The 144,179-nt window shown below is 35.9% G+C and overlaps 6 protein-coding genes across 11 annotated transcripts; 2 read left to right on the forward strand and 4 right to left on the reverse strand.

Moving 5' to 3' along the window:
* Positions 1–24,298: 24,298 nt before the first annotated feature.
* LOC126769158 (transmembrane protein adipocyte-associated 1 homolog) lies at positions 24,299–25,973 on the reverse strand. The gene has a single exon (XM_050487778.1). It carries the CDS (start codon positions 25,740–25,742, stop codon positions 24,615–24,617), a length of 1,128 nt encoding a protein of 375 aa, XP_050343735.1. The 5' UTR covers positions 25,743–25,973; the 3' UTR covers positions 24,299–24,614.
* A 22,036-nt stretch (positions 25,974–48,009) lies between these two features.
* On the forward strand, positions 48,010–52,065 carry LOC126769155 (NKAP family protein CG6066). Of its 3 annotated transcripts, none has more exons than XR_007669339.1 (6): positions 48,010–48,497; positions 48,581–48,722; positions 49,118–49,338; positions 49,424–49,694; positions 49,812–50,084; positions 51,933–52,065. XR_007669339.1 is itself a non-coding variant. In XM_050487775.1 (5 exons), the coding sequence occupies exons 1-5, from the start codon at positions 48,158–48,160 to the stop codon at positions 49,984–49,986; spliced, it is 1,149 nt and encodes a 382-aa protein (XP_050343732.1). In that variant the 5' UTR covers positions 48,010–48,157; the 3' UTR covers positions 49,987–50,338. The 3 variants fall into 3 exon arrangements, 1 of the variants encoding a protein (XP_050343732.1); XR_007669340.1 differs by having other exon boundaries at positions 49,812–50,036; positions 51,933–52,046; XM_050487775.1 differs by lacking the exon at positions 51,933–52,065 and having other exon boundaries at positions 49,812–50,338.
* On the reverse strand, positions 50,808–58,225 carry LOC126769134 (neurogenic locus notch homolog protein 4). 2 transcript variants are annotated; one of them, XM_050487734.1, is made up of 11 exons: positions 57,997–58,225; positions 57,482–57,554; positions 55,934–56,119; positions 55,429–55,619; positions 54,955–55,160; positions 54,304–54,357; positions 54,141–54,217; positions 53,842–54,058; positions 53,385–53,680; positions 53,028–53,174; positions 50,808–52,102 (listed from the first exon to the last, which is right to left on the reverse strand). In XM_050487734.1, the coding sequence occupies exons 2-11, from the start codon at positions 57,542–57,544 to the stop codon at positions 51,908–51,910; spliced, it is 1,632 nt and encodes a 543-aa protein (XP_050343691.1). In that variant the 5' UTR covers positions 57,545–57,554; positions 57,997–58,225; the 3' UTR covers positions 50,808–51,907. The 2 variants fall into 2 exon arrangements, with proteins under 2 accessions (XP_050343691.1, XP_050343690.1); XM_050487733.1 differs by lacking the exon at positions 57,997–58,225 and adding an exon at positions 57,636–57,897.
* A 327-nt stretch (positions 58,226–58,552) lies between these two features.
* Positions 58,553–59,899, forward strand: LOC126769177 (transmembrane protein 138-like). Its single transcript, XM_050487820.1, has 4 exons — positions 58,553–58,748; positions 58,826–58,898; positions 59,011–59,182; positions 59,257–59,899. Exons 1-4 carry the CDS (start codon positions 58,621–58,623, stop codon positions 59,361–59,363), a joined length of 480 nt encoding a protein of 159 aa, XP_050343777.1. The 5' UTR covers positions 58,553–58,620; the 3' UTR covers positions 59,364–59,899.
* Positions 59,900–60,043: 144 nt separating this feature from the next.
* LOC126769196 (E3 ubiquitin-protein ligase listerin) lies at positions 60,044–74,578 on the reverse strand. The gene is made up of 25 exons (XM_050487835.1): positions 74,394–74,578; positions 74,002–74,202; positions 71,993–72,124; positions 70,179–70,313; positions 69,901–70,013; positions 69,432–69,617; positions 68,988–69,153; positions 68,845–68,911; positions 68,611–68,728; positions 67,517–68,354; positions 67,259–67,448; positions 66,841–67,010; positions 66,332–66,474; positions 65,201–65,693; positions 64,617–65,012; positions 64,339–64,514; positions 64,081–64,264; positions 63,819–64,005; positions 63,308–63,544; positions 63,096–63,222; positions 62,772–62,915; positions 62,548–62,699; positions 62,076–62,473; positions 61,835–62,002; positions 60,044–61,201 (listed from the first exon to the last, which is right to left on the reverse strand). Exons 1-25 carry the CDS (start codon positions 74,433–74,435, stop codon positions 61,142–61,144), a joined length of 5,223 nt encoding a protein of 1,740 aa, XP_050343792.1. The 5' UTR covers positions 74,436–74,578; the 3' UTR covers positions 60,044–61,141.
* A 4,151-nt stretch (positions 74,579–78,729) lies between these two features.
* LOC126769118 (zinc finger protein 1) lies at positions 78,730–91,796 on the reverse strand. 3 transcript variants are annotated; one of them, XM_050487689.1, is made up of 4 exons: positions 91,534–91,796; positions 84,822–85,012; positions 82,554–84,618; positions 78,730–82,304 (listed from the first exon to the last, which is right to left on the reverse strand). In XM_050487689.1, the coding sequence occupies exons 1-4, from the start codon at positions 91,625–91,627 to the stop codon at positions 82,111–82,113; spliced, it is 2,544 nt and encodes an 847-aa protein (XP_050343646.1). In that variant the 5' UTR covers positions 91,628–91,796; the 3' UTR covers positions 78,730–82,110. The 3 variants fall into 3 exon arrangements, with proteins under 3 accessions (XP_050343646.1, XP_050343644.1, XP_050343645.1); XM_050487687.1 differs by having other exon boundaries at positions 91,233–91,793; XM_050487688.1 differs by having other exon boundaries at positions 84,840–85,012; positions 91,233–91,791.
* Positions 91,797–144,179: the final 52,383 nt, after the last annotated feature.

The following is a 144,179-nucleotide window of genomic DNA, read 5'->3' on the forward strand; positions in this document are numbered from 1 at the left end:
TAAAATATAAGCCCGGTGAATAACTTACACGCCGGAAATTGTAAGGTTAATTTCGTTTTATTTTTTCATCGAACCTGTTATTCTAGCGCCTAACAGCGACGTTTTGTTTGTTTGTGAATCTGTGAGTTGTTGTAGTATAATTATTTATTTATTTGTAAAAGCGCACTTATAACATACATATAAAGCATTTACAAATTAACTTATTAAACAATAAAAATACATCTAATGTGGATGTCAATTACAAGTGTACATAGCACTTCCAGATTCATAAATTAAAAGTAACAAAAAATCATAAGTATTCTTTTTTAAATAAATTATAAATTAATGTTATTGTTATAATAAAAGTCAACAAAAAAACAATTAGAAACGTCATAATCATAATAGAGATTATTAAAAATATTAATTAAATTTAAAAAATAAATAAAAATAACTTAATCGTGCATTTTATAATATCAGTAATTAAGTAATAAGAAGAAACAGACAAAAAACGACTTGTTTCACGGCGTATGTATTGGCTGTGCGCATTCCAATTAGTAAATGCACTAAAACAAATCAAATTAGCATTCTGTATACAATAGGCTCTTACAAGTACTTTTGAATCGTTATTTTTCAGGACTAATTCCTCGTGAAGGTACCGACTTCGTCTACATACCGAACCGATAAGTAACTGAGTAGTTCTTTGTACTGTAGTAGTAGAATTTATATGTTTTTTTTATATTAAAGTTAGGTGGACGAGCATATAGGCCGACTGATGGTAAATGATCGCCACCGCCCATAGACATTGTCACTGTAAGAAATATTAACCTACATATTCTTACATCGCCAATGCGCCATTAACGCTTAGAACTAGAGATGAGAAGTACTAGGTAAATAACGTACCGAGTCTTACGAGAACATGTACATGTAAAAATCATTTCCAAATATTAGTTCCACGAGTTTTTAGAAGTATGCATATTTATTAAAGCGTATTGTCATCATCATCATCGTGTATTACAGAATCACTAAGTTTTATGATTACATGTATATATATTATGTACAAAAACTAACAAGAAAAGAAACACTTAACAGCTTAATTAACTTAGAATAATTTTAAAAACATTAAAACAATACAGACAGCAACTAACTATAACTGTGATTTACTGTGTTATATTGTTATTAAGAACACGTTAAAAGAATTAGAATTTTAGTATAAAAGCGAGAGGTATAGATAGATGTCTTTACGACAGTTTCTTCAGTTATTCAAAAAACAGTTTTAAAATCGAGACTGCACAAAGCCCTACTACCAAGTATGTTCACATTCTAAATCAGAATCGACAATACTTCTACTAACTTTTATTTATTAAGGCATACAACAAATTTTATTTCTTATTATTTTATTCTAAATATTGACGAAAAGGTACTTATTCCACGCATTTCCATCGTGTCGATGTGTACGATTCTATTATAAGCTAGAATTGCATATCGTATTAATGGATAGCCGTATAACTTATTACCGTCTTGGTATAATATTTCACTTTCCTTGTTTTAATTTGTTTTGTAAGTCCTTTGTGATCTTGTTTCTTTATTATCTTTAATATTAAACGTAATGCTAGTGCAGACCGAGGCGTGCAGGTGCGGTGAGTGGGCGTCAAACTGAAATTTTAATATTCACTTCGCTATGAAACTCAAGTCTGATATTATACCGGCGTTACACGAAATTTGTCAAAACTTATTATCCTGAAACTTGTGTATATTAAGTACATAATATTAGTTATTTAATGCTAGCATTTTTTTCAATTTAATGTTAACAAATCATGAATAAAAAGCTTTTAGTAATTTTCGTTGATATTCGCGAATAATAAACAGTAATTTATTGTATTTAATAAATATACCTATATGAATTGATGGAAAAAAGTAATAACTGAGTTAAGGTTTGTGTAATAAAATATAGCTTTTGACAAAACTAACGTGTTTCAACCTAAGCGGGTACCAAAGCCATAGACGATTTATTAACTTATAAAAACTGAACTAAAATTTTCATATTCTCCATTCGCATTCAAGATCACAATATTGTTAACAATAAGAGAACCATTTAGTTATTTATATTCTCAGTGATATCGTCTACGACTGAGTAGCTGAGGCGCTACGACGCTACGATGCTACGTCAAAGTTAACAAATGGCTACGCGGCGGTTTCGCTGCCAACTTTTCTTTTCCATTGTGTGTTCGTCGTTGAATATATTTTTGTCGCCCTGTATTTACACAACAGCTTGTCGTCGCGAAATTGTTACTCGCCTGAATATGTTCGCTTCAGGAAACTTTTTTAACTATCAAACCAATGCGGTCACCGCTATGCTGTATTTAAAAATACGATATTCTACAATTTTGTTTTTTTTTTTATTTCATTTTATATATAAAATAGAAGTAGACACAGTATAAGTTTCAGTCTTATTGAAAATATTGATAAATATTTGTAGACATAAATTCAACAGTTGTATGATCTATGAATGTCTAATATAAACTTTGGGACGGTGAGAAAGTTCTAAAACAATGGGATAAATAGATTTTGTGTAAATCTGAAAAATATTTAATAAATTATTCGTATAGTTTTATAATACATTATTAATGTATATGTCAAGCTATTTGTCCCGAAACAGATTTTCCTCTAACCTCTTGTTTCTTATCAAAGATAAATTAACTAATTTGGCTTTAAACTGAATTGTAATTGGTTGGTAACAGTCGATGATGCGATGGGCAACCAATGAGGGTTCAGATGCAAGCCAAGTTAATCTGACTTTGACCAACGTTTCAAAAATTGAAGGTAAGTCTGCTTAATCCTAAATTCAGAGCCGACGTCATCGACATGAAATTTGCTAAAACCGTCGACACTAACTTTTTAAGCGCCGAAGTAACTGCAGCTGAGCGGGTAGCTCTCCCGTAACGAGTCGTCGTATAAAAACAAAACGATAATAAAAATCAAGCCGTGCAAAAACTATGGAAAAGTAAAAATATATTTTGGTAAAATTCAGAGTGAATTTTTCTTTCATGATGTTGTGTGAGAATTTTTAGTCAAATTTTATTTAAAAAACATATTGATACCATTTGATACATGAACTCTTTCCGAGATAAATCTTATTTATCCATACTAGTATTTATATGAATCTCGGTCATTAAATTACACTACAGGCACAATAGTCACGACGTCTCAGATTCTCTGACTGACGGCGCGTTGACAGTGTCATCTGACAATTACTCGCTAACATTACAGCTTATTATAACATAACACTAAAGCTTACTACAACTAGTTACAGTGATTTATTAACGTATGGATCTCTAAATACAAATTAGTTTTTCTGCCAAATAAAACTAAGTTCGTAACAGCAATTTACAACGTGTTATTGTGTTGTGACGTTTTTGTTTGAGCTCTGTTCACAGTGAATGTACCGTGTATTTGTAACGCAGTAAAGGCTAATATTGACAGAGAGCTTTTAGCACTCGACACGACTCCACAAGAGCTGTAATAATATAAGGAACACGCTTGTACCATGAAGCGAATCAGGAGCGATCAAGACGCAGTAGCTTGTTTAAAGTTGCGACCGCACTGGTGTGATCGACGAAAGGAATTAAACAATTACTTGATAAGCAATACTCATGGTTTTGTTCTAGTTCAGTGTCAGTCTCACGTGGATTTGTTTCAATCATCTCAGTAAAGCTAATTGAAATTTTTTTCATAGACAAACTTCTTAATATGTACAAAATTCAAATTGTGCCAACTATGAAAACCTCAACACCAATTTCCGTCAGGCAAAATAATATGACATGAATTTTAAGACTTACTTACGCACATTTATTTGAAATTCAAACTAATAAATTTAACAAAATCAGATTCAACGGAATCAAATATTCTTCATTGAAGTGTGCTCTGACCTGTTACAGGATTGAATGAATATACATATTAATTACAGCGTGTTATTGAAACACAAGTAAATAATTATTTTAAAATTATAAATCAACGATTACAACAGCAATAATAAGTGTCTGCTGTGTTTATTAAGCAAAGTGATTGTTGTAACGTAGGATCGATATAAAAATCAACGTTATCATTATCATTGAATTTATAAAATTTTCTTTCTTCGTAACATCCGATAGAGGATGAAAATAAATTAGCTGTCTGATAGAAACAGTGCGGGATCGAGTTGGGGTGCGGTGAGAAGCGGGGTGCGGGTAGTGGGGGACGAAGCTGTGAGGCGGGAGGGGTAGAGTGCTCTCATGAATAATAAACAATAATATTTTAGAGACGACCTCGTAAACGGTTTAAAATGGACTAATCGGACGATAAAACGATGGCAATCCCGCTGTGAATACACGAATTAATTACAAATATTAAAATTTAATTCAATATAGATAAACTATACATTGTAACGAGTGCACCACAAATACGTGGTATTCGATAAAGTATTCATACATTCTTAATATAAAGTAAAATTTGAATACAATATTACGCACATGCTATACGAGTATAATGTAAACATTGCGTATTTCAAATATTAATATACATTTATTTAGAATCCATTATTTACGTAACATTTTACAAATATTTTAAATAATATATATTCTTATTAAAAAAAAAAAAGCCGAGATGGCCCAGTGGTAAGAACGCGTGAATCTTAACCGATGATCGTGGGTTCAAACCCGGGCAAGCACCACTGAATTTTCATGTTCTTAATTTGTGATTATAATTCATCTCGTGCTTTACGGTGAAGGAAAACATCGTGACGAAACCTGCATGTGTCTAATATCACTGAAATTCTGCCACATTCCACCAACCCGCATTGGAGCAGCGTGGTCGAATAAGCTCCAAACCTTCTCCTCATAAAGAGGAGAGGAGGCCTTTAGCCCAGCAGTGGGGCATTCACAGGCTGTTACGGTATATTCTTATTAATCTTTACAAGATTAAAATAATTAAAAAATATTTTATAACGACGATTGAAAAGTGATTCTCTAATATAAGTTGAAATAAAGATAGTTTTGTTTTTGTTGACATTATAATATTAGATACCTAAAACAGAATCTGTTATCTTGGATCGAATCGCAGTCGACACAATTGGTGGACATTAACAGACGATTATGGGTTTAAATTCGGGCAAGCACCAATGTTTTCATGTTCTTTATTTGTGCTTATTATTGATCACATGGTCGGTGGTGAAGGAAAGCATTCTGACAAAAAAAATCGAATGAAATAGTACAACAAGAGAGGAGGTCATTGCTCAGCAGTCTGTAACTAACCAAAAGAAAATCAGAGAGCGGAAACGCCTCTCAAAGAATTTTCGGGAGCTAAATGATTGTCTCAATCGAAGTGAAGAGATTCATAGACATAAATCATTGTTGTCGGAGCTCCTGAAGCGCGCTATTGTCGTCTTCTATAAAACGAATGAAGGGAAGTTTTATAATCGCGAGAAGCCATTCAAGAAAATCGGCACGTAAATTGAATATCAATCGCGAACATTTGTAATTTATTTAAAGAATCTTCTAAAATAAATATCGGGATGCTTCATCAAATTCGATATTTATATTTAATTCTATTTTGCTTTTATGAGTATTTTTACATCATCGCTTTAAGAATATATTTTAACAGTTGTACGAGACGGTGCTGAATACGAATTTTACTGTGAAAATCCGGAAAGTTACATAGTTTTGCTCTTTTAGTCTAATTCCAGTACATTACGTTTAAATTGCACTTCGATTTAAAAATCCTGTGAGAATATCGATTTAAGCAAGTCGTTTTTTATAGGCTTAAAAAGTGAATACCCGACTTCGAATATAAATTATTGTAATATAATATAAACTGTAATTTTTTGGAGTCGAGATAGTCTAGTGGATAAGACAAGTAAATCTTAATCAAATATTGCGGCTTCAATCAGGACAATTTGTTAGAACCCGCATAGTAATAGCATGATGGATATGGATAATAGCTTTAAGACGTAACGCTGCCATTACCCTGGAGTGAGACATTTACGACTCAATATAATTGTTTTATTTTTATTTTAGTAGCCATAATCAATGTGCCATGCTGGATGACGTCATAAGTTTAATGGACAAGATAACACAGGACTTTAAGGAGGTACGACACGCCATTTTTCAAATTATGAAAAGTCGTTTCAACATAAGAGCTTCACAGGAAGGGATACACTATACACGTAGACTGCTAAAATCATAACTCTTATATTTGCTTCGCTGTAATTGGGTAAAAACAAATTGTTTATCCTACTTATAATCACAATTGTACATAATAATAATAATAATATTGTTATGACAATAGTCCCTATTTGATATACAAGTAATTCATAGTTTTTAACATAATAGCACAATTCGGGATGTAAAATTGAATATAAAAAAATTAAACCTTTATTATAAATTAACCTTAAAAATAAAGTCTAATTTTCTTGGCGATTATAGAGGAATAATCTCTCTTGAGATTGGCCACCGTGTTCGAAATCGGTCTGGAGGACATATTATTATAATTTTGTAATTTTCCACAAAAGTCATCGTAACTAGTATTTGATGATAAAAAAACCATTACCAATTGCAGCATCAGTAAATTCATTTAAGTTAAATAGTGTGATAGTCGGAAGCCGATAGTGTTCATAAACAAGTCAATACAAGACAAATGACCCGCGGACTGCAACCATTCGACAATGATTGATACTGACTGTTGCGATTATTGTAATACAGGATCATATTATGTATAAATGTATAAACAGTACATGCAGTATGAAATCAAATCAAATCTTAGACCTTTACAGGTACTTTTAAATAGTCAGGCATTACATTATAGAGTTATAAAATGCTACCCGCCATGATTTCGTACGTGTAGACAAGTAGAAAAAAAAATTTGGAAAGAATTTACTAAAATTAACCTAAAATCTACGTCGCGAAATGAGCAACTATGCTTAATTTCAAGTCAATCGGACCTATAGTTTTGGAGATCTCGGGGTAAATCAATCAGTCAGTGGTGTATAGCTTATATTTATACATATATAAAATAGATTAATATTATGAATGCGAATGCACGGCCAGTCCAGTCCAGCCAAATAGCAACAATTTAAAGTTCAGTGTTTATACAAATATGTTCTTGAACATTTTTTATTATATACAGAGTGTAAATATAATTATATTATATACCCGGTTCAATTCTTATTAAATTTGATGTAGGAGTTCTTTTTATTAAAAAATGTTTCAAGTCTCTAAGGGATTTAACGGGAAGATTGACAGCGTGGGCAGATATTAACTCGGACCAATTTAATACAGTTAATTTAGTAACCGACTAAAGCTTCAATTTCATTTAGATTCGGCGTCGTATTCGGTTCCGAACAGAAAAAAGTTAAGACTTCGGCGCTGTCACTTTTGCTCGTACTTTCGGTCATATTATTCGGATAGCATGTGCACGAATTATCTATCCAATTTTTTACAACATCGTTAGAATTTCATTAACACGATTTATTTGAATATAGGTTCCTAGCTTTCAAGATATAATTAAATTTTCAACATGATGTAGACGTTTTACTTTTGGTTTCGGGAGAAGCTCGTAGAACAGATGTAGATACTCGTTTTTAGTTTCGACTAAAAAAACAATTTCGGTCGATTACCAGAATCAATCAAACAATCCTCACAGTGACCAATTACCATCAACAGAGTTATTTGTTCGTCTTACAATAGATTTTCAATAAAATTATTAGAAGCAAATTGTACTGCAAGTGACAAAAAACATTACGATATTGTATATTTCTTCAATCAATATTTAGTTGTAGATAAGTGAACTGACAAATAGTAATAGTAATGTAAGAAACATTAACCATCCTCACATCCAATGCGCCACCAACTTCAGGAACTAAGATGCGTCCTTGCCCTGCAGTTACACAGGCGAGTATTGCTACATAGCGGTAGAATATGTGCTGAGAGGGTTATACCTACCAAGTGAAACTTAGTCTTTCTGCTTAGAATCTCAGTATTGTGCTTATTTATACGTTTTTATTACTCTACGAGATATAAAAGGTAACGTGCAACGACGGCGACATGGCTCTCTCTCGCTGTATATTAAGGCTCACGGAGTAAAACCCATAAACAACCATCACATGCACGGTATAACTCAAAACCATCATCAGAATTTAGACTTTACGACTAACGATACCGATGTAACTTTATTCCTGCCATAAACCTTACTTTGTCATTGTCACACAATAGATAGCTTATGAAGCGGACAAAGACAAAACATGACTTACAGTTTATGCGTTGTCTACGTTTTATAACGTATTTGAAAGTCAAACATCAAATTCTATCAGGTTATTTATTTGCAATCAGATTATTTATTTACTTGTTAGAAAGCAAAACCTCATTTCAATGTATTGTTTATCTGTTGATAAAATCAAATACGTCTTATTATTCTGTTACGAGCACCCTCGGCTATTTAGTCACATAGACTGGGGGCTTTTGTTTGTTTTTTTTTTATTTCTGGAAACCATAAAGCCGTCGAAATTAAAATGAATTTATCCATTGCATTAAGATTATATATATATATATATATATATATATATATATATATATATATATATATACAGGCTACTAAAAATAAATTAGCAAACGATATTTTTATTTCAGTTAAGTCATTGTAAAAATATTATCTCGGTATGTTATAAGGCAAAACTTACCTCGTGCTATAAAAACACCTGTCTTTGTCTTTACCAGGAATGTTTTATTTGGTAATTTGATATAGTAAAATTAGCAGACGTAATAATAATAGCTGTTGGTGAGGGCGTTGGGTGTCGGTAATCCGGCTGAACGCTGCGCAATCAATACGCGGCGAAGGCTGCGCGCCGGACCGCACCGATTTAGCTGCATTCCTGTACTAATGACACATACTATTCATTCTAGTATTACATTAGTGAAGTTTTAAATAAAAAATAAATATAAATTTATTATATCGCATGTACTTAAATAATCATTATGGAAATCATTATTATTAATTTACAAAAATAATTTGTAGTAAACACGCCATACACCTATCATCGAATGGTTTAACAAATTTATTTGAATAAGAATAACGTATTCATTAATACATTCCTTGTTAATATTTATAATAAATATCGCAACATATTTTGATTCAAAATAAACACAGCAAGTAATTGCATACACACAAAACACGGACACACACATTTAAAAACAATCCCAAGCATCAGGAGTATTGCGTTTCGAAATAATTATTTTCACCTCCGCACTTACCCCGTGACGTAGCATTCCGCAGTCGAGGCACGCGAGGCGGCCCGAACGACCCGAACGCTCCGGCAGAAGAGGAATCCGTCCAAATGAACCCGGTCTAACGTTCCGGAATGGAATCTCGATGCCCGTAATGAAGTATTAGAGAGAGGTCGGGCCAGATATTTATATTGTGACCTTTTATAGACAACCGGTATTTGTTCAACATGGCGTTATTTCGGAAACGATTCGTTTAGAGCCACCAAAATAAATTAAAAAACGCCAGACAGTATTCTGTGCATGTAAAAAAATTGCGTTATCGTGAGTGTTATAAGTATTTCTTTATATTCATAAGTTTCGCTTGCTAGGTTAAAAGTTGAGGTTGTCTGAGGAAATTTCGGATGAAGTAATAAGGACAGTGACCTTAGCCGTTGTAAGAGGAAAACCTTTTTAGAAAATTGCTCTGTTTTAGGGCGGAAAATATTACGCACAATATTTTTTCCGCTAAAATTAGTGGTCGACACAAAAAAGAAAATTTATTTATTTACATAATATCATCATTGGTATTTAAGTTAATAAAGACGGATACAGAATATAGTAATAGTTTACTCGTGTATGTATATATTTGATGTATATATGACATCGATAGAGCGCAGGCGCCACGCCGGGGGTGAAACGGCAGACAGCAGGAAGTGTTTTCGAGAGTTCACGTTCACTGTCTCCCGCTCTCTCGTCCACAGGAGACCGATCTGACGAGAGAGCGAGAGACAGATCACACAAGAACAATTACCGTCATTCTAATATAAAAAAAATGTTTCTTTATTTTTATTCCTACAGCTGCGGTTTTAAAATTGTTAGAAGCTTTAAAATGTTATCTAGAACTACATTTATTTTTTTATAATGTAGAATGAAATAAATCCTGAGGGAATATCAAATATCCACACGTAATTATATTCTCTAATAATATCACATGCAAAATGAAACGTTTATCCGTTAGTTATCGCGCTTAGACAACATGGATACGACAACGAGTCGAGTCCTTTGCGATCGTCGTGTTTTGTCACAAGTACTTCTGCATTTCTTTTTTACGTACCTATGTGGTGTAACATAAATGAGATTGTTCTATTAAAAAAACCAACAAACATCAATAACCTTTATTCTTGTATTTCGGTTTGAACGATGAGTGCGCCGGTATAATAACAAATAAAGGAAATACAGCATTTTATTTATAGTGTTTGGGTGCGCATTAATATCGTCAGAACTTACTTGCTGTAAATTTAAATCTAAGGCTTATAAACTAGTCAACATAAAAATGAAACAAACAAGCAACGATTAACCGTGTCAAACTATTTTAATGTCGTGGTGTCGTATCGTTCACGTTTATTAAAAATACGTCTTATCTTCTGTCGATACTCGAAACGACTTTGTTCCCGACACTTTAATTAGTACACTTCCTCTCTCAGTCTCCGGGAATACTTTTCGTTGTTATAGATTCCCTTTTAATAGCGAGGCAAGAGGCAAAATTGTCGTCACAAATCGATATCACGAAATGAGCAAATCATTTTCGGAATGCTTTCGAAGTCGAAAGATTACTTAAATTTTAATTCAGGATGGTATCTCTCGAGCAGATTCGAGTTGAATTCCTTCATTAAAAGCATAGTCATTATTAAAATAGACGAATGCTAAAGTACATTCCTTACACTGTTTCATTTTTCATTGATGTTTATATGAATACCTGATAGAAATTGTTTAATCAAATATGTAAAATAATTCAACCACCTTACGTACGTCATTACAGTGTAAGCTGAAATAGCGCTGTACATAGTAATAATGTCCTCCAGACCGATATCGGCCACGGCGGCCAATCTCGAAAGAGATTAGCCAGCTGCGCAGGAGATATTATAGTGCACAAGTGTGTGTACAAACACAGGTGCACTCTCTATTCCCTTGCTCTCATAATCCGATGGGACGGCAATCCGATACGACCGGAATTTCAGGCGCCGATCCAACGGCTTTACGTGCTTTTCGAATCACGGGACTTCCAACTTCCAGACTCCGGGCTGCTACTGAGAATTTTCTGACAGAAAAACCCAATAACTTTTTATCGGCCCGACTTAGGAATTGAACCCAGGACCTCAGGGTCTGCGGCCTTACATCAAACTACTGGACCAACGAAGCAATCAAGACTGTACATAGATAAATTAATTGAAGATCGGGGTTTGAATCCAAGCAAACGTTTCTGCAAGCTTGGCTTAATCTGTTTTTATAATTCGTTTTGTACTCGTTAGTGAATCACACACAACACCACAAGGGAATCTGCATGCATGTTAGGTCTAAACTTAATTTTTAAAAGAAATGAGATGAGCGAGACGTTTGTCAAGATCCTAATAAGCTATCGATAATTCAGTTTTTTATTATTTTAATATATCACACACTATATTTATATAACATTGATTTCACACTGTCAAAACAAACTAAACCGTCTCATCGTTTCCACTTTATAATACCATAAAATTATTCGGCTTACTACATATCCACGAACATCATGCGCTTGTCAAGAAGTACGCTACTTAATCGCACGCCGTCTATTTCTTGCCGCTAATAAGCAACAAATACATATACGAGTACATACATTTCGGTTTTCCTGGATAATCAATCTAAATACCTAATAAACTCTCCGATTCAATCACGCGCGGTCATTCCAGATACAAATAGATTTTTTCCTTGGCCTCTAATTGCGTGCCGCATATTACACTGATTCTTGGGCAGATGAGTGAAAACCGCCAGTCATTAATCGCTTAGAAAACGAATGACGTATCGACGAATAGACGTCGTTAGCAGAGCATGACGGGACACGAGTATTAGGCCGGTGGGCTGTACGCCCAGCCCGCCTGAATGATAAATGACGGGTAAAAGCGTTACCCTCTTCGAATCTAAGACTATTTATCTACTATGCATATAAGATATATCGCTTTATATCTCAAGTAGGACCAATAAAACTTTACTGGGTTTTTTGTGAAGAAATTTTAGAAATAGGCACGTGTTTGGTTTTTCGCAGTCACACACTCATATGCCTAGAAAAGGTCATAAAGCAAAGCAAAAGATCTGTGCCTATCAGTCGTGCTGGTCAGACATAGAGAGAGAGTAAGGACGTAAGACACATATATTGTCTCTTTGTATACACTTATACATTATATTATCTTCTGCGCAATTGGTTAGTCCATAGTCAAAATTGGCCAGGAGTCTATATTTTCATCATATCGCCTTGAACGTGGTATTGTATTAATAAGTAACTATACAAATTTATTTTATTCACTGTGCCTAATATTTTACAATTGACCCAAAGTTTGCCTAAAAGGGAACGCTACTTTAGCGATAAAGCCGCCTGTTGCACTTAATGCTACTATCAATTATTATTATTCGTATTCTTAATTTTAAATGACCACGTACACAAAACCAATAATATCTGAAGGGATGTAGACAACTGGCACAAAACATTCGAGGTCAATAAAGTAGTACAGCCAACATAAAGATTAGATTCCGATAAAAAGTTTTATATTCATTAGTAATCCTAAAACGTTTATGCTGCCTGGAAATATGAACAGAAAGTTACATCAAAACATGACGTGATTATTAAAAAATAGATATTATCTATTAATATTTATGTCGTTTATGATTAACGATTAAATAGAAAAATAAAAATTGGTTTAATTGTGCCTCGTCAGTCGTCTCCCTCCTTCGTCTACTTCCTAATTGACGCCCTTAGAGAGAACTTTTTTTTGTATAAAAAGAAACTGCTCGTTCGAATTTCATGAAAACTGAATCAGGCGCTTGTAATGCAATTACGTGTTGGATGAAATTAGTTTGGATTCGATATCATTGTTTGTATTCAAGTGGGAAAACACATTAGTGACACGTACTTGCCTAAGTACATAATGAGACAAACGTGGACTTTCTCTTGAAACTTACATAACAGGACTTGTAAAAACTCATAACGTATTTATTAATCACCTTATTATATGTAACAGAAATAAAATTTATACAAAAAATGACAAAAAGGAACTAGGAATAAAGGTTACACGAGGAAAAAAATATTTTGACAGATAAGTAAGAGGTACAACGACGACAATGAATCTAAATTACAATGCATTGTGAGAACTAGGCAATTATTGTAATAATAATATATTATTAATATTTTATGTTCTCATGTCAGTGAATATAGAAGAAAGAGAAATAAAGTTTCTTAAACCCGAACTAAATATATTTTCTGTTCGAGCTTCATAATATATTACAAATAGGCAATACATACATAATTATATACTATACAAAGATACAAACATACTTCACCGTATGAGCTTGGAGAATTACAAAAAATGCTCTTTCACGACTTCACTTATAAATGTTATTAAGGAGGTAATAAGTTAAATAATGCTTTCTTTTTCTTTTGAATTTCAAATAAATGACGATAGAATGAGATAAATCAATTTTAACTGAGCACCCGCTAAATAACGTTTAAGGTAAGGCCATAAACCTTGACCTAACTAATAAGAAGTCAATCGACTTAAATATATTAACATTTAGTATGTAGCGCTATACTCCTCTTTAACCAATAGAGTACAACCCTGTTGATTCTAATTCGATAGGAGCGTCCCAGGGCGCTTCATACGTTTGCATTACACTCCATTTCAGTGTAATAGCGGATAAAGAGCATATTCAATTGGTCGCAACTCGATATTGGATCAGGTAAGACGCGATCATGACAGAGATAAAAGTAAGATTACTTGCTGTCATGAAAATGAACAAAATGAAATAATAATCAAATATATAATATATTTACCTTTTAATGTTCATCTTCTAATTGTCAAATTAAGATTTATTCAATATTATGATTTTTATATAGATAAAGAATCGTTTCATTGAAACTTCTATAAAGAAAACGAGCGGGTGATTTCATATTTACCGCACTGATTTTATTGCGTATATATATTATCATAAATATATAAGTGACAGTTTTCAAGCAGAGAAAGTTACAGGTCAAAACTACTGAATAAAATAACACTAAGAGCATACAAGCGATAAGACAGTCTGTTCGTAAGAGCCCAAGTCTGATATTTAGTTATAGAGATACGAGAACGCGACCCTAATAAATTGCGCCTCATTTATTAACGAACCCGCATATTTATGGTTTCCGATAAACCAGAAATATTTTTTTACTATTGGAATTCCGAAATATATTTACTTAAATGTACCGAAGAGTTCGCCTTGGAATATTTAGTCTTATGTAAAACATAATTTACAAATAAAATTATATTAGTTTTAAGATTTACACTGATAGGACTTTGTATAAATAAATTATTAAAGACGAATATATAAGCATAATAAAACTTATTAACATTCACTTTTATCATACATTTATAAATCCCTTCTGCGGAGACTGACGAGGTTTATAGTGGTGAGGGCGGTAAGTATTTATCGTATGGTATTGTGGACGGTGGCGAAACTTCTCGCGAGCCGTACACCCTAGGAACTCCAGGCGGAAGTGCTCGCGGAAGTCCACCAGTTCTGGGTAGAAGCCAGGGCGAGCGGCAACTGTCCTGGATCCGTATCTGCGCAAATGTGTTTTTCCAAAGAGAAAAAAAAAGAAATAAATTTGTGCAAGTCCGTGTAGGTTAGTTCCCACTTATTAGATATTCTACCGCTAAACAGCTATATTTAGTAACGCATTGTTCCGGTTTGAGGGCTGAGTAAGTCAGTGTAACTATAGGCTCAAGGGAGATAACATCTTAGTATCCATGGTTGGTCCCGTATTGGCGATGTATGTAACGATTAATATTTATTTTCGAGGCACAGAATTGTATACACTTTCAATTTCCAAGATTCAGGCTACAGAGAATTTTTCAAAAAAGTGCACAACTTTTTTTTGTTTTTTTTTTCATGCGATTTTTTTTATTTTTCATCGATTTTTTTTTTCGGAAAACAACCTCGGGTTCTGTGACTATATAAGTTACTCAACTAGCGAGGCCGTTGACTGCCTATCTACTGGCGGAATACTTTATAATTGCATTTAAACAGAAAACAATCCCGTAATTTATTGTTTTGTTTTTAATATTACTTTACTTTGTGACAAGTGCATATTAAAAGCTGTCTAATCAGCGTGAAGCGCTGATCAAAGTGAAATTGACTGATTTGCGTTGCATCGGAATGCTCATTCGTCAGTTATAATTGGCCGAATTAATTTATCTTTCTTTAACTAATGTTTCAAACAAAGAAGCTAAATCAAGTAAGTTGAGCAATCACAGTAAATGGTCAAAAATGAGCATTCATTTAATCAGCCTTTCAATATTCGCAACAGAAGCAAGTTGACATCGATACTCGCTTCGTTCGGAATAGCATCTGACAACGAAATATTGTCACAGAAATTCAATTCAGGGAGTGAAATTAAATTGTTCCCACGTTGGTGTTTCAGCTGCAGCTCAAACAACAATCTATCGGAATTTCTCGATCAGCGATCAAGTGTGCAAACGTACGTGATGTAATCTCTATTGGATTTTTTGGACAGTTTCTGGAACATTCTACGTGAAAATCGTCACAAAATAGTCGCCGTTTATTTGAAAATATAAGACTCGTTCCTTAATTATAGTATAATATTTTATTTTTTATATATTCATAAGTTTTAAAGTAAAACACCCAAAAAAAAATCTTATAATATAAGGCCTTAATTTTATTTAATACCAGCTAATGTCTGGTGTGCATTGCAATGATTTTTCTCTTCGAACAAATCAAACTAATCTTTTCATGATTCAAATTATTCGGTGCAAACCAAATCTCACCCATTGTATGTTAATGGTACTATAACAGAAACATTCACGCAAGTAACAACATTAACTGTATAAAGTTTCAACTCGATCGAATCAACGACATGCGTTCATAGAATACGAATCAAAACAACCACTTTATGTTGGAGTTTTAGTTTTAGTAGCGACCACACCTTTTTAGTAAAGGTAACCCTGAATAAAACAAAAATAAAATCTTACCACTTTTTAATATAAAACATGTACATGTCGCATCCGGATTATGAGAACTGGCCACAAACAACGCACAAACTTCATAGTGACGTGTACAGAGCCTTAATTTGAAAAAGAATGAAATAAAAGCGTTCATTCTGTATTTGTAGTACTTATAGTTCTGATTGCATTAAAAGGAATACAAACCTGGCAACTGTACTGTATATTGTATAAAAAGTGTGAATATTACATTTTTGTTTGTTGAAGTTAAGACTGTACCTATGTTGAAAAGTTTATTTCTCGCCCAAATCCCTGCTATTTCCTACAATGATTAATCGTGATAATAATGATTCTCCGATATATACATATGACAGAACGAAATTTAACAAGTAGCTGTAACGATATCATTTCGTATATATCAATAACGTATTATAATCTCGCTTAGAGCATGGATTGACAATATATTTAAGACAAAAAATAAACCAAACTGTATCAACTACTAACATGATATGCAAGATGCAAGTAATAAAGTGAAGCTCAACCAGAAGTTTGATGTAGAAATCCTCATGCTTCGAAATTAATCAAGTTGACTCGTTAGGAAAACGAAGTTGGTCTGAATATTCATAGTTAATAGGGGCGCGGGGCTCAGCGGAGTTACGTCATAACTCGCTCCTCTAAGCCCTTCCGACTACACTCAATTACCGAAGTAATGCCTCGACGCGTATGGTGGCACTGTCCGCGAGATTACTTGTACCGATGTCTAATGTTATAATTTCAAAGATTTTACACCAGCGGTCTTCTCTACGCTGAAAGCCAAATGATTCTCTTTCATCTTAGTGTCATCGTTGTAAGTGTGGGCGCAAATTCAAGTAAGATCAGAGGTAGGAACATGCTCTTCGAAGACCGAGAGTTTGACACTGCCGACTTCATATCTTCATGCTGCTAGTGCTCAAGTTTAACATACAACAAACAGTAATCGATGCATGTGTTCCAATAGAATGAATGTTATGGTCTACAAGCTATTAGTTTCGTGATAAAGGCTTTTGGAATTGCACTGAATTTTTTCCGTTCATGGCAGATTGCCATCCCATCGGATTATGTTTGCACACACAACTGTGCAATGTAATATCTCCTGCGCTGTAATCTGTCAGGAGGATTACATCATCAATTGATTACAAATACAAAATAAACTGTATTATGCTAAATAAGCTCATTTTAAATTTCATAAATGAAGTTCTTTATTTAATGAGAAATCAGTGACCGCTATAAATGAAACCACAAATGTGAGAAGTAGAACAATCGGAGTTGTCGACGACATCGTTCTGTGCCCCGTCCTTTGCCACGCCCCGCGGCCTCACGGCCTCAAGCGCCGCAGATAAAGCCCCTCTAATGTCCCGCTCTAAGACAATCTGTCACGATATTAGGGACGCGTCAGCGACGTCTCCGGCAACAGCCGGCCTTCGCCCTCTCATTTGTAATTTGAATACCGAAACGTGCTTCAATTATCTTTTGTTTGCAGCGGCTGTACCAGCGCAGGTTTAACTATACGGCATCAAACGTACACAATTGAACTGAATTATTTGGTAGCCCATTGTAACTCCCTGATTGAGTTTACGCTTTCTGTTTCATCAGCACGTTCTATTTAATTGATATTGAGGCATAATATCGGTGCCGTACAAACATTTCAAAATATTAATTCGGTATAATCTTGTTTACTCTTAATAATATCGATAACGGGTTTGGATTAAGAGATCCTGCTAGGTCCTTATTGCTAAATAACCGCAGTGCTTTTTTAAAAAAGCTATATATTGTGAATTAAAATATATAATAATATACCAACAAGTTTAAAAGAGTTACCATTAAGGCTTTTAAGATCTAAACTTAAAAATTGGTTAATAAATCAAAATAATTATTGTTTAAATGAATAATTAAAATATAAGAATGTATTGAATGAATAATTATTTGCTAGACTATTTTTAAACATTTGAGTTTGACATTTGGAATTTTCATCAGTAACATATTACGCATTTTATATTATTTAGTAATTATGCACTTAAACTATTAATAAATATACTTCCTTGCCTATCGTGGGTCAAATGTATTAGATACTTATTGAGAAATCATAATATCTGTAAAACTACATTTCATTAATAATATTTATTATATAACATAGTTTAGTACATGTTTTATTAAAATGCGTGCATAACGTCACGATAATACACATACATAGGTCCAAGTAAATTGATGTTTTGAGATTGCACTTAAAAAAAACCTGTGAGAAAGGAGGATCCTTTTTGGTGATGTCGATTTTTTTTTATAAACTTTAGTAAATATAACATAAGTTCTATTTGAGGACAAATTATATTTCTTTGGTTGAATAATTAAAAGCTAATGCCGCCACAGAATGAGTCCGTAGAAAGAATATTTTAAGCATGAAGATTAATTATTATAATTAATGTTGTATTCATCTTCACTTATGGGTCTTCCCACAATGCCATGTTAAACCGACGCGTCGGTCGCTTCCCTTCAAAAACATCTGGTGATACTCGACCCCTTTTGATAGAATAAATATACTAATCTCTTGTGGTAATTTAAAAATATTTCGACAACTTTCAACTGTGTATAATGAAAATAACCGATACATTATGTATACTAAATAGGAGAAAGCCTATCAACGCGACGTTCTAATATTGTTCCATATGTTTAGGTGCAGTTTATTTCAAACTTTATTTTTTGTACTGCGGAATTGGACACCTACATATAGTGGTAGATAAGTTAGACAGTTTCTATAGTGATGAGTTGACCCGTTCAAACGCCACCATGCTCGGCAACGAGCAGTGCTGAATGGTCTCCTTTTGCAAGTGTCATGTCGCAGAATGAGGCACGTAAATGCTGCTGGGGCTATCTGGAATGGCACACCAGGATGTCTACTAAAAAACCAGAAATTTTCCGGTGCCCTAGGCGTACTCGGTGCCGGCGAGTCCCACATACCCCACCCCCACACTTTACGTGGGGAAAGCGCGTAATTGCGTTTTTCCAGCGAGATAAAAAATGTTTTAAGCGTTCTGCTCGAATGAGCGTGTAAAACAAGAGTCGAGTCCCCTAGTTCATTTTAATTATCAAGGGATCACGATCGAATTATATTTTTTTTTTTTTTTTTATATAGATCACCAACAAAATACACACTAAAAACATTCCAGATACATGAATAAAAAATAAGACTAGTGGTATCTTACTTATAGGTGATAACAGCATGCACAAAATAAGAGTTGAGCGACAACAAACAGAAGGTAAAAAAAGCTAATTAAAAACCGTTATATAGCAACAATAAATTAGAATAAAGACAAGAACATAAGTAAACTATCTAAACTAAACAATTTTGAGTATTTTTAATTAATATTTTATTTTTAAATTTTTTCATATTACCGAAAATGTCTAAATCTTTGTCTCCGCTTATTGAATTATAGGCTCTCATAATTCTATTGAGAGGGGAGTAATGACCCAAATTAGATTTAGACAAATGCTCTGAAAAAATCGTGCGTTTGCTAGTGCGCAATGACTTGGAAGGTGCAGAAATATGTATCCGCGATAATAAGTCTGGACAATCCAAAGTGCCGTTAATTAGTTTATAGATGAACATGTTGTCCAGTAAGTGTCTTCGATCGGCAAGGGTGTTCATTTTGAAAAAGGCTATTCGATCTTTGTAATTTTCATTAGAAATAGATTCATAGAAGGCAATTTACAACCAGCGAAGATATAGAGCAATAAACATACAAGTGATAAATTTCCTAATTTTTTTTACTTTTATTCCACCTTCACGGATGAATTATTTACGATTCTTAAATCGTTTTCATCTACATACTTTGAGAATTAACAATATATTCGACCATAATTTTTACACAACTAGATATACATTTTTTTTTATATATCACAGTGCACGACGCACTGTGACTATTTTTACAGCTAGAGAGTAAAGTAACATAAGTTACTATACTATACAAAATAATGATCAGCACTGTTTAACGAAGTATTCTGCGAGATTATAACACATTCCGCTAATTAAATACAAATACTTGTATCAGACTCATTCGAATTTAATGAAAATACAATATGTGCTTATTAAATCAATTAGGCTATAACATTAGTAGGGAGTCGATATTATTGCTACTTAAGGTGTGAAGGCAAAAGGCATACATAACCAGATGTCTATATTCCTGCACATAGGAAGTTAACATATATTATATGATAATAAGATTTTAAAATAAGGACTGATCTCACACGATGTACGCCAGTCGCCAACCCTCGACGTACTAACTTTATATTTTATGTTTAATGCATAAATTAGAAGTATAATCTCTGTATATTATATTGATAAATTAAGGATGTTGTTTGTAGAATTTTATACATTTCGGAACTAAATGTTCCACAATATGCAGCATTTATGATAAGTTTAAGGCTTTGAGCGTACCTCGCTGGAACATACAAATGACTACATGAATGGATTTCAGACTGCCGTCCAATTACATTGGAGCGGTACACGTAAGAACAATGTGCCCGCAAACACTCTTGAGTCGTATGTTAAGCCCCATTACGCACAATGAACTAATAATCATTCGAAATAATGACGCGCTTATTATCACGACCTCTGTTTAACTCAAATTAAAATTAACAAATTATACCAGTTGTTTTCCTACCTGCGTATCGTTCGACCCCAACTTTTTTTTTTATATTCGCCGGGAGGGCAAATGACTCTACTCCACCTGATGGTAAGTGGTAGTAGAGTCCAAACGCGACGACGGCCAGTACAGACGGGGAAAACGTTCTGCACTAGCCGCCTTCGCCTTGCCGGCCCGCAAGATGCCTCTTCACGCCTCGTTTGAAGGAACTCGGGTTGTAAGAGGAGGGGAACACGTGAGCTGGTAAGGAATTCCATTTTTTGGAAGTGCGACAAAGAAAGGAGTTGCCAAATTTCTTTGTTCGCGATGGAATTGATGTCACAGTTAAGCGGTGACATCGAGAACCAGCTCGCGTGGACTTAAGAAGGAAGGGGGAAGCAGGAATTAGAGAGAATAATTCCTCAGAGCACTCGCCGTGATACAGTCGATAGAAAGCGCTCAGTGCTGCTATCTCACGACGCAATTGTAAAGGTTCAAGGGTGTTTGTGACCTTTACGTCGCCAATAATGCGTACGGCACGTCGCTGCAAACAACCGGTCCAAGGCCTCAAGTAGGTACTTAGCGGAGCCATCCCAAAGGTGCGAGCAATATTCCACGCAAGACCGTACCTGTGTTTTGTACAGCAGGCATGGTACAGGCGCGTCCGTGGTATCCACCATGCACTGTACTATCATCTGCATAGCAATGTATGTTCCCAAGGGAGAGCATATCATTGATATGCAAAAGAAAGAGTGTGGGAGATAGCACAGATCCCTGGGGGACCCCAGCATTCACTACATAGAATTGTGAAGCGCAACCATCTACTAAAACACGAAGGCTACGCTTGTGTAGGAAGCTGGCAATCCAGGTGCATAGCTGAGCAGGCAGACCATATGCCGGCAGCTTGGAGAGAAGACTTCTGTGCCAGACCCTGTCGAAAGCCTTGGAGATATCGAGGCTGACAGCCAACGATTCTCCATGCTTGTCGATAGCTTCACTATCACTAGAGGTGTGTTACGTACGCTAGAAGATCACCTGTGGACCGTTTTGGTCGAAACCCGTAGTGACGATCATTAATTAGACAGTGATCTTCTAGGTAATGGATCAGTTGGTTGTTTAAAATCCGTTCCATCACCTTACAAAGAACTAAGGTGATAGCTATTGGCCGATAATTTGCCGGATCAGACCGATCCCCTTTTTTGGGAACCGCTTGCACATTAGCTCTTCTCCAAGCCTCCGGCACACTTCCCGAAGAGAGAGAAAGTTGGAACAGGCGCGTTAACACAGGAGACAGCCCCGCTGCGCACTTCTTCAGCACTATGGCTGGTATTCCATCGGGACCGCTAGCTTTCCGTACATCAAGTGATTGCAGCTCCGCACGCACATCACGTTGCCTGATTTTAATGTCAGGCATCGTATGGCCACATGCAGGTATTGTAGGTGGCAGTGCACTACAATCATCGATGACGGAATTGTCGACAAAGAGTTTAACCAGGAGATCAGCTTGCTCTTGCGGACTGTGAGCTAGCGATCCGTCCGGATTTCTGAGCGGTGGCAGCGAAGGTTGGCAGAAATTGTTTTGCACAGACTTGGTCAGACGCCAGAAGCTACGGGAGCCCCTAGGATGCGAAACAAGGTCATGACCAATCTGTACAATGCGCTGTGCATCCGCTCTCGTGTATGCCTTTCTACAGGAATTTTTATTATAGTTTGCTTTCAGTGAGTCAATGTTAGATGCCCCGCTAATGCAGCCGTTGATCCACTTGCGATATGCCGCCTGCTTAGATGATACAGCATCGGCACATTCACGAGTGAACCAACGGTTACGCGTACTCCTACTGACGAGATCTGAGCTAGGAATGTAGTATTCCATTCCCAGCATGATCTCGCCAGCAACAGCAGCGGCTCCAGCTGTCGGGTCATTCCCACTGAAGCAACGTTCCTTCCAAAGGACCGACGCATAGTTATCGCGCATACCGTCCCAATCCGCCGACTTATAGTGCCAAACGCGACGTTTGCATACCGCTAGTGGCGGCAACTTGGCCTGTGGCACTCTGATAGAAATAAGGCTGTGATCCGAAGAGCCAAGAGGAGCCTGAACCACAACCTGATATTCCACCGGGTGAGAAGTCAGCAGAAGGTCCAGTAGAGAAGGTGCTTGCCCATCAATGTCTGGGATCCTGGTGGGCTGATAAACCAGTTGGGTCAAGTCATGTGTGAGAGCAAAAGCATGAGCAGTCCTTCCAGCATGGTCAGTTTTGAGGGATTTCAACCAGGATTCGTGGTGAGTATTAAAATCCCCCAAAAACACCAATTCCGCGTTAGGAAATTGCTCTTGCGCAGCATCTGCCACCCGACTAAGATGGTCAAATAATCGGCTTGTCTCCAAGTTACCATTGTGGGATCTGTAGAGGCACACGTAGACTCGGCTCTGACGAACCAGGTCCACACGTACCACCAACATGGAGAAGGAGGGGTCCTCCAAGCAGCGCAGTCGGTGACAGCAAACATCCGTCCTGACGAACAAGCAAACTCCGGCTTTCGCTTTGAAGGATTCTTCAAGCGTGTAGCTGGGATAATTAAGGTAGCTGGTATCGGCAGGACGGAGTATTTGTGTCTCCGTGAGAAACAACATTGCTGGCCGTGCTGTCTCGAGATGGTGGTGGACAGCGTTGAGGTTAGTGTGGAGTCCTCGGATGTTAGAGAACTCGACTTCAAACAGCGAGGGTATGGTGGGGGTGTGCACCGCTGTACGACCGTTATTTCTGTTTTGTTGCGCCATTTGGGAAAAATGAAATGGAAAAGAGACGTGAAGCGAGCGATGTATTGCCACGATAGGGATGGGCAAAGTGTGGAGGCGTGTTTCCCCAAGTGGTTGCCAAAAGGAAAAATACACTGACCCGCCGGACGGAAGGGCCCCCGAACCCTCCCGGAAGTGGCCGCCGGGACCCCACCTACCGGTCACCAACCGGCACGACGGTCCACCCCGAGATTATGCGTGGCCTGGTGGGGCAGCCTCACGAGCTGGTTAGGCACGCTCGGGCCCCTGTACTATGCCACGGGCGGCCAGCGGAACAGCCGTTTCTTCGGGTCTCCCTGACCGGCAGGTCAATACAGTTTCCCCCGGCATTGGTTCAACAGCCGTCTCCAATTGGACCAACACCCATCGCGGCAATACTCGCTCGGGCTCTGGCTGTACGCTGGCTGACCTCGAAACGCGGCTGCAAGCCACTTCACGAGTTTTTCACCATGCGTACGGTGGTAACAAGCCAGGCGGATGTTAGCATCCTACCACCAGATGAGCAGATGGTCGCTCAGATATCCCTTAGTCGCCTCTTACGACACCCATGGGAAAGAGAGGGGCAGTGAAATGTATTCTTTCTCCGTCACTGCACGGATAAGATAAGATATTGAACAATAAACAATATGTGTCGCTGTTTCAGTATTAGCCTAGTTTGAAATTTATGTGGATGGATACATTACAACTTTTTAAAGCAGAAAACGAGAAGATTTCGTCTCAATGAGTCCGAACACTGGCTCTAGCTATCACAAAGCGTCTGATAAAAACAATGAAATAAACAAATTAAGAGATTCTGAAAAAAGAAACTACTTGACACTTAAATACAAAATATTTAAAACTATTTCGTATTCGCTAACTCTTAAATTATAATGTATTTCTTTGGATGAGTGGCATTAATGTTAGGTATATTCAATCTGTTTTTCTTTTGTTATGTTGAGAGCATGTTTTGATTTGGGAACCCTGATGTTGGTACTCCAATGTCTATGGATTGGCCCGACGCTATAGAATCAGGACTTTGTAGAGATGCGCTGTAAACTGGGTTCACCGGGGTGGTCCCTCCTACTTCGAATAGTGTGCTGTCGTAAACACTATTGCTCTGATAAATATAATCAGAGTCCGTTTTGAGTGAACTGAAGCTCTGCTGATGCGGAAGGGATACCTGATCGTCGTCCATGGGCTCGTCCATCTGAGCCTTGTACGAGAACATGATGCTGGGCTGGGAAACACTGAAAAATTCACTCAAAAACGTGTGATACACGAGCGGTGTGTACAGGGAGAAGTAAATCCACGTGGTAACGTCCACGACGCACAGACCAGACGGCATGGAGCCCCACGTGGGTATACCCGCGCCGATCGCCTGCGTGGTGTCCAGCAATGCGAGGAGAAGCACGTACAGATAGAACGAGAGTTTCGTTGGTAAAGCCAAATATTCCCTTAAAGGTATCCAGGGTAATATAAGTATTACAAAATATATGATGGCAAACACGAGTGACGATGTAAACCAGAACAGCATTCCACCGTGTCTGAACAAGTCATAATCCCTTGTGTCGATATGAAACATATCATTTGGCATAATAATTTCTAATGTTCCTTGTGTTACTGTGAAAGCGAGTGATATAAGTGACGTAGCTAGTAACACATATCTGATACTGCTACGACTGTCCATATGCCCAAAAGCTAATCCGAATATAACCACACTCATTTCTGTTGCAAGTAAAAAAAATCTCACAGTGACCCACAATATCTTGTAGATCAGACCGCCCACAGGCATCGCTGCGTTTACAGTCATAGAAACAGCACATCTTATTAAGCTGATGACCACATTACCCCATACAAGTGTATAGAACGTCAAAAATATGGGACTACTGGTAGCACGCAACTTTAACTGAGCCTTGTTAAACCGTACCACTAGGAATAGCAGGAAGAGAGAGTTTGGTATCAATATTATCAAATCCCAGATACGAACTCTTGAGTTGTTCATTTCATAATATAATACGTATTTACAAAATGTTTCTTCTTTAACGGGCGGCAAATCTGATCCATTTGTTCCATCCATTTTTAAGTTTTAATGATGTGCCATTTAGTGTTACGAAATTATTTCAAGATCCCTGAAAGGGAATCATAACATTGCTACTGTAATCGAATTATCTCTCGTAACATAACGTCAGCTTTGTCGTCGCATTATAAAAACACAAATTTTCTTTGTATTTTTGATGGTCTCACTTTCTAATCCAATTTAAAAATTACAACACAACATTAAAATCAACAAACGTCCGACTTCAATGCTTTACAACTTGAGAATCCGCATGCGAACCAAAGTAACCGACATACCCCCAAGAATTGCTAAATTAAAAAGGGAGGTGGGCGAGGCGCATCGCTCGCAGAACTGACAGCTGCTGGGGCAGAAAGTTTCTCGAGTGGCGACCACGAAATGGAAGACGCAGCGTGGACAGGCCCCCCTACAAGATGGACCGACGACATAATAAGAGTCGCAAGAAGCCGTTGGATGCGGGAAGCGCAAGACCGGCGAACATGAAAATCCTTGGGGAAGGCCTTTGTCCAGCAGTGGACGTCTTCCGGCTAAGAGTATTGGAGACTTAATAATAATATGAGATATTATTTCAACAACGCCTATTATTTTAGCTGAAATCGATACACAAGTATTTATATCACAGAAACCTGCAACGATGCATACGCCCTTTTCGTTCGAAAGACCGAATCTGTTCTAAGCAACTCGATAAGACCACAACACCAAAATAGCCCTAGAGTGCAAAATACTACTAAAATACTGCGTCATAAAAAATGCGATGCTTGTAGCAAGTCTGTAGAGCTTATTAAAATATCTGAAATGAATATTTATGTACATATAATATTTACTGCGATATCTTATTAACATGTTAAAAAATCAAGTAAAAGCTTATTATTTAGTTCATAGCACCAGACCGACATATATTCATTTTTTGTCTGGTAATTTTTTAATTCTTTATTTTTAACATTATTTATATTTTTCTGTCATTTTTATATTTCCAATAATTTCCCCCCAAATCTTAAACGTGAGCAAATCTGCGGGTTAAAACTAGTATATATATATATATATATATAAATATGCTTATCTTTTGTATTAATTATATACATAATACGTATATAGTCAATCAAGTAGTGTATGTTTAGTTAGAATTAAAATGTTATATTTATTTTAATTAATTCATGTGACCTATTTTACACCTCACGTTAGTCCTCTAACAAGAGGTCGACTGGAAGAGATCACAGTTTAAGCGATAAAAGTGCCTGCTAGACATAATTTTGTAACATTTATCTCTACATGTTCTTTTATTCTTTGGTATGCAATAAGGCATAAGTCGAGATGGCCCAGTGGTAAGAACGCGTGAATTTTAACCGATGAACGTGGTTTCAAACCCGGGCAAGCACCTCTGAATTTTCATGTGCTTAATTTCTGTTTATAATTCATCTCGTGCTTTTCGGTGAAGGAAAACATCGTGGAAACCTGCATGTGTCTAATTTCATCGAAATTCTGCCACATGTGTATTCCACCAACCCGCATTGGAGCAGCGTGGTGGAATAAGCTCCAAACCTTCTCCTCAAATAGGGAGAGGAGGCCTTAGCCCAGCAGTGGGACATTTACAGGCTGTTACTTTACTTTACTTTAAGGCATACTTGTATATATGGCAATGTATACTTATTTCGTTTCGACTTTGTTGTGTTATTCTAGACACAATTCACTGTCTTAAATGTACAATGTAAAAAAACAAAAGCTTTGTAGCTCAGACACTTTTTTTGAAATTATTTTTATAACAATAAAGTCTTCCGTCAATGTTTCCTTAAAACTGTTGTAGAGATACGAAAAATATTTAAGATGACGTATCTTCTGCAGATATAATGCCAAGACACAGTACATTCGTACAGATCACCGATTCTTTCGTCTAGTCTGACCTGAAATCTCGACCAAACTGAAACTAAAAAAAAGGTCTTCGTTAGGAAAGCTCGTGCGCTAGCTCGGGTTTTAATATTTCTGCACCCAAAACTTTTTTTGCTATCAGCTATCGTTCTAGCACAAGAACAATACCATCGCTTCGGAACGGATCTAAAAATACGGGCCGTATTTACAAAATATATTCAACGTTCTAACTCTTGTTTATCGATCGATCTTCGTACACACAATGCCTGACTGTGGTGAACGCATATGGTTTATCTATTATAACTCATATTAGAAAAATCAAAATTAATTTTATAATATAGTTTTTAATGTAATTTATTTTGTCAAATAAAATACTACCGATTTTTTGGCGTTTGTTCTCATTATAATATCAATATATATTTGTTAGAGGTAAACAAATCAACATTACAAAGAGGTAAGTTTTTATAATTTGTTTTTTTTTCAGATACACGATACAAAAACTACTAAGCCGATTTTATAGAACTTTTGTATAATTTTAGGTTATAGTTTCAGAGGCACATGATACATTACTAACATTTTTTTTTTTGGACTGGCTATGTCCTTTTTTATACCAAGGACAAAGTATATGTAAAGTTTCATGACGATCCGTTAACTATGTAAGACCTGAAAAGGTTACAAACAATCTCATATTCGCCTTTATATTATTAGATAGGATAGACTTTGAATGAAAATCTACTTTCATTAAAAGTTTCGAAAATGTCATCAGAAAAATCAATGACAGCACATTATATCATCTATCTTTTATATCCACTGTGAGTCATAGGATAAGATTAAGATATCAATTCATTCAAGTAAATCAAAAACCAAGCACGCAACCATATACGACCTGGTGTCATCCTCCTTGTGAGAAGTCATCAAGCTTGTCTAATCTGACATATAATTCAGGTAAAAATATTCCAAGTATAGAATATAAATTGTTTCAAGCAATGTCATATTACAAAGGTTGAAATCACAACATGTAGAAAGTAGAAGTGGTTGAGATGGAAAAACTTTAGAAAAGGTATTTAATCATCATTAAGCCATTATGATGGTTAAATGATGAAACACATAACGAAATTTTTCGATACCCATATTTAACACCTACTACAAAAATTTATACAGACACTAAAATTATGAATATTAAACAATTAAATATTTACAATATTTGCATATTAATACACAAACTACTAAAAAAAATTTTCTCCATACTGACTTATCATTCACATATAAACACGAAGCGAAGTTGTCGCCGAGCTAGTTGGTTGGTACTCCCGAAGACTCGAACAAACTACTAAAATATGATTACCTTCGAAGGTGCGCAGATTTATAACAAATTACCCTCAATAATTAAAAATTGTAAGTCAATGCAAACGTTTAAATCTCAATTAGCACAACATATTATAAAGACCTATTTTTAACTGTGTACACACCTACTACCAACGTATTGTTTACCACTTTAATTACTATTTTCTTTTGTTTATACTCGTAACGATACTGCTTATTTTTTTTCTTTTATAATTTGATTAATATTATGTAACATACATACTATTGTATTACTCTCACAAAATTATTGATATCATAAGAACGACGAACTACCTACATAACATTTTTCTTTAAATTGTAACATTTCTCATGTGAGTGACTGTATTGTCTTTTTGAGAAATAAATGTCTATAAACTGAAATCAAAATACCTGTAAATCTCCCATTGCTCAACTAAGGGCTTCTCTCCTTTTGAGGAGGTTTGCAGGTTATTTCACCACGGTGCTCTAAGGCAGATTGGTGGATACACATAATTTCCTCATAATTTTTCCTTCCCCACCGGACGCGAGATTATTTATAAACATAAATACTGACCGTAAACATGTAAACATGAAACTACCTGGGTTTGAACCTGTAACATTCGGTTAAAATTCACGGTTTTTAAATATTGGGTCTTCGCAGCTCTTCATTGTTTAAGTTCGATGGTCATATTCATCGTGCATATATATAAACTGGCTTGACCTCACTTCAAACCAAGTATTTCTGTTGGACCATAAAATAAATAGTCAATTGATGGAACCCAGAGTGGGTTCCATCAGTTGACAATGCTTAAATACCAATAAAACAGGAAGGGCTATCTGATTAATAGCATTAAATCAACCAAAAGTTATATCAATTTTAGGTAATTGAAACTGTTTTGTCAAAAAACGTTTTTTTATATATTACATATTACTGAAGTAAATATTTCACGAGCTATAAACTCCAAGTGGGCGTTATGAAACGATAAGGCTAGACTGTTATTTTTTGTTCGTAAAACGATAAATCCGACGACATGACTGTAGATTATCCACCTTGGCTCTACATTTCCGCAATATCGTTGACTAAACCATGTTGATCACGTGCCAAAGATTTGTTGCGAAAATAATATTGTAGTGTACCACCGCCTTCATGTGACAAGCACGACGAATGTAACAATTTACGTCGAAAACCATTCACTATTACAAGCTTGACAGCCGCTTGACAACGCAAGACAATCATAATAACGACATTGTTCGGTTGTAGAGCTGCCAACCTATGACAAAGTGGGTTGTAAATCTATCTATTTTCAACATTTCAATCAAAAAATGAAGTGAGTTATTGTCAACCAAAAGGTCCAATAGTTTATAGGCAAACAGTGATTATTTGAAATACGAACACATATGAAGTTCAATGTATTTTAACAAGTTAAAGCGGTTTTGAAACGAACAACGGCCAACTATAACGAGTAGATATAACAAGATTTAATTGAATTAGTTCAGTATGAGTTTTGTTTGCGTTCACGGCTCGTTATTCGATCTCAGTGAAATTTAAATGAAAAGCCCCAGTTAATTCTGCCGTGAAAGTGTTATTAACTTATTAATTTCACTGTCGACTAACGTGTTAGCAATTTGCTTACGTGTGTTTTCGGAGTTCTCATCAATTTGTTTATCAATGTGTTTACTTACGAGTATAATACGTTTTACGTAAAAGTTAAATACGTATTATAAATTGATTTAAACCTTTTAGAGTGCATTTAAATGTGTGCGAAGTTCTTTGTGGCTATTTGTCTTGTTCTGAAAACGATTTGAGTTTTTTTAGAACTAATACGTTTTTTAGGAACCTATAGTTACATTTCGGTTATTATTTATATAGATTTATCTTTTTTATTTTATAATCAAAAGCTATGAAAATGAACACATTGATGACAGCTTAATAAAGTTTTGACATAAATGAACATCCATGCGGACGAAGACGGGGTATAAGCTATTGTGAAATAAAATATTGTAACAACAGAAGTACCTTAGGGAATCATAGATGAGCTCGCCGAGAACATACGATTTTATTCACTGAATACTTTTATTAGGATTTATTTTCTTAACTCTGTACATCTTCTCAAGTAGGCTTTTGGATATAAAACTTCACATATTTCGCGGGCTGAATAGACATAAATAGCGTCTTTGGGTCAACTCTCCGTACAGTCGACGCTGAATACAGATTACCCGTTTAGACTTGACCACTTAATATTTTAATTACACAACCCGATGTAATTTGGGTGGACCACTTGCTTGGTTGATGTTAATCGTTTTGAAATATACTAATCTTATCTATTCTTATATATTTATATATGGGTCAGTATTTTAGTTATATAACTTCTTGCATGCAATCTAATTCCACTCGACGTGATAATTACTTATAAAAAATATTATTTTTATTGACAAATGCTTATAAAAATAATATTTTTTAACATTTTATTTTATTATTTCGTAAAATGTTTTTTTGTATATATTTTATGATCTTTCGAAAATAAAATATTATAACTAATTTTATTCGTATAATCGAACACGTTTTTTTTCTGCTGAAATAAACTTTTTGCTTCAAATTTAAATTCTCACCCCACATCATATGCGACTGCAGTGCCGGCTGTACGTTAATATTCCGGCGATGCGAGTGCGGTCTGCATACTGCGACCTCTACTGGACGTGCGGCGACTCGGGGATGTACATAATATTAGCCAAGATGCCGCCTCCAGACGGATATTTAGAACGAGTAACATTTCAAATGACACATCGCAAAATAACTTTTTATGGCTGAAATGTCGTAACTTATAATATAAATTGATTATTTTCTTGTACACCATTAAATAATAACATACTTATTACAGATCTTTCTGATAAGAATGCTATATAGAGTTCTTCCAACCAAGCTGAGCTGGATGCTCGGTTTAATCTCCATTTAATCTTATTTATTCCGATGAAATAATTTAAAAAATAACTCAACAACCTAATATTATATGTCATCCCCATCGTAAACTAAAGCAAAATCAGAGTCGAAGAAAATTCGATTTATTTTGCAAGCTATCAAACTCCTCTGGGGCACCTCCTCGTTCCCTCTTAAGTTAGATACGATATCAATCGATTGCGCGGTGGGAAACGGCAGAAACAAAAATGTGTCACTTTGGAAGGAGATGAGTAATGGAGAAATTTGAAGCCAAGGAACAGTGATCGTTCTTGATCTCAATTCATATTAACTTATTACTTTTCGTCTAGAACTAACAATACCAGTAATTCTTTAAGTTAATTATATATATTCAAATATTTTTAAAGATTCGATTATAAAAGAATAGGAAAAATGACTAACAGATAACAAGTTTCCCAAACAAAAGATCATACAGGCAAATGCACAGGGTCCGCATATATGTTAATTGAGCGATTTTAAAAACACTTTAATAAATAAGACTTTTCACACGATGAATATTATATAGATGAGATAAAATTTTAATACAATAACATAACGATTCAAAAGTATTTTTCAAGAATATTTTGATTTTGTGGCAGAGTTCACGTATACTAGATATATGGTAGAGCTTTGTGCAAGCTCGTCTAATGGTACCACCCACTCATCGGATATTCTACCGCAAAACAGCAGTACTTGGTATTGTTGTGTTCCGGTTTGAAGGGTGAGTGAGCCAGTGTAATTAAAGGCAAAAGGGAACTAACATCTTAGTTCCCAAGGTTGGTGGCGCATTGGTGATGTGAGCGATGGTTAACATTTCTTACAATGCCAATGTCTAAGGGCGTTTGGTGACCACTTACCATCAGGTGGCCCATATGCTCGTACGCCTTCCTAATCTATAAAAAAAAAACTCAAAAAACAAAGAACACGACACAGATAATAATCGAAGCAACTGCATAAAACATAACTACGTAACTGACAGCGGGAACTTGTTACCTCGATGTTAAGAAATATAATAAAGATCCAGCTGTTGTAGGTTCTAGCTAACTAAGACGGACAGTACTCGAGGGAAAACGACTAGTATGTAATTGTAATATGAGATATTGTAAGATACAAATAAAAATCTCTCTTCTATGATACATTGAAATTATTTTTAAACTAGCGCTTGGCCCGAGGCTTCGCCCTTTTTTTTCCGCTGGAAAAACGCATTTACGCGTTTCGCTCACTTGAAGTGGGGGGGGTATGTGGGGCTCGCCACCGCTGAAGGCACCGGAACACCCACCAAAAAACCAGCGTTACCCACACCGTCTTTTCGGGGGACGCCAGGGAATCGCTTGCGCATACTACCGTGACGTCCCAACGGTAGGCCTGCCTCTGCAGGCCTCCAAACTCTAAGGGGTTCTCGGGTTACAGACATCCCCTAGCCCCGGTGACATGTACGGCGGGTGGACAAGGTTTGCATAGCGCCGACGTCTTCTCCCCGGTATTCTTCGGCGAAGCGGGTCAGCGGAAGCACTGTTCTCACGCTCCCGCTCCACGGCCTCCTTCTGCGACATAACGTTTTCGCAAAAAGAGACCATCTCCTTCCAGCCCCTCTCGCTACCGATCATGGCGTTTATCACGCTCAGCAGCGAGAGGTCTCCGCCTACAATGGCTGCCAGGTAATGGCGCTGAGGCCCCCATGCAGCACACTCAATCAGGGTGTGACGCGCCGTGTCTGAAGGCGCGCCGCACTCGTAGCAGGAGGGAGTGACCTCCCACCTCGCTATCCGGTGCAGATACCTACCGAAGCAACCGTGCCCGGTAAGTACCTGCGTCAGCCTGAATGTGAGTGTGCCGTGACTCCGTTCCACCCAGCGACTCAAGTGGGGACGGACCGCCTCCACTGTCGCCAGACCTGCCGAGGGGGACCCCAGGTCCTCCTCCCACCTGCAAATCAAGGCTCGCTGGGCTAGAGCCCTGACTCGCTCCACCTCCGCCAATCCTGGACGGTCGCCACTCGACCTCGCTTCCACCCGGAACCGGTACACTTCCGCAAGCACCTCTGCCTGGAGTTCCCAAGGTGAATCGCTCGCGAGAAGTGTCGCTGCCGTCCATGACACTGTACGATAACCACGTATCGCTCTCACCGCTATGACTCTCTGTGGTCTCCGAAGAAAAGCCTTGTTTCGAGCAGTGAGAGCGTCCACCCAGATGGGTGCACCGTACAGCGCCATGGAGTGCACCACACCAGCGTATAATCGCCGGCAAGGTGTTTCCGGCCCTCCTACTTTGGGTAGAAGGTGGCCCAAGGCTGCAGCGGCGTTGATGAGCTTCGGGCTGAGTTGGACAAAATGCTGCCCGAAGCTCCATCTTCCATCCAGAATCAGGCCCAGATACCTCATCTGGGCCTGCACCTTAATCACCGTTCCCTGGACGGTGATAGACGCTCCTCGAAGGGGACCTCGACGTGGACCGTGGAATAGGAGGGCCTTCGTTTTTGTTACAAAGACCCTCAAGCCCAGCATCCTGATCCGATCCATCGTGACCGAAGCTTCGCCCTGGCCATAATCGAAATTCCAATTAAACGGGACAAAAACGCCAAAATATGTTAATTTTAGCTGTGATAAAAAAGTAAAGAAATAACTAATATTCACAACTCCTTCATTCTTTCGTATTTTCGTATTTTATCAGTGAGATTATTATTATTTTAGGACTTAAAGATAAATACTGAATTATTGTAATGCCGCCTTATATACTATATTAGGTGTAGTATTTGCATTTGCTAGAACAACAATATCTTTGTCATGATTTGATTTGACGTGAACAACACAAAATGCTTATAGTTGCTAATGGGTAAAGCAGCAGCAAGCAATAGAAAACAATTAGAACCCTTCTAATCTAATTAAACTATAAAGAAGTTAAAACTAAACAATTTCATGCAAACTTTGTTAATTAAAAGACAAGCAAAATGAAAAAAAAAATGTTTTGCCATATTAACTTTAAAACAGGCAGTTAACTTGAAATCACAGACAGACACTTCAATTTTATTTATATGTAAAGATTATTGTTGCGCGGAATTTTTCTCACTTTTTTTACGTTAAAAATAACCGGCTTTATAATATTGCGTTTCAAATTTCGTATCTGTTATTCGGCTTAGTAATAAAGATCTTCGTAAATAGTTCTGCTTAAGTTTTTTGTTATATCTCTATACTTTCACTACAATAGCAGTGTAATATTTTCAATACAAAATCTAACTACTCGTGTTTTAAACATTACATTATGTTATGTTTTAAACATAATATAGACAAGTGTTCGATTTACTTTCTATATGATCACAGAGAAAGTCCTTAGAAGACATTTACAGTCATCATTGGCATACTAGAGAGAATAGTAAAATGATACGTTATATTATAAAAATATGTCTTGAGATTATTTGATCGCACCGCACTAAGTCATTTCCTTAAATAACCCATTAAATAAAAAATATTGTTACCGCACGAACCTTTTAAGTTGAAACGTAATTTAATATTAAAGTAAGATGCAGTTTCTGTTAAAATGTTTTTAAAGACATTTTACGTAATATATATTTTATGAATATTTAGTCTGTTGTATATAGTTCAATTCTATACGAGTACTATAAATTAATTTTGAGCAAGATTAGCTTCATTTCACACTTTAATGTTATCATAATAATGATTTGTTGCGAAGATAACAAAAAATCACAAAGTTATTTTAAAGGGCGTTGACATACATTTTGTATTTTTCATGAAGAACATTTTTATGCAATCAATTTTGTTGTAACTCAACACTAGATGGTACTACAGCACACCAACCTCTATACCCGTCAACTGATCATGACTACTCGTCACACGGCTGCAAAATATCTGCCAGGTTTTGCTGGTATACTTATAAAATATTATTATAAATAATAGCTCATGCTAAGTCTCATATACATCCCAGTTGTAATATAAAAGTTTCAGAGCGTAACTAAAGTTTGAAAACAAAACATTGGACCCGGAGAAAAAAGTCCAAGAGTTCTTAAACTTGGCTTTTCCAAGTTCTTGAGAAATTGGATTTGTGCTGCGGGTTTCATTTCTGGGAAGTTTTTTAAGTGTCAAGCTATATTGTCCAAAACACATCAAATATACTCTTTCCAACATCCTTGCCATTGTATAAAAAGTAACAAAACGTCAATGGCTCACGACTGGACAAAGTAGAAGGTTTGTAGTTTATTAGACCATGCGGTTCCAGAGCGGACGCCTACCGAAGATATGTATATTAAAGTTAACAATGACGAGGAGTCATCAAATGAAATTAATCAAAACAATTTATCACCGGTTCGGAAAACATCTAGAAAAACCAACAACATATTCCATATTTACTCATAAAAAAATTGAATAAATTACATATATTTATTTAATTTATATATGAAATTCGCTAGTCATTAACTCCATACATTTTTTCAGATATAATATTCAGACTTTACTAGCGGTTTTGATTAATACGAAATTGCTTAGTGGTAGTGCAGGTATAGTCTATAAACTTAAAAATTTAATAGTATACTTTCATATTCTATCTATGTAAACAATTAGTACATGCTCTACATAAGAGTTTTTCTAGTGTAGTAGCTACGCTCTAAAATAATCAATTTTACTTGCAGAATATTTAAGTCAAAACTTCAGTGTTATTAATTGCAAAATAAACTGTCTTCATGTAGGCTTATAGCACGAGATTATATTAAATGAAAAGCTTTCAATGATTTGGAACTTAGTTCATACAACGAACCGGCTTTGATTGTTCAGTAGTTCCCTTTACAATCTATGAAAGTGTATAAGGATGTTAGTAAAATAAAAAAGTATATAATTATCGGATATATACATTGCAATTTAGTATTAGTACACAATTTATAAATAATTTATAAATTTTAAAATTATTAAACGGCAAAGTTCTGATTATCTGCGGGCAGTTGTCACAGAAATGAATACCTTGCCCCAGACGCGTTTTTTGTCTTTGCGAAATCGGAAAGTTGATGTTATAAATAGCTTGAGTGATTATTACTTAACTGTTATATTTTGTAGTAACAAAAGATTTTAAAACAAATCATTAATCCAGTAAAGCGTCTAAATGTAGGTTAAGCTGTCCGTTGCGCTAGCTATAGAATAAATGGGGCGTAGTAACCGAGAAAGTATGGGGGCTTCGTGCCAGCGGCGTGTTCGTGCCGTCACGTAGCCGCATTGACGGCTCTGCGTGATAGCCGCCACCAATGGCCCGATATCGACAAATAGTTACTGACGCATCGCAATCGTGACAAATTCATTGCTTCAATATCGAGTTATGTGTTTGTGAGGTCTTTGAAAATGCAGCAGTGTACAGAGACCGATCAAACAAAAGCGACGTGTATAGTGGATTGTGATAAACAAAGGTGAAGCGAGTTATTTGTCTAGCTCGTCCGGAATGCAGTAAGTGCGAGCGGTGAGCCCGCCATCACCACCTCCGCTATTACTTACTTACATGTCCTGGTATGTCGATTAATAAAATATTGTATTGTAAACTGCATACACTATTATATTATGCTTATTATTTCCTATAATGAGTCTCTGCATTATATATTTCTATAGTTATACTACTTATTATTTAAGAAATTATAGAAGTTAAGCTTAGAAACATAAGTGTAGATGACAAGGTAACAAACTGTTAACGCTTTGCCACAATTGGCAGTATGATAGTATTTTATTGTAAAGTAAACGTTAAAAAAAACAATGTACAAGTGGTTTTTTATGTTAGAGGGAAAGAAAGTGGGTAACCACTTTCTCACCGTCCATGTACGACTGCAACATCGGAGGGCTTGTCTTTTTGGTCTTTTTTTTCATGTGTTACAGGCAGGCGGACGAGCAACTGGATAAGCTGCTCTAATGCTGGATATTATTACAATATACTTCAACTTTCCTTAACGTTAGACAAAAATAATGTCATTTCACTAGTTTTTGTATACAATTTCGTTGTATCACTATGGCATGAACTTTAAGGCCTACTGTTGTCATAAAAAATGTTATAATTCATATATGATACTATGAATGATGAATCTGAGTTGGCCCTGGGAGTGGACAGATTGTCAATACAAATTCAGGCTAGAAGCTCTGAGTTATCATTTGTTAATTTATGTTTATAATTTATCTTGTGCTCAGCAGCGAAGAAAAACATCTTTAGGAACTTGCATGTGTGTGTGAAAATCTTAAATAGGGACACACCACCACACCTTTAGTGCTATTTTGAAGAGCTCACTTCATTACTCACACGTAAAATGTTGACAACCTACTTTAGGTACTATACTATTTGAATTATTGTGATCGCATATCACTTTTTGAACTATAACGACCGATTTCTGTGGTGAGTTTCGAGTTTGCTCTTACAGAAAGTTCTAGTTCTTTTTAAAAAAAAGAGGGGGACTTTACCTACCAATAGGAATTTTGCTTGCTGTTAGTTTTTCCTTACATTCACTTCATTGTAGTTTTTTATTTGGAATAAAAACGATACTTATATACGATGCGAACCGATATGTCATACAAATATTTAAGAAAAGAGCCTATTGATTTATTAAAAGCTGGCAACGCACCTGCAAGCCCTCGGGTGTTGCAGGTGGCCATGGGCGGTGTAGTCAATTTCCATCAGGTGAGCAACCTGCTCGTTTGCCTCCTCTAACATAAAAAAAGAAACTTGAAAAATTGTTATAGCTTTTTATAATTGATTATGGCAATTATTAAATCATTCATTGTTCTAATTGGTATTAGAAAATTCTAGTGATTAAGGAGATAAATTGTTAAATTGATAAACCGCTCATTGGTAAATAATTAATTAATAAATATCTAAGATTACAAAAATATATAAGTTACAATTATGTTTTAATCCGGTGAAATAAATTAATCCCATTTTGAAGTAAAAATTCAATTTAATTTAAGATCATCTCATGGTACCTTTTTAATTCTTAGTTCAAAGGATGTCAAAGTAAATACAGTACTTTAGTCCACCACGGACACAACAACACTAAATATTCCTGTTTGGCAGTAGAATATGTGATGAGCGGGTGGTACATACAAAGCTTATTATAATTATTTCTATCGTATTCCTTATATATAAAATATTACATCATTTTCTCTTCGTTTTTCTATCTTGTTGTTACGAAAGCCTCTCAAAAACATCAGTGTGACACCAATTTGGACTGTTTTATTACATTACGTTTGATTGCTCCACCATTACTATCCCTAAACTTAAAATATATCATAAGGAATCCCAATATCCGTTTAGTGGCTTTTAAACGAATCGTGCACTGAAAGATAAAAGTATTCGAAGATTTTTCCATTTTGTACCGGGCTTACGTTGGCTCAGGGAGCCGAAAGAACGTTATTTATAATATCCTTGTTATTTCGTACTCCTTAGTGAAATGCTAACAGAAAATAATAAACATTTGATTGTTATTTATAGTATGTTTTTTTTTCAGCCTTTTGCCGTCCACTGCTGGACGAAAGCCTCCCCCATAGAACGCCAACCATCTCGATCTTGGGCAGTCCGCATCCATCTCGAACCTGCCACCTTTTTTAAATCGTCGGCTTATCTTGTCACAGGGCGTCCTACACTACGTTTGCCTAAGCGTGGTCTCCACTCCAACACGTGTCGGCTCCATCGGCCATCAATGCGCCTGGAGACATGACCAGCCCACTTCCACTTCAGCAAGCTAATTCTAAGCGCGATGTCGGTGACTTTAGTTCTCTGGCGAATGTCCTCATTTCGGATTCTATCTGCCAGAGAAACCCCAAGCATCGCACGTTCCATTGCTCGCTGAGCAACCCTAAATTTGTGGACCAGTCCTACGGTAAGTGTCCACGTTTCGGCACCGTAAGTCTCTACAGGTAGGACGCACTGATTGAAGACCCTGGTCTGAAGCGACTGTGGGATCGACGATTCAAAAATATAACGTAACCTCCCGAATGCCGCCCAGCCCAAACGTATTCTTCTTTTAGCCTCCTTCTCAAAGTTGTGCCGGCCAAGTTGTATAGTTTGGCCCAGGTAGATATATTCCTGCACAACTTCAAGTGGAGAGCCATTTACGACCACTGGTCTCGGGGATACATGACGGTTTGCCATAATTTTGGTCTTTTCAATGTTCATCCCGAGACCTACTTGTTTTGAAGAATCGCTCAGGCTGTTTAGCATCTCTTCCAAATCCTGCAGAGTCTCCGCCATGATGACAATGTCGTCAGCAAATCGCAGATGTGTAATGTGTTGGCCATTTATATTAATGCCGCGTCCGTTCCAATCGAGCGTCTTGAAGACGTCCTCCAATGCATTGGTAAAGAGTTTCGGTGATATTACATCTCCCTGTCTTACCCCGCGATGCAATTGGATTGGTCTTGTGCCCTGATCTTGTACTTGGACGGTCATGGTTGCGGCTTCGTACAAACACTTCACCACCTGGACATACCGACAGTCAATTAGGCATCTCTGCATGGATTCCAGAACAGCCCAGGTCTCGATGGTATCGAAGGCTTTTTCGTAGTCCACAAACGCTAGGCATAGAGGCTGATTATATTCCTCGGTATAAGGGGAGCCGATAACAACCTAGGCTCTCTACCGTCAACCTCACCTGCTCGTGGTATATCCTGCTAATCAACGAACGAGGCTCTGGCGACCGAAATCGTGGCGGTATAACCACATAAATGCTGGAATCCGAAAATGCAAATCCTGATAGCGGGCAGCAGCGCTATTAGTGAAAGATTTCCAGCCACTGCGGTCACCAACCCGCCTGCCAAGCGTGGTGACTAAGGCAAATACCCCCCGAAAAATGAGCGACGGCAAAAATTCACGGCCCCCAATTCCCGGTAATCGCACTATTCCTGGCCACGGTACCGGCCATGGTAACGGTGCGATAGGGGGTGCTAAGAATCCCCGGGCTACGGCAGGGTACCACAAAGGCGACTGTTTCTGGCCACGTATAATGGACGCTCTCTGCGGCTGGACAAACGTCTGACAGAATTGGAAGTAGAGTTAAGTCGTATTAACTGGGATATAGTAGGTCTATCAGAAATCCGAAGACAGGGCGAGGACACGATGACACTAGATGCCGGTCACTTACTCTACTTCCGAGAAGGACACCAACCATCCCAAGGTGGCGTCGGCTTTTTGATCCACAAGTCACTCAGATGCAATGTCGTGGAGGTTGGCAGTGTGTCGGCGAGGGTGGCATACCTTGTCTTAAAGATAACCGAGAGGTATGCCTTGAAGGTTATACAAGTGTATGCCCCAACGTCAGTGTATGTAGACATACACTGACGAAGAGACCGAAGCCATGTACGAAGACATAGTGAAAGCTATGTCTCGTACCAATACCTTCTACACAATTGTTATGGGTGACTTCAATGCCAAAGTGGGAGTACAAGAAGATGGTGAATCGAGGGTAGGAAAATTCGGCTATGGGCGCAGAAATCATCGGGGACAAATGCTGGTAAACTTCCTCGAGGCTCAGCGATTATTTCTGATGAATTCATTTTTCCAGAAAAAGCCCCAAAGGAAGTGGACCTGGCGAAGCCCCGATAACATAGCGATGAATGAGATCGACTTCATTTTATCCAATAAGCGCCAAATATTTAGGGATGTCTCCGTGATCAACAGGGTAAATACTGGAAGTGATCACCGCCTGGTAAGAGGCACCCCGAATATTAACACTAAAATAGAACGATCGCGGTTAATGCAGTCGACTCTTAGACCAACTCTGCCTCAGGTCGAAGCTGGTTGCGAAAGCTTCCAGCTGGAACTACAGAACCGATTTGCCATGTTGGAAACCAGGCAGGGTATTGACGACGCCACCAATGGTCTGGTGCGTGTCATCCGCGAGGTAGGCCAAAATTACTTTCGACAAAAGAGCAATGGACGTAAGTCGAAGCTCGCAGGCGAAACTCTGAACGAGATGACGAGGAGACGAAAACAGCAGAACATGACGCCATCTGAGTGTCAGGCACTTAACAGGAAGGTTAAAAAACTAATAAGGCGTGACACAAGACGAGCGAATACCCGGAATATTGAAGATGCTATAGCACTCAATAGGGGCTCAAAGGTTCTTGCAAAGTCACATACCTCCTGTTGTCACCTGACAAAACTCAGAACCATACAAGGCACAACCGTACAGTACCTCCACCTGAGTCCCACAGTGCAGATGACCCACGAGCCAGACTAACACGACATCTATCAGACGATCTTCCCGACATCGATTTGGGCGAGATTAGGATTGCTCTCGGGCAACTTGGAAACAACAAGGCTCCAGGAGATGACGGAATTATCTCAGAGCTTCTCAAAGCAGGTGGCACACCAGTTCTGAGAGAGCTGGCTAACATCTTTAATTCCTTCCTCCACAATGGTATAACACCGAAGACATGGAGCAGAAGTGTGGTGGTGCTGTTTTTCAAGAAGGGCGATAAAGCTCTTCTGAAAAACTACCGCCCCATTTCACTTTTAAGCCATGTTTACAAATTGTTTTCGAGGGTAATCACGAATCGTCTTGCCCGAAAATTCGATGACTTCCAACCCGTGGAACAGGCTGGGTTTCGAAAAGGCTTCAGTACCGTAGACCACATACACACACTAAGGCAAATAATACAGAAGACCGAGGAATATAATCAGCCTATAGTATGTACTGATCGTATAAATACATATTATGTATATAGTAATTATGATATAAATTAAAAGGTTTTTTATCAAGTTACGTAACAAATAAAAAATACACATCATAGACAATAGTGATTTGTTAACGTGATGAAACTATTTCAATTTCCATTCAATTAAGAAAGTTAATTATATACTTGATTGAATAAAATATATTTTCAACATTATGTACTACAGAATATTTATTAACTTAAAACACTAATAATAATATTACTGACAAATTTCTCTATCCATTTAAAATGTATACCTACATAAAAATAAAATTGTTAAAATTAATACATATAAATAAAATTGTAGTGTCTGTCTGACTTCAAAATAACTGCCTATTTTTAAGTTAATATGGCTATTTGGGAGTTACGGAAACTAAAACAACCATTTTTTATATTACACTACCACTGCTACTACCTATAATTTAAATATATTTATGTATAACTCAAACCGGTATTACGTTAAAATACGTTAAAATGGCAGATTTTGAAGTATTTTCGTCACAAACTGAATTCTACGCTGACGAAGCCGCGACTTTTGCTAATAAGTAATCAATAGGTTTCGTCTTCAATATATTTAAGATATTTCATAATAACAATATTATCAGATGTTAATATAGTTAATGAGTATAAGCCGACGAAGTGGCTGTATCATCTTATTGGAGATTATTTGACGGCAGGAAAGCAAAACGTCAAAGTTAATATCCGTTCTTGCGGTAGTCGGATATTGCGATTAGTACGATCGCCGTTGCGGCAGCTTGATTTCTTCACTCAGTATTAAACTAAACTCACCGAGCGCCTACTAGAAATACTAGGGTTGCTATAATTGCTTGAAATTCAACTAAAACAAATGAAACGAAAGAGTATGATTTCTCTTTCAATCAAACCATATAATAATTATTGGACATAATATGTAAAACAGTTTTATTATACATATATTTGCTTTTTCTGATGATAAGTAGAAATGGCTACCACTACCTGGATATTGGCGCTCTGAGAAATATGACATTTCTTATTTGTCGTCAATGCATCACCATCCTTGGTAACTAAGATGTTATCTCCCTTGTGTTAAACAGGGACGCAACAATATACTAACTGTTTGACGGTTGAATATTTGATGAGTGGGTAGTACCACCAATGTAAGAGAATATGAACAAGTTGTTCTTATCACTATCTCTTCCAGACAGTTTTTGAGAATATGCCTCGGTGACTTAGCACCGGTTTGCGAATGTACATAAAACATCAGTTTTGAATAATATTTGTTTAAATAAGAATGATATATATGTATATGAACATTGAATGTTAATACATATCATCATCATCATCCTTTTCTCGTCCACTGCTGGACATAGGTCTCTCCAATGACACGCCACTGAGCTCGATTTTCAGCTCTCAATCTCAAACTGCTGCCAGCCACCTTGCGTATATCGTCACTCCACCTAGCTGGAGGACGTCTACTTCAACGGTCGTCGGTTCTGCGACATATGTTTCCAGCCTACTGCCACTTTAGCTTACTAATCCTTTGGGCTATGTCGATAACCTTGGTTCTCTATTAGATCACCACATTTGGGATTCGATCCTTCAGAGAAACTCCGAGCATAGCTCTCTTCATAGCTCGCTGAGCGACCTTAAAATGGTGAATCAAACGCACTGTCAGTGTCCACGTCTCGGCTCGGTAAGTCATAACCGGTAAGACGCACTCGTTGAAGACTTTTGTCTTCAAGCATTGTGGTATCCGTGACGAAAAGACTTGACCGAGTTTTCTATACGATGCCCAGCCCAGCTGTACTCTTCTTCGTGCCTCCCTCTCGAAGTTGTTTTGACCCAACTGCAAAGTTTGCCCAAGGTACACATAATCCTGAACAACTTCGAGAGGAACTCCGTTAAGAGCTATTGGTTCCGGACGGACGTCAGTCAGTCAGTCAGTCAGTCAGTTAATACATATACACAAATAAATATATACATACTCCAATTCAAATTCAAGTTTCTTTATTCAATGCAGAAACTTAACACTCACCTACATTATTGTCAAATTAAAAACTACAACTACACAAAAGTTTAAATATATATATTTATATATACATGGATACGTTAAGTTGAGATACTTGAGATTATCTGTTGAGGAGCTCATTTGTGAAATTTAATTTTGTTATGCAATAAAAATAAACATATAGTTTCATAATTTACATTAACGATAAAAATAACTAACTTTCTATTTACTTTTTTATGGCCTATTTTCAAAGGTAAAATTTCGTTCGATGCGTTTATACTCATCTCTAATCCTAAAAATGCCGCTCCTACACATACAAAACGTCTGGGATTCCCTCTTCACATATCATATAAATCCTTATCTTGACGTTTCATAAAAATGCTTTGATGAATTTTGTAGAGTTATTTTATTTCAAAAATCTTGCAAAACCCACAAGAATTTCATCACTGTCAGCCCTAGAAGGTAATACGCCGCAGCGCGCCTTTGAAGAATTTGCGGCCAAGGCATTCTCGACTTTGCATATTCCCAACTCCACCTCCATAGTCTGTTTTCAAAATAAACTTAATGTTTTCTGTAACAGGATTAAGAATCGTTATCGTAAGGTACATTTTCGTTTATAAATAATATCAGTTGAATGCGTGTCTACTATAAACTTTTGTTTTTGATATCTAAATATGTGTACCAACCCAAACTTATATTTAGGTTTTTTTTGTTTTTTTACGTTGTGAATGATTTACGTAACAAAAAAAACTTTTGAGGTTTGTGACATTTTCATAATATTTCATTTTTTTTACCAACATCGCTTCTTCTTATCTATGGTTATTTTAATTCCGACTATTGCTTAAATTATAATGTCTCCACTATCTTCCAATCGTTTGAAAAAAGCTGAAACAATCCCGTTCCCGAATAAAGCTAATCCGTTCACTGTGTCTGAATACCGTCCCATTTCAATCGACACATTTTTGTATAAAGCTCTGCAGGACCCTGTACGAGTAAATAGCCAGGGTTGGGACGTATTTGAATTACTTATAGGTAGGTGAAACATAAATACGTATTTGGTATTTGTATTTCAAATACTTTCTAATTGTATAATTTGTAATTGGTTTTTTAAATACCTAACTGAGTTATTTAATAAATATTTATTCAAAATAAATTTTCACATGAATATATTTAGCGATCTTATTAATGATCATGAAAATAAGCTGACTCCAAAGGCCATAAATTTTACAAATTCTACGATTTGTCGAAATTGTACAGTTTTCCATAAAAAGAGTACGATTGTAAAGTTTTTTGATTTAGCGATTTAGTGCTGCTACTGTACATAGTATTTGTACCGCATTACAAATTTACATAAGCAATACTTTCATACGTGCAAGTTAAAGTCTTTCTTAGATTTGCAATTGCAATAAATTATTGCAATCAAAGGTTCTGAAGGAACACTGTAATTTGTATTTTAAATAAAATTGGTGAACCATAAAGTACACGTTTTTTGTTTTACATTTTGAATAGGTACACGACTGGAAAATATTTTGTAAGTATATCATATTTTAAATACGTGCGAAAAAGCATTTTGTAATTTGTATTTTAATTAAAGCCAAGCATTATTTTGCCGAGCCTCGTAAAGATAACCAATTTTCTTTAAAAATGCATATTATATTCTTTGATAGGTATTATCGGGTATTTTTGCTAAATCCGAACGTAAGTGTTACATGTCCTGAAAAGTCGGGCCTTAAATAAATAAAACTAGCTGCTTTGTTACTTATACGTACATTAGGTTTTGCCCTCTTTTTTATCCTCACCGCCCACTTTTACGCCACTGTTACGGATTTATCTCAAGTTTCTTTTTGCAGTCACAGTAATCATTGACCATGACAAATTGAATTGATTCTTACGGCTTAATTAAAAAAAACTATGTATATTTACTGAGGTTACGCTACGCCCCACGATGTTATTTTGGAGCCCTCGATTGCCCTACATTGATGAGAAGAATGGTGTGATGACTGGTACCTAGAACCTACCTAATTATTTTTAAGCTTTTAGTGCATTATCTACATTATTATTATCTTTCTTTTCAAATATTTTAATATTTTTACCTATTATCTATCCTTTAAATGATTTTCGATAATGTCGCGGACGAAACCGCGAGCGATACCCTAGTTTTATATAAATCATTGCATAAAAAAAACTTTAAAATAATGTTGCATGCCGTTTAATAAATACTTTTATTCTGATTGATTGACTTATATAATTGTTCTGATACAATGCAATTCCGCTAATATTTAGCAAGCTAAAATTATTATTTGTACTAGTATTGACGATATAGACGTATATCGTCATGATCGTAGAATAACGTCGGTTTTGAAAGAAATGTCAAAATCACTTTTTGCTACATTGGGATTCTACGTATTTGAAAAATAATAAATTTAAAATATTAATACCACATTTAAAAAAAATAGTTTTGTAAGTTGTTTTTAAATAACACATACGGTATACTGGTGGATTTGAAAACCACAAATAGAAAATTGCATATTTATTTGTGCATCTTTGTACAATGCGTAGGAGTTCCTTTTCAAGTTCGTTCCTTCCCCGGCGGATCTATTGAAGCGTCGTTTTTCGTTGTAATTACAACTATAGCAGCAAATTTAAAAAAAAATGTGTTAAACTTTGCTTATGTGCTGTATATTTTTTTATAACTTACTGAAATATAGAAGATTAAAAGTTATGATGACACTTGTGAAAAACAACCAGAGATTTCCAGTTAAGGATTTCTCAAACGAAGATTACATTGATGAGGACGACTTCACACCAAGGTCTCCAGATCTGTAATAGTTATGCTTAAGTAATTTCTTTTATACCATGTGTCTATTTTAATTTAATAAAATAAAACAAGAAATTTTTCATATATTATAATGCGTCAGACTTCTATGGAATATTTAAATTAACTTGTTCCGCATGCTACGCATGCTCTTCTTATGTGCTAATCTCACTTTATTCTTGGTAATCAATTTAACTTGCGACTTTTTCGTTTGACTAAACGAATCTTTTTCATATTTTTTTTAATTTATCCCTTTTTTTCTATTCTATTTTATAAAGATTTATTTGTTTTAGATTTATGTCAATTTTCAATACAATAGTTTTTGTATTAAAAAAAGTAAGTCAATAAACCTATACAAAATATTATTTGAAATGGCTGCCCTGTAAAGTTTATCAAATATCATATTCGTCACTATTCTACGATTGTGACGATATGATTAATAATTTTATCTTTGACCTGAAAATAAACTTCAAACCCACGATATATTTTTAACCAGGTATTTTAAAACTTTCGTCAAAACCGAATTCCATGCGAGCTAAGCCGAGTGACTTTTAATGATTATCAATGTAACAAAAACTTACTGTAATCTGTGCTAAGACATAAATGCCTGAGTGACAATTGACATTGACATAATATATTGTGGTAGTGAATAGTGAATCTCTGGTGGTTTCAATGTTGGATTCATAGAACCCTATTATTTATTTTCAATTTTTAACATAAATAAGAATCGAATAGTTTACATTACAATAAGTAATTATTTAAATGCTTAAGCGAAAGCATATCAGCCTTTAAATAGAAGAAATGGCAGATTATAGACGTCGTAGTACTGAAAGACATCGAAGTCGTAGTCGAGATAGATACAGAAGCCGTGATCGAGAGAAACGAGAACGTAATAGAGATCACAGCAATGATCGTTATAGGAACAGCAGCAGAGAACGCAAACACAGTATTGAACGACATACTAGAGATAAGCGTAGGAGTAGCAGCAGTGAGAATAATAGACATGTAGGCAATGAAAGAGAGAAAAAAAGTCGCCATAGGGAAGATGACACGGATTACACAAGAAATCGCGAGAGAGCGCAAAATCGAGATCACGGTCGGAGCTCCTACAAAGAATTTTCAGGTGGTGGACTTGGAGGAGGTATATAAGCATTTTCACTTAAGATAAATGAGTAGTCTTAAGTTATATCTGTATTTTTAATTCTTTGTTTATTTCATTCCAAGGTTTAGGTAGCGGTGACCAGGCTCCTCGCGGTCGTTACAAACCCCAGGAGGAAGAATTCCTCGATGCGAGGAGAGAAGAAAGAGAGAGAATTGGTGAAGTTGGGGTGTCTTCAGTTTGGGGAAAATCACCAACTAGGCCTGAGTAAGTAAAATAACCTTTGACCTTATCATATAAAATGTCATGATAAACTAAGTTTATAATCATTTGCTTACCTATGTTCACTGTTAATAATTGTTTATTTGCATTATTTACGCTACTACCAAAAGACACAACAAACTTGTTCATTTTCAAAATAATAACAAAGCAAAGATTTAAAAAATTAATGTACATGATACAAGTCATATTAAAATAAAAAAATGTCTATTATTAATGCATTTAGTGACTTTTTTGTTATTAATTAATTGTTACAACAAACCTGTATTGTTAAAATCATAAAATGTTAAGGAAATGTATAAAGCATTATTTATGTTCATAAAGATATTGCTCAAATTCACATCATATTACTCATGTTACTAAATGTTCAATATATCTCTTAGCTCTGAAGAAGAACTTCAAGAAATTAATTCAGAAACTGGCAAAGAAAAGAAGAAAAGTAAGAAATCCAAAGACAAAGATGGTACAAAAAAAAAGCTTAAGAAATTAAAGAAAAAACTAAAGAAAGTAAAGAAAGCAAGAAAAAAAGCTAAGAAAAAATCAAAAAGTTCTAGCAGTGACAGCAGCTCCAGCAGTGAAGAGGAGTTGTGGGTGGAAAAGGGAAGTAAGTGTAGAATGTAATTCATATTTCATGTAGTCTTACTTCACTTTATCAACTATACTAATTTGCATTATTTAAATTTCTATAGAAGAGCATGAAGTTGAAGCTACAACCACAAAATCATCTAAATCTAAGAAACATGATGAAGAACTAGCATCAGAAGCATACGGGCCAGTGCCTCGAGTAGGGCCAGCCTTGGGACACAAAGACTTTGGCCGAGCCTTGTTGCCGGGTGAGGGGGCTGCAATGGCAGCCTATGTCGCTGAAGGAAAACGTATTCCAAGAAGGGGTGAAATTGGACTAACATCAGATGAAATAGCAGCTTATGAATCTGTGGGATATGTGATGAGTGGAAGCAGGTAACATTATAATGTCTTATTTAAAAAACAATTTTTAATATTGTTGTAAAGAATGTTTTTATTATTTAAAAAAAGTCATTTTCATTTTCTGCTTTATATGTGAAATTACACTTCCAGACACCGACGTATGGAAGCAGTACGTATCAGAAAAGAGAACCAGATCTACTCGGCCGACGAGAAGCGAGCGCTTGCCGCCTTTAGCAAGGAGGAGCGCGCCAAGCGGGAGAATGCAATCCTCGCGCAGTTCCGCGACGTGCTGCAGGCGCGCTCGCAGCGTCGAGACGCCACGTAGGCCTCCAAGTGTTAGAGAAATAAACCAAATTCCACATTTTGCTAAACACCGTACATACGCCGACCCGGCGACTTTACCCAGCGGATTTATGTCGGCGGGTAAGTTGCAAATTAAAATTATCACAAACAAAAACAAAAAACACTTTTTATTTTAGACTGCCGCTGGTAAATAATGATTTGAAAGTTTTATTTTAAGATCTTAATTCAAATAGGCATGTATGTTAAAATTGCAGACTTTATAAGATTCTTATCACTAAACTGATTCACCGCTGGCGAAGCCGCGGCTTTTGATAATGTAATATAAACCACAACACGATTTTGTGCATTTTATGAAATAAAATTTATCAATTTGATATTTTGATTTTATAACATATACAATCCAAGTTAATTTTTGAGCTGTAATCATTATGTATATTTAAAAACATATATGATTTAAAATTCACCATGAAGATTTTTCATTTTTCTATAAATATGTACTTTTTTCTATATTCGATTTTTTAATTGGATCGAATTGGATTTATTAAAGGCTATCCCGTGATATTTGGAAAAGATTATATTATCTCTATAGATATTCCGCTGGCAAGAAGTAATCACAACTTTGTATATTCATTTTTTTTTTTTATATAGAATAGGAAGGTGGACGAGCATATGGGCCACCTGATGGTAAGTGGTCACCAAACGCCCTTTGACATTGGCATTGTAAGAAATGTCAACCATCATGTTTTAGATGAAGGCAAAAAACTGGAATTACAAATAAAAATTAATTTGAAATAATAAAAATATTTTTATTGTATATAACGTTTTATATTTTTAAACCTTAAACTTAACTTTTAATAAATAACAGAATCAATTCAATTAAAAACAGATTTGATTGAAACAATTGGCACTAATTAATCGAAATAATGTGCTCTGTGGTAATATTTAAATGATAACTCAGCTTAGTTGATAAACGGTTAAACAAATAAGTTTCATTTGGCGATAGCGCTTTATTACAAATAGGCTTACTAATTGAAGACACGGGTGGAAGAAAGTATCATGATGAAAACGACATATACAAAAATTTTAACATGTGACATAACCTTCGAACACTTAGGTCTTTAATTATGTACTTATTTTATATGTTAAAATTTGCTTTATAAAACCAATATATGATAGTATAAAAGTAAAAAAATATGAACACAAACTTCGGATTTCACTAAATCACAGGATTGTTTTCATGCGGCCTAGGTTGCGAGTATATAGGTTTTTAATTACTTTTATTTGTTGTTAAATGATAATACCTAACATATAATTTATTACAAACTACTTTAATGATTTTGTTGATGAATTTGTGATACATTAATTTATCTAAATATAAACTTAGTTTATGATAAATGCCAAATGTATTTGAATAATGTGTTTTTCAGTAATATACATATATATTCCATATCATATAGGAATAAATTGGAATTGACCATAGACATCGCAAAATATTTGTTTATATAGCAATGCGATTGTTTTGTTAGCAATAGTAGATATCAGTAGTTTTTCATTGACTTGTAAATATTTAAAACATATTTATCATTTTTCAGTTTTTTGTTAGTGAATAAAAAGTTTGTTTTGTGCGATTTCTTATAAAATTTAATTCAAGAGAGCTCAGTCTTCACAAAGATACAAGACACTTCAGTGGTGATATGGATATTTTTATTTACAAAACCAAATAATTTTATATTACCTTGTATTATCGACTCGTATAAAAATACATCATAATTAAAAAATCAAACAGATCGAGAACTAAAACTAATACTATACTCCACAGTCGCTTGAGCGGACACATGTGGCCTAGTTTGAGTGATTTCGACGGCTTTTGCTTCGGTGCGTTCTCTCGCTATCGAAAACCTTTTCTGTGTAAATTTCCTGACCAAATGGCGGCATATGCATGTTCACTGTGGTCGATCTTTTTCGTAGTGTGCGAGTTTAGCGCGACACACACGCAGCTCGGCCGCCATGTTGGCGATGGCGGCGTGCGCGGCGAGCAGCTGCGCGCGCAGAGCGCCGACCGACTCCGAGCCCGCGGCCGCCGCGTCGGCCTCCTCCGTCTCCATGTTCACTGTTTCGGCCGGAAGCTCTGCGACCGGCTGGAAAAAGAACATTAACTAAATATGTTCTGTTTACTTGATTATTACACATACTTAAAATCTTTCTGCTAACACTTGTTTAATTATAATTTATTATGTTTATTATATTATAACTTGTTAAATAATAAATTAATACATTTTTATTTAAGTTTATTAAAATCAAATATTAATTTTGTAGATTATTTTGTTAGGTATAGGTAGATAATTCAGCCATTACTTATAATTATGTTATCAAACACCCGAAAGACAGAAAATATACCTATAATAATAATAATATCCTGGGACATTTTTCACACACGGCCATCTGATCCCAAATTAAGCTTGTACAAAGCTTGTGCTGTGGGAACCAGACAACTGATTTACTACATATACTATTGTTATTAATTTTTTAGCAAATTTTTGCTAAAAAATTGTTGTCCGACTGTCTGTCTGTTCAGGCTAATCTCCATAATGGCTGTAACGATTTTAATAGGTCTTTCACTGGCTGATGTAATAAGGAGTATCTTAGGCTACTTTTATTTTAGAAAAAGGATTAGGGTTCCGTGCAATCTTGCAGCCGAATATCGGCAAAAATCTGGTTGCATCGGAAACATTGCAGTGACTATTAAAATATCATATTTGACAACATGTCGATATAAGTTCCCTTTTTTTTTTTACTTTTCCTGTGATTGGAATAGGCTTTATATATATGACGTAGACGTTGACATCGCTCCATCCAGACAAGTATCAACGATAGTTGATTTAAATAAATGAAACAAATATGCTCATGGAATACTCGACTAAGTCCTTGCAATTTTCAAACCCACACAAATATTCCTTTTAATATCGTATTGTATTATTATATATGTTATTATTAATCTTATTATTTAATATAATAAAGTCACAACTTGATCTATGTCAAAAATTCCCACAACGCGACACGTACCTGCGAGGTAGCAGGTACGGCTCGTCGCGGCTCTGCGGAGGCGAGCAGGCGCTGCAGGTTGGCCTTGTTCAGCAATAGCTTGAGCGCCGGCCGCGCCCGCGTGCCCTCCGCGCCCTCCGCGCCTGACACCTGCACGAGCTTCACTTGCTGGAAATTGGTAATTGCGATCTCTGGTTACATAACCACTGATATGACACGCCTCAGATCCTGGGATCCATACAATTGTATGACTTTTTTTAAATAAACAAAGTAGCCGTGACATTTCTTTCTTTAACATTTATTATTTTAGTCGTAACAGCTAGTGGCCATGTGTACAACCTACATAGATAACAGCTATATTTAGGATAAACAAAGTACCTGTAGGTCACTCGGATGAATGATCTTCTTGAGTGGTTGCTGAGGCTTGTTAATCGTTACCACTTTAACGTTCCTCGCGGGTCGCATCGTCCGCACCGCGCGCACTAGCGCGCCGCCAGCACCTCCCGCCCCGCCCGCACCGACTGCACCACTTGTGCTTATAATATCCATCGCTGCACTTGTTCCGTCGACAGTCGTGTTGCTGGCCGAGGTCGCTATCGTGTCGTTGACGACGATCCGAGGTTCAGTCGAGGGAACGCCATCGCCGCTCTCTTTCAACATTAGCTTACCAGCATCTGGAAAATTCCTTGCAATTAACTTTCGGAACGTACGAACGTTACGAACCTACACACCAAAACTAACTCTAACTGTTGTATACCGAAGCGGACCCGATAAATCATCCATTCTCTTCCGTCCGTCCCGGGATATGTACATGTGACGGACGTATATAAGTTACCGGAGAGCATGACGGTGCGGCCGCTGCGCAGCGCCGTGAGCACGGTGCAGCCGCGGTCGGCCGGCAGCAGCGTGATGCCGTGCGCGCGCAGCAGCGCCGCCGCGCCGCCCTCCGCGCCCCCCGCGCCCCCCGCCGCGCTCCCCGCGGCCCCCGCCGCGCTGCTCGTTCCCCCCGCCGCGCCCGACGCCACGCCGCTGCACATCGAGCTCGGGACTGGCTGACATGTACATACGCGTGTTATACATTAATCTATTGGATAATATATAGAATTAATACAATAATTAATTTTAGAAAATTACCTCCGTTTTTGATTCAATAATTATCGTTCTCTCTGGCTGTACTCTGACTTTAGTTAGAGGTTTGATATCTTGCGTTCCTAAAACGAGAGAGATGTTATCTAGGAATTCAGAATCTAAAGTGTAAATCAATAAGCTAGTTATAAGTGCGCACACAAAAACTCACTTTGAATTGTTTCAAAACCTTGTTCCATTTTCGAAGTGTCGTCTGTCATTTGATCTGAAACAAAAATTCTTATTATGATAAAGTTGGTCAACAGGACGTCTGTTGACCAACTCCAACCAGGACATTTATATTATTTCTATCTCTCTCTATTCCGTCACTTTCATGACAATTCACAATTATGATCCATCACCATTATAGATCGACTGAAATCCGATACTCCGGTAATGTATCCACATTCGAATTCCTGTTACTTCTTTTTATTGGCCCAACTCGCCTTCAAAAACTGTAGCTTTATACGTTGGCCACTGGAGTTTTTTTATATAGAATAGGAAGGTGGACAAGCATACGGGGCACCTGATGGTAAGTGGTCACCAACGCCCATAGATATTGGCATTGTAAGAAACGTTAACCATCGCTTACATAGACAATGCGCCACCAACCTTGGGACCTAAGATTTTATGTCTCTTGTGCCTGTAATTAAACTCGCTCGCTCACTCACCCTTCAAACCGGAACACAACAATATCAAGTACTGCTATTTTGCGGTAGAATATCTGATGAGTGGGTGGTACCTACCCAGGCGAGCTCACAAAAAGCCCTACCACCCGTACTGAGGAAGTGAAATAATATCGAGTATGTGTCGTCGCACGCACCGGGCGCGTCGGGCAGCGCGCCCGCCGCGGCGGCGTCGAGCAGCGCCAGCAGGTCGGCGCGGCGGCGGCGCGCGGCCAGGCAGCGCGGCGTCTTGCGGAACTTGCAGCGCGCGCGCGCGTCGGCGCCGCGCCGCAGCAGCTCGCGCGCCGCGCCCGCGTGCCCGCGCGCCGCCGCCCAGTGCAGCGGCGTCATGCGCAGCATGTCCCTGTCCACGATACACACTTTAGCTTCGACCACTACTATCGGAAACTTTTTTTTCTTTCGAAAAGTAACATGTGTCCCTCGTTGGCGCGACAACAAGGACGGTTTGTAGCCTCTTAGTATATTCAACTTTTAATTGAATAGTGTAAAACATACATAACCAATTTGTAAAAAGAAAAATAAAGAGGAGACAGAAATTTGATTTCCTTACTTTGAATTAAATATTTTCTCAGAGATTTAAATTAGCTCAGAGTTACGAGTAGCGCGCTCACCGACAGTCGACCATGGCGCCGTGGTCCAGCAGCAGCGCCACGACGCGCGCGTGTCCGGCGTGCGCGGCGAGGTGCAGCGGCGTGCGCTCCACCTTGGTGCGCGAGTCGCGACTGACGCCGGCGCGCAGCAGCACGGCGCACGTCTCCACGTGGTTGTTGGCGGCCGCCAGGTGCAGCGGAGACGTGCCTAGCTGAAATGTAATTACAGGACTGCTAAATCATGATTTAATACTAAAATTCGAGTTCTATCTTCATGAACATACACACCTCTCCAAATATCTTTTAAGATAAAAACAGTTAAGACTTATATATACACTTCAACTAACAACTTCGAATACCTTTTATTAATTGAACTATATTTACTAAATATTCAATAATAGTAAATAATACAAACCAAATTCACTGCCTAATTTTTAGCAAAAATTTCTTAAGCAACTCACTTTAAAGAAATGTTATGAATTATCTTTAAACCGCTCCAACATAGTAAGCAGCACGTGGTTCATACCCAGTCCGTAGTGAAAGGCGCTCCCTTCGCCATGAGGTCGAGCACGGCGCCGGTGTCGCCAGCCCGCGCCGCCAGCAGCAAGCGTCGGCCCAGCTCCACGCCACCCGCCTGCACGCGCGTCCCCGAGCTGCTCGCTCCACCTGCACCACCATTACTGGCCGTAGACGCTGCTACGATTGTCTCCGTCTGAAATAAAATTCAATTATATTGTATTTCAATTCTATTTTATACCATTCTTAAATTTACATATGATATACAGAAATAAAAAAGGCTTTCATTTTATTTATTAAACTTTACTTATAGTATCCAAATCAGCATTATCTATAGTGCAGAGTCATATATAGATCTAAAAAAATTAAGGAGTAAATATAAGTCTCTGGTTAGATAATTATAATGGTATATTATAAATTAATATTTTATATACAGAACAATAAAATATAAAAAAAAAACTATACTAATACTAATTATTACTACTGCTAGTACTAATTTTCTTATTATAATATACGGTTACAGTTATTTGGTAGAAAGTATAGAAGTAGTGGACAGTACAATATAGATATGTAGTTCTAGATTTCACCTGCCTGTTGAAGGGTGGGCAGAGGTAGGTATATAAACAGTAACCTATGTTGTTCCTTGGAGTTCCAGGTTAACTGGTTTTACCAACAGACAGATAATTCCACGTTTTTAATATTAGTTTAGATGCATGAAGGGTATGGAGTTGAATGGTAGGAAAATATGTGTGGTTGGTATGATAATTAGTGAAGTATTGACTTGTAATTAGTTTTAAGGACACAAACCAATTGGCAAATTAATGTGAACTGACTGAAACTAATGAATATAACTTATATCAATGTCTGATTGCTAATGACAAAATCCACATGTACGGAAATAATGTATGTGGACTGTACAGGCATACTTTACAGACTGTCAGTAAACTATTAAATTGAATGTTTCATATCAATTAGTAGTTATTTATGAATCTGAATTTTTATTCAGATTCATAAACAAGAAGAGCAAGCAACATTCATTACCATCATAAGTCCTTATGCTCTAGTAGCGTCTTTATATTCTTTGATTGTCAATAAATGTGTAATGCTTCTATAGCTAATAAAGAAATTAGCTATTTTAAAATAACAAGTTTATTGTTAACATAATAATAAATTTGTTTTCATATTATAATAATAACATGAATTGCATTCACAAAATCTAAATAAGGACTCAAGTTATGTAAAAACTTTTTCGTCACTGCACATTTACAGCATAACTTCAGCCATTATATTTTGTCACCAACAAAATTACCTATCACATATTTATATTGTCTGAACTGAATGTAACTAAATATGTTGATAATAACACTAACTGATGATACAGTAAAATATATTTAGATAATGTTTATTCAAATATATAAATATAAAAATAATTATATTAAAAGAAAAATGTTATATTTTACAAAAAAAACATAAGGAGCAATTAAACTATTAATTGTACAAGGATAAGGTTATTTTTTGAAACATTATCTTGACCTCATTTTAATGTTAATATACTTACAGATATAATTTGAGGTGATGATAAGCGCACAATAACGTCTTCGCCACAGAGTTCTGTTGTCATGTTTATGCATCTATAAAGTGTTTAAAGCTGTATGTAATTAAAGGATATTAATCATAACATATTTATTAATATAATTTCGTCAAGTAATCACCTTTACTTGTTGCAAAGATATTTTACGTTACACCTGCTTCTATTACAAATTCCGGCAATTTAATACTTTGCGGTTCGTTGTTTTAGTATTTAATAATACATACAACACATGCCGAATTTACTCTAGTAGAAACTTATAACATTTTTAGTTTTTATTTCGCGCTTGTAGTTTGACAACTTTTCCAACTTTTGATACAATACAAAACATAGAAACAGGATAAGGATGTTGAAATTAAAACTCCTCTACAAAGCATTTTCGATCACCGATCTCACACTTCCTTTTCCTGTCTCGACGGAAGTTCTTTAATAATGTAAATAAAGAGTAGTATTTCCAATAACATTTGACAAATAACAATACGTACCTATGAATGACAACAAATGATTTAAGTTATACGAATATCTTAAAAGTTTTTCACTGTAAATTGTAAACGTCAACACATTTTGTGTGTTTTACTCGAAAAAACCTATTTTATACCGCGAAAAGAAATGTCAAAATATTTCTTCTTTTATTTTTATGGTACTTTAAAAGAAAAGAAACACAGTAGTTTTTATTGGGAGTGCGAAATAAGTAATTAATTAGTAATAAATCAAAGGAAGAATTTCTATATAAAGTCTTTTGGATTCACTTTTTATAGGTTATTTTTCTCATCGAATATGTGAAGATTGGCATACTTGTTGAAGTATAGAGAATCTGAGATCTATGTCAGATATTTAAGTTAAATAAAAATAATCAATTTACTACTACCGAAAATAAAACGCGAATAACCAAATTGTAATGTATTATAATATATAGTTTATAATGTAATAAAAAAATATCAGATTAGATCAGGGGGAAACGGTGGGATTTCGAGATGGTCTTAGGGAGGGATTGCAACACTGAAATGACGTCATTAGCGGATGTCAAATAATATCAATAAATTGAACTTATGTTTGAAATTTTCTAGTCCAATAATTTAAGATAGAAGAAGAGAATAAGGTTAAGAAAAATGAAACTATCAACGCCAAGATACACATTTTGTTTGATCAGTCAATTGACGTTTATGTTTTGTGATCTTATATTTAATTGCGTGAGTTTATTTCCAAAGAGTCGCGATGGCCTACTTGTTTTGTTTATGTAAGTTAATTTTTCGAAATTAAAATATTCAAACTATATTGTGAAAATATTCTTTTACTTAAATTATAATGATTTAGATTTCAGGATTTATTTCTCGTACTCTCCGTTACTACAATGCTTATGACATTTTTCACGACATATTTATTTCAAGTAAGTGACATTGTTTTTGCTGTATTTAATCAAAAATGGAATAATAACGATTTATATCGGTAATAATTAAATAAATAAAAATAGTAATAATTGTGTTGTTGGTGATTTTTAGGCTGGTTTGGTAGAAGTGCTAATACGCAAGTTTCGCGCAGCAGGCTCTGTTATCATGGCGTATGTAGCAGCTAGCGTAATTCTACACGCAGTTTGGCTTTTGGAAAAATGGAATGATCCAGAGTCCGTCTCCACACCGATGCTCATAGTTCTATTCACGTTACAGAGATGCCGTAAGTATATTTTGTTAGTACAGTTCATAATAGTTCTTATATAAATTAAATATTAATAGTTCCAACTTTCACAGTGTCACCATGGTATTACTTTTTCTACAAACGAGCAGCCCTGAGAGTCAGTGATCCACGTTTTTATGAAGATATAGATTGGATCAATCAACAGTTACAATCTCATTAGAATAATGCTTACTATATTTAAGTGTATCCTTAGGGCCCATTTTCATACTTAGTCTGACCAGTTCAAAGAACCATATTAAATTTTCTTTATGAAAACTGTCATTAAATCATCTAAGTTAACTAGCGATTAATAAACTGGGCCAGAATTAAATAAAAATCACAATTGATAGTGAAGTTAGATGATTTTAAAAAACGATATAATTTAAAAATTAAACTGACTGTATATTTGTGAAATAAAGAATAATTAAACAGGTATCACTTGCCTTAAACAGGTGTAGTCATTAAATAAGACTTATTTAATCTTGTCAAATGTCTCTAGTCACGAGTCCACTTAAGATTTTACCCTAGAATCTTAGAATTGTTTGTAAATATGTTGACTTTAATCACAACTGATTTCTAAGAACATTCACTGTATCTGCAATGTTTTCGTAGTTTTTAAGTTAGTCAATTTTATTATTTGTAATAAATTTAAAATAGTTTAAAACTAATAAAGGAATTGTCTTTTGACAAAAGGTTCTTTTTCACAGTCCCTCATTGCTTATTGGTTCAGATATCTTTACTAAAGTGAAATTTATTTAAATATTTTTTTAATAGTTCAATACTTATACTAGATTTAATTAATACTTATTTCTAAAATAATGATGTAAATGATAGATCGATATGAATTCATTTGATTTTATTTCATAATTAATACAATTTTTAAATAAAAACTTATATTTAAAATCAAAAATATGTACACAACCCATTTATTGTATAATTTTTAATTATTACAATAGCATGATCTACTTTATTTAGAAACTTGGTATGGTCCTAAAGAACCGGGACAAAATAAATTATATGTGAACTTAAATGAGAAATGTTTATTTTAATTTATAAACACTTATTAACTCCCCAATAAATATAAAAAAATGAGTAAACATTTCTGGATTTTGAATTCTAGAAACAAATATCCGTAGTTAATTTGTAAATTTACTCAATCTAGAAAAGTGACTTATTATTAACAAGTTATTTAATGTTTTCCACCCATCAAGAGAATATATAAAAACGGGTCTCATTCGTCCAAATTTTTGTTAGAAATTGACCCTAACATGTTTTTCTAATAATAACGTCGTATAACGGTGGCCTTATGCCACTGTATCTGGAACGGCGTACTCGCAACGAGGAGGATGGTCAATTTATTACTTACTAGAAATTTATTATGTTATTTAGAAATTTATCAATGACACGGTACGCTACGCAATAAATTAATATATTTTTAGTTTAAGAAATTAGCTATATTGTTTAATTTTTAATAAAAAAATATCTAAAGATAATTTAATTATGAGATTTTAAACAACGTAATACATACAATTATGTAAAGAGCAGTTATAGTTTCATTGCATGCTGTACTTTCATATAAATAATAGTCTATCGTCTCGGAGAACCAATTTTAGCCGACCAAGATGTGCCTGTTATACTTGTTTGTCCATAGAATTGATATCATAGGTGATGCGTCGTGGAAACATTAAGAATATGCTGACATCTGTTTATAATTAAAAAAATTATATATTTTATATATATATAATCGTGAGTTACCTAAATTCCGAATAGTATTTATATAACGATAGTCCATGCTTTTAAAAGGTTTATAGATAGTCATACTACATTATTTTTGTTTGCCAAGAGTTATGTGATCACATATATCAAACGAATGTACATTTCGGTAATGTTTAAGGTTTATAGGTAACTGAAGTTTGAGTGTTCGACGATTTTCGCATGAAGAGCCTCGATGCGAGCTTATCAAAATTTCGTACGGCAGAGAGGACAATTTGATTTGTTGCTCGTCGAAAACCATTTACGCTGCAAATGAAAAATGTAAGATAATTAAGTACGTTTCTATGTGTAGAGCCTGGAGCAGGGGCGGAGCTGTTGCCGTATCAAAGATATTAGGCCCTCTAGCTACAGGGGCCCCGAAACCGAGTAAGCAAAAATTCAAAATCTCACTCGAACTCTAAGACCGTGCGCTAAATTTCTCGGCAAAAAATAAAAAGATTATACACTTTTTAATTAGTAGTTGTAACTCGTTAACGGATAAGACGCCATCAAATTTTGATACAGGGCCCATCAAGGGCATTTACTGGTGGTAGGGCTTTGTGCAAGCTCGTCTGGGTAGGTACCACCCACTCATCAGATATTCTACCGCAAAACAGCAATACTTGATATTGTTGTGTTCCGGTTTGAAGGGTGAGTGAGCCAGTGTAATTACAGGCACAAGGGACATAAAATCTTAGTTCCCAAGGTTGGTGGCGCATTGGATATGTAAGCGATGGTTGACATTTCTTACAATGCCAATGTCTAAGAGCGTTGGTGACCACTTACCATCAGGTGGCCCATAAGCTCGTCCGCCTTCCTTTTCTATAAAAAAAAAAAAAAAAGGGCAAGCTAAGCCCCTGGTCTGAAGACCAGGTGCTTAGTGACGGGGTCGAGTCGTACCAAACACGGCGAGTGGAACTTGTTTCGGCACTGGTAGCACGGCACGGTCGGCAGCCGGCCTGACGACGGGTGCATGCGGCAGTAGCAGATGTAGCACTGCGGGGAGCTCTGCACGCGAGCCGTCACCGCGCTGATCCACATCTTCAGCGCGTTCAGCAGCGTGCCGTTCTGAAACACACGGCACCGTGATCGTCTCTGAGCGGCGAGAGGCACCGGGCCCCCGGACGGAAGTGGCGCGCACCTGATAGGCGAGGTAGAGCACGATCCACTGCGTGTCGGGCGCGGGCGAGTTCGGTGGCGCCGTGATCTGCGGCGGTACCAGCGGGTGCTCCTCCGCGAATTGCACCGTCAGCTCCAGCGTGCGCTCCTCCAGCTCTAGCTCGCAGCGCACCTCGGCGCGCGACCACTGGATGGTGACCTGCGAGTCGGGCAGCTCGTGCGCGCGATCCCGCAGCTGCAGCAGCAGGCGGTGGCGCAGTACGGGCGCCACGGCCGCGCGCACTACTCGTCGCAGCGCGCCCGCCGCGCGCACGCCCAGCGCGCCGCACCAGCCGCGCGCCTCGCCCGCCGCCGCGCCGCCCAGCGTCTCCGTCAGCACGAGGCACGCCAGCGCGGCCACCACCTCGCCGTCGCAGCGCTCTGCCGGCCGTCAACGTTATGTACAGTCGTTGGGCGTTTCGATCGAGTCGATGTGTATTTAATTAGTCGCTCACTGTTAACGTCGAAGGAGGGCAGTTCGCTGAAGCAGTGTAGCCATCGAGCTGGCATCGGCGCCCGCTCGGTGCCCTCGAGCGCGACGCGCAATACGTCGGTGGGCAGCAGCCGGACGCAGCTCGACATCAACCCCGCCGCGTACCCGCCCTCTCTGTCGAAATATAAGCACCCAGATGAACTCGATCCGTGCATCGGGTCGGCAGGTTCGTGAGAAAATCGTCACCTGAGCAGCTCGATGTAGAATTGTGCGAGGTCTCCCCGTGCGCGCGCACAGTGCCGCAGCAGCACGAGGGCCAGTAGCTGATGCCCGAGCGCCACGCTGTGGCTGTCGGAAGGCGCCACCATCTCGCACGTGCCCTCGCACACGCTGCACGAAAAATATGGTCAAGAAGCAGAGACATCAAAAATTCATATTAAGCGTTGCAATAGTTTTGCTTTAGTTTATTGTCGAGCCGTTCATATTAATTTTAACAATAAAATAAGATTTCTAAAAATTGTGGTATTAAAAGTTAAAATATTAGTCAAACAATGAAGTAATAACGCTCACTTGATATTCGATAGGGCAGCGTCGACTAGGTCCTGGAGGTGCACCAAGGCTTCATCATAATAGGTGAGAGTAAACTCTGGCCGGGGACTGTCGTCATCTCGTGCGCACCACTCCGCAAGCTTTTCGGCTATCGAGAAAAACGTATTTAAAACGATCGGCCTCATCGAACGAGTACGGGCCCGAGCGCCGGTGTGTAACGGGAGCTCCCTCACCGTCGTGCAGCACCAGCGACTCGGCGAGCAGATCGAGCACGGCGAAGGCGAGGTACTTGCGCACGGGGTGCGCCACGCCGCGCAGCGCGCCCGTGGCGGCGCCGCACACGAGGCGCAGCGACAGCGCGGAGGCGCGCGGCGCCCGCGGCACGCACGCCCACTGCAGGCGCGAGCAGCACGACGCCATCGCGCCCAGCGTCGACACGCGCGACGCAGTCATCGGCCGGATGTCCGCTTCTGGCGGGTTCGTATCGTTTGTATATGTTTAGCGAGATCGTGATGACTGAGGAACTGTTAACACCATATCATTTCAATTTCATATTCTATAGACGCAGAGTAATATATAAACTTTGGAATTGTTCGACTAAATCAAAATTCTTTAATTTCAGAAGACAAGTATTCTTAAAAGGTTTTTGTTAAAATAATATGTTTAGAGGTTAACATCCTGATATGTAGAAATGGAATGTATGTAAAATATCTATCAAAAAATTAATTACAAAAATTGCCTCACTCAGCATTACTATCAGCAATTCGAAAAGATTTCTGTTCAAGTCAGGTTCGAAGATGTCGCCCCATTCTACCGGCAGCGCCAGGACGTGCTCGCTCGGCTGGCGCCGCTCTGCCTCCTTGAGCGTCTCCGTCGTAAACTGCTCCACCACGAGGTACAGCTCCAGCACCGCCCGAGCGATGATCGCCACCTTTCGACGAGCCATTTACGAAGTCAAATATACGTCGTTTTAGATTCCCAAAGATACCTCCGGCGTCGGACTCACCTTGCAGCACCACCAGCGATGCATGCTGATTTGAAGCGAGGTGATCAGCGAGCACAGCGTGATGTTGGTGAAGTCCCACTGATGGGAGCCCAGCTCCCAGCCGCGCGCCCGCACGCACTCGGTCAGGAAGTGCACGATGGCCGCGTTGCTGACGATCTGGCACCACGAGGCGTCGGTCAGGTCCCTGCGGACGGCGAGCACGGCGGTGAGGGCGGGCGGCGCGGCGCGCGCCCTCACTGAGCCCGAGGCGGCACGTACGTGTCGTAGAGCATGATGTGGTGGTGCTCGAAGTACAGGTCGATGACGAGGTCGGCGGGCTCGTCGCGCAGCGCGCTGTCGGCGCGCTCGCGCAGGCCCGCCTCGTGGCCGTGCGCGCGCCACACGCTGCGCAGCATCAGCAGCGCGCGCGCGCGCTCGCTCGGCGCCGCGTCGGCCTGCGCAGTGATACGTGTGAGACCTCCTCGATAGCGCGGTCGTACTATTTATAATATTTCCAAAGTTCATTAAAAACCGGTATTCGATGGGCGCCAAGTTACCTGCATGCTGTGGAAGAATCCGCTTCCGGTGATCATTTCCTCCACTGTCGTTTTATCTAAATTTTCAATAATGCTTTGATACTCGCTACTTTCGGTGTCTTGATTGTTGCTTGTAGCTTGTTCCTCCTCTTTTTCACTTTCCTCGTCGCTGTCGTCGACGCTGCTTTGGCTCTCGGACGTGTCGTCGTTTCTCTCACGAATCTTCTGGGCTATTTTATTCATTATGACGATGAAATATTTCTTCGCATACGACCAGTAGTAGCCTTTTGTGATTGCATTCGCGTGTAAGTATGTTAGGACGACGTTCTTTGTCTCAGGACTTATTTCGGATATAATATCTTCTATAAATTTTTCCATTCGTTCTTTACTTTTTTTTATTAATTCATAATGAGGCCACTATAAATAATACGAGAATGCTACGTTTACTCACATAATAAATCATAAAGAAATAAATTTAATATTACTATCAGTACTAATAAGTAAACGATAAACAATTAAAAAACCAATGGTGACGATATAACATTCAAATATTTAATAAAAATGATCAAAAGATTATGAGTTCGAATTAAATTAAAAAAACTTACAAAGGAATATTTCTCGTAAAGAACGCTGAGAATCGCATATTCGTAGAGTACCCGATTCAATTTCGCTTTGAAGTACTCCTCTCTGAGCAGCACGTCGCACCAAGATTCGGTCTCTTCATCTTCTTCATCCGAGGATACGTTCTGCGTGAGGATAGCCCTCAGGAAGGAAACGCGAAATAGACTCTCGTAGAGGAACACTATGAGATCTCTCCTCGTTAGCTCCTCATGATCCGACTCCGAGTCGTTTACAATCTTTTTTATGAATTCATTTTCGTCTTCAAAAGGGCAATTGATGTTTCCATCTATACAGTCGCACCTCAGGGCGAACACTTCCAACGGCACCTCGGGCTTCAGTGTTTGCATCTCGAACAGCTCCTTGGTGAGGGACACCACTTCGCCGCTGTGTTCGGAAGGACTATCTTGACTCGGTAAATAGAGATACGGACACAGGGCCGCGGCGTGCCCGATACGCTTCATATCTAGTTTATCCATGCTGGAAGAGAAGGTCACATCGATAGGGTTAAATTAGCAAAGTATGTCAGTTATTTCCAACTACTACTTTCCATTTTCAATGAATGTAATGTTTGAAATATTTTCGTTATCGTCTAAAATATTAAATACAGTAACAGCCTATTAATGTCCCACAGCTGGGCTAAGGCCTCCTCTCCCTTTGAGGAGGTTTGGAGCTTATTCCACCACGCTGCTCCAATGCGGGTTGGTAGAATACACTTGTGGCATAATTTCAATGAAATTAGACACAAGGCAGGTTTCCTCACGATGTTTTCTTCACCGTCAAGCACGAGATGAATTATACACACAAATTAAGCACATGAAAATTCAGTGGTGCTTGCCCGGGTTTGAATCCACGATCATCGGTTAAGATTCTCGCATTCTAACCACTAGGCCATCTCAGCTTTTTTTTCCATTCGTTATTAAATACGACTCCTCAATGCTTTAGCGTCGGAGCTCTTAGGTTTCAAAAATCCCTTTAACGGGCTCAATACTAAAAATAACACAAATCTTGGGAGAAAATAACAACTACGGCTACGTCAGAAAACAGATATCAATCTGAACTCATCACTAGGACCCTAAGCACAGAGTAGAGTAGGGCGAGTATGAAGGAGCGCTCACTCGGAGAACACGTGCGCGTGCACGGCGAGGCGCGCGTGCGCTCGCAGGCGCGCGCGCTCCCCGGCCGGCAGCGCGCCCAGCGCCGCGCTCCACGCCGCGCGCGCCGACAGCCACGCGCTCGAGGACACGCGCGCGTCGCCCAGCTGCGCACGGACACATCAATATTCCTTACATTATAAGATAATAATAAGCTACATGGGTCGGGTGGAACATTCTCTTTTATGTATCCGTCGACCTTCAGTGAGGCAGCGACCGAAATAAACCGCTAAGGGTAAGGATCGTCCGGCAGAAGGACGTGACCGGACTATTTATTAAATAAACAGACTGATAATAAGGAGTAAAATTTAAACAATTGTTTTTTAAAATACTGCGATCTCCATAGGGAGGCTTCATGCGAGCCCGGCTGAGCAGGTGAGGCCTCCTAGCATCGCATCAGTTATTCAATCGCAGGTATTACACATAAACAAGCCCAAAGAGCAGACGGCGGGCAACCGTGCAGCGGTACTGACGGGGTGGTCGAGCGTCAGCTGGAACAGCGCGCGCAGCAGCGGCTCGGCGTGCGCGCGCCAGGCGGCGCAGCGCGCCAGCGCGGCGGCGGCGCGGGCGGCGCGCGGCGCGGCCGGCGACGCGCCCAGCGCGCGCACCACGCGCTCCACGCCGCGCGCGCTCAGCACCGGCCCTGCACACGGGGAACTCGCTTGTACCGGCGGCCACTACTGTTACGCGCCCGACTGATAGACGCGTTACCAGTTCACTTGGTGATCGCTATTTTTGATTTTATTAAAAAGTTTATTATATTATTATTTTTTATCGACATCGCGGTAATTTGTCGATTTTGAAGTTTTCAATTTCAAAGCGAATACTAGTAGTACGTCCGCGGACGTAGTGAGCTCCTTTTTAAATTGTTAATCAATAAAGCTAGATCACCTCCTGTATCCCCGTGACTGAGACACGTTAGAAGCAAATTATCCGCCTCGGTATCTTCCTCTCGCTTGCACAGCGCAAGCACGGTCGCCTCCACGACGTCGCCGCTCAGCCATTTCCTTCCCGCAGCCGACGAGCAGCACGGGTGTGTCAGAGTCAGCGATATACACCATTCCACCACTAATGGAGGAAACTGCAAAAACAACGTGTTCCCCAGTATCACTCTACCTTTATTTTTATAAAAAATGTCATTTTACGTACCTGTTGAAACGAATTGAACATAACGTCTTGTTCTTCTTCCGTTAAATATTTAAAGATTATGAATATGATGTCTACTAGCGCTTTACATCTCATAGTGTCGCCGGCTAACCACTTCTTCAATACATTGTCATACAATCCATAAACTGATTCTTGATTGAAGTGTCTCGCTAGCGCCATTAATAAATTCTTGCCTTCAAATTTTTCAATCAACGATATCAAAGACGTGAAAACAGCCTCGGAGACTTGTTTCTGGTGTGCAAAGTCGAAGTAATTACAGCACGTGTTCTCGACTACATCGTTTAAGTTGTGATTGAATCTTTCCGTAACTGTGTCGTCACACTCGTCCGTCGAAGTCGGAGACGGCTCCTTGACGTCCGGCGTCGTTTCATCCGCAAACTGAATATGATTTTGCTTTTTATCTTCTTGTAGAAAAGCGGCCTTCAAATGTTTCAACAGCATTATGTGAGCTTCGATTAGGAGCATAATATCTTCTTTTTCAACAGATAATTTGTCTATCTGCGTTGCTATCGTTGAGCCAATGTTTAGCCAAAAATTTCTTATGAGTTGGTCGTACTTTTCACTGTTTTCTTGTTTGGTCTGTTTGAGCCAATATTTGACTAATGATACCATAGTTGTTGACGAATATCTTATCAAGTGGTTCTTTACCGACCTGTCTGTGTAGGCGAATATTTTTTCAAGCCAAGTTCGATGAACGAACGTGACCACTTCTATGACGTAGTCATCTTGCTGAAGTGACAAATATCGAAGACATTCTTGTAGGATGTTTATCCAGGTGTGTCTTTCACATTTCGAACTTATAACAATTTTATTGTTTAACCTGAAATATGCATCATAAAGTTAATCAATTCAGTGAGATTTAGTAAGCGAGTATTTAATTTTTTTTATAAATAAAATTTTAAGTTAAACTATGTGACGCGTCTAATCTTAAATCAGTGAAGGATATTCATAGGAATTTACTGGTTGGCTACCATTTAGACTAGCTTGCAGGACGCTCTACAACATTTCCTCAGTGCGACCTCTATTTTGAATGGGAATGGAGGTCAAGTACGATGTATTTAAATTGTTATACAAACCCTGTGAAAAGCGCGTTAAAGAATATTATATAGAAGTCCTTAGTGATCAAATCGGCCGGTAACTTAACCAACAGCGGCAGTAACATATTGGACACCAGCCGAGCGTCCCCCCAACCACCTGGATAATAATGCGAAATTAATCAACATCTAAAATAGAAAAGTAATTTGAAAAGTTAGTTAAAGTCGACGACACATCGATCGTATCCTCTACATTCCAATGGAACTAATTACTACCGGTCGATACAACTTCCAGAAGTCGCTTCATAAGGAGGTCTTTTTTGTCCAGCCACGTGTGCCACTCCTGGAAACACAATAAATAGATTGTAAGTCAAGAGTATCGCGTGGCGGTCAGCCGAGGGAGGCGCGGCGGGGCTCACCTCGAGGCGGTGCATGACGTGCAGCAGCGCGGCCCAGCGCTGCGCGGCCACGGCGCCGCTCTCGTGCCGCGCCAGCAGCGCCCGCGCCGCGCGCGCGCCCGCGCCCGCCGCCCGCCGCGCGCCGCCGCGCCCGCACGCGCGCGCCGCCGCGCCGTACCACGCCGCCCTGTCGCACGCGCGCCGACTTAGCTCGAATCGAATCGTTATTATATTGACAGGCATTCCATTCCGCGGACATTTGGACCTTCCGTCTCGAGTGCCTATAGTACGAAAAGTGTGTGCGTAGCCGCAACACACTCTTTAATCACTCTCGTGATCCGATGGGTTAAGAAATTTGGACCGCCGGGCAACGGTACATTAGCCGGACCGACGGATTCACTTTTCGAGACACGGGAGTGCCAACACCGGCAACTCGCAGACTCCGCCGGCACCCGGTATACTCACCTGATATTTGGCGATTGATGCGCTGCCAACTTCCAAAAAGCATTCGATTGTAGCAGGGGCGCTAGCGCGTCCCACAGCCAGTCGTCGTGCACTTCCGGCAATTCGGTTACAAAGAAATCCAGCGCTCTCAAGCTACTGCATAGAATACGTAAAATTTGCATTTCACGTTCCTCTGGATTGTCAAGTCTGTAACGGTCAATATATCACTTGAATGCAAATTATAATACTAAAATTAAAAGAAAGTTTAACTGACTAAGCCACCCGTAGATATTATACAATTTATGTGTTGTGGTGCAGTTTTTCTCATACTAGATACTCTATTTTATTTCGATCCATATTTTACCTTTTAACCATCAATATTCATACAATTGAATGCAATGCCTTACATTCCACACCATTGGTCCACTACTGACAAATCTTACAAAAGCCTGCGTTTGTATTCTGATTTTAATATTACATACATACTAACTTTTTATTGAGCATGACTTCCGCATTGCCGGTGATGTTTTCGATGAGTAATGTTACGATCTCAGATTTACAAAACGAGATCGCTTCGCCTAATTTTCTCTCAGGAAATGTGATCTGAAATTGAAAACATTTTGATTTTCATGTTAAAAAAATTCATGTTTCATAACATTGACGTAGGTAGGCGATTTAATGAATAATAACGAAAAAGTATGGGTTTCTTTTGTAAAAATTCTCAGTTGGCTGTTTTAGTTGACAGAGATTAAAGAGTCAGGAGCGAACCTTGAGCTGCGCGTTCGCCTGCACGCTGACGGGCGCGTGCTCGTCGTGACGCGCGAGCAGCCACACTGGCAACACGCGCCGCAACACGAGCGCCGCGCGCCGCCCGCTCGCCGCCACCATGGCGCCGTGGCATAGCTGCGCGGGCGGGACGACTCATTATCGGGGATGTAAATTACATTATGAGAACTTAGAAAAAATATACTTAAATAGTAATATTTATACAGGGTTACAGGGTAATATGTCACGATCCTTTTAAAGGGTTATAGTTCAGGACAATAGCTATCAAATGACCCCCAAAATGCTTATGCAAAAGTGTATCGTTTTCGAGTTATTAATTTTTTAATATTTTTTTTATTTAAAGGATGTTTAAGATTCTAAAATTCAATAAAAAAAAAATCAACGTATTTTCCCTATTTTTTTTTTGTATTTCTTGCTAGGGTACATCCTAGTTAATAATAACCAGTTATAAAATAAAAACAATCTTCAAGCATTTTTAAATTACAGATCCAAAACTGTACAACTTTTCGATTTTTAATTTTGATTCTTTAAGTTACTCGCAATTTTTTTGTAAAAATCACTATGGCTCTTATCGTGCGGATCATTTTAAAAACATCTGCGTTTCCTTAGCTATTCATCGGTACATAAAAAGTACAGTAACAATAATAAACTTAGGAGAAAATTAGATAACAAAGAGACCAGGTAGGAAATTCTAAGAAATGCTATTGTTAAGAAATTAAATCTGGATCAAAGACAAAAGGACCTCAATGCAAAGTAGTTAAAGATTATTTTTAATAGGGGTAATAGGTAAAAAAGGAGAGATAAACCAGAGCTGTCATTGCAATTTTGAATTTAAATCAAAAACAAAATACTTAATCTTTTTAGTTACTCCATACTTTCGAAATTACACTGTTTATTATTCATAATTCGTGTTCAAAATGAGATCCCCTATTTCGTATACAAATACGCATTCTTTTTCTTAATTCACTTTTTACTACAACACTACTCAAGCTATGTCGAATAGAATTTGCAGCATTCATTATTCTTGTTTTGAAAAAACAATAGCATTTCTTAGAATTTCCTACCTGGTCTCTTTGTTATCTAATTTTCTCCTGAGTTTATGATTGTTACTGTACTTTTTATGTACCGATGAATAGCTAAGGAAACGCAGATGTTTTTAAAATGATCCGCACGATAAGAGCCATAGTGATTTTTACAAAAAAATTGCGAGTAACTTAAAGAATCAAAATTAAAAATCGAAAAGTTGTACAGTTTTGGATCTGTAATTTAAAAATGCTTGAAGATTGTTTTTATTTTATAACTGGTTATTATTAACTAGGATGTACCCTAGCAAGAAATACAAAAAAAAAATAGGGAAAATACGTTGATTTTTTTTTTATTGAATTTTAGAATCTTAAACATCCTTTAAATAAAAAAAATATTAAAAAATTAATAACTCGAAAACGATACACTTTTGCATAAGCATTTTGGGGGTCATTTGATAGCTATTGTCCTGAACTATAACCCTTTAAAAGGATCGTGACATATTACCCTGTAACCCTGTATTTACACAAACCAGCTTTTCTGAAAGCATATCAATATTTTGTATAAATCAATTCAATGTTAAAGTGAATTTTATTTGTCTTTACTTCAATTTGAATAGGCTATACTTAAGAGTTTGAATTTTAAATTAAAATAATATACTCATCCATAAAAGTATATATTCTATTAATCAGTGTGCCACGACTAATGGATTTTAGAATTAATATAATATTTTCAAATGAGCGATTAACCATAATGCGTTTTTCGTTTTATACCTGTGCCGCTTCCCGCACTCTTCTATCGCTGTCAATGATTAAGGTTTGGTAGGAGTGAGCCCAGCTCGGTAGAGAAGCTACCACTTCATCAATATCTCTATTCTTAACCAGCTCAGTCAATTCCTGTAGAGCCTGGAGCGAAAGATAAAAAAGAATTATTGCAAGAATATAACATTTTGTTATTATATTTTGAATTACATTTTTAATAAAGTATATATGAGCATTGTTTGAAATGTAACCTTTTTTGTTTTTTTTTTAATGTTAAATCGTCGTTGATAGTCTAATACCGCGTACATATTGTCAAATATGCATGTATGTATGTACCATGTGTGTAGAGAAAAATCTAAAATCTAAGTTTCGTATGTGGGTAATTTATTATAATTCACGACGAAGCAAACTACAATATTTTGAATCGGCCAATACGAACGAGTATACGTTAAATAACAATAGCGCAGGTTTATCGGCTAACAATTTACAGTACCAAAAGCCGCGTATCTACGCACATTGGTAAGGGACTAACTAGGAAGTGCCAGTGTTTGTAAAACAAACTTCGTATAGCGCTCTGATTGAAAATTGTTATCTATACAAATAGGTAAATAAAGTTGGAAGTGTCTGTGATTTCAAATTAACGGACTCTTTTAAAGTTAATATGGGTTTTTACGAAATACCAAAACAATATTTATTTTTATTTTTGTCTGTCTGTTTGTCTGGGCTAATCTTTGAAATGTCTAAAAATTACAAATTGAAATAACAGAATTATTATAAGATGGATTCCAAGATTTCGTTTAGTCTTTATTTCATCAAAATCTGATGTCTATCAAAGTTATAAAAACGTACGTATTTTTGTAGTTATAATATATGTTGGCCATAGATCGCGGTGTGCTAAATACGTCAATTTCTGAATAGCGGTATCCACATTTTCCGGCGTAGAGTGACCTTCTGCCATACGGCATGTATGTATTGTATGTATCTTACAAAGTTACTAGAGAGACAGAGAGAAAGAATGTTGTCATTTGGACGTCAGATGCACTGCTCAAAATAGAAACAGAGTTCTGGCAAGTACAATTCTGATGTTCACAAAAAAGAAAAATGTTACTTATTATTAGTAAAAACTAAAAAAATTGTTGAAAAATTTTTGCAATCGCGATGCACTTCCATTACAAAAGATCACACATTCATTACAAATTACAGCATGGCACAGTTTCAGATATAAAAATCCATTCCAACCGGAAGAAGAGTTGGTAACGACTCAATCTCATGCCTTAGAGTTAATTAGTCCGTTATAATATAACTTTTAATTTTATATTGAATTATTAAGATCATTTTTAAACTGTTTGTTTAACAATTATGGCATGTTCTTGCTTTGTATTATTCAATTGCTTTTTTATGAGATATTTTTAAATGAGTAGTTCCTAAATAAATTCTTTAAATATCTCTTTAATTTATTAACCATATTGAGCTTAAGATTGTAGTCACTTTATAAATAGCGAATAGTGATAAGAATGAGTGGTTAAATGATCAAAAAAGTTGGTTGATTTGAAATGAATTAATTATAATACAATTATAAGACTGAATATTGTTAAATAAACTATTCATTAACAATAAAGCATAAGTGACCGTCCAAAAAACTACACTGAATAATATCTTTAAAATAACTATATTACTAAAAGGTGAATGAAATAGAAAAAAGCCCATGTTCGGTCAAAATTCACTCAAAACATTTTTTAGAAAATCAGTTTTTTCCTACTCCTATAAAATTTGTGCAAGTGAACTTAAGTGGTATTTAACAATATAAGGTTTTGGATTATTAACGATAATATGTTTTCTTTTTATATATAATTATATAAAATTCTGAGAATGTGACTTTAAAAAAATAATAATGTGTTTATTTATAATGGCATCCCAACATTCATATTTAATTTGTAATATAAATTTGTTAATATTACAATAAAAGTGTATTAATAAGTAAAGGTAAAATCAACTAAGCTGTTTATAAGTGTTTATATTACCTTAGTTTTAGTAATTGGATCCTTTTTATTAAGCTTCTTGAAGCACACTGAGAATTCAGGATTAAGACCTGCATCAACATTTGTTACACTCAAAGTTGAGAATAGCACTGGAAGATCCTTGCTTTGACCAGCGGCTCCAACAGATGACTCGACTTTCTTTGCATTATTTAATAGTTCTGCGCTCCGGCCGCTGCTAGAGGGCTGGAAGCAGAGGAAATACATATACTCTAAAGAGTGTAATAACATTATAGTTACAGAGATAGTTTAATTGCAAATATAGATCTAATATACATTTAATTGAAATTATGTAAATAGAAACGTTTTGTTTAAGGCAGTGTTAAGAATTGTAATATAAATTGTTAAACGAAGTTAATATTGAGCTCTGTACTTACTCGCGCATTATTCTTAGTTCTTTGCTTCGTTTTACCCCCCATTATTATTACATATGTTAAGCAATATATATACTGATTTACAGAAAAAGCACATGTACTTGAGTTGATATGAAAATTTTTAAAGTAATTTAGTCGCCAAATTGCTGATATCTACTACCAACAAATTATATTGACAATTTGACATAGTTGTGGCAATTTTGCCAATTGAGATCAGTGTTGCCAACTCTGTAATTTAGAAGATAGTAGATTTTTTTTAATGAAAACATACTATGGTAGAAAAAACCTATAGTAGGTGCGGTAAAATTACCTAAAATAAGGACCTGAGGTACAAAAATGTTGTAATGCTATTAAAGTAAAATGAAAATATCCTAATGAAATTGATTAAATTTTTTATTTAATATTTTTCATCATATAGTCTTGAATTTCAGAAAAATCAAGGCTATGTGATAAATATTTGTTAAAGTGTATGAACAATAAGTATATATTTAAAAAAAGGCAAAAAATCATATTGTTGTGTTTTTTTCCTACACTAATTAAAGCATTACGGTAGGTGGTAGACCAATGCAGGAAATAATGTTTTTACTGTAATTACGGTGCAATTGGCAGCACTGATTGAGATACTAACTGCAGTTGTAGAACTGTCAAGTTAACAAAACAAAATGTGGCGAAACATTTTTGTAAAGGGATTAGAATGTTAATAATTTCGTACTCTAAAAATAGCTAAAGGTGGCCAAATATAGGTTTGATAACAACAAAGTTCATAACTTTGATCATGTTTTATTTAGTAATCTTAGGTTATTTAAACAGAATATTCATTTGAAGTGGTCGGTTCTGGCTCTTTAGAAACAAGAAAATAATTAATTTTGCTTAATTCTTTTCTTGCTTTCGAATGAAATAATAATAATTATTATATGTCCATCATTACTATGGACAGATGGGAATTTAGGATTTCTAATTAGATATGGTATCACTTATCTGTTTCAGCGGCTATCAAAATATGACAAGTGACATCGCTTTGACAAGATGTCGATACTAGTTCTGTAATCCGTTTCTGGACACGCGCCAAAATATCTTTATCGGCTTTACATTCTATAATTCTATGGCACTTAGTTACAGGATAGCATGTCGCTGCAAATTGAATAAATCGTAAATAATAGTTTTATGTATAAGTAAATATGAATAAGAAAAACTGCTTTTAATAATAATAATAAACACGAATCAACAAAACAAATATTATTTTTTTTAGTGAATAACCAAATGGACAGAGTATAAATGGAATTAGTAAACATGGTTAAAAGAAATATTAACCCATATCATTAAAAAAAAATATTATCGTAATTTATACTACAAAATTAATTATTAATTTGGTTTCAATAGAGAAAACCGAATAGAAACGTTCCTATTGGTTAGACACGCGACTACAGCGCCACAAGCTTTGAACTATTGTCTTGTTATCGATATCCGAACTGACCGGTCGATATTTTACGCGCTCATATAAAAAACTGTAATCTGTGTTCTCTGTGAGTTTTATCATCATATATATGTGTGAAAGATATTTCCTGGGTCAATCGGCAACTAGTAACCTATACGTGTACATAGGAGGACCGAAGGCTCTTTATATTTGGTTAGTCACACTTTCGTATGATATGATTACCGTATTATCTTGATTAAAAAAATATGTATGTATATAGCATCCACATTATATTCTATTTATATATATAAATTTATTATTATTGACATTTTATACAGTTTTTAATACATACAAAAGAATTATTCGATTTAGAATACGTGTAATATCGCCCAAGGCCGTCAACGACGATTTCCACATCAACATCGAAACGTACCTATCCCTAATGTATATTAAATATAACTTACGTAGGTAGGTACTCCATACATCAGCGTTTTTCTTTACGTTTTTCATCATACACATTAAGTTAACAAGATTTCTTATTTTAAGCTACATGTTAAGTATCTTAAAATTCAGACATACCATTCAAAATAAATATATAATAGCTTACTATAAACTATTTTATTGCTTTAAATAATAAGCTCGTAGTCAAAGATATGTAGAGCTTATAGATTGACGAAAACATATCACCGCTTCATAAATAAACACAGCAGACCTGAAAAAACAAAACTTGAAGCAAATGATATATTATATCATGCGGAGTTGCTCTCGCAGGTTTTTATTACATATTATGTATTGTATGTATTATGTATATTTATATCAAATTTTACATTCATACGGTGATGACTAGCGGTAGGGCTATGTGCAAGCTCGTCTGGGTAGGTACCCCAAACTCATCAGATATTCTACCGCAAAACAGCAGTACTTGGTATTGTTGTGTTCCCGTTTGAAGGGTGAGTGAGCCAGTGTAATTACAGGCACATCACATATTTTCGAGAAAACTATTAATGGAACAATTTTTTGTATAACATATTATCTTATAACACAATTATATTATATTTTGGATTACCTAAAGGCTTATAAAAACATATACTATACTTGTATAAAGTCTTAAATTATTTTCCAATCAACCAGTATTCACTAAGTCGTAGATAACTCCTTTGGTAGAAATTAAAATTCGTAATAAACATAACTGAATAGGTTTACACGGTGCTCGTCAGTTAAATTTCCAGTCGACGTGATTTTTGCCGACATCTTCAACAAGCACTGTCATATTTCGGCCATTTTTTACATAACCTTAATTATACACTTAAACCTTCTCATCACTTTGTCAAGTGGTGAAACCGTATGAAAATCCTTTGGACAGCTTTCGAGTTGATCGCCTTCAGACAGACAGACAGACAGACGCGGTGGAGGCCCTGCTGATAGTGTTTTATTTATTATCTGTAAGTTTTAATTTCATCATAAGTTTCACTAAAACATTGTAGGTAATGTTTTACTAATCAAATCAAAATCTTTTATTCAACATAGAAGCTTTACACTTACTTATTGACGAGCCGGATGGCGTGGTTGGTGGATGCTTGCTAGGACAGATAGTTGTGTGCATGAACATATCTGTTTGTCCTGAGTCTGGGTGTAATTATCTATATAAGTATGTATTTGCAAAAGAAAAGTAGTATATGTAGTATATCAGTTGCCTGGTTTCCATAGTACAAAGCTTAATTTGGGATCAGATGGCCGTGTGTGAAAAATGTCCCAGGATATTATTATTATCGATTGTAAAATTAGAAACTACCACCGGTTCGTAAAAGACATAGGTTTGTACCCTGATCTGAGGAGAACCAGCGAAATAAACTCACCGTTAATGTTAATTCCAGCATATTATGTTTTCGTATAATTGGTATATTTTTTGGATAAGTATTTATGTCACAACTAATGCAGGTCAAAGTCCGCGAGGCTAATACCTTGGGATGCAAATTTCGATTTAATCTTCCCTAGCGTAATTATCTCTGGTGCGGTGTCCACTGCAGCATCACATAGACGTAAAATTAGACTTAATTACTTAAACTTATTAATACTTAATAAAATAATTAACTTCACTGTAAAATTATAAACATAAAAACATATCGTATTTATGAAGAACCAAACAAATAATAAAAAAAGGGAAACGGGTCATTGAAAAAGGCACACGTACGTGAGAGTCAGAAAAGTTGAAGGAAAATAAACTGATTGAATTGAAATTTATGTTAGTTGAAATGAACTTTGAACTAGAATCGCCATTTTTCATAAAAATCTGCTGGCACACACTTATGTCTTTATTTATTAACAAATACAAACAAAAAAAAACGATTTTATACCAATCGAAAACGTCAAAAATTGTAAATTCCTGAGGTCCTTTGCTTATACAATTAGGTATATGCAAGCACTGAGTTCGGTATTATATAAGCTATCTGGTTAAACAATATTTAAAAACTTGTTTTATATATGTATCTATATATAAATTAATAAAATTGATTATAATACAAATAAATGATATTCTTTGATTAAAGTTTAAACTACAATTTTGTTATGAGTTTATATGCCTATCTGCTAGAGGTATATGTAACACTAGAGGTATTATGGAATAGGACATTTTTTTATATAAAATAAGAAGGCAGAGGATCAAATTGGCCACCTGTTGGTTAATGGTCACTATCGCCCAGAGACATTGGCGCTGTAAGGAATGTTAACTATTCCTCATATCGTCAATGCGCTTTCAACCTTGGTAGATGTAATGTTTGTGTGTCTGTAACTACACTGGCTCATGCATTCTTCAAACCGGAACACAACAATAAAAACTAATGCTGTTTGGTGGGAAAATATGAATACGAATATTTTAAAATAATTAATTGAGAATAATCAGTTAAAAATAAAATAACTTGATTGCATTGAAATGTCAATATATATATTTTTAATATTCATAAATTCAATATACATTATAATATCAAGTAAAATGAATTACTATAATTTATATAGGCAATATTTTAACACATGTTAATCTATGGTTAAGTTTAACAATCTAGAGTTACCTTATTTTAACAAGTCTAGCAACTTGCAAGCAGTTGCTAAACTATTACAACAAACATTATGGCAATAGGAATTCACTTTGGCCTAAAGTTACATCTAAAAGTATATATATATATATATATATATATATATATATAAAAGGAAGATTTTTTTCTGTGCAATAGAATATTGCACAAGAATAGGTATAACTAAGTAATGCCATAGTACATAATGCCCTTCAAATTTGAAAAATATAGTTTACATTGCATATAAAATATATTCGAAGCTTTAAAATTATTTTTGGCACAAAACTTAAAACTAAACTAATGATGATGGGAGGTTTATATGTTACAATTTTCCACATCATATCTCGTAAACTAATTAATCTTTGGTTTATCTAGCCCACCGGTGATAATTTGGAAATCACTTATATTAAAATTATACATAATAAAATATGAAATATTTTCAAACAGACTCGCTTAATGCAATTACAATTATTAATTTTACAATATTTTTTATATTATTTTAATTACAAATGGTTTGGTATTTACGCAGTTTTTTATATGTTAGCGGAATACTGATTGGACTGGATCGACTTTTGTAATTGTAAGAAAATTGCTATCGTTATAAGATATTTTTCTACCCCACTTTAGACTGTATCTTCACTTTCCATCAGGTGTGATAACAGTCGAGCGCTAGTTATTTATTTTAAAAAAAAGAAAATAAATTTTAACAAAAAAAAAGTATACATTTGTTTCTTTTATCTGACGTGTTACTAATAAGAGTAAGTAGGTATATTATTGAACTAAAATAACTGAGATGAGATATTCTTGTAAAGATAAAAATGAAATTGAAATTTAAAAAAAAATATGAATCGATCCTGCCCTATTCGCCAACAAAGTTCGCACTCTATATGGACTTAATGCTGAGCCATATACAGCTAAAATTTTAATAAAGCGAAAATGTACTCAAATACTGTCTCAATAGACAATTTATCATTATGCTAAACAAGAAGTGTAATGCTTGCAATAATTTACGTAATTCGTTGATTAGAAACCTTTAAAAATTATATTTATCTACTTATGAATACAAAATAATATAGATAAAACATTAGGTATCTCTTAAAAGTATTAGGCTTAGGAACTTTCTGTTCTAACGTACGTTGCGTGGAAGAATGGAAAACGATCGTGTTTTATCGATTCGCGTTTGATCAATTCAAATGCAATTGTTACATCTTAACCAATCGATAATTGTATACAAATTAAGTACTTCGAACATAATCAATTCGTGAGTCGTGTTCCTAACTACTTTATGTAAATCGCCAATGGAAATTCGTAAACATTCATATTTTTTTAATAATCCTAATAAACCTCGTTATTACTTTTAAGAAATAAATAACACAGAGTTCGCTGGTAACGATCACATCATGGGAATATAATTACGGCTATAAATATATTGATTTCAATAAACAGTTGTTCATTCATTATTGTCTCTTATATTCATACACGGCGCTACGCTTCCGTCGTGCGCTCGTTCACATATATACTATACTGTTAGATTTTTTTAAGCGATCATATTTACAGATATATCTTTTAATATATTTACAATAATCATTATTTACACCTGTATTACTAATCTTTGGATTAATCAAAAGTTTTTTAAACACAGCGGAGATCCCATAGAAGTATTATGGAATGCTTCAAACTTAGGCTACTCATATGTCTATCTATTCAATTAACACTAAAATACGAGAAGTTTAAATATACTAATAGTAATTTATTAATATTAACAAAAATGACGATGGTATATGAATATTTTAGTAAACTAAAGTCGTTAAATACTGAGGCTAATATGAAAAGTTGACCGAGAGTGCATCGGTTCATAGCCGAAAAGCAATCTCCGTGTTGGAAGCATGAAATTAGATGTCTGAAGTCTACGTGTACTCTTTTGTACGTATTTACGTTCACATTAAACACACGAAACGTCGAAGTCAACTTAATTATATGGATAGTGTTGTACTTAATTATATAAATATATTGTCATCGTGACAGACCCAGGTCTGGTAAGCCTACGTTTCTTATTCGAATTAGCATTGTTCTTTGCAGACGCTTTTACGGCGCTCGAATAAAAATAATGTATGAATGCACATATATAATGACAAGATCACTCTATTCTTATTATTATTTCACAGATAAGTATAAAAATTATAAAATAATATAAAACGTTGATGAGTATTATGCTACAGGTACTGGCCTTTGGGATTTCAGCACGTAAAACTATCTATAACTATAAGGGCGAAAACAAACTGAGCTTACAGAACTCGAGGTGATTGGGTATACCTGTACGTGCAAACGAAGCGGAGCTGGAAGCGGGCGCAGATGTGTTAACAAGCGACGGAAAATCGTTTGTTGTTGTTTTCTTCCTGAGTCATACAACTGCGCTTTCGCTTTCCCTAACCGTGTATATGTTAACGACAATTAACCGTCGCATTTAAAAAAAAAATCGCTCATCAACTAAACTAATTGTATTTTTTGCAAACTATCATGTTAATTTCAAAAGTATATATATACAATAATGACTTTATATACTTTTATATATAAAGTCATTATTGTAAGTTTTGCGTAATTCCTTAAAACTTAAAAGCTTTAATCCGTGTATGGTCAATCGGTCTGGAAGCTCAGTTGAATCCCTATTTACTCGTAATTAAATTAAAACAGTATATATTTTTTTGGTATATGATCTGGCACTTAGTTATATATATTTGGCACTAGTTGCAAAATAAATAGTTATTTGAAGTGATGTTACATCGTACGAAATATACGTTGAGCAAAATCCTTAAATTATATTTTCAAATAATAAATACCGAGCAAAGAATACTTTAATAACACGAGTATTATCCATATTATAAGTAAATATTTCGATGTTCACTAAAAGTCGATGTTCAGGCAATGCTTGTCATTTCAATCTATTGTTATATAAAACTAGTATATTTGAAAACAATTTTCAAAGTTAAAATCGTGTACCTACAATTTAAGTTTAATTATATTTTGTTACAAATATCACATTAACTAAAATGTAATTATGTCACACTATTGAATTGTTTCGTAATAAATAAATGTTTTTTAGACTTTTTCTGTTCGGACAAATTACTAAGTAACAGCCATGCGTAGGTATTTGCGAATACATTTACATAAGTTATGAACAAGTATAAGAATGTAGATTAGAAAGTTCTTGAGTTATTTAGCTAATATATTGTGGTATCAGTTAGTCCCTGTAGGGCTTGCAGATGGCAAACCTGTGGTTCATGTGTTGGCTGTAGGAGCCGGAGTGGGAGAACTTCTTGAGGCACTTGCAGCACTGGAAGGGTTTCTCGCCGGTGTGGAGCCGCTTGTGTTCTGTGAGGTGGTGCTTATGCTTAAACGCCTTTGGGCATTCCAAACATTTGTATGGCCGTTGACCTGTAACATATTGCGTCAATTATGATATTGTATTTTTTATTACAAAAACTAAAAACGGTTAAATTATTTTATATGATATATACTTCGAAGATAATTCAAAAGGTAGATCTAATTTTTTTACATTTTAAATTTTAACTATCAAGAAAGTTAAAATATTTGGTATTTTGATCATTATATAAATTACTAGTAGTTACAACATTGTGGCTATGTGATCGTTAAAAACGTTTTAAATATTATGTAAATACTAACCTGAATGCTCATATTTGTGTCTCGCGAGAGAGCTCTGCTTCACAAAAGTTTTATCACATTGGTCGCAGACAAATTGTCCCTCTCCCTCTTTAAAGTCGTTACTAGCCTTTAGCTTGCTTTTCTTAAGTACTGACGTTTCATCTTCAAATTCATTTTGAGCTTGCAATTCATCTCCCCAAGATGGTCGATCGTAAGATGGGCTAGACTCTTGTCTATGTTCTGACGATATATGCATGTTAAGTATTGGCGATCTGCCATTTGTCAAATCATTGTATTGAAGAAGTTTATCCATTGGCATCATAGGATTAACTGGCATCTTTTGAGACAATAACCTCTTCTGCGCGCTGATCGTTTCACCCGGTGATGGTGACAATCGAAAATCAGTAAACGATGAAGAAGAACAATTGGAATGTGGATACGTGTTAAGATAATTAGAACGATGTGGGGTTGTACTACGCGAAGATTTTTGGCTCAGATTAACTGCTTCTTCAGAGTCGGAATGTGTAACTGAAATGCTGCAAGGCGGGGAGGGTGACGGACTAGAGGTTAACGATGCGTTACTTTTTTTTGTTGACAGATCTAGTGGTTGGTCCGAAATAGCTATCGCTTGAGTCATTCGTCTCACCCTCGCCCTATTGTTTTGGAACCACACTTGTACGACTCTGTTATCTAGACCAATCTGATAAGCTATCTTTTTGAATTCTTCTCTATTTGGCCGAGGATTAACAGAGTAATGCTCTTTTAGTACAGTTTGTTGTTCTTCGCTTAAGGCTGTGCGAACTCTAATCTTTCTATCGCTGTCATGTAGTGATACTTTATCATCTCTGTCATCTTTGCCAAAGTCCTCATCTTCACTTGCACTAACTCCACTCTGTATAGAGGCTCGCATTTCAGCCTCCAACCTATTTAGTGCCACTGTTTCAGCCATTTGAGCAGCTAATCCTTCGTGTTTCCTGAATACATTTCCACATAAAACCTGTTCATGTTCTACAAGTTCATTTTTGTCATTAAACGTAACGTTGCATTTTAAGCAACGCAACTCACCCGGTTCCTCTTTCACGGTAATGCGTGGCACTGGCGATTCTATGCTAGGGTATATGTTTCCAGAAACTGGTGATAGCTTCTCCATATCAGCTCTAAAAAAATGCTTTGTTACAGACGCATTAACGGAATTCATTATAGTGTTAAAACCTGTCTGATTGTTGTCAGTCTCCTCACTGTTATTGTTAACAGGGACGGATTCATAAACACGCGAGGGAGACCTTTGCTCGCTCTCTCGTTCTTCTTGTTCCTTTTTTATGCTAATATTATCCTCATCTTCTATGTCCATTACAAGCTCGGCGCTACCTTCTGATCTTTTGTCTTCGTCTTCGATCACTTCTTCTATTAAATCTTCTGGATCAGCTGAAGGAGGGCCCATTTGCTTCGGACTAGGATTTTCTATTTTTCTTTGGTGGTATTGTTGTGATGCTAGTTGCTCAAAAAGCTGACTTAGGGAAGTCGGAAAACTATATGGAGCAATTCCATTTGCAGGACTCAAAGGCATACCGGGAGGCATGTAGAAAGGGTTAATCCCTGGCTGGCCTAAAGGTGGTCGATGGAAATTATTTTCTGGCGTTGACATCGATGCAAAGAATGCAGCGGCAGCGTCGTTGTATTTAGGAAGAATTGGTAAAAAAGAATTACCATTCGGCGCAATATTATTATTCAGTTGAGATGCAACCATGGCATTTGTTCGTTTGCGCGAAGGACTTCGATCAGGATTAAGAGCAGGGTTGTTAGGCTTTATTCGTCCCATCTTGAGGTTCATCACAAGACATTTTTTAGATGTCATGTGTGAAGAATAAGAGCCGGAGTGGGAAAACTTTTTTCCACAGTTGGCACATTCGAATGGCTTCTCACCACTGTGTATCCGAAGGTGCTCTTTGAGATGGTGTTTAAATTTGAATGCTTTATCACAATCGTTGCACTTGAATTTACGAAGGCCAGCGCTCTCATCGTGGCTGATCATGTGGCGCTGCAGTCGGTACACGTTGGCGAAGCTCTTGTGGCAAATCTTGCACGACTGTTAACAAAATAAAACATTAATTAGAAATATGTATCATTCTACAAAGTCTCTAAATAAAAAAGCAAATAAACAGATCGAATTCATGAAAAATTAAAAAAATATTGAAAAACAGAAATGAAATGAGTGTATGATGAAGATTCGCCCTATTCACTATAACCTGCACGGATTGTTAGTGTTGGTATATTAGAATGGGCACTGACATATTTGATGTTATCCACCTGAGTGCTGGGCGAGTGCAGGGTCTCGTGACGCTCGAGCTGCTCGCGTGTTGGGTAGGCACCGCGACACTGGCTGCAGGTGAAGGGCCCGCCGGGGCCCAGCGGTGAGCCCCCACGCTCCTCCTCCTCTTCCGAAGGTTTGCCCTCCGCGCCTCCACCGGCAAGCGGCCGGACTGTTGATATCAAATTCTTAACTATAATTAAATATTACGGTCTCGTCTTGTTCAGAACACCATCCCACTTTTTTTATACTTCATGGATCAGTAATGTTTTTTTATGTTTGATAACTGAGTTACGAATCTTTGAACTTTCTTTATCGCACCTGAGGGTCGTGAGTTCACGTCTGGGCAACAACCTCTATCTTATATACATAGATATATACCTAACAAATTCAAACTAAACAATTCAAATACATAATAATATCGAAAGCTTAGTTGTAAAAACAGTCGAAAATTCGTTACATTAAGCTTTAAACGTCGTTCATAAAGGTTGTTTTTAATTTGTAATCGTAATAATCCCTTAATTCAGGTGCGATTTATGGCCACAAACAGATGAAAATAATAATAAAGCCGGTTCTCGTGTAGTACGAACGTTTCATGTGCCCGGTGAGCAATTAACGATGTTTATACGCTAAACGATCGCGGACACCTTCATGCTTGTAACACGGTAACATTTCAATTTGGAGTCGGTTATTTTGGTAATATTCGTTTTGCCGCGTAATATCGTTTTTAAAACCGGCGTCCGGCGTCCGGCGGCACGGGCGCGGTCTACGTCGTAAATCAAATATAATAAAGAGCAAAACAACGGCACGACGTATTAATTAGTGCGGTCGAGTCCGTACGCGTCCATAGAGTTGGCTGTTCCACGCGGCGCTTTTGCGTAACAAACAGCTGAGCGGTAATTTTATACAAATTTCATTATATTCTTATTTTTTTATTTTATTTAGAGCAATCGTTTTATTTTTTTAAGTAGGGATCTTTATTTATAAATCTAAACTAAATTTATTAAAGATAAATTGTAACAAAAATGTTCTGTTATGTTTTTTATTGTTTCGTCTAAACCAGCGCTCACGGATAAATTTCGATAAACTAGCATAGGAAAATGAAGTTATTAGTATATGCACCTACAGGCGTTAGATTTCAGGTTCAATATAATCTGCTATCGGCACACCGGTATTGAATTTTAGAAAATATGACCTCGTAAACCGCGCTCCGTAGCGCAGACCATATTCACTGTTATTTAGATAACTAACCTGTCCATATTGTGCTTTCACATTTTGATACAAATTCGCCAAAAATTATAAACAGAAAGCTATTTATCCATAATCACCTCGCACTATTACAAAATACAGTTATTATCATAAAATAATTTTAAGATTGGTAGTAATTTTATGCTATTCAATAACAGATGGCGCTAGTTGTATTGAAGTCACATTAACGCCGAAGTCAGAACGATAACGCTTCGGATTGTGTCTAACGGAATAATAGGTAATGTTTTTTTTAGATACTTTATTTTTATAAATATTTCACTTGCTTTATTTACTGGTTCACAGGTAACAATAAATTTATACCTGCGGTTAAATTAATTCACCAACCCGCATTGGAGCAGCGTGGTGGAATAAGCTCCAAACCTTCTCCTCAAAAAGGGAGAGGAGGCCTTAGCCCAGCAGTGGGACATTTACAGGCTGTTACTGTGGTTAAATTAAATAACGAAAATGTTGTCACATACGTCTTTATTTAACTTTAAATAATAATAGATACTGAATGATCATTAAAATAAAGATAATTAAAAAGCGTTACAAATTTACCTTGTTATTGAAAACAGCTAATTACTCAAATACAGGAGATTAAACAGCGGTGGTACATGTAGCCTGTGTACCTATAGTTTATTAGGTGGAACGGACGACGACACCTACACACTACGAGTATCGTGCAGTAATCTCTGCGCACGGGCACACGCGTCCGTTAACCGCTGATAAAAAACGCGCACGCACACATACGATCTACGCTTCCTATTGCGTTACAATAAATAATTATCGCACACACACGTGTGAGCGGTCATAGAGATAAGGAGTTGATTGTTGATTGTGGCACACAAGCGCGTCTGGTGATTGGCTACACCTGTGCCGGTGCGGTGCGGGGGGCGCGGGGCCCGTTTGCTTTGGAAACAAAAAAAACTCCGCCTGTCCCGAAGTGGCTAGACTCCATGTTGAAACGTCTCCGATCGTAATTGTACGACGAGAGAATTATTAGTAAACTGTTTGGTTGGGTGCGCGTTGTTCGTTTAATTGTATTGCGACGCAGGAATATGAACCGCGGGTTCATTCTAAAACGTAATAATATATCGTTATTTAGTTTCGCTCAGAACGTTGTGCACAATTTTAATTATGATTCACTCTACGCAATTTCGGTACCTACGCCGCGGAGCCTGAGTCAATGTCGAGCGTCCACTCAAAGTTTTATAGAGGAGACACAGACAGTGACCTAGGTAGGTATTTAATAATGTTGCGTTACACATCATGCAATAAAATTAACCTATTAACAATAATATACTGTAATATATATAGCTAGAACACTTCAATCAACTTCAAGAACAATCATAAACACAGGCGAGCGCCACTGAATATTCTTGTATTTATATAATAATAAATTTGTTTATATAATTTATGTCGTACTCGGTGGTAACGGAAAACATGTGAGGAAAACGGCATGATGAAATAAACTCTAAAACTTCTCAAAAGGAGAGGAAGTATTAGCCCGGCTGTGGGACATTAACAGGCTGTCACTTTTATTTTTTTTTATAGATTTAAGAAATATGCTATTTAAATTTTAATTCACTTATAAATTGTTTCAATAATTAATTTTGTAATTTTATATAAAATATACATATGAATATCACATGAGTAAACTACCAACTGATAAATCCTGTATTAAAAACAGTAAAACGTTTGCACGTCTAAAACAATTGTCGTGTACCTAGGTTACGTCATTAAATTGTCTGATGAATATTGCGTTACCGTTAAACGCATCTTTTTTGGAATTTCATTTTAGTGTGTATGAATATGAATAAAAAAAATTAACAAATCGTGAAATTATATTAAACGCACATGGCATAAATATGTTTTATAGATATATATAAAAGTTATTTACACATTGTATCTGTGGTCAAATTATATATGATGAATAAAATACATATGATGTAATGGTCATGTATCATAGATTAGAAACATTTTTTACTAAAATGTTATTTAAGAGAATCTTAAAATTCTATTTTCGATACCAATTTCCTAATTTTTTATATATTCGTTTTATATTCTGATAAACGTTTTATCATTCAAAATAACAAACTAATCAGGTATGTAAATTAATTAATTGTAAATAGTCAACTAATGATGTATCTATATCTTTACGAGGTACATAAATGATATAATGATGAAAAATTATATTATAATTTAACTTTACTATATAAGAGAGATAGTTTTTGCGAGTACATACTAATTATAATTATAAACATCAAAAGATGGATGTATAGAGAAGCCCTAATACTGAATCCACTCTGCCCTCTCCTTGAATTTCATCGTCTATTGTCACAATTAATATTTATTTGATTTTGATCATTAAACATTCGCGATGAAAGATTAATTTTAATTTAGTAGTAGTAGTAACAGCCTGTAAATGTCCCACTGCTGGGCTAAGGCCTCCTCTCCCTTTTTGAGAAGAAGGTTTAAAGCTTATTCCACCACGCTGCTCCAATGCGGGTTGATGGAATACACATGTGGTAGAATTTCGATGAAATTAGACACATGCAGGTTTCCTCACGATGTTTTCCTTCACCGAAAATCACGAAATGAATTATAAACTAAAATTAAGCACATGAGAATTCAGAGGTGCTTGCCCGGGTTTGAGCCCACGTTCATCGGTTAAGATTCACGCGTTCTTACCACTGGGCCATCTCGACTTTTTAATTAATTACTTAATTTTAATTTTATGTTCTGACATCCCAAGGTTTCAAATAGTGGCGCGGTCATTAAAGTGTATAAAAATAAATACAACTATACTGTATATAATGAGATACTAATGTATATTGATGTCGATCAAAAAGATAAAGAAAAATTAAGGTATTAAATTCCCTTCGCTAGTCATAATCAACATTGTAACAAAACTACGATGCTTGAATACGTTTCAATTTGTCCTCACCAGAAATAAGTTATTGCTTTAAATTAATAAACTAAATATACATATTTGACGAGCCGGTTGGCGTGGTTGGTAGATACTTGCCTTTCCACGCCGAAGGTTGTGGGTTCGATTCCCACCCAGGACAGACATTTGTGTGCATGAACATGTCTGTTTGTCCTGAGTCTGGGTGTAATTTTCTATATAATTATGTATTTACAAAAGAAAAGTAGTATATTTAGTATATCAGTTGTCTGGTTCCCATAGCACAAGCTTTGTACATGCTTAATTTGGGATCAGATGGCCTTGTGTGAAAAATGTCCCAGGATTTTATTATTATTATTATTATACATATATATGAAAATAAATTATTTGTACAGAGAAAAAGTCCTATTTACAAATAGAAGCTGTCTTTGAAACAATCGAACACAAAATATTGAATAAGAATAAATGTATTGAATAATACCTGTGAATTGAACATAGGCGAACGTTTTGTGTAAATATACAGAACAGTAATAGTAACAGCCTGTAAATGTCCCACTGCTGGGCTAAGACCTCCTCTCCCTTTTGAGGAGAAGGTTTAGAGCTTATTCTACCACGCTGCTCCAGTGCGGGTTGGTGGAATACACATGTGGCAGAATTTCGTTGAAATTAGACACATGCAGGTTTCCTCACGATGTTATCCTTCACCGAAAAGCAAAGCGTGTAAATATAGAGTAAGGAAAAATATTTGAGTCGGATCACGTCGCGGTAACGACTTATATCTAAATACTGTTTATCAAGTGATTAAGGGATCCAAGTTTGTCGATATTAATATAGCTTGTTACCGTTATGTGCCCACAGCAAACAAGTGATTAGTGGCTGCAAGCGCCCGTCGCTTACACGGAACGATTTTTTTTGTTTCTCATAACCAGTTAAATTGTTCATATAACTATCTTATCTATTAAATAAAAAATTTACTAACAAAATTTTAATTTCAATAATGAACATATTTTATTTATAATTATTAAAGAAATGTGTTTTCGTGAAACAACAACAAAGTAATTGAAGATGGTTACGATTTTTTATTTCGATTGGGAGAGGCCTATGTTCAGCAGTGGACAATGATTGGCTGTTGATTGATTGATTGATTGACGATTTTTTATTCATTAATAATGATATATTATTGAATATTTACCGATTGTTAATAAGTATTGGTATGGGCGGTTATATTATTATTTTCCTTAAATAAAGGACTATTATTAATTAATATTTTACCTGTAAAATTGTCACATCGCAACCATAATTCGTTTTATATTTATTTATAACTTCGGTTAACCTATTTATGATTACGAATTAATATTCGAGAAGTGCCCATCGGTTGCGTTTCCAAAACGTTGTCAATAATAACTGAAGTTATTGTATGTGTAAATGCTTAAAAGTAAATAAGTGAACACCTTGTTCGTTTACAAAATATGTTTTAACGATAAACTACGCATTGGCCGATGTTATCTGTAGTGCTCTATAATTGGAGTTCATTGAGCAAATAATATCGAAATGACGAGCGTGACGCGTTTCAGAAAGCGTAGAGCCGTTCAGGAAGCGCGATAACACGGAACTCTCACTAATTTATTCATACGTCTTCCGTGAACTCTACCATCATCATCCGAACGCATAAACGGCCAGCTGCTCTATCCACTCCAGACAGGCGGCGCTCAAAGAATAATAGAATATAAAAGTAAAAGAGAAAAAGCAAATGAATTAAAACAACATAATCATTTACGATTTAAGACGTTGAAAGAGAGCGGGGTTCCCCTCGACAAACGAAACTTTCTTTCAAGTCCGTGTGTACCTGTTCCCGATTCTCAAGTGGATGAATTATATCCCTCGGGAGTCGAGGGGAGATTACGAACACGAAGGTTATTTCTAATGAAGACGTGCTCGAGTTTTATTTTTAATGCGGTCGAGGTGATGTTTTCACCTGTTTCAATTTAACAGTTCGACTCAACTTTTTTAGGGAAACTTTTCTTTTCAAATTTTTCACTTGCAGTATTTTTTTCTTATTTTGAAACTTTTTAAACGAGCAGGATGTAAATAGTTCTTTAAATATTTAAAGAGTGTAAAAAACAGTGAAGGAGTTTAATTTGGGATTAAAAATATAAACTTAGACGCGGAAGAATTAAATATAAATAAAAAAATAAAAAATAAAATGCAAATAAACATAAAAGGAAAAGAAGCTTACTTAAGGCCGCGAGCCGCCTGGCCGAGGTGGTAGACGTGGGGACCTGCTTACTCCTCATGTCGGCAAGCCAACCGGCCGCCAAGCATTCGTACCAACCGCCAACTCCCATAAGCGAGCTCTGCACTTTCATCTAGTGACACCTCGTTCTCACACCTCACTGACCGCGACTACGGAAACTCGTAACTCGACGCACTAGCTACGGAGCCGGCTCCGGATCGTATCTACGCCGTACTACACAGGCTTGCACAGCCTCCGCTGACGTCAGCGGCGAAAGTCCAGCGCGGAGCGCGGCGCTACTCACATCGGCAGGCGCCCCAAACGTTGGCCAGGCTCCACAGGCGGTACGAGTAGCTGTCACCATAGCAGCCGAACATCTCATCGGTTCTCGCGACCATGGCCCGCGCGCGCTCTCTACGTGTTGCTAGCGGCGCGGCGCGCGGCGGAATGAAGCCGGCCCGCCTCTCGCCCCGCCCTGCGCCCGCTGCGCCCCGCGCCCCTACGCCCCCACCTATACTTAATTAGTGAGCCGAGAGACTGCCGACTGCCGACTACGAGCCGCGCTCGACCCGTGTCCCACCACCGACACCGTGTCCGGCGATCACGGCGTCTTCAGTACAATGCGAGTATGTCATAAGAGATCGCTTTTTGACGATTTGTTGTATGTACTTGTCCGTGACCGCGCTACGCTCCACCTTCCCATTCATCTACCTGTCTCTATCTTGCGCTTCGGAATCTTGATAAGCCACAAAGATGAAGATAACTCAATGAGAGCTTTAAAGTTTTACTTATAAAATTAACATCGAAAATTTATTTAATCGTAACGTTTTGCCTTTGATAAAACTAAAAGTCGAGATTATCGAGAAATAATAATTAAATTTGAAAAGTTGTTAATTTGTAATTTTAAATATTTTTAAGAATTTGATTAAAAATAAATTTTATGTCTAATTTAATTCGGTACAACACAATGTCCATATATTTACATAATATAAGCTAACATGTAAATCGTTTTCAGAGTGTCTACTTTTGTTTGGGTTTTTAGCTTAGCTTCTTGTCACTAGATGGCGTTAGACGTAACATACAGCTTCTGGTGTTTACAAAACTAAAGATGCGCTTAATAGGTCTCTTATCAAAGATTGATCGCTAAGCGATAGGTTTTAGAAATAATTTGACGAATTACAATAATGAGACTAATAATATAAAGGTAGGTTATTTCTAATGTCTAAATTTTATACTGTGCTATACAATAAGCACTAATAACAATTTTGAATCTTTTGGTATCGCGTGTTTTTTTTTATTAAACTGTTTCTACTTTTTTGCCTTCTTGTTTTTACTCCCTTTGAATGTCTCATGTATTAATTTAATAATTAATCGACAATAATATTAAAAACTTTGATTCACATTTGAACTAAAACAAGAAAATTTATGTCTCATAAAAAATGATATGGGTCTATTGTAAAATTGTTTTTTGTGCTGAGTTCAACAAAATGGCAAATAAGTAAACAAAGACGAGCCTCGGTAAGGTTATGCTACCGGCATAATTATTTCGTTCAATATACAATACACTACTGATTGTAAGCCTTATATATAACAGCGTTAAGGTGTACATTTGTAAGACATGTCTATTGTAATTTATCTGTTGTGTAACCTTTATAATTTAAGACAATACCACCTTGTTCGCACGTGTGTCACACGTGTGCAGCTTCTCCGACATTAAAAGCGCTGCGACAAAGCTGCAAATTACGTACACTTAAGACAATTGTTACATCTCTATTGTTGCAGCGCTTTAATTATTAAAATGTGTTTTGAATGTCACACCTCAGCATTGTTTATGTAATTTATATTTTTACAGCGTCGTCTAGGAGTTATATTGTTTATAATGAGCTTAGAGAGCTTAGAATTTATACCCCTAACATCTGTTCCGTGCGATTTTTTGAGAGAAAAAAATTTATCAATAGTGCGAAAATACTCATTGATGGTTTTGGCATATTATTTGTGAATGACATTTAAGCGAGAGTTATTTTTTAGCACTTAATTGTAAATCCATTGCATACTAATTATTGATTTCAATAACGTAATATAATAAATGAGACGTATATATAAGACAGCCGATAAGTATATATAATTTAAATATATATAAAATATACTTAATGATGTAGTATTTACCTATGTTATTAACACACTATTATAATATAGAAATATTGATCAATTTAGATTATTACCACGATTTGCGAAGTATACATTAGAGGCTGGCTGAAAGATATTTGTTTTTAAAACAAATTCACTGCAATAGCACATATTTAGTTCATTTATTTTATAAATATAAAATGCCTGCGAATCGAGTACGAGCCCACGTTCTACTCATTTAACATAAATAAAAGGAGGTTTGTTATTTCGCTGTGTTACTTTAATTTTCCTATTTTATGTTTCTTTATTACACATGCGAGCAATGGTACTTCGAATACACATATTTACCGACCAAAAGAAAAAGAAATCTTATATATTTCAGTAATATGTTATTAGTATGATTTTTAGTTCATTGTATTATGACTGCCTCGTTGGTCTAGTAGCTAGATATAAGGCTGCAGACCCGGAGATTCTGGGTTTAAATCGCAGGTCGGATCAATAAAAAGTTTTTGGGTTTTTCTGTCGAAAATTCTCAATAGCAGTCAGTCCGGAGTCTGGAAGTTGGTAGTACACTCCCGTGCCTCGAAAAGCACGTAAAGCCGTTCACCTAGGTCCTGCGTCTGAACTCTTTCCGGTCGTTTCGGAATGCCGCCCCATCGGATTATGAGATTTAAAGAATCGAGAGTGCACCTGTGTTTGCGCACGCGCTTGTGTAGTAAAATATGTCCAGCGCAATTGGCTAATCTCTCTTGAGATTGGCCGCTGTGGCCGAAATTATTGGTGGTAGAGCTTTGTGCAAGCTCGTCTGGGTAGGTACCACCCACTCATCAGATATTCTACCGCAAACAGCAGTACTTGGTATTATTGTGTTAACACTTACCATCAGGTGGCCCATATGCTCGTCCGCCTTCCTATTCTATATAAAAAAAAATCGGTCAGGAGGAGGACCTTATATTATGACTGAAATTAATTTTGAAGAAACCGGCACAAATATATTAGTTTGAGTTGATTTAATAAGCGATTATAAGCGTTTTCTTTTAGTTACTTCTAAAGAATAACTACTGACTTTTCTGTCAGTTCGTCTTAATGGGATCTGTATACCGAACAGTCTTAATAAACTTACCAGTGAAATAAAAAACAATGTAAAATGATGATACAATACCACTGTTACAGGATATATCTTGAATAAATTATATATATTTACATAAAAATCAAAATATTTTTATAACTGTTTCGAGCTTGAGCTTTCAATTATTATAAATGGTATTCAAACGATACACGTAATACATTTACCAGTGATTTATTTAATTAAATACATGATTCAACAATTTACATTTATGAACGACTACTTTTATATGTAGTCGATGTACATTCCCAGCCCACTGTCTGAGTACATATGCAGAAAGTCACTGAGTGAAAAGGTTCGACAAATGCATCGTAAGTACAACAAAACTGTAAGTATCCTACTGCTGATAGCCACCACTTTTCTTGAGGAGAAAATATTAAATTTTAATTATACTTAATTTAAAAAGTTTACTTGTTTTTTTTTTTAATGTTTTTGGCACTATAAATCTATTTACATAGCTAATAACATAGGTTTTCCATATTAGTCATATATTATGTACTATCCCTTTAAAACCCGTTCTTCGTACCTTCTAATAATAAATTAATAATTTAACATTGTGATTCATACCATATATTGTTGTGGTTTTAACATCATTATTTTTACTTTTTAAAAATAAACTTCGTAAATAACGTAATATGTCGTAATGTATTCATTGCTGAATATTTGATTAACAAATTCTTATGTGTCATGTTGGGTTTTTAATTCTGCAGCTATTAATGGGCTGTTTTTACCAGCTTTGTGTAGCTGCGTACCACTCACTACGCAAATATTCACCATACAGTATACATTGAATGGATATGTTATCATGTACTTTTTTCTAATAATAAAAAGTTAATTTGTTAAAGAGGCTCTCCAGCTGATATTGTAACCACCTAGGTTAGTGTTAACTAAAAGAAATAATATTTTTATTTAATTTAGCTACGTTAGCTAAGTTTATACGTTCCATATGAGATTAACGAGAAAGTTTGTTTAGAATAATTGGTTTTAAATAAAAAATAATTAATTATGTATTATTATTAAAGTGACCGGGTTATATTCTAAAAGAGCCGTTTGCTTTTGTAATATTCACATGAATTTCTGTGGTGCGTTGCGATGAGGGTGGCGACAATGGACCCACCTCGCGCCACGTGTGACCGCGTGTGGTCCCGTCGTTTGACTTACCGGCCAACATACACTAAAAGTCTAATAATGATTTCAAAAATATCAAATTTTTTCTAATGCAGACGACTTCGAAACGAAATCGATTTCATTATTTTAGATGTTAAATATATTATGCGAATGTTTTAACTTCAAAATGTTATGTAACTGGAAAAGAGATACTGGTGGTAGAGCTTTGTGCAAGCTCGTCTGGGTAGGTACCACTCACTTATCAGATATTCTACCGCAAAACAGCAGTACTTGTTATTGTTGTGTTCCGGTTTGAAGGGTGAGTGAGCCAGTGTAATTACAGGCACAAGGGACATAAAATCTTAGTTCCCAAGGTTGGTAGCGCATTGGCTATGTAAGCAATGGTTGACATTTCTTACAATGCCAATGTCTAAGGGCGTTTGGTGACCACTTACCATCAGGTGGCCCATATGCTCGTCCGCCTTCCTATTCTATAAAAAAAAAAGAAAATATTTTTGTTTTTAATTTATTTTTAAAAAGTTCCTCATTTTATACAGCTGTACCATTTCTATCTTATAATTGTATGTTATTATAGAGGAAAGCGATATATTGTTTAAAAATAAATAGGTAACTAACCATTTCATACATAATATAAATACAATACACAAAAACGTTCAATTTAATATCAATACAAATTGACTGCAAAAGTTAAATCGGTATTAGATCGATTTTGGAGTTAATTTCAAGGAGATGAAGTCGCAACGAGACGATATCTATACGATCTCAAACCGATAATAAAGCGATCAATTGTCGTACGTTCGCCCGCATGTGCTCACTGTACACCTATAGAAATAACGCTCCGTTATTAAACGTAACGGCTTTTTTGAATGTGGGAATATATTATTATTGAAAAGGAAAAAATAAAACAACAATAAAAAAATGCTTAAATGTAATAACAGTCATATTTATTAATATTTTATCCTACATTACAAAAATGTTATACTATAAAATTCTATAAAGCACGAGAAAATTTAAATGAAAACAATAATGAATCCACGAACGTAGACATATCTTGAAATAAAAATCATACAAAAACTGTCCTCAACCGCCCAAGTGTACTCACAGTGATGATAGGTACCTCTTTATTGATGTGCTCCTGTTTGGCTTAGTGAGCCAGTGCAATGACGGAAAAAAAGAAGGCTGACTTTATTTTACCGGTCTGAGATATTTTTTACTGAACCAGTTTAGTAGTTAGGTTTTTGACAATTATAAGGCAAGTGTTACTAGTGTGTGAATTTTTACAACGTGATAATACGTAGCAGTGTAATGTCAAGACATTGTTTATGGGTAAAAATGAACACTTACCATCAGTTGGCCTATCTACTCTTCTGCCTTTCTAAAATAATAGTATTTACTAAATAACACAAGTTCTTACCGTTCCCCGCAACTAAAATACGTATAATTACGATTATTATTAATTATCTATAAATAAGTTGAGTTATCGAGACGTTTTCAAGAAAAAAACTTTTTTTTACTAAACGAATTTAAAAATGAATGAAAAAAATAAACAAATGTCAGTCGAGCTTATCACAAGGGAAACGTATATATAAGTTATCAGTTTTAGAGAGCGTTTGGATGATAAAGGGAAGAGTAAAAATAGTGTAATCAGTGGGCCCTTCGGGTTATCGTGAAACATCGGCTGTCAGCAGCGCCCGACCTGTAACCCAAACATAAAAACCGAATGTATTGTTGCAGTGGCGTTTTGTTGTAAATTTTATGATCGAAAATTAAAAATCACTTGAGTATAGATTTCCTTAATAAGCTGCGTCGAAGTTTTTTGCGATGTAAGCGTAAAGCCTTTCAACAAAAGGAAAATTTAAACGTCTGTGTCTTGAACACTGCTTGGTCAGAACAGTTTATATAATTACCTCAAGTTATTATATTGTTAAAATGTTGTTTGTGAATTAAACCGTTGGTAACTTTGTGAAGATTTGCAAACACAGTATGATAACAACTAGATTTGTTATAAGAAAAATAATTAATGTAAAAGTACAACGACTTTGGAGGCGATTATGATTCACATTTACATGTATCTATTATTATATATGTAGGTATATGTGCCATACATAAAGCAAGAAATCTCTGTTAGTTTTCTCGTACTTCAAAGAGAAATATATGGATTACAATGGTACGTATTAATATTTTATACATGCATATAATTACAATAATTTTATTTAATGATAATAAATTTTCATAAACGTCAAAGGTTTTTTTTTGTTATTATATAAGCAATAAATAATCCAAGGTGTCAGTGAAATTAGGAGACAATACAAAACACCTATTACAAGTTTTTTGTGTTTCATTTCCATTCATAGCGATAGTCCTCCGTCATGTGGCGGCCATCCGTCGCGAACTCGGGACCTGCGAACAAACGATAATTGTCCCAACAAGGCTTTGTCCGGACAAACGAACGTCACATGTAAATAAACCCTATTAAAACTGTATAAGGTTTATAGTTCCTCGTCAAAATCATATGCAGACCGATGCCAGATGGTCTGCACTTCCACAGGATGCATTAAGTGTCAAATACTCTTTATACTTGACTTGTGCCACAGATAATGATAGGAACGCCGTAAATCCCTTGTTTGTGAAGATAACGAAGACAATGAACAATTGTTTTTAATACGATTGTCATTGATACGTGCGAGAGTCGGACCTGCTAACATGTGGCGGAGACGTCCCATAGAGTATGAAGTTACAAGTGAATAAACAACTCAATGCGATTAGTTTGTTTAGAAATAAGCATATTATAGTATTGATAATGATTGTATTACCTACTTGATTTTATTTAGCTAGATACAATGTTTAAATTCACCTAACGAAGATTTGACCGTTGAATTGGTCTTGTATTGGCTAGGTTATGAGTATGTAGACCCAGAGGTCCTTGTTTCAAGCCTCTGGACGAGCCAATTAGCTTTTTCAGTATCCACAACATAAGATTTGGCCTATTCATCAAGCACATTAAGCATAAATTCAAAACTACCACCGGCTTGGAATATAGATTTTACCGAGTACAATCTGCAAGAGACTTACTTTGCAATTAAAATAATTACTAATTATATGTCTTATATACATAGTAACGCTTTTATATATTCTTAGTATTAAAAAAAGAAGTTCTTACTCATTTCGATATCCATAACTAGCAAATTTTGCGCGAATATTTTGTTCAATGCGAATACACTATTCGTAGCAACTCAACTATATAACTAATATCAGTTTAATAACCGAGAGAGGCGCGGCGCTTGAACCGCTGCCAATAGCTGCCGATTACAATAATAATTACTTGTTATAATTAACTACGGTATTTACGACGTACCTACAACGTTACCTTTGCATAAACACTGTTGAACGAGCCGCTTTGCCCGCGACTTTCGTTTCATTCGCAAGGAATGGATGAGGAAATTTAATCTTCTTTGTTATCAATTATAAAGAAGAATGAATTTCCTACACGCGTTTGCATCCTTGATATTTTTTTAAGACTTTTTTGTTTGTGTTTTTTTGCATTCATTCATATATATAATATAAATAATAAATGCATATATATATATATATATATATATATATATATATATATATATATATATATATATATATATATGCATTTATTATTCTGTACCTCACGATGTTTTCCTTCACCGCCGAGCACGAGATGAACTTTAGCACACGAAAATTCAGTGCCGTTTGCCCGCCGTCTTCAATACAAGTGTCTATACTTATTTATTTAATATCTATATAAAAAAATCTGATGACTTCAGTAATCTATAAAACTACTGGTTATAGACTCTTGAAATGCTATGTGGGATTAGGTATTAAAATCTTTGATTAACCCTAACTAGGCGTGTTAAAGTGTGCGTAGAAAATAATGATAACATAAAATTTTTTATAAAACAAACAAAAAAACTTGCACATTGATTTCGGTACCACCGAAAATACCACGAATTTTTGGTGGTACCGAAAAGAACTAGCAAGTAGTAGTTAGGTACTCTTTTTCATATTATATAACCGCCGTAATTGTCGTACACAGCCACAAACTAATTTGGTATTCAGTAATATCGCCCAGTAATTCATCACATTACTCGGAGATGGAACTTTGCCATTGTTAAGCTCGTAAAAACACCCCACTATTGTTATTATTTGTTAATTAATTATGGAGTGCAGCTTTATGGCGGTCGACGATGACGCGACAAATATTCAGATGGGGGAGATTCTTTAGTTTGACGTGTGTTGTTAAGAAAATACTAATAATTTTGTACCGAAAATATTAAAGAGCCGACGATTTCGTGTATGAAGACGTTCTTAAATAGTAACCCGTTTACTTATTTTATCATACATTTCAATTCTCGAGATGTCCTTAGTTATGCAATCGATTTGATTATAATACATATCCTTTAACGTGTACACATAAGTAAGAATTTCACAACTGGACAGAGGCTTCGTCTTGTGACAATATAATCTCCTTAATATTGTAATTTTTCCATTAAAAAAGTAATTTAGTACATCTGTATAGTTAATTATATATTTGTGTCATAGTTTACTATAAATATAATGAAGTACATTTAAAGAGAATAAGGTTGTTGCGTAATGGGAATACGTTGTTTACAAGTTATTTTTGCATTGTTTTTCCGCAGGTAACGGGGACTGCGGTTTGTGGTTACCGGTCAGTTGTACTGAATTGTTTGTGTTACCTTTTAACTAATAAACGATACGAACTCCTTATATATAATGGTTTTATGAATTTATTGTCAACAGGAAAATATTTTTTAAACGTTTGTATAATTTTTCGTAAAGTATTTTACTCGTTAATTATAATTATTTCTTATATATAGATATTGTGTAATTATTAAGATGCAAGATAATTTTGTTCTTCTTGAAATGTTTAAATATTAATTTTAATGTTTAAATAGAATTTTGTTTTTATTTTATTGCAACTAACATACTTTTCAAAGCAATCTTTAAGTGTATATATTACCAAATATTCTTCAGTTTATCCTGTAACATGACTCTAACAAGAGCCTACTCAAATAGGTTTTTAAAACTATTCATATTTCATTGTAAAAGCGGTTTAAGTATATTAATAACAATGCCAATAGCTATCGGGGAAGAATAAAATTATCATTTCTGTCTATTTGTTCGTCTGACATCCAAAAATATAACAAATATATATTTTTTAATTTTTTTAACAGAACCAATTATCGTACCATATTGTTTTGTATTTCAAGGTCTGGTATTGTTAGAGTTAATTCACTAAACATATTTCGCCTCAATGAATATGTGCTTAAGTAATATTTTTAATGAGAGACAACACGACACCGTGACGTATCACAATGAGATTCTATCTGGCTTGAATAGATTAACGGCTCTGGTTTTCTTTAGTATATTTTTCTTTACATCCGGTTCTAGTGAAAATTAATGTTCGTGAATTTTGGCGACGATCGTTCGGCTTAAAAGTTTTCCCTTGTGTTGTGTTGGCGAGAGGTAATTGAGATCTGCTTTAAGCGTCTAATGCGCCACAGATCGAATAAATACATTCACAAATAACAATGTTTTTTTTTAAATGTAGAAAGGAGTGGCAAGTCAATATTACAAAGAGTCATGTTTATTAGTTTATTGATGGAAGAAATACCGTCAGCAAAACATAAACATATTGCACATCATATAAAAATAAAGAATAATATTAGAAGAATCAGATACGTCCAGTATTGTTAATGTTGTATTAATAATAATGCTAATAAACACAACACACTTAAGTTTTATTAATTAAATATAATAGGTACAAAGTGACAGAAACAAAATATAATCAACTAGTTTCCTCATTAGGTTTCGCCCGCGTGTTCGGGAAGAAAGTGGAACTAGTTGGGTACCCTAAGTCCTTTATTGTACCTCTGAGTTTTTATAATTTCATTGTGTTCGGCTGTGTAGTTAAGACGAAGAAAGCAGCAAAAAACGTAAATATCTTGAACGCACGTTGATTTCCTCTTTATTAGATCTAGATTTCGATCACTGCGGGCTGTCTCAACTGAGGCTCACCGATTAATTGCACAGGCGATATTATAGTGCATTAACGTGTGGAAAAGCACAAGCACACGTTCACAATCCGACACTATCAGAAAGAGGAGCAGGTTTTAGGTGCTTTCCAAACAGGGTTGAAAGTATTGCCATTCGTGTTAACTTCGCGGGCTGTTATTTAAAATTACTAGACAGAAACACCAAATGTTTTTTTATTGGTTTGATTTGGTTGGGCCTTGTATGACCCACGAGAAAACTTTTGAACCAGAGGAAATCACCCATGGGGCTAATGAGCCAATGAGGCAATCATCTTATTCAAATATAAAAAAAAGTTTCCGCCACGTGCCTCTTTCCAACAAATCATTTGTCTTTATTTAAATTTGAACCTGTTTCAATGTCTTTATTATTACACAAATTGGAGTACACCTTTGGCTTGGCGCGTTGGCACCGGTGCGGTGTTAGGATCCGTCGTAATGGAAAGTAAACGAGGTGTGTCGTCTGGCGGCGCGCCAACTGTTACGGGCGGCGGTGGATTGCGCCTCGTACAACTTTTTACCGCAATGCCTGATACTTGGGTACGAAGGCCGAAGGATAAATAAAAAAATACTATTAAAGAATTTTTACGAATTTTATGTCTAAAATTACTAGGTTTTGTTTGCATTTTTGTACAGAGTAAAAAACAAAGGGGCTCTTGTATTACTTGCTAAAATATTTTTGACGTTTCACATTTTTAAATTAGAATACTGTGCGGGTTTTGCTGTAATTCATATTATATTAAATTATGTAAAAGTATTTAAAGGAATGTTTATTATTATGATTAAAATCGGTTGAGTGATCTTTAACTGTATTTACGAGTGAAACATTGCAAACAAAATTGCTAGCAAATCATAAATCTCGTTGAATATCGTTGGATTGACCTCAATCTGCCGTGAGCGGGCTGTATAAGACATGGAATAACGTAGCCATTATACCTTTTTCTACCGTCTTTAATTTAAAAAAAGAACTGATGTTATTAGTAACACAATTATTTTAAGTAACTGTACCGAGCCAGACAGATGCGAATATTTTTAAGTTGTTATAAAAGCGGTTAATAATATTTACACCGATTTTAAATTCCGAATTGAAGTCGCAAAAATAAATCACGTCATTTAAATATTATGTCGTAGTTATCCGATAGATAATTAGGTGTTTTTATTTAGTAACTACATTAACTAGTGACGTCTGATAATCTAATTTGTTGTGATCAATATAGAAAGATATGTCTTATAATAATAAGTAGAAGATATGTCTTATACGATAATATCTAGTATTTTTTCTAAATTATTTTATCGAAGACTGCATCCTCATCAGCTAACTAGATATTTTACAGAATAAGATTTCTTATATTGATGAGTTTTTATTAGAATCACATAAATATTACCTTTTTTCTTGAACCAAAACTGTCATAGCTTATTAAATACCTATATAGAACCATTTTGTACTTTCTGATAAGTAAAATATCCAATAAAATCCTGTTTGATAGGAATGTCTGAACGCTAAATAGCTATCTACTAGTATGGTACGCTAATCACTGCGAGAGCAGCATAGTCTTATTACATTTCGTGACAACAAGCGATAAACATTTATTATACAGGACGGTACTTGTCAAATAAATTAGATGAGCAGCATCCGTCAGATTGCAGGTAGGTAATTAACGTCGATTATAACAAAGAGCAATCAATCAGCCCTATCGTCATCTTCTGAGAACGACTGACGAACGCCACGTGAACGTTGCGTCGACGATCCTTCACCTCCGCCCTCCAGATAACACGCACACAAATAACCATTGACGTCACCTAACGGTAAATATCAAGCTCATCCCAGAACACCTTATCATCAACGAGATAAGGTCCCATTTCCTCCGGCAGCGATAAAGCTTCGCACCTACACGACACAGCCTCGTCCCGACGCCCTCATTCTCCGAGGTTTTGAAATTAAACTACGCAATTCGAGTAAAAAAGGCAATAACCTTACAAACGCATAATGAACGATAATTGCTGTTTTTTGTTATAATCGTTTTCATATTAATTGCTATCAAAGGTCGCGTCTGAAAATCAGCGAACTTCCTACCACTCGTTTCGGAGAGCGTTTCGGGGGACAAGGTTATCATGTTTAACAATGCACTTGCATTGATAATAACGTACCTACAACTTAATTCAATCTTATGTTTTGGTAATATAACACGTGAATAAATATTATTTTAATATTGAGATTGATATCAAATGACTAATTTTCAAATATAGTAAAAATTTCAGATTGAAAATTTGAGAAACGAAACATTGCTCAAATTCGATACGTGCACACGTCATATAGTAAATAGCAGCCTGTACCTAACTGCTAGGCAATAGCTGTTCTTCTTCTTGAGGTTATCCTCAATTATTATAAAGCCATAAGGCTTAATCCAATATGCTGCTCTTACGCGGATTGATTAATGCGCATGTGGCAGAATTTCTTTCAACACATGTAGGTTTCACGGTGTTTTCTTTCATATCTGAGCACGTCATGTATTATGAAAACAAATTAATTGGCGGGGTTGGAACTGCAATCTTCGTTTTAGATTAACGTGTGATTCCTCTGGGCCAGTCTGATCTGCTCTGTTATATCGACACAATTACAAAATATACTTGATTGAAGTAAGCTCAAGTAATTTTTAATCATGTTATGGTTCCTATATTACACAAATCGTTATTGTAACTATCCTTATTTCAGTTACGAATCGTTTAAATCGTTCCTTAGGTCATGCGACCTCGAAACGTGACATTTTTTTTCCTTACCTTAATCAAACCGCACTCTAATTGAAACTATGGTAAATAAATAATTAAAGCTTGCAACAATTTTTTTGTCCATATTGATAATTATCTGTGATTAGTAGGTATCACAGATAATTATCCTACCTACCTACTTTTTAGTTGACTATGACTACAGATTCGATACAAGAAGGTTAAAAACATTTTAATAATAGGTACATTACAAAAATGATATATTGTAAACAGTTTATCGAATATAAGGTAAAACACCGTGCTTATAATTTTTATCACACTCACACACGCGCTCGTTATCAAACGTTCACACAAACACAATACCATTCATAACCACCGCCATCTTGTGCTCGGTGTCAATGGGAGCATTTCAAATGGCGTCACGTGGGCGACGACCCGTTGTTAAAACTAAAAAAAAATTGTAAATTTTGAAATAAAATCCGAAGGTAAAAACTATCACATTTATATTTTACACTATTATACATTTTTATTGAATAACTAATTTACTGATAAAATAAATCAGTAAGAGCGCACTTAATTTGACCACTACCTATTGCTTGGGACCGATAAGAAAATATCAAGCACAGCATAGAAATGTGAGACGACGGCGTCGACAGAAATCAAAAATATACATACTATGATCGTGGTCAAACTCGTATACAATATAACAGCATAAATAGTGAATGAGAATACGTGCGTATTCATCACAGTAGTAGTATCTCACAAATGTTGTCGCTTATAATATCTTAAATTATTTATATCATTATTAATTATATAGGGAGTACTGAGTATATTTAGAAACAATTAAAGTATTCAGCCACGCTACTACATCGCGGTAAAGTGGTCACAATACTGGAAACATTCTCATTGTAAGACCATTTACTTAGATGTAGTCCGAACGCTATGGGGTTCACGATGGACTCATGATTTGGTTTGGTAAGGCTTTGTGCAAGCCCGTCTGGGTAGGTTAATTAGGTACTATTGTTGTGTTCTAGTTTTAACTGCAGGCACAAGGTACATATCATCGTAGTACCCATTGTAAGTGGCACATTGGTAATGAAATAATTGGTAATATCTATTAAAATACAAATGTTTATAGACGCTGATAACCACTTACCATCAGTAAGTCTGCCTACTTAATACAATAAAAAAATAAAAATATCGAGTAATATATCTACACGCAAAACAAAAAAAAGCAGTCCAAATGATAACATAATTTTTATTCGGCTAAAAAAGGAAAATCACTCAGTAATCCCTGAAATAATTTTCTTCTTCAAATTCTTCCGTATAATGGAGGAAATGATTTAACAAATATAAGTCTCATTTGTATTGTATATAGTGTTGAATGTACCCGTAGGTATCTGTGTCGCTCGGGGTGTTTGATAACGTGAAACCGTTAGTCCAGGTTATCATCATAATATATTAATGTTTATTTTATATTTTTATAATATATAATCATATATATTCTTTATTCTAGCCTTTAAGAAAATGATTCTAATTCATATTTATAATATTTTAAGACCTCGTAGGTGAATATATGACATGTATTACTCGTTATATTACGAGCACTTAAAATTAGTACTTCTGAGAAATATCTGTTCATTGCCTGAACTTGGTTATAGTTATAAGAAAATATAAGAAGAGAATCAGCAGTGCTATTTTGTCAGAGCTCACTTCGCTTCTCACTGGTGAAATGTTGAAAAACGTTTTTACGCTATTTCGATGTGTTATTTAAATGGTATTATTGTTGTAGTCAATGTCACATATCACTTTCAGACATTTCACAATTATGTTATGAGGTGAGTAGCGAGTTTGTTCTCTCAGCGTCACAGATGTGAATTTGCAATAGCTATAAGCAAATGTCCTTAGTTTGTTATAACACTACAATGACTTATTGAATTATTTGTTTTACTTTATTTGCATAAATATGGCTTTTAACGCAAATAGCAAATACTCTCGCGTTCAATTGTAGGTATCTTTTTTCACGTCATTTTTGCATCGCCTTCACATTCGATTCGCCTAGTAAAATTTAATCATTCATTTTTGAATAAGCAAATATTTATTTTCGATTTAACAATTTCAGTCTATGGGTGAATTGCTTGTCATATTTGTAAATAAACCAAATTTCTCATAAAATAGAGTGATATCGCGAATACGCTGAACTAATTATATTACGCCTTTACATTTTTTTTTATCCAAACGAAACGATAATAGGTATGTATAGGGGTTTTACTGAACATTATTATTATCATTTAAAAATAAACCGATAAAATGACTAATTTTCAACTGAAGGTTAACGACCCTGAATTATAAAAATATGATTATAAGTGTTCGAAATTACTATAGCCAACGATATTTAATTGATCAACTTCAAGTAATGGAGTCGTTAAATTTTATAACTTATGATATTTATATAAGTGGGCAAAGACATAAAAGTTCAATAACTGTTCCTCCTCTTCTTTATCATCCGATTTTCTTTTGTTTTGTTTGCTTGGTGCTTAATGACAAGCTTTGCTGTTAACAATAAAAAAAATGGAAATATGAGTGAAAAAAATATGGAAAATTCATATATGTATTCCTCTAATTTTCAGTAATTATGTTCGAATTTCCACTAGGCTGACATGAGTATAATTTCAATAGTTAGCTTATTATTATAATTTATGATAAGAATACCTAACGTACGTATGTTACGTGAATCTTAAGAAGACGAAGCTTATTTCAGCAAGTTTCCCCAGTGCGGCCTATCCGCACCCGATACCAATGTGGCGTAAAATCACCCGACTCATGCAGGTTTACTCACACTATTTTCCTATTGTTCTATCCATTGGGCCATCTCGGCTAATTCTATCTATCGTGTATATATAACTACACAAAGTACCTCATTTATATAAATAATTCGTGAAGGATGATAAAAAATCTCGTTAAATAGAGCAAAGATTATTGTAATGTTTATTATCTTGCGTGCGGTTACACACGCTCCTTGGCCTGTGACCGACGGCTGGTGTAGGTATTCAGCGCTTGCGCACCGGCCGGCCTTTGATAACGAGAACACATTATGTTCAAATCGTGTGTCGCATTTCCTTTTAAATTAATTATTTTATATAACCATGTTTAATATATATTGCTGTTAATTGATATTATATAAGAGGTGGGAAATTCTATGTATCTACATATTGTATGTACATATATAATTGCCTCTTTGGTCTAGTGATTAGCTTATACGATTTCGATTCATGATGTCCCGGGTTTTAGTCCTGTTTGTTGTTCAATATTTTTTTTTTAAATAGTAATTATAGTAAAAGAATTATACAGTATGAATCGATAATCTGAAGTCTACAAAATAACTATTAATTCAAAGATTTCTTAATCAAAATAGTCATTCGTAAAATATATTTTTTTATCTACTAACTAATTTAGAAATATCTTGACGTTAAGTCTCTAAACGTTTTCGGTAATTTTGCGTTAAAGACGTTCGTTTTTTTTGTCATAATGAAAATATCAGTCCGTCCGGATGTATATAATCTTACGAGATTATATTTTTAGGTTGTCAATGAAAAATTATAAGTATAATATAGTAAATAAACATAAAATGACGAATTTAAGGACATTTTATTAAGATACAAAACAATTCTTATTGGTTAATTATGCAATAATCGCTAACAATATATATATATACCACCAACAGCGCAGGCGATATTACAGTGCTCAAGTAAATGTGCAAACACAGGTGCACACACAATATATATAATTGTTGGTTCTCCATCACGGGAAGGCCACCGAGACCGAAATCAATCAGGAACACGGCATTTTAAATATTCTAATTGTAAAGTCTAAACAAAAATTTGAGATATAGTAACTTCACATGTCTTACCATCTCTCCTTACTAGTAAAATTAGTTCGTTTGTTTGTTACGCTTTCACGTCTTAACTACTCAATTGATGATTATGAATTTTTGCATACATCGATGTAGAAATGGGCGAAGGTTGCATAAACCGCAGGCAAAACTATTATTATATTTAAGGTTAAGAGAGTGATTTTATCTTAATATCCAAAAATCATTATCAATAACAAGTCCACGTTCTATTTATACAACTGTGCTTTAGACATAAATACAAAATGTACAATGTATAAGGACATGCCACATAAATCCCAAGTTCGATGGCTCATTAATTTAACATCACTAAGTACAAAAGAAAAATAAATTACAGGAAAAATGAATAAAATTGATGAAACAAAGTTCAGTGACGTCACAACACTGATTACGTCGAATCAGTATCGTTCGGGTTCCACAATCCAATGTACCAAAACGCACTTCGTGGACACACGGGGGGCTTCTAGAAGTATACATGATATCTGTAATGTAATGTGTAATGTAACGTTTTGTTTTGTATATTGTAATATTTGATGGGATACTTCTATGACCGCGATTATATTAATTTAATGATCGAATCAAAGTTCAACTTGAATACGGAAGGCTTGAATAAAACCTTTCTTATGTGAAAAGGTGTCCTGTTACACGTTATTGGATTTTTATTTAAGATTTCTAATTCTGAATTGCTAACTTAAATGTAAATTTAGTAACCGGATTTTTATTTCAATGTTTCAATGAATATCTCGCTTATTATGGTGATTTAATTATTGTGTGATTCAATTCACATTTCAATACAATGCGTATTAATTAATTGCCGAATATTATTTCTTAGAAAATTGTATAATTGTTAATATTTTAAAATCTTACTTAAATTTGTGGGAAAAACCGAGTCGTGTGGTTCGGCCCGTCTGTCAGCGAATTCTTCCAATCTGTATAACGTCTGGTGATTCGCGTTCCACTTATTATCGTACGGTGGGCATTTGCATAAGAATAACAAGGAGGATTATTGATGTCGTCCCTCCCGCCCCCCTACCTCTCTCACCATCGAGCCGGCCGCGCTCCGTACCGCGGGCAGGCGATGTAAGGGCACAACAATATGATATAAAATTAATTCCAGTGAAATGTAGTTGAAAACAAGATAATATTGAAGTTAGTATCGCGTACGTATATGATATACTTTAATAAGTTTATTTTGTCATTTACGTGTACAAATATATATATATATATATATATATATATATATATATATATATATATATATATATATATTCTTTTCAAGTATCCGTATCGGAATATATTATTTTCTAAAATTATGAAATAACACAAAAAATTATATCTCTGTAAAAACAACGGAAAAGTGTCTCAAATAAGCTATATCACCTTTTTATTTCTTGGTAGGTGCATAACGCGTATAATCGCTACCGCGCCCGCACTCGCTCCCGCGACCGCTTGTCTCTTCCATACGCCGTAACGGTTAATTTTGTTCTCTTTTCATGTTTGCTCTGTACACATTTCGTCTAAAATGGAATGGAATAATTTAACGTAACGTGCTTCACTTTTATGCCGACTGCTCCTATCCATCGATATTGTATGCAAATGCCAGTTCCTAGTTATTAGAATAAATAATAGATTGTTCTTAGCGTTCGTTGTAAAAAGTCGACTCCGTAGAATTACAATGACTTGTTCTATACTCGAGAAATGACTAATCTGTTTTTGAACGTGCATACAGTTCCTGTTTCACTTGTAATGAAGTTGCTGAAGACGCTGAATATAATAACAGCTTTATTTCGTATAAAAAAAGCAAATGAGTTGTTGCGAAAATATAATAGTGTATAAGTAGTACCTAAATAACTTTACCTAGCTGCCGGTCCCGACTTTGTACGGTTAAAATGAGTACAAAGTGACATTCCCCTTATAGTTAACATTTCCGAAAGATTAAACCTTTGATAGATTACTTAGAACATATACCAAAGTCCCAAATTTCATATTTCTATAGTCGGTTGTTTCAAAAGTGCGTTTGTAGTCAGTCAGACTTTATATCGAGCATCGATATAGTATAAATCCAGAATTTCTCAAAATGGTTATAATTTTTTTATAAAGCGAAAATTTAACTGATTCATATATATGATATATGCAATAAGCCGAGATGGCTTAGTGGTTAGAACGCGTTAATCTTAACCGATGATCGTTGGTTCAAACACGGGCAAGCACCACTGAATATTCATGTGCTAAATTTGTGATTATAATTCATCTCGTGCTTGACGGTGAAGGAAACCTGCAATAGTCCAGCAGTGGAACATTAAATTATTCCATAGTTTATAAATATACAATTTTATATGGAACATTAAGTTGTATTAATTACGTTGCATGTTGTACATATTTTAGTAATATATGTTATTTTGTTTAAAGATTTTAATTTGTTATTTTGTAAAGTGTAACTCAAACAATAAGATGATTGTGTTACGAGAAGTGAAATTAATTTCGTTTCTAGTTATGAATAGGGTCCGGCAGAATTACTTAAGTGTAAAGTTTGTTTGTAAATTCGGCTACCTTGCTTTTGTTGGTTCTTAATTTAATTTCTCAGCTCCCAGAGTTTTATTCCAAATTTTCTTTTTAATTTTGTGATATTGTTAATATGGATAAAAACACATTATTTCTGTATTAAAAATCGTTATCGATAGGTTAAATGTAAATAACTACATTACATTCGTACATACATACATTCGTAGCACTTCTACGAGTTGCTACTCGAATTTTGTTGCTGTTAAAATGCTTAATCTTAATGATATTTATAATTATTATCAACTTGGGTTACTGAGAATTTGTACGGAGCTTTGATTCTTTTTTTAAAGTTTTTGAACTTTTTCTTTGTGGCCGGTTTCTCACGGACAAAAAAGTATTATAAGAATAAACGTCGGCGTGAATATAGTTTGACAAAACACGATTAAGTGAAAAAAACATTTACTAGGTTAGTATTTACCTCACCCTAACTAAAGGTTATAATTCAACTCATGTTTAGTGGTCAAAAGAAACATCGCATGGAACCTATAAAAAGTAAAGTAATATGTAAAATTATTAGTCCGATTTTTGTGGTATTAAAAAAAACATATAACCTTTAGGTTCTGTGGGAGAGGTTCAATAAAGAAATGCATATAGGGTGCTGATGGGTCTGCCAAGCTTTTTTAGCGCATCAGGGATGTTCACGAAGGCGCGAGGCGACTCCCTGGTGCGTAGAATGCGGAGCAGCAGCAACAACATCCTGAAAATGATTGCGAGCAGGTAATGGAGATGTGTGAGCGATTGAGTCACTTCTAGTGGAATGGAGCAGCGATGACATATCACGTTTAATAATAACTTTCATTATGTTTTTAACATTTTCTATGTTAGTATATACGTATGTTAGTATATGTTAGTATAACACTACAATGTTGTTATGGGAGACTTTAATGCTAAAGTGGGAGTACAAGATAGCGGTGAATCGAAAGTCGGACCTTACGGCTTGGGCTGCAGAAATCACAGGGGGCAAATGCTGGTAAACTTTCTCGAAGCGCAGGGGCTTTTTTTGATGAATTCTTTCTTTCAAAAGAAGCCTCAGAGGAGGTGAACCTGGCGAAGCCCCGATAACGTGACAAGGAACGAGATAGACTTTATCATTTCGAATAAAAGGCACATATTTAGAGATGTTTCAGTGATCAACAGGTTTAATACCGGAAGTGATCACCGCTTGGTTCGAGGCACTCTAAATATCAACTTAAAAGCCGAAAGATCGAGAATGATGAGGTCTACTCTCCGACCTACCATGCTCCAAGCTGCTCAAGGCTCCGAAAAGTTCCAAATGGAACTTCAAAATCAATTCACCGCGTTGGAAACCATAAGTAGCATTGATGAGAGAACCGACACGCTGGTCAAAATACTGCAAAACACATCCCGCAAGTGTTTTCCGCCACAGAGAAGAGACAACGCACCAAAACTCGCACTCGCATCGTTTTTGTCAGATAAGGCCTTAAACCGAACAATAAAAACGCTGACGCGACGCGATCTCCGACGCTCCAATACCCGTGCCATCAAGGCTGCGATTGAGCAAAATCAGGGATCGAAAGTGTTCGCTCGCAAGTTTGGGAGGCCGCGTCTGACAAAACTTAAAACTGAAAATGTTGGGGTCGTTACCTCTAGGCCTGAGATTATCGGAGAAGTAGAGAGGTTTTATGGGCAGTTGTTCTCTTCAAGATCGGATAAACCCATGGGAATCAGTATTGATGACCAGCGCGCCCCTCTTATGCGCCATTACTCCGAGGAGCTCCCGGTCGTTGACCAAGGAGAGATTAGGGCGGCTCTAGAACAGCTTAAAAACAACAAATCTCCGGGAGATGACGGAATCACAACAGAGTTGCTTAAGGCAGGCGGGACTCCGGTCCTGAAAGAGCTAGCAAGCCTCTTTAATTCCGTCATCCAACATGGCAAGACCCCGGAAACGTGGAGCGGGAGTGAGGTGGTACTGTTTTTCAAGAAAGGTGATAAAACCCTCTTGAAAAACTACAGACCAATCTCCCTCCTGAGTCACGTGTATAAGCTGTTCTCAAGAGTCGTCACGAACCGTCTCGCCAGACGACTTGACGAGTTCCAGCCCCCAGAGCAAGCCGGCTTTCGATCAGGCTACAGCACCGTGGACCACATCCATACTGTTCGGCAGATTGTGCAGAAGACCGAAGAGTACAATCAGCCGCTGTGTATGGCATTTGTGGACTACGAGAAAGCCTTCGACTCCATCGAAACCTGGGCAGTGCTCGACTCATTGCAGAGATGTCATATCGATTGGAGATATATCGAGGTACTGAGATGTCTGTACAACGCCGCTACAATGACTGTCCACATCCAGGACTGTAAGACGAAGGCGATCTAATATCCCCGAAACTGTTCACCAACGCGTTGGAAGACGTTTTCAAAACGCTGGATTGGACTAGGTATGGAGTCAATGTAAACGGCGAGTACATCTCACACCTTCGATTTGCCGACGATATCGTCATCATAGCAGAATCGCTGGAACAACTCACCGAAATGCTGCGTAGCCTAGGCGAGTCTTCCCGGTGTGTCGGTCTCGGTATGAACTTGGACAAGACCAAGGTCATGTTCAATAGGCATGTCGTGCCGGGACCGATATACGTCGAGGGGAAACCTCTCGAAGTTGTTAGTGAATATACCTACCTAGGACAGATAATACAAGTCGGTAGGAACAACTTCGAGAAGGAAGCCGATCGAAGAATTCGCTTGGGATGGGCAGCATTTGGCAACCTTCGTCAAGTCCTCAAGTCGTCTATACCGCAATGTTTGAAGACGAAAGTCTTCAACCAATGCGTCTTACCTGCCATGACATACGGTGCCGAAACGTGGACACTAACTGCGGGACTAGTCCACAAATTCAAAGTCGGTCAGCGTGCTATGGAGCGAGCTATGCTCGGAGTATCTTTGAAGGATAAGATCAGAAATGAGATTATCCGGAAAAGAACCGGAGTCACCGACATAGCTTGCAAAATTAGCAGGCTGAAGTGGCAGTGGGCTGGTCACGTATGTCGTAGGACCGATGGCCGTTGGAGCAGACGAGTCCTAGAGTGGAGACCGCGAATCGGCAAGCGCAGCGTAGGGCGCCCTCCAGCCAGGTGGACCGACGACCTTAAGAAGGTGGCGGGCACCAACTGGATGCGGAAGGCGGAGGACAGGGAGCTTTGGCGCACCTTGGGAGAGGCCTATGTTCAGCAGTGGACAACGATTGGCTGTTGATTGATTGATTGATATACGTATAGTTATGGTAGTAGTATAGTTAATTCGTAATACTTGTTAGTATGGCGCTCCTGATGTTTGACATAAAGTTTATTATCATTTTATTATTATGATCTTATAAATGTTAATAAATTCGAAAGAAACTTTAACAATCGAATATCAACCGAAATAAATAAACAAATCGCTGCCGATCGACTTCGGTGAGCGCTGACCTCAATCGGTGAACTACTACTGACCGCTCACAAAATTAACCTTAAATAAACGTCGGTCGCGGGTTCGTCCGGAAGCAGGCGTACATTCCCACGATTAAAATTCCGAATTCCCTTTTTGTGGCCGGACCGGACCGGGTCGAAGGTGTTCACAGCGGAGGCTAAATCAGTGCAATCCCGGATGGAGTTACTTAATTCAATCATGATAACTGCGGCCGGTCGCCGCGTAAGAAATAAATTGACCAATGACCGCCCTTACTGGCAGTTAGGGTTGTTGACTACTATTTTGTGTAATTGAAGACTTTTAAGCTCTAGTCGATTTGTAATTTTAGGGTAGATTTGTTAAAAGGCAGGCTGAATATGTTTAATTTGTGGAATTTAATTATAATGTCCTCCGTATAATTTTAACTCGCTGTTCTGATTCCTATTCCAAAAAAAAAATCGAGTATCTATACTCTCTCTCTCATGAAACAAACGATGTTTTCTTGCGTTATCGCATTTAATCAAACCAACTCTTTGTCTATATAATAGTATACATTACATAATTAATTAAAAATAAACCTCATGATGGTATCATAATACGAAAGATTTTACCTATGTAATCTGAATGCAATGCATAGAAGGCTGTTTGAAGTAATTTATCAATAATTATTATTTTAAAATGTTGATAAAGTCAGAAATATTAATTCAAATAATCAATAGCGCAGTTGTTGTGACCGCCTAGCGATGTGAACCGCTGTCTCCATTCCTGACACAAGGTGTACGCTTAATTGGAGTGGTAAATAGGAATATTAGTAATTTTCTTAAAAGCCATTTAAACTACTATTCTTTAAAAAAATAAATCATCGTTTCTATGTACATTGTTAATTCAGATATTCATTTTACTACAGAAAAAATATAAAATTCTGATATTGGAGGTATGTATAGCGGAGTAAGACGGACGGACATACATTGTCACGTGATATTGAATTCGTCGTGATGTTAACCCGCACTTTATTGTCATTATTTGCAAAACAAGAAACGCTTTTGTGATAAAACAAAAGGCTTTTAAGTAATGGTATAGTTACATATAATATACTTATTATGCCAACTGTATTATATTCGTGTGATGACCTGTCCAGGTAATTTAGCAACAAAATATCCATATTTTGTTTTTCGAAAGACGCGACCTTAATATTATTTTTTAATGTTCTCACTGAACGAGTGAAAATATTGTATCAATAACTTAACGTGGCCGATCGTAGGATATATGTAGCTTGTAACTAAAGATATGACGTCATATATTTGCATTCTTTATTGAAAGACTTATAGTTAAATTACTTATAATCATATGATTTTTGCAGGTTGATAAAGTCTTTAATTTTATTTTATTAAATGTATTTTAAATATTGATGTAAAAACGGAATATATTTGCGTCTTAATTCAGTCTTATATTTGATATTAACACATGAAATGATTTAAATTAAATTACGTACAACCCTATCTTAAAAGAAAGGGCTGTAGTACCTGCCAGGGTGCTATTCAGGGGCGACCTTGCAGCGCCAGATAACAATTGAGAGTCGCTCGCCGCAAATTCAATATCCCGAGGTGTCGCCGCCTGCGACCATCCCTCCCACCGGCCCCCCATTGCTACCCCCTCGCACCTTGTGTTTAGTGTCCACTCGGCCCCTGTCCGCTGTTAAAGGGGATATAACCACTTAACGCGAACTGAAGTCTAGCTACAATTGAATTTAGCTACCTACTGTCACAGTGTTCAAAACGTTAGTTAATCTCACTAACTATAATCTTGTTCCACATTATATTCATATTACTTCCGAGCACAATCAAGTTCACTTCATCGAGAGTGTTGTTAGTAAGTAACTGTTTAGTATTATAAGAAGAAAGCTTGGTCTTCATACTTATGTTTGTGTCAACAAACAAAGAATTATTGTTTGGCAGTATATCATTACGTAAATCGTGAAAAACCTTATGTGAAATAAATGTACCTAATTATCTTTGAATTACCTCACAATCGAAACCAGGAAGAAATCCAAGTTAATGGGTTGTCATACCACGTACCGTGCTTTATCAGGCGGAGGCGAGCAATATATTCGGCAGAAGATAGTTCGCCGATAGGCCGGTCCGGCATATTAAACGACGATTAACCCACCGGCCGCTCACTCTGATTTATGTGAACTATTAAAATCTACGAAGGCAGAGAATTAATTGCGCTACTTCAGTGTTGGCTGCTTTATTAATTGGGACCGAGTCGCCTGTTGTTTATGAACATTTCCCTTTCCTTGCGCCCTCATCTTGACCCGGTCCGGTCCAATTTGTCCACTCACGTTCTGTTCAGTTTCAATGGCTATTAAGGACCTACCTTCGACCGATAGAACTACCTCCGGACTTAATCAATACGAGACGTCCGATTGTAATTCTAATTTATAAAGGAAACGAGCGATTAAAATTCAAATCTGATGTAAGCTGAGCGGGGCGAGCGAGGCTGATTTATAACTCGGACAAACGTAAATTATGTGCGTAGGTAGTCGTCAAAAGTCGAGCGAAGTGGAAGTTTGCGCATTTACATTTAAATGTGGACACGATAAAATATCACCTTGTGGCGTACGCGCGGTGGCAAGGCGGTGCGGTGGTGTGGCCAGTCGCAAACAAATTATGAACAACAATTAGCGCGGGTGACACGCCGCGTTGTGCGATGGCGAAAAGCTACGACCCGTGTCCGGTTTGCATATTATGAAAACTAAACGAAATAAGTGTTTTACCTTTTCATTATTGTTACATTATGAGTTACACTTTACAACTACACATAAATTTTCGTTTTCTTTATGTTAGCCAAATGAATTGAATAGCTAAATTATTACTCAAATAAAAATACTAACAATTACTTGTTACATTTTAAATTACGTAATTTATGCGTCACTATTTTGACTGTGGCACATGACATCACCCCCGATCTTGTCCATGTAGTTTACAGATGAAACGGGCCGCTCGCACCTGCGTTCTCCACATGCATTTATCTTGCCCGCAAGAACCCCATGCGCTAAGCCAGACAGAAGTTTGAGCGGTAATTTTCCATTAAAATATTTTCATGTTAACGAATAGTTGTTACGAAAGCATTAAACAATATTTTTGTCGATCTCTAATAAATATAGTCTCTTGTTTTAAACCTTAGCTATTTCTGCGTAGTTCGTAGTATCTCCGATATCATAAATAAGCTAATTATTTTATTAGAAGGAATTGTTTTACATTTGCAAATATTAGCTACTATAAGGAAGAATAATGCTAAACAACCCATCTCCCCGATCTGGACTATCAGAGTCCATAACACCGCTACCTCCGCGATAAAGCCCACCGGTCCCTTGAGGAATGTCACGCTGCGGAGCCCGGAGGAAAATCCTTGATCAGCCACCCTCATAAAACCGCTCCTATTTAGATCATCTCAGCTGTCTTCACTTTTTATATCCCATTTTCGCCCCAACATTTTTGCCATTACGAAATAACCTTTATAACAATGACAATAAGATTTATAAATTTATTTACATTGGTTGATCTATCAGTAAGGTAAACTGATAAGTTTTATTGCTAATCGTGTGAATTGGACGTTTTGAGTTTTCTCTTAGTTATTATTTCGTTATTTTAAATTGACGACGTTATACTATTATTACTTATAAATATATATGCAGATGAAATGATCATGATCAAAAAATCATGTTATATTATAAAAAATAATATGATAATATGCAATTGTTCGTTACTAATAAACAGACAGGCCACTGGAGCTGTTAGTTATTTCCATAAATAAACCTTTAAACAAGCTGATGATTTCACCTTACGTTAGTGCATTAAGATAGAAGCTTGTAGGTAATATTAAACAATACAACAATGTATGTATTCCATGAATATAATTGTATATTTTCCTCAATTCACGGGTCAGGACCAATAAATATTGTGTTAACTGGTGACGATACCTAAACGTTTAGTTTTAAACAAAATATTTACTAGAAGTGCTTTTACGCGGTTTATATAGATCACAATTAAGCTAATAATCGAAAACAAACTTAAAACTACTAATATAAATATCAAACTCGATGTCTGTGTATTTCGTAACATTTGTATTCAGTAGTGTTATTTATTGAGAATCGTTCGACATGTTCTAGAAAGTTCCTTTTATTATATTGGGCGCGTCAAATGGTATTTAAGGCTTATTTGGTTATAAGAATGTGAACTTAATTTTTTTATTAGATTAGGGTTTAAAACCACTATATTTCTTTTATCACTTTATTTAACGTTCATACGAAACTCTGGTAACACACACACCTAAATAAACTCTGGTAATATACATCGTAAAAGTTTAAATGTATAATTATAAACCAAAACAGTTTTTGTTTGAGAGTGAGCTCGTGACCACGAGAGGTGTAACTTTGTCGAAACGTCGCGCAAAATGTAATAATAATACATGAACCCGGTTAAAATCAGAATATGGTAACATAATACGATATATAAACCAATGTTAAGAAAAATAATAAAACAGAAAGACACATAAATTATTACTAATTTATTACGATTTTCAACATTCCTGGCTCTCGGCTTCTTTATCCTATTCATTTATAAAAATTAATTGTTAGTTTTAAATAAATTATTAAAATTATATTACGTGTAGGTATATATGAAGTAACTCATTGAAGACTCACCGAATTCTTAATTACTAAATATTTTCTGTTAGCACTCAATGTGAGGAAAGTTTCAACTCAATTGGTTTAATGGAACTGGTGCAATCCGGACTCCGTCATAATCAGGTGAAGTTAAACAAAAAAATCTTGTACATACAATAATATTTAGTGTAGTACCTATTCGGTTTTCCCTTAATCTGTGAAGCGCCGCAGGTCACAATGTCAGTGTAGTAATAGATATCGCGAGATGAGTTGTTTGTCAATCACCAATTCACTTCAATTGCGTATCGGTTTGCTTCCACGCTCCTCTTATCTCACTAAATCTAATTAGCCTAGTGAACCGAATACTTATATTAGGATCATAATTAAACATTTGATAAAGGTAGTTAAAGTAAAAGCAACAACCTATGCAACAGTTACTTACATATATATTTGTCTGATTTAGGTACTAAGCAACGGTTAGTACTACTTTTGAGAACCGATATCCTCTATCAGGTCATAAAGCGATTTATACCTAAAAAGTTATTTTCTTTACTGCTAGTTAGATTTGAAGATTTGCGCCGAGTGTCATCTGGGAAAGCCGGTGACGTAGGAATTTTCGAATATATCGGCAGCCGTCGGCGAACATAAAGGGAAGTTTGAACTCGCCGCGAGGTGTGACGTTACACAAAAACTCAATCTCACCGAGCTATACGACGGGATTGAGATATGCGATGGCACTTCGGAGATAGCATCACGTAAAGAGGATAATATTAAGTTATATTTTTCGTCGTTTTTCGATAGTATTAATATCATATTAGTTGTTAGTGGTTGCTATCACGTCGAACGCAATATATGGTTATGAATAATATTAAATGCTTTATATATTAGATATTAAATAAATAAATTTATAATTTGCCATCATGGCGGAAAATGCAAGATTTGGAAGAGATGCTGAACAGCCTGAGCGATTCTTCAAGACAGGTAGGTCTGAGGATGAATTTAGAAAAAACCAAAATTATGATCAACCATCATATATCCCCGAGACCGGTTGTCATAAATGGCCCTCCACTCAAGGTTGTGCAGGAATACACCTGGGCCAAACTGTACAAGTCACTTAAGACCAAGACGATTAGATTTGAAAAAGGTGGCAGGTACGGGATGGATGCGGGCTGCCCAAGATCGGGATGGTTGGCGCTCTATGAGGCTTTCGTCCAGAAGTGGACGGCGATAAGCTGACATATAAATTTATAAAAATATGTTCTCGTGTAGTTTCTATCAAAAACTTTATATATGCGAGGTATTGATTCATAGACAATAGAGTTACGAAACAGATCAAATTGAAGTTATTTTAAATATAATAATAAAATATTGTTGTTTGGACTTTAATTGATACATAAGTATATTTTTATAAATGTCGTGGTTTTGTCACGTACCTACAAGTTCTGTTGTGTTGTTGGTAAATGCCGTGTTTAATTGAAATATTTATACTAATAACAATTCTAACCTCACTCCATTTTGATTTCCACACAATAAAACCACAACAATATTATTTATTAAAATATTCGATATTTAATTGCCGCAAATTGTTCACCACGCCTTTTTTGTATTGTTTCATTATCCGCCTTCTCCGTTTGGAATATAAACGTAGCTTAACTAACTAAGTTATTTGTGTTCATGACATGTATGTACTAATAGTTTAATATATAGGTATTATATAATTAATAATATTAAGCAAATATTCTATGCAAGTGTTTTCGTTATGTCTAAGCTTAATGATAATGCAATTATTTTTAAGCAATTATTTTATCGTATGGGGATTGTTTAAGATTAAGGGTTGGCGTAGTTAAACCTGGCAAGCGCAGCACAGGAGACATGTTACTGCAGATAAATGGAATACGTTGAATGTGTAGTGCGCAGAAACGCGTATGCCCGAGCGTATTATTTTGCGTGATTTTACTCGCACCGTCCGGGTCCGTATCGCAAATCACGCGCTCTTAAATTGTAAAATTAATTACATATGATGAGTATGTTATCAAAGTGAAGGTAGGGATTCCCCGAACAAATATTATTTCACAAATTGAACTAATATGTGGGAAAAAAGTTCGTGTATGTGTTGTAAATTATACGGAATAAAAATTAAAATTACAACTGCCCCCAATTAATGAATGAATTTATAGCCAGTGTCACTTGGAATGAAGTAAGGGTTATCGATACATCCAAAACCGTACAGGAATTTAAAAGTAATACTGGAATAAAGAAACTATAAACATGAACCTCAAAAACATTACACAATTTTTTTGGGCAGTTGTGTAAAAAGGGCAGACATTATCTTTGTTACTACTTACTATAAAAACTTTAGAAAAAATCTTCTAAAAACGCTTGATACTTCTACAACGATGAGACTGTGCATATAAACGCCTCACTAAAATAAAATCCAAATCCCTAATGAAATATTTGACATAAACTAAAATAGACAAGTAGAAATAAAACGTAACGGAGAAAGCTAAGTTATTCAATACAAGGCTTCGCTATCAAGTTCAGTAAATAAGTACAGAGATCCGATTGAACGGGGACTTCTGCTAATCTAATTACGGCCTTTGTGCCCGCTCTTTGTTTTTTTACAACCGCCTCGCGAGCTGATATATTTTTTAATATTCTTTCTCTTCCGCGGAGTTTGCAGCTCAAAGGCGGAGTCGAGTTATGAAATTGTTCGAGCGTTAATTGTAGACGTCCAGTGGCGAATATTAAAGGGGCTCGTGTGCACTCGGCTCTATATAACTAGTTAACCTCAGTACATGAGAGCGCGGACAAGTTTCAACATGGCGGGGGAAAAATAATATTTAATTTGCGAAGTTCGCCCTAGTGGTATCTTCGCTTTGAATGTAATTACGCTCCTCCGCTTGTATATTTGTAACTCCATTGCAAACGGATAAAACTTTACAAACATCACTCATTGAATTTTTATTTTCAACTGCAGCGGTGCTTTTTATATTTCACTCTAAGGAGCTTCTAAATAAATAATATTTACACTGCCCTGGCCGAGTCTACTCTCCGGTAATATGTATAAAACTATATAGATATATGGTAATTTGAAAAACTAGTAGGTACATATCTGAGGAAGTAACAGGATAAGTCACTAAATAACCCGCAAAAGCATCACTGACACCTACGTTTATTATAATTTTGTGTTTTGACATTAAACAAAATTATCGTGATGAAAACTGCATGTGACGTATTGACCATATATACGAATCAAACTATAATGGAGTGTAGTGGACGAACTAAGCCATCTACTTGTGTCTGACATTAACCCACAGCGAAGCAAAAGCGCTACAGTTCATCGAAACAACACTGTTTAATGATGCAACAAACAAAGCCTTGCATTTTATTTTTTATTTTAAATCAAATCAAAATATTTAAGTAGGCTCTTACGAGACCTGCCCATAATGGGTCGCTTAGACGCAGGTACCTGTTAGTAGTGGATGTCTTCTGAAACTAACAAAGTGAACTAACATTAATTAATTTAATTAAAATATTATTAAAAACAAGTTTTCGTCCATTACCCGCGTATTCGTGTTCAAATGCTATATCTTTGACAATGTGTATGCAAATTTTCATTATGATCGCTCGAGTTGTTTAGACTTCACTTTTTATAATATATTACTTTATTTAAACGTAATGAGTTAAAATCCAAATGATTATATGAAATATTGGAAGAAATATTTTTCTCATCACCTGGCAGTGATTCTGGCTAACGAGATCGCGCTTCATTACCCGTCGATAAAAACAAAGCGATTACTAATGACTTCTCCGATTACCGATCGCTAGAAAAAAGACTATTTTTCCTTCCCATTGACGCCACACTTTAAGCACTAAGTGGGCTCTAAGTCAAATCGCTGAAAAATCTCAAAGATATCAATTTGTATTTAAATGAAAAGCCTTTAGATAATTAAAACTAATGTCTTACTTAAAAATATGAATATGTATGTATTATGTGTATGTGGATACACATTTTATAAATAATTTTATCATCGAAGTACTTGCAGAGGCATAATACATTTTTTTAGATTTTCATCACCATTCATGGGCGAACTAGTGTAGACATGCCATTATTATTAATTATTTGTATCTTTAGTTTATGATTATTTATGTTGTCAGATATTTATGATAACTGTACATGCGCTTAGAGACAGGTGATTGATCCTCGATTGGATTTTAATATAGTAAGTCTTTTACAATAAGTAATATACAACAATAGCCGAATTATCTATACATTTTTTTTAATTTAAAATACCTGGAGGCGATCGTTTCATTCCCAGGGTGTGCAATCATTCAAAAAGTCATTGGTTGTGTAATATCTTTTAGCACACAAGCGTTCCTTAACTATTCTTTTAAATTTCACAATTAAATATTTTTGAACGTTTTCTGGGATCCTGCTGTAAAGGCGTATACATTGTCCCATAAAAGACTTACTAACCCTGTGTAATCTGATAATAGTGGTTGTAAGTTTATACTTGTTCCTGGTGTTAACAGTATGTACGTCATAATTTCTAGGAAAATCTTTTATGTTTTTGCGTACATACATAACATACAAATATATATTGAGAAGCGACAATCATTATTTTAATTTCTTTAAATTTATATCTTAGTGAATATTTTTGGTACAAGTTATAAATTGCACAAATAACCCTCTTCTGCAGTACAAAAATCGTGTTAATATCGGCTGCATTACCCAGAGTAGAATGCCATAAGACATTATGTTATACTGTGGAAATAACTAAATTACACTAGGTGAGCCGTATCTACATCAGTCAACATTCTAATTTTTTTTACCGCGAATGCTGCAGAGCTGAGTCTATTTGCCAATTTATTAATATGAGAGCCCCATTGAAGTTCAGAATCTATGGTGATACCAAGAAATTCTGTTGCTTTTACAGCATCTAAAGCTTCCCCTTTTAAAAGTACATTCGTTTTTACAATGATTGAATGAATACAAATGAATAGTAATATAATGGTAAAATTGTAGTCCATTACTGCATTAGTTTGTGACCTGCTACTCGTAATGATTATAACGTTCTTCCACTACGTTATTTGGTAGATCATTGATATTGTTTTTATGTATACGAAGAAAGTACTAATGGGCCAGCTGCTGGTAAGTAGTCACATCTAAGTATGGGAGTCTAAGAAGTCTGGCCCACTCATCCTTTAAACCATAACGTAGAAATAGAAATGATTAACATTTGGAAGTAGATTAACCGACGAGTGATTGGTACCCAAAAGGGCTTGAATAGAACTTAACCAACGTACAATGGCTCATGTATTATATTTTAATAAAACGTAATAACAAAAGTATGGAAGTCGAAACACGAAAGTCGATAGGACCTTCGAAGTTGGCCCATTACGAGCAAACCGTTGCCGATATAAACGTTTAAACGTAAACTTGAAATATCTGAAAGGTTCTAGAGCAATAAAACAGGTCTGCTACGGGTCCGCACCCATTATTTCATTACTGGGCCCAATAAAACGAATTAAAACCTAATTAGAGGCTGCGATTTTTGAACATTAAAAGAGGGAGGAATTAATTAGTGGAGGGCAATGATTCCAGTTCGGCGAGCGCGGAGCCGCCGTCTTAAATGTACATCAGGTGTGTGACATTGACGCACGGCGGGCTGGCATCCTTTATATCATCTCGTGAACACACTTTCCACAGGAAAGGCGTCGAGTTAAGAACACAAAGCAATTATTATTAAAAAACCTATACAGCATAGATGCTCTATGTTTTTGGTATATCCCTAATAACAAAAACTTATTGATTTTAAAAAATGAAAAATCAATGACATTTTTCAGATATCACTTAATGCCCTATATTACGCCATAATTATTAATACTGTTAAAAATATTAGTATTCTATTCAGTTCGAGTAATTTAAGGGGTTTAATTTAATTGTAGTGTAAGCTAAATAAATGATCGCTTTTCGCTTTATACTTATGCCAAATAAACTTCAGGAAAAATCTTGGACGACTCCTTAAGATCTGCTTTGAGGTTCCATTCAGGCAGCGTTGAATTATTCTGTTTGTCCGAGTTTTCAAACATTTGCCCGCGCTTGGTTTCATTGTTTGATGTAACAGTGGTCTTTACGCCTCTTTAATTATTACGTCGATACGTCACAGAAAGAGATCTCGTTGATAATTATTGTTAGAGTGAGAAAGATTTCGTTTTTATTACTTATGTTATGTACTTCCTGACTTTCATTATTATTGCCGAGATGGTGTGATTGTCTAAAACTGATGAATCATAACCGAAGAACCCGGGCTTAAGGCAGGCCTTGCTGGGTTTTAATTTGCTTAGTTTGTATTTATAATTCATTTCATCATCGAAATAGATTACTTTAGTATTTACTTTTTACAAGCACTTTGAATTTATTCACAAGATCGTATTCAATTTAAAGCTACCATCAGTGTGGAGTGTAGCGCCGGTAGAATCCAGAAGAATCGGAAAGTAACACAATAGTTACTCTTTTCTACAAATTAAATAAACATATGCATGTTACCTCCTTACCTACTTTTGTATTTTTTTTTTAATTTTTAAAACGATTACATCGGGCCATACATTTATTTTAGTAATTACTATATGCTCAAACTACTGTTTTTTTTTTTTATATAGAATAGGAAGGCGGACGAGCATATGGGCCACCTGATGGTAAGTGGTCACCAACGCTCTTAGACATTGGCATTGTAAGAAACGTCAACCATCGCTTACATATCCAATGCGCCACCAACCTTGGGAACTAAGATTTTATGTCCCTTGTGCCTGTAATTACACTGGCTCACTCACCCTTCAAACCGGAACACAACAATATCAAGTATTGCTGTTTTGCGGTAGAATATCTGATGAGTGGGTGGTACCTACCCAGACGAGCTTGCACAAAGCCCTACCACCAGTAAAAGGTGACACTAACTCGAGTGTAGCATTTCCCACTTTCTCTATTCTCATCGCTAGTTTCATCTGAGCTTGTGTCGAGTACGTTTTCATCGTTAACATAATCTGACATTAATTCTAACTAAAAGTAATAATTAAATTTTGCGGAACGCTTTCCGAGTATCATAAATTCCGGCTCGGCGACTAGCAGCTGTCATTAATTCATTAATAACCGAAATGAAATCAACTTTTCTTCCATTATCGCCCTTTCCATAAACACCTTAATTCTCATTAAGGGCCGGTCATTTGAAGGAAAACAAATTAACTGGAAGGCTTGCTATTAGGATTGTTCTTCATTTGTTACTAAGCATCGCATAGCATAGCTTTTCTGTCTTAAACTGACATTATGATATAAATATTATTGACATGATTATCATTAAATATAACAAAAAAATTTATCTTCTGTACCTATAATGTACTCATCATGATGATGATTCATGATTAAGACAATCGCATCCCACTGCTCGACAGAGACCTATTTCAAGTTGCGCTTTTAATTGTCCACATTCAGTCGAATCGACCTTCTTTTTTATTTCCTTCAAATAGTAATACTCAGTATTGTTGTGTTGATGTTTGAATGGCTCGTGCGCCAGTACAAGGGACATAACTTTTTAGGACCAAAGGTAATGGTTGCGCATTGACGATGTAAGAAATACTTCTTACAGTGCCAATTTTTATAGGCGCTGAAAGAAGGCCTAAATAATAAAAAAGCATTCTTAATCAGTCCAATTGACGAAGGTGCCACAACAGTCACCGGTCATTGATCTTGACTTACCAGTTCACACATCATCCATACATACAGTGGTTACTTTTTTTTAAGAGTTTTTTTTTTAATTATCCTTCTAAGATAGTTCGAGCATATTTCTTTTCGTATTCTATTTGAAATTATCATTTACTTACTAAAGAGTGAGTGGCATATTTACCGTAACAGCCTGTGAATGTCCCACTGCTGGGCTAAAGGCCTCCGCACCTCTTTTTTTGAGGAGAAGGTTTGGAGCTTATTCCACCACGCTGCTCCAATGCGGGTTGGTGGAATACACATATATATGGCATATTTAATAAATTTAAATTCAAAACTACAAGAAATATATTACTTAGAATATTGACTCCAGGGGCTTCGTAGCGCTATGTGTTCAGTGAATATGGGGTGTAAGAGTTCGCGGAAGTTTGACAGCGGGTGAAATGTCGCAGGATTTTTGCTAATTACGACGCGGCGATCGGCGACCCTCGGCCTCGGGAGAGGGTTATTGGCGACTGTGATTAAAAACTGACTCAAATTATTCCCTCGGTCTTATTGTTTTAATTTGTTTTGAAAGATGAATCTACCCGTTTAAAATTGCGTAGAATTGTGAATTGGCTAGTATGTTACCATGTCTTTAAATATAATCGGGTCATTATAAATTACAACAAAATTTACTACTAAATGAGCAAGTGTTTATAATATCACCGGGGATTTCTCTGATTTGTAAATTACTTTAATTAAACCAAAATATTGATAATATAAAATGCTTTTACGATGCTTTGTCTATTATAAATATCAATTAAAAGAATACGGCCTCACTGAACAATGCTGTGTCTTCTTATTTCAAATCAATAATGACAAAAAGAGTAAAATCAGTGTTTAACTGTACAGCTGCTAAGCAACTTCTGTAAGTAAGGCTGAAATAACTTTAAATGATTTTGTATTCCAGCTACCATCAAGTATTACCACGTGAAATCGATCAGCAACCCTTTCTCGCGTAATTGTAATTTTTCTCCCCTGGCCACCTAATTCAGCAATCATACTGCGCCACTCGCGCCAAATTAGTTTTGATATTTAAATTACAACGGCCGCTCGTCGAATACCGCCGCCGCCGCCATCCGAGATCGCATCTATGTATTTACACTATACGTTAGAATCATATAATCTAAGCTGGAAAATTCATCGTGTTACTAAAGTATTTAAAAAAAAATAGAAGTTTAATTAAATAAAAATTTAATATTACTTAAGGAACATGTTAAAAATAAATACTTCACATCAATATGTATTAGTTATCAATAGTTTTTGTTTATTACCAAAATTAAAAATTCAGTTAAAAAGTACATAAAAATAATGTAAATATAAAAAATTAAGAAGACTTATTAGAAAATATAACGATTTTTATAATCATGGGTTGTTAGCAATACTTACTAATATTATTAGACCCCAAAAACGAAAGAATCGTGTTCTTGTATCGTATCGTAAGGTATAAATTCAATCGGTCCAGCCAAAACTGCGGGTAAGATTGATTTCTCCTCATCCGACTTCAACTACTAGAAGAGGGTCTCTTCTATTTCATCGCGTTATTTCGTGAGATAAGACCGTTAATTGCCTTTACCGGCAGGTTGCTCATTCTTACCCATTATTGATCTTCAAACTTTTTGTATGTCTTCAGAGGGGACCGCTCGACTGTTAAATGGTTTTTGTTACTTTGGAATTTTGTGTTAACAACCCTTTTGTACTTGGACGGGAGTTTTTGATGGAGCGGAAATAATCTATGGAAAACGTAATTTTGTATTGCCCTTTATTTAATAATTAATACAATTTTGAGTTAGGTATTTTATCATGATACTGAGATAGATAATACATTGATCTGTAGAATTATTGCTCGTGTTAGTCGTTGTTGATGCCCAATTGTGGGAGTAGACACTCCAGGTGTCTGGCTTTAATCGAGCATGATCGTGTCGTGTCGTACGGATAAATATTTGCATGTCCGGTCGGCGAGCTGACCGGCTTTTGTTAATAGTGTTCTTAGTATCTATTATAAAATAACTCTGTCTGTGTGTTTAAGCCACAGAACCAATTTTGCTGAAATTTGGTATGAAGCAATCTTAAGGCCCAAGGAAAGTCAGTCAGTATCCCCTCAACACGCGGGCGAAAACTAGTTTTATATAAAGCTTAACGCAGTCGTACGCAGCGCTTGTAGAAATAGCAAGTGAGTAACGAATATTATAATATATTTAGGTTTCTAGTTTCGTATTTAATGTCCTGGCAACACTTTAATACAATAAAATGTGTATATTACTTATTACAAAATAATAATAATAATATGTGTTTTAGATAATAATTACTTAGACCTAATAAATTTAGATAATAGAAAAAAAACTGATTAAATACAAAACGTGCAATAATGATAAAAAGCTAGCAACAATTCCCTGTTGAGTCATGAGAGAGTTTATATATTCCGATACTTTGGATGATAAACTCTTGATTCTTTATATTAAAACAATAATATATATGAGCACTGTTTATTATTTTAATAATAATATGGTGAAGTTTAGTTAGAGGTAGAAACCTACTTTATGTCATATTATCTTAACCTAATTTAATGTTTTTAAAAAATAATTCTAATAGTCTATAAAGGCTCTAACGAAACTACATCATACAACTATTAATATATTATTTTAAAAAGAACACAATATTCATTACTTAGGAATGAGACTTCTTTGTGAGAAGATACTTATTAATTTAACTTTTTAATCTTTTTCTGTATTCTTCCAACCCACCGCCGAATTTAACAGAATCGGTTATTGTTTAAGAATTAATTTGATTTGCAATCAGGATTTTTAACCCCTTTCAAACGCCTCGATCATTAAATTTTATCAATTTTTATTTACGTTTTTTTATTATCATTTGATTATTTTTTAAATACAAATGTTTTGATGTCACTTATCAGCACAAGCGTAAATACAAAACTTATCAAATAATTAACGTCTGGAATACAATGGAATAAAAAAGACGTTTAGTTAAATGTTTTATTGTTTTTTTTATATAACATAGGTAGGCGGATGGGAAAACGGGCCACCTGATGGAAAGTATTCACCCATGTCTAAGGGTGAACTCTGTCACTTCGTTGTTGCTTTAAGAAATATTAACTATTCCTTAGATCGTCAATGCACCATCAATATGTTGATGATATGGCCCTTGTGCCTGCAGTACACTGGCTCAAAACAATACTAAAAGTATTGCTGTTAATCGGTAGAATATCTGCTGAGTGATTGTACCTTCCCAGATAAGCTTGCACCAGGCCCTACCACCAGTATAATCTATACAGATAATAAATCTGTAACTGATCGCTGTCTGTAATATGAGATATAATAGTTTTCTATTACCGGGGTCTTTTATTAACGGAATAGAACCCAATACAATGATTGTTAGAATTTTTATCTGTTTGTCTGTGCGTTTGTGCACGCTAATCTTAGAAACGGCTTAACGAATCTGAGTGCGGTTTTCACTAACGTATTGTGGCTAATTTCACTTAAAATTTAGTGTTTGTTTTATTTCAATCGGTTCATAAATAAAAAAGTTATGTCAATTTAAAGAATCAAGTCGATAAAAAAATGCTTATTTGCAAAGTTGTTTTTATAAAAAAATATTAATTCTTATGAAAGATATCGAGATAACACCATAGATAGTTTTTAGTACTTTTTATAGTTTTGACATATTATTTCGACGGATCGTTAAGTAGATTGTTTGAAAATACTCATACATTCATACATATTTATTTTCGGTTTGTAAATTTCGCGTGGAATTGTAGCAAGAATGCTAGCATTTTCCTTTTGAATCGCAATTCAAAATCTCTAGGTGAAAAATGAACGAGTTAGTCGGTCAGTTGATGTTGATAATAAGTACTTATTTTATTACGTTTTAGCTTTAAAATACAGAATTTCCTGTGAAAGCACGGGGAAGGACATTCAAGTATGTCGGAATAGATTTAAGAGATTGATGTTGTTCTCATGTACGATTCCACCCGCGTGCGGCAATAACTAATATATACTAATATCCCACGAAAATAAAACTAAAAATGTTGTAAAATTACACTGTAGGTATAAGTACTCTTAAGTTATACGCGGGTGAAACTGCAGGCACAGCTAGTATTAAAATATTAACTTAAATTCATTTTCGTTACAATCAAAATTTATCTCACGCTTATAAAATGATCTATAGAATTCGTAGACTTCTCGTTTTCACAAAATAACAATTTTTCTTAACGTCTTTCGGGTGATAAACCATGCCATCAAGATGCAACAACATCCGTCTCTGTCACCGCTGAGGTGTTAGACTGAGATGCATTGAATTAAACTGCGGCGTTGCTTTGTTTTTAATTAATTAATTTTATTTTCTCAGCGGCGTCTTGCGTTTATCGGCGGAGCAGTGGAAATTCTAAGCAATTAGTTTTATATTATGATATAATTTTTAGAAGGGTTGAGGTGTTCGCCAGATGGTTGTCTATAATTAAACGAAAGCGCGGGGTGTATCAAAACATTTTTTTAAAATTTTCAAAGAAAGTATTATATTTATTATATTCTATTTCGTTTTATAAATGACGAAAAAAAAAAACCGATGTTTTCATTTGTATTTGGAAAATAATATAATAACGTAGCTTTATATATATAAGTAATATAATAGTCTCAACTATGTAATTGATAAACATCTCAATTTCATCGTATATAACTCATTATGTTATATGCGTAGTCTACCTGCAGCTTGAAGTTGGTACATTCGATAAATATTTACCTTATTAGTTCCGTTCCTATCGGTTCCGGTATTTATAAATAAATAAATCTCTTAAAATCTAGTCGGTTCAATCACCAAAACCGGTGCAGAGGTATAAATGAAGTCATTAACCGACGATTGTGGGTTCAAACCTAGACAAGCGCCATCTAATTTTCTTTGTTTAATTTGTGTTTATAATTCATCTCGAACTCGGTGGTGAAGTAAAATTACGCGAGAAAACCTGCATGTTTAAAATTCCTTATATATTATATTAGTATAAATACATACTATTATGTACACTATAGCTGCATATAGAACCCACCTACTCTACGGTTGTTAAATAAGAGGATGTTCATTAAGTGTTAATACACTAAAAGTTTTAAAAAAAACACGTACTATCGCGCACTAGTACTAGTCCATATATGTATGGCGCGACAAATAAAAACACAAGGAACATCAGCGAGAAATTTCCATTAAGGTAATTAGATGTTGATCTAATTAACGAGGAACACCTCCTCTGTTTACAGAACTGCTCACAATTCATCACGTTGAGTGGATTACCTTTGAACTTTGATACATTACATAGAACAGAAAACGGACAAAATATTTGATAATTTCGCCAGTATAACGATCGCCTCTACACTTTTAAGCGTTCCCTCTAAAAAATAATGCAACAGTACTTCAATTTCCCACTGCTGGGCAAAAGGTTAATCTTCTCGAAAGAACGTTTGGAATTAATTGCTGCTTTTCCAATACTGTCTATATTACATGCAGCTGAATTCTATCCGACACATGCAGTTTTCCTTACGGTATAATTCTTCAAACAAGCACGAGATGATTAATAAACACAAATTAAGCACGTGAGAACTCTTCGGTGCTTGTTCGGATTTAAACTCGCGACGTTTGGTTAAGATCCGCGTCTTCTATCTACTGAGCTATCTCGGGCAAGTAATTGAATATGTTAAAAAGGGATAGAAATATATTTATCGTTAACAAAATGCAAGTGAACACTTATATACAAATGTATCATGCGGTAGAGTTGCGGTGAGCCAGTAAATAAGGCTCACGTGCACGCAGGTGGGCGGCACAGGTACAGGTGCCGCCTCACCTGCGCAGGTAGCCACGCCCCCGGGCAGGTGGGCGGTGACGGAACACCGCTACACCTGCGCGATCAAATATTCCAATGACGTTTTTTAAATATATAACATAGAATTAAATTAGCATACATTTCTTTATAATGAAATTAATTTTTATAATATTTATAGTGATATTAAATCATAACGAAGGTCAAAAAGTTCTTTTTTAATAATGTCTTTCTATTTATAAGTATGTAACTATCTTTGATGTTATATATAGTACCAAAATATAATTATCAACGTTATGAGATCAACATATTTTTAATAATATACAAAAATGTATAAATTTATACATATCATTATATTTAATAAATAAAATTCAAAATGAATACCTTATGTAAATTTCAAATCAATAAAGGCCTCAATGGTGTATGGACTAGTCAGCGATGTGAAAGTCACCGGTTCAATCCTGCTAGCTGGGGCTATTGCCATCCCCACTCCTAACATGAGCGCTACGCTAAACTGGAGGGAAACATATACTGGCTATACATGGTATGTTAGTGAAACTATCACGGTTAATATACCAACTATAAAAACTGTCTTCATTTTGATTTAGTAGCTCTAAAACGTCACTTAAGCACGACTTTCATAGTTATCTTTAAGTCCATCACTATTCATCTAGAAATAGAGCTTTCTGAATCTCGGAGCCCTTGACCTCATACCAGTACCTACACACATACCCACACATTTATGTCCAGATGAGAGACAGTCAAATTATTTATTCGTTTTTAGATTCAATTTCTTTTTAGGAAGGCAAGCAGGCCTTTGTAGAATAATTAACACTCATTTTCTTTTCTAAAATAAACGATATTAATGAAAGACGTGTTGTCCACGTCGATTGTTTGTATATATATTTCCTTCGACTTATGCTATTTTATATTTTTATATAGATGGATCGCTATTTATTGTTTTACAATATGTGTTGTAAGGGGAATTTATCAATTTTCATTCAATAAGGAACAAATATCAATTGACTTTTAATACTATACGTAATCTGTAATTTTAACAAATATTTAGCTACAATTAAAAAAAACAGTTTTGTAAATCCTTGGTAGTTGGGTAGTATCAGCTATTCAATAACAACGAATTTTAAATTTTATTTCGATTTATTGTTGAGAGGTGCCATAATGGAGCCAATTAAAAAAAAAAGCCGTGGGAGCTAAATACGAGTGGTTTTTGTAAATAATTGCCTGTGTCTGACAGTATACAAATAATTATTTAAGCAAAAACTTAATATTATTCGTGTGGCGTCAGGAGGTGTTGTTAGTCTATTATGAGCAATACACACATGCGTAAAAGAATATTTAATAGCTAATAAAAGTTTGTCTACAAATATCTAGGTACACGCGGATCCCTTACCTATGGGAAAAGTTATTGCTTTATCCAAAACACTCGCCAGGCGTCGAGAGAGGGCGTCACGGGTATTTTTTGCACTTAACCCGCGACACGGAAGAGGAGGTGCCGTCTTACACGAAGGGTTGACCTCTTTGCGTTGACCCTGGTTGTGAGGGTTATGCTACGCTCAACGTTAAGTTATACTCTATTCTTAAAAATATTTTTTTTAAAATGTGATTTTTTTAGAACGTCAAAGGTTAGGTTAGAAAGCTGTAGTCGACTTTTTCATCTCTCCTATATGATGAAATGTTAACAATCCCGGATAATATTAATTCTTATTTAGCCTTATTGGTCTAGCGGCTATCTAATGAGAGTCTAACCAGACTAGTAAAAAGTTAATGAGTTTTTTTTAGCAAAAAAATCTAAGCTAACCGTTTGAAACACAACCAATATTTAAATTCTTGTACCTCGAAAAGCACGTGAAACCGTTGGCCCTGCGGCTACAGGTGATGACCGTAACAGCCTGTGAATGTCCCACTGCTGGGCTAAAGGGCCTCCTCTCCTCTTTTTGAGGAGATGGTTTGGAGCTTATTCCACCACGCTGCTCCAATGCGGGTTGGTGGAATACACATGTGGCAGAATTTCAGTGAAATTAGACACATGCAGATTTCCTCACGATGTTTTCCTTCACCGTAAAGCACGAGATGAATTATAATCACAAGTTAAGCACATGAAAATCAGTGGTGCTTGCCCGGGTTTGAACCCACGATCATCGGTTAAGATCTACGCGTTCTTACCACTGGGCCATCTCGGCTCAACAGGTGATACGTGGCAGCATCTCTACTGACAAATGCAGGTGTTTTCATGGTGATTTCTTAACCATTTGACTTCGAAGTGAATTACAAGCACACGAATACTCAGTGGTTCTGCAATGAAACCGCTTATTTCAGTTAAAATTCATGCGTTCTAGACGCTGCGTTGTCTTAAATAAATAGCTATAGATACCAAGGTATAATTAAAACATGTGTCTGTATATACAAGATTATGTAACTAAGTAAGGTCTTCTTACGTCTGAGTTATTATCGTCATATTAAGTAAGTTGTAGTCGAGTACGGTCGGCACCGTCGAGTATGTTTTGTGGGGTACTTTTCAGCGGCGCGGTTTATTCAATGAGGCGGTTTTTGCAACCGACGTGGACCGAAGTCCGCTTAACATATTTCCGAAGGCTATTTGTGGAGGCTCTTGCCTTTACAGAGATCGCTTCTGAGTCAGCGCGATACGAAGTTGGATATGTTGTCTGTCGGCGAAACATGTATGGAATAAATTTATTTTCTCAATAACATTGACGGTTAAAAGGTTATTGTTAATAATGATAAAATGAATTGAATTTTAAAGCCACTGCTGGGCTTTGATCTCATCCTCCCTTTTGTGAACAACGCTTGCAGCTTATTCCAACCTATTGGTCTATGACGATTAGTGGATATATGCGACAGATATTCATATGACACATCTATGTTCCCTCGCAATGTTTTAAGCGCAAGATGAACTATAAACATAGATTGAGTGGAGCTTGCCCGGGTTCGAACCTGCAATATTCCGTTAAAATTCACGTGTTTACAAATCAGTAGTAGTTTATCACTGATCCGCCTTGCCCTTATAATTATACGCCACACGGCGGCTCGTTGGCGCCATGAATTTGATACTCCATTGTAATCATAGACGCTAAATAATCCTCAGGAGCCAATTTAAAATAACAAACACATAATATATATATATATATATATATATATATATATATAGAATAAATGATTATTATTATTATATATAGTATTTTTATAATTATGTAATTTTTTGACATTGTTGTATATATATAAAGTACTTTTAAACCTTACTGAGTTCGCATTTCGTAGTTACTATATTTTACATTTTGATTAAGCTTTGACGGATCAGTGAAAAGAACACGTGAATCTTAAGTGGTAATTGCAACTTCAAACCTGGTCAAGCAGAGTCGAATTTGTATATGCATTTGTATTTGCGATTTATCGTGAGGAAACCTGAATGTGTCGGAAGAAATTCTACCACATGCGTGTATCCACCGATACTCTGAACGTTGTCCACAAGTGGAAGCGAAGCGTTTGCCCAGCAATGTGGACATTTACGAAATATGAATTTACTTGACTTTAAAAAAAAACTATTTTGTTACATCAAAAAGTATACGATTATGGGAAAAAAAAGATAAACAGGAAACATGACAAAGCGAAAAGTCGGTTCGGTAGCAGTCTTGCCGCCCCGCAGATACCTCGTGTTGTCGGAGCAAACAAGATGTAGAATAAACAGATGTAACGGTGGGCGAGCAAATACGCGTGTTCACTGTTTGCCGACTAATCCCCGGGAGTGGTGTGTAATTGAAATTTTAATGGAAACAGGTGTCGCAGACGAGCGAGTGAGCGAAACGGTTGAGAACGAGCTGGATCCTCTGGTGTGCGGGCGTTTTTGTTGTTTCAGTTATAACAGACTTGCTTATATTTAACTATTCGTCTCAGTTCCGCACGGGTACTGTAAGGGTTTAATCGCGTGTCTCGAGAGGCATTATGGAGTCTTTTAACCCTTGGATTCCTATTTTCAATCTTTACAATTTCCATTTTTTTTTAAAGACTTTTTATTGATTTTAGTGACAGATATATTAAATAATAACGAGTATAAAAAAGATCAATGATGTGTCGCGTTAAAACAGAGTTGAACATCTTACCGCTTATTAAATATCCCATACGCTTATTGTAATATCTATAAAACTATTGATCTACATTAAAAGATATTACGGATATGAATTTGGGGTCGTTTGCCATAAGTAAATAATTTATATAATACATTTCATATGATGAACACCGCTGACCATAGAGAGTTTGTAATGTTCGTGCGGATAGGTATTCTGCAAGAACAAATTCGAAGCTGTCAGAAAGAGATAATAATCATAGCACATGAAACTCATAGCAAATAAAACATATTTCAATCACAAAAACATCGCAACCAATGAAGACATATTTCCGTTCGCGTAACTAGAGAACACATTTTACTCCGACGATATATAGTCGTTGTCTTTCAAACAATAATTTAATCTCCATAAACCGGCGGGTGTTTGCACGGCAGCGCGAATTTCAATCAAACAGCTCCGCTCGGTCGTAACAAGACGTCTTATTGTTGGGAAAAATGGCCGGCAGGCAAGCGACCTGGATTGAAGTGCAAATGGAGTAATTTCGATCTACGGAGCGGGTGTGGGGGACGGGGCGGTCTCCTCAAGACGAACAAACATAAATTTGATTAGGGCAGGTTCCGTCGGCAATCAACAATGCGATATTTTGTTTGCACGTGGGAAAGACTGATTGAAACCCAAGTGGCTGGAAGTTGTTTTGCGTTGAATTAAACGGGGAGATGTATCGCGATGTTTAATTATGTCTGCGTCGAGTGATATGTTAATTAAAATTAATTTATTAATGATTTAGTTTGCAATTATTTCGATATGCTTAACTGAAGGTAAATTAATTATTTTATCGGTTCATTACTAAAAAACTTTTGCCATAAACTTCGCTCTAAAAATAAATCTGTTTTCTTGTAGGGAAACATCTTACTGAACGCAGGGTTTTTCTATAAGAACTTACTCATGAAATGTCGAAAGTCAAGTTACGGTGTCTCGCTACACTATGAGGCATGTATTGTTTAATTATATAGTTATTCGCATACCATTCTCTGATTTATTTTACGATCGTGTTCTGAGCTGAGTTTTGATTTTATTTTTAATAGTTCTATAGCTTACACATCCAATTTATGCTTGAAAGTTGATGTTAGTGTTTATTACCAAGAATAAAAACTATTTGGTTCTTGTATATATTAATATGAGCTCAGACAGATTTATTCGAGCTACTTATAAAATATATTTTGTTCTAATTTGAAATTCTAAAATGATTATTACATCATTTCTATTTTTTGCCTGTAAGTATAAATGTATTCTTATGAAAATAATAAGGTTTCTTGAACACGAAGTACTTACTTCGATATAAGATTATAAAAAATATCGTAACTTTTTCCGTCAACAATTTTATTACGAGTGTATACTGGATATGTATAAGGCTGTAAACAGATTAATATATACAATTTGCTTCATAAAATAAACATGATCCGCGCTAATAAAAGCACAGTCGCTTCGCCGGCAGGTACGCTGTGATATGATTTTATTACGCCTCGGTAAATGTTTGCTCGTCCTCGCGTTTATTCGCTGCCGTTTTATTATAATTTAGCGCACAATAATCGCCATTTTCGAATTTAGAATACGAATAGAATTTATTATTAATTTTTTTAATAACATCACATCCCATGTCGAGCTTTTATGTATGTCTACCTAGACGGACGGGTTTTGGACCACCTATTGATAAGTGTCCTTCGCCGTGTCGTAAGAATATAAACCATTGCGCTTATATCACCGATGACACCTACCTTGGGCACTAAGATGTTACGTTACTTTATGTCTGTAGTTACACTGGCTCACTCACATTTCAAACCAGAATATCAACACTAAGTATTGCTGTTTTGCGGTAGAATATTTGATGAGTAGGTAGCACCTATCCAGACGGGCTTGTGCAAAACCCCTCTCCTAAAACGCCATAACGATTACTATCAACGCAATTATTGGTTGAAAGAGCAAATATGGCACTGTGGCTAGAAAATTGTCATATTTTCGAAAGTGCAGGAAAACATCGTGAGGATTGGCGTAGCATGGTGGTGTAAACTCCAAACCATCTCCTCAATATAAGAAAGGGCCTTAATCTAGAGGTACTTTTACCGTTTTTACACTAATCATTGATTAGAGTCTCGCGACACTCAGGATGCCGTCCTGGCTACGTTACATAGTATATCTAGTAAATCATAAGAAATATTAGAATATTAAGCTGTACGCGACTCTTTTTACCTTCAGAGATGTTCAGACGGCAAGTACTCGTAAGATCGCCCCTTTAATGGTTTAACGACAGCGCTGTATCGGTTGGTGCTCGTTCAGTTGTTGTTTTCTGATTTTCTTTATGTATTAAACTCCCTAAAACTTCCCGAAACATTTTACAGCCCGATTGTTTTTGTTTTTTTTTTAATGGAATATCGTAAGTTTTCTGCATCGTATTCAAAGTTTTTATTTTGTACGTTTGTTTTTCTTATGAATATAGTTTTACAACTCGAAGGTTATTGTAAGTAAATCCCGTATTTTTTATTGATTCGATGATATGTTACATTAATAAAAAATAGTGGTTTTTTTAAATACATTGTAACGTACTACCCGACACGAATCTGCAAGATCTGAGAATTTACAGAATGTTACTAATCGTAAGATATTTTCCAATTAGTTGTCATAAACAAATATTATTATAATACAATCAATTCTACAACGTAAACACCGAAATGGTGTAGTGTTTATTTATTATTTTTTTTCTTTATTTTACCTGGGAGTTTAGTCACCAGATTGACTTTGTCACCCCCGTACAAGCAAAACGCATAATAATTATACTAAATCAAAACAACTTAACACCTAATTAACTTAACATTACTTCAATAATATAATAATAATAACATAATTAATATGTAATAATACATCCATAATCTTTTCTTTTCTATATAAGGTATTAGTATTGAAAATGAGCAAGTATTCTATATATACATTTTCAATGATTAGCTTAGCTTCGTTTGATGATGGTACCGCAAGCCAACTATTACATATACCCACATTATGTGATTTTAATAAACGGGGCCGGAACGACGCATTCCGCGCACATTCCATCAATCGGTGATAAACATCATCCAAGCAGTTACATTGTACGCATTTATAGGTGTTAGTTTTGCCCATCATAAAATTAAATTTGTTTGACGGAATATGACCGGAACGAAGTCTTATAAATGTCACAATATTTTTTCTGCTACTTTTAATTTTTTGAAACCATGGGCAATGAGTAAGTTCACATACAATTGTCTTGTACCATATGAACCGAATGTATCCATATATATCTATCTAGAATGAAAACCGAATGTATCCATATATATATGTATCTAGTGTTTAGAAAACGACTATTTTAACCGATTCTTGTGATTTTTCTTGTGCTTAATTTGCGTTCATAATTCATCTAGTTCTCGGCGTTATAGGAAAACATATTTAGTGAACCCGCGTATGTCAGAGGAAAATCTGCCACATGTGCCACGTGTAGGTCTGATAAAGGGGCCACGTAATGGTAAGTAGTCACCACAACCCATAGATATTGGCGATGTAACAAATATTAACCATTCGTTGCACCGTCCATGCGCCACCTACCTTCGGAACTAAGATGCCTTCAAACTGGAACATAATAATGCCAAATATTGCTGTTTGGCAGTAGAATATAGTGGTACCTACCAAGAGCCGTACTTTGCATTTTCGTACTAATGTAACTGAATTAGACTATCATCCGTAGATTTATAAATGAAATAATATTACATAACATATTTTCCGTCGTAAATATATAATTATAAATATGCTGAATTGTAATTTCAAGTATTCTATCTTGAATGGGTCAGCCACGTGTAGATTTATTAGCCCCGTTATTATATAGTGAGTTTGCCATTCATTCATTATAATCACTTGTGATATAACTCCATATTATGTATATATTGACCTTCGTGTTATCTCGTCTACGAAGGTATGTTTGTTTAAACTTATCTAAATTCTATAATAAGTGATCGTTTATTACCGCTAACTACAAAAAGATTTTTACCTACTTACGCATATTTTGATAAACCCTTATCTTTACTTAAAGATAATAATTTTAAGAAACAAAATATATTATTGTTATCATTAGTTTTTTGATATTAGAGGGATGACAAACGGTCAGTAGGCTCTCCTGATGTAAAGTGACTACCACCGCCCATGGACACCTGCAACACCGGAGGGCTTACAGGTGTATTGTCGGCCTTTAAGTAAAGAGTACGCTCTTTTCTTGAAGCTTTCTATATCATATCGGCTCTGAAAAGTCCCCGCCGAAAACTGGTTCCATAGAGCGGTTGTAGGAGGCAGGACATGTCTTGTCAGAGCGCCACGGTAGCATGCGAAAGCGATCCCGTGGCGCTCCTCGTTAAGACGGAAAGGATACCGCTGGTTTTTTAGTGGATATTCCAATGTTCAGGGCGCACACGGCACCTTGGACACCGGCGAGCCCCACATAGCCCCGCCCCCACACTGTTCCCGTGGGGGAAACGCGTAATGCGTTTTTCCAGCGTTAAAAAAAAGACAGGATAGCCTTAAGAATCGCGCTGTTGTGGATTCCATTAGTCAGCCATTATTACTGATACCAGGTCTAATAGATGTGGAAATCATTTCTAACTTATTGCATCAGAATTTCTTTTCACAGTATTATTCTTCATTTTAATAATAATTGATTATTCATTTGTAATATTGTTTATTTTATGTCACTCATAGTAATCAGTAAATCATTTTCTAATGCCATATTAATATTGCGTGATACGTAAATATCTTTTACACAAATTATAAAGTAATTTGAGTAATTTTATTGACGGTATCTATTGGCCTAGTGAGTAACTTCTAGAGCTACAGATTCCCAAGGTCCGAGGTTTAAATATCGATTTAATAAAAAGTTATTGAGGTTTGCTATCGATAAAATCGCAGTATCAACTTTAAAGTTTCGAAGTCGACATTATGTATGTTGTACGTGCTATGAAAGCAACTCAAGTCCTTGGTCCTGCGGCTGCTTTCCAATGACATATGATTGTCGTCCCGTCCTATTGCCAAAATGACCTGCGCAGTTGCTTGTCTCTCTTTACACAATTATTTTAAGGCATTAATTACTAATATTCTTGTTTGCCTCCAAAACTAAATTTTACATACACCAACAATCTAATACAAATTAGAATCGAACTTATGACATTCACATCGCTGGGAAGCCTATATTTATAACGTTAAGCTAAGTAATAAGTACATTTAAAAAAAACAAATATTTGCTTATTTATTTATTAATTATAATATCAACACCAACCAAGAAGTACACTAATAAATACAATTGAGTCTTTAAACATGACGTTATACAATAGTATAATCAAGTGTCTCCTAAATTATAGGTGTTGCAAAATATGTCAACATTTCGAGTTAACAACAAAAAAAATTTAAAAATTAAATTGTTCATAACAAATAGAAAAGATATTAACAATTAAATTATTATAAAATTATCACTTGATGTATTATTGGTGTAAAATGAATAAAATATAAATATCTGAGAACATTTAAAATTTCGAACATTGTATATCGTTGTAGAGATAAATACAATGATATATACAGATGACAATTCGTTTTTAATAAACTTTATAAAATAATCAATCTCAGAGCGTAGCCGTCCAGCGGTGACGCAATAAATCCTCACGTGAGTTTAGAGTGTGAAGTTGTCGTCGCTAATGCGCCGGCTGGATTAAAAACGATTGTATTGCTCATATCCCCCTCGGTGGCCCGGTCAGCGTCTACTGTAGGAGGTTGGAGAATAAACGTTCGCTTACGTGCCAAATATCGAAAATTAATGTTAAAGCTATTCGGCATTGTAACAGATCTGCATACGAACATTCAGATTAGAATATGATTGACACAGATAACTTGAGATAAATTAACTTAGTCGTGTGATAATAAATATATAATAATTTATTAATCAATTCACACTGTATACGTACAAAGTTATGTATTGACGTATCGATTAAAGTATAACTCAAATATTATTGTATATTCTATATAAATGTATCAAAATTAGGTATCTAAATATAACCTAACAAATCTAACCTTAATTTGTGTTTCTTTATTAGAAAGTAGAAAAGAACTGTTTTTTAATAATATTTCTGATATTTATAAAATAAAACATTTGTTATAATAAGGATGGCATTTATAATAAGGGTTGGATTTTATTTTTTATTTTTTTATTACGTCTGGAGGTAATAGATTTAGATTTTACAATGCTATATAAGTTCAAGGATACAATGCAAAAATATATAAAGTATTCTATTATATACTTTTTCATTATACTATTGTATATATAATTAAAATTGTGATAGATGGTGTGTAAAAGTAATATAAAAATAATGTATTAATGTCTCTTTGACTACGTGTCCCGTAGCGCGGTCCACGGGGCGAATTAAAAAGTTTCTCCAGTTGTGAGCGGTGTGGGGGATGAGACCGCGCCTCGCTTCACGACTTGTCCTGATTGCTTCCAAGCGTGTGAAACTACCTCACATGTTGTACGATGCTTTTTTTACTTTTTTATATAAACATATCAAATTAGAACCGACACAGCCCAGTGGGTAGAACATGCGAATCTTAACCCGATATATCGAGTTAAAAAAGAGCACGGCTAACTTTGCATGTGATTTATTTGTTGTTTACAATTTATCTCGTGCTCGACGTTTAAAGGAAACCTAACGATTTAGTTCTTTTTGATTAGGAGCTTTATTCACCACGCTGCTCCTATGCGGGTTGGTGGAAACATGGCAGGATTACATGATATTCTCCTTAAAAATTCGAACCAACAATCTTTGGCAAGATTCACGCGACCTAACCAATAGTTCTACAAAGCGCAAAAAATTATAATAACGGTAATTAATTCAATTAGTTATGCAAAATAAAGTCCAGTCTAATTGGACTACGTGTGTTAGTTGGAGTACCTCCATGATTCATACACGTTGTGGTTTGCAATCAAAGTTTCCTCATTCATATGTATTAACTGATGCCAATCTAAACTACACCGACGGCCACTCCGCACCTCATTATACTATTTATGCATGATGTTTTATATATTAGATATAAATAATGTGTTTTCATATGCAAGTAACCCTAACAAATATTAAAAATGTTTAATTTAAACAATTATGAACGCTAGAACAATATTTTTTTTTACATTCGCCGGGAGGGCAAATTACTCTACTCCACCTGATGGTAAGTGGTAGTAGAGTCCAAACGCGACGACGGCCAGTACAGTCGGGAAGAGTGTTCCGCACTAGCCGCCTTCGCCTTGCCGGCCCGCAAGATGCCTCTTCACGCCCCGTTTAAAAGAACCCGGGTTGTAAGAGGAGGGGAACACATCTATCCCCTAATAATATTAGATTCGATGTTGATATACTTTTTGGTTCTGTTAACTAATTAGAAGACTTTAATCACATTTTATTGTATCACGAAATGTCCTTCTTTCTTTTTTCTTTAAACATTTTT

The sequence above is a fragment of the Nymphalis io genome, chromosome 6, assembly GCF_905147045.1.
Source record: "Nymphalis io chromosome 6, ilAglIoxx1.1, whole genome shotgun sequence".
Taxonomy (NCBI): Eukaryota; Metazoa; Arthropoda; class Insecta; order Lepidoptera; family Nymphalidae; genus Nymphalis; species Nymphalis io.

What these genes read in the sequence shown, in the direction of transcription:
- LOC126769177 (XM_050487820.1), top strand. Translation starts at nt 58,621, where the DNA reads ATGAAACTATCAACGCCAAGATACACATTTTGTTTGATCAGTCAATTG. An exon ending in TCACGACATATTTATTTCAA is followed by an intron (nt 58,899 to 59,010) that starts GTAAGTGACATT and finishes GGTGATTTTTAG; the next exon opens with GCTGGTTTGGTAGAAGTGCT. An exon ending in ATTCACGTTACAGAGATGCC is followed by an intron (nt 59,183 to 59,256) that starts GTAAGTATATTT and finishes CAACTTTCACAG; the next exon opens with TGTCACCATGGTATTACTTT.
- LOC126769118 (XM_050487687.1), bottom strand. Translation starts at nt 91,362, where the DNA reads ATGAAAGTGCAGAGCTCGCTTATGGGAGTTGGCGGTTGGTACGAATGC. An exon ending in CAGGCGGCTCGCGGCCTTAA is followed by an intron (nt 85,013 to 91,232) that starts GTAAGCTTCTTT and finishes TGATATCAACAG; the next exon opens with TCCGGCCGCTTGCCGGTGGA. An exon ending in ACACAAATATGAGCATTCAG is followed by an intron (nt 82,305 to 82,553) that starts GTTAGTATTTAC and finishes AATATGTTACAG; the next exon opens with GTCAACGGCCATACAAATGT.
- LOC126769196 (XM_050487835.1), bottom strand. Translation starts at nt 74,435, where the DNA reads ATGGGGGGTAAAACGAAGCAAAGAACTAAGAATAATGCGCGA. An exon ending in GAACTAAGAATAATGCGCGA is followed by an intron (nt 74,203 to 74,393) that starts GTAAGTACAGAG and finishes CTCTGCTTCCAG; the next exon opens with CCCTCTAGCAGCGGCCGGAG. An exon ending in TGTTCAATTCGTTTCAACAG is followed by an intron (nt 67,449 to 67,516) that starts GTACGTAAAATG and finishes TTGTTTTTGCAG; the next exon opens with TTTCCTCCATTAGTGGTGGA.
- LOC126769155 (XM_050487775.1), top strand. Translation starts at nt 48,158, where the DNA reads ATGGCAGATTATAGACGTCGTAGTACTGAAAGACATCGAAGTCGTAGT. An exon ending in AGGTGGTGGACTTGGAGGAG is followed by an intron (nt 48,498 to 48,580) that starts GTATATAAGCAT and finishes TTTCATTCCAAG; the next exon opens with GTTTAGGTAGCGGTGACCAG. An exon ending in GTTGTGGGTGGAAAAGGGAA is followed by an intron (nt 49,339 to 49,423) that starts GTAAGTGTAGAA and finishes AAATTTCTATAG; the next exon opens with AAGAGCATGAAGTTGAAGCT.
- LOC126769158 (XM_050487778.1), bottom strand. Translation starts at nt 25,742, where the DNA reads ATGGATGGAACAAATGGATCAGATTTGCCGCCCGTTAAAGAAGAAACA.
- LOC126769134 (XM_050487734.1), bottom strand. Translation starts at nt 57,544, where the DNA reads ATGACAACAGAACTCTGTGGCGAAGACGTTATTGTGCGCTTATCATCA. An exon ending in TTCATCCGAGTGACCTACAG is followed by an intron (nt 53,175 to 53,384) that starts GTACTTTGTTTA and finishes ACCAATTTCCAG; the next exon opens with CAAGTGAAGCTCGTGCAGGT. An exon ending in CCGTACCTGCTACCTCGCAG is followed by an intron (nt 52,103 to 53,027) that starts GTACGTGTCGCG and finishes TTCTTTTTCCAG; the next exon opens with CCGGTCGCAGAGCTTCCGGC.